The 144,179-nt window shown below is 41.2% G+C and overlaps 1 protein-coding gene and 1 long non-coding RNA gene across 4 annotated transcripts; one reads left to right on the forward strand and one right to left on the reverse strand.

Annotated features, from left to right (window-relative positions):
• Positions 1 to 838: 838 nt before the first annotated feature.
• LOC140126359 (protocadherin-10-like) lies at positions 839 to 82,371 on the reverse strand. 3 transcript variants are annotated; one of them, XM_072145748.1, is made up of 4 exons: positions 79,752 to 82,371; positions 32,893 to 32,951; positions 29,194 to 29,228; positions 839 to 1,876 (listed from the first exon to the last, which is right to left on the reverse strand). In XM_072145748.1, the coding sequence occupies exons 1-4, from the start codon at positions 82,242 to 82,244 to the stop codon at positions 1,620 to 1,622; spliced, it is 2,844 nt and encodes a 947-aa protein (XP_072001849.1). In that variant the 5' UTR covers positions 82,245 to 82,371; the 3' UTR covers positions 839 to 1,619. The 3 variants fall into 3 exon arrangements, with proteins under 3 accessions (XP_072001849.1, XP_072001848.1, XP_072001850.1); XM_072145747.1 differs by having other exon boundaries at positions 29,143 to 29,228; XM_072145749.1 differs by lacking the exon at positions 29,194 to 29,228 and having other exon boundaries at positions 1,628 to 1,876.
• Positions 82,372 to 82,384: 13 nt separating this feature from the next.
• LOC140126360 (uncharacterized) lies at positions 82,385 to 114,201 on the forward strand. The gene is made up of 3 exons (XR_011854822.1): positions 82,385 to 82,584; positions 109,088 to 109,279; positions 113,604 to 114,201. It is a non-coding gene; the product is annotated as an uncharacterized lncRNA (long non-coding RNA).
• The last annotated feature ends 29,978 nt before the right edge of the window (positions 114,202 to 144,179 follow it).

The raw sequence follows: 144,179 nt of genomic DNA on the forward strand, positions 1-144,179 counted from the left end.
ACAGCTGTTGAAGGCTCGGGTAGAGTGAAAAACGCATTTCCTTGCATGATATTTTGTTATGCTCCATAAATAAAGGAGATTTTGTTTCACCTACCTCGAAGTGCCGGAATCCTTTACTTCAATATTTCTGCAACGTGTCTGTAAGCACAAGGAAAGGTGAGCCGAGTGCCAACCACTACAAATATACAATGTGATAACCCTGGTATACCACCCGAACCTTATCAATGTGATAACCCTTTTCTATTTTTGGTTGTCTAAATTTAAGACAGTAAAGGATAAATGTCTCACACTGTTTTACATTGATTTCTTATTTTTTAAAAGATGGTGTCTCTAGTGGTACCTGCAGGCAGCCCACATGTTACCTTTCATATCTATGCCAATGCAGGGGGTTTGGAGCACTGTATCAGAAATACAGAGATTCCACTACAAAGATGCACTTAAAAATTCATCAGCACCGAATCCTTTGCTACGTGATGATAAAAGGTTGAGATTCACTTTAATATAATATTAAAAATGGCTCCAGAGAGAAGCTTTTTCTGCAAGAACCCGAACGCTATTCCATTTAAAGCAAGTGTAGCCGTGAGAGATGTATTACCATTATTGACAGTCACCCTTCACATTGGAAGAAAGTGTTTAAAACCTGAATATTTTCAGCTTTTAAAAAGCTGATTAAAAGCGTGAAGTGATTTCAGATGACAAAATGTACGGGCAGAAAATATCACATGTATTTAACTGTCCAATTACTATGCTGACCTTTTTTATTTCAATTTAATTCCAGTCCTCCGCTCCGGCATCTCCCAGGAGATAAGCTTTGTGGGGAAAATACTCATTTTCGCATAATAATATAAACCGCCAAAGTGAGTCCAGCACTCTTTAATACAACTGGTAGTTGAAAAATAGCATATACAGATATTTACATGTATTTTATATCCCATATGTAGTGACAATGAATGCACTCGGCTGATAGACCCTATAGGATGAGAGGACTCCAACACGCACCCTTCCATTTACACAACACGCGCAGATATACAGGTCCAGCAAAAAAAATATGTATATATCCACTGTGTACATTCACATATTAACAATGAAAGACAGAACTGTCACTAAATGGAAATCGCCCAAAGGCTGAAACTCAAAATGACATTTCAGAAAGGATGTCCTCTTATTCACTCCAGTCCTCAAGGAAGTCTTTCGCTTGACTGCAGATAGAGAAAATTGCTTTTTACACACAAGCGACTTTCATTCTCACCCACATTGAATCTGTTTTACCAAATGAAATTGCATCCTGTCCATTTACTCAACACACAGCTTCACTGTCATTTATTTTCATTGTCTTTGTGTACGTATATTTTGCGCCTTCATTACCTCTCCGAGAGCACTTTCATTTCAAGTGTCACAGATTAATTTTAGATCTCCTTGTCCCGTTGCACTTTATTGATCGGGACCTGTCACAAATTGTGTTGCCAGAATTATCACACACAAACAGACGTCAGGTAGGTGAGTAGAGACAGTGTTCTTTACATAGTAATGACACAGTTTTGTTAACCGCTGAGGTTCCAGTCAGCTCGGATCTTGGCTTCGGTCCTTTTTGGGTTGATGTCTACATACTAGACCCTTGTTCATTTTAGGTCATTGTTAATGATCATATCATCATGTACATCACAACACGATGTCATTTTCCGCTTCTTTCCAAAAGTGGAAAAACTGTTCTTCTCCTCGTGTTCCATATAGTGCCCCTGCTTGTTGGCCAGGAGCGTCGGTGTCCCCGGAATATAAACATTATGTTGATAGTCCAGCGCTGGGACATGTTGCTGAAATGGGACGCCATACTTGGGGCTCCATACGCCATTGGATGTGGGAGGCGTCTTCTTTATGTCTGCAGAAAACAGAGAACATTAGAGGTTAGTGGCCATAAAATGTCAAAGAAATGCAAATAGGATTTTATGTCTACCAATTCCTTCATTTTACTACTTCTTGAATTGGAGTAGCTTCATTGTTAATGATCTATCATACCTCTCTCTCTAATTATAATATATATTCTGTATCTATGTCATTATCATATGATGTGGATAGATTTTTCTGCTCCTGAAATAAATGATGCAGGGTCCCAATCAGTGAAATAAAGCAGAGAACTCAAACTTTACCTCATGTTTTTTGTAATGTGTATGTGGGGGGCAGGATATGAGGTAATTTGCCAATATCCATCTATTAATAGTTCTGCTTTTAAAAAAAAAAAAAAAAAAATTTGTTTTTCACAAGGTTACAAATCACATACATGTAATATAATGAGCATACACTAGGTCAGTGGTGGCAAACCTATGGCACGGGTGCCAGGGGTGGCACTCAGAGCCCTTTCTGTGGGCACTCAGGCCATTGTCCAAGGACAGAGTTCACCAAACACTGAATCTTCCTGTAGTCCCAGGCAACTTAAGAGAATCTGTTTTAAAGCAACACTTTATTAGCTGTTTGGAACTGCGGGGAAAGTAAGAAGGTATTGACAGAAGTGCATTATCTTTGGAGGTACTCCTTCTAGAACCTGTATAGAGGGACCCTGGAGATAAGCTACAATGAGAGTCTGAATTTGCCCTCCTTTTGTCAAATGTATTGGTGGCCTCAGGCGGCCGATACAATTGAAAGATGTGGAAGAACAGGTAGCAATAAATTACTGTATAAAATGCCATGCCGGCACTTCAAGGTACTGTATATTCCGGCGTATAAGACGACCTGGTGTATAAGACGACCCCCCTACTTTCCTGTTTAAAATATAGAGTTTAAAATATATTCGCCGTATAAGACTACCCCTTTTCCAACGCATACAAAACACCGGCAAAAATTTTAAAAAAAAACATTTGAATTTAACATGGTCCTTTTTTTAATTTAAATTCTTATGACATGCAGGTATATAGCAGGAAAACTGTCGCTCATAAACATAAGGCATACAACAACAACATTACCATTACAGCACAGCCCCCAGTAGTATACAGCACAGCCCCCAGTAGTATACAGCACAGCCCCCAGTAGTATACAGCACTGCCCCCAGTAGTATACAGCACAGCCCAGCCCAGCATTAAAAAAAATAATAAACTTATATACTCACCCTCCGGTGGCCCCAGTGTGCAGCGCTGCTCCCCCGATGTCCGCGCGGCTCGTCTTCAGTGTTCCGCGCCGTCTTCTTTCTTCTGCTGGGCGCCGCCATTGATGTTCCCCGGCAGGCGCCTAGTATGACGCGCCGCTGCTGGGAAAAACATGGCGGCGCCCAGCAGAAGAAAGAAGACGGTGCGGAAGACTGAAGACGAGACGCGCAGACATTGGGGCCAACGGAGGGTGAGTATGCGCCCCGATGTCTTTTTGAGGCTGCCGGCAGCCATCGCTGTGAAAACACCCGCGATCGGTAAGCCTTTGCTGCAATATGCTGAGCCCTCTCCATGCACCGGGACCCGACCGCCGCCGTGAATACGCGGCGGACGGGCGGGCGGGATTACCGGCGTATAAGACGACCCCAGAGAAGACAGAAGATTTTTCTGTCTTCAAAAGTCGTCTTATATGCCGGAATATACGGTAAGTAATTGATTTTTGGTTGTAGTTTGGGCACTCTGTCTGTAAAAGGTTCGCCATCACTGCACTAGGTAATATAAATTTACATGGAATTTACTCTGCTTTCTTTATATGTAAAGTGAAGCCTCCTGGATTTTACCTCATCAGCCAGACATACCGGTCTATAAAATGGCCGCAAATAGAGGGTCATGTGATCTCTAACTGATAGGATCAGATAGGGATCACATGACCCTCAATCTGCAGACATTTTATGATCAGTAATGTCTGGCTGATGAGGTAAAAGTTTTACTTTACATATCAAGAAAGCAGAGCAACTATTAATAGATGTATATTGGTAAATTATCTGAGATCCTGCCCCCCGCACAAATTACAAAAAACATGAGGTAAAGTGATCAACCCCTTTGATGGTTTTTTCTGGCCCGTAGGTCTTTATTGTGAACCCTTCATCAGTTTTGACCATAATAAACTTCAGACAGTGCTAGGTAGATCATTTGTGATCATATTACATTTTGTATGTGTAGCAACAGGACTGTGAAAAGTGATTTTTTAAAATCTAGGTTTCCAACTCCTGCAAGTGCTCTGGGCTAGTCTTTTCAGCCTGAAGAGCTTTCTGTCTTTGCAATGAACTGTTCCACAGCCCCTCCCCTCTACAATGAGTTACCGATGTGAGTATCCAACCAAAATCCTCATATAGCCCCTACACTTAACAGAGGGGAGGGGCTGCGGTGCAGCACAGTGCTAAGAGCAGAAAACTCTTCAGACTGAAAGACCCGCCCAGAGCCTTTGCTGGAGCCACAGAACTGGATAATAACTTCATGTTCCCTGTTGCTACGAACAACACTCTCAAGGTACGGTTACAAAGATCTTCAGGCCCAATATCTATCACTGTCTGCAACTTTGTATAGTAAAAACTGCTGACAGATTCCCTTTAATAGGCAACACTGGCACACTACAATCCTGTCAATAAGCTGTTTTAAACTATGGAAAGAGCCAGAAGCAGACAGTTCTATGCATAACATAATGCCTATTATATCTCATTGCCACTCACTATTACTTTATTGTCTGCAGTAAGCCCGAATGGCCACTACATCATTCAGGGGGCTGTTTCCACAGGGATACCAGGTATGGCATCTATTAATGACCATATCCTGAGTTTAGGTCATGAATATTTCAAAGATGACAAAAAACTCTTTTAAAATAAAAGGAATTGATAATACAAAACCTAATTTAGTATATATTCCATGACGATTTTTATTTCTTAAAACTCCTTTAAGTCTCTTAAATGATGAATGCAATATGAAACTGATATCTTGAGATGGAGACCCTGTTTATGTTTCACTGCTTCATAACTAATACAAAGGATTATTTTTCCATAATCTGAGTAGTCTAGAATACAGGGAAGCCCTTATCTGACCAAAGTAATTAAAGGGATATTATTATAATTTTATAGCATGATGGGATATCACTAGGATCTTATCTGATGGGAAGCCATAGAGTTAATGAGCAGAATGTCCATTAAATTAATAAACTTTCATTGTTGTAGTAAATATGTGTGGCTGCCAAATCCCAGATTAGATGCAATTAAGGAGAGGTGACCCTCTAAAGCAGACCACCAATTTTTTTGTGCACATCAATGATACATTAAAACATGATATTATTACTATAAGTAGTATTAATATTTGGCCTGATGTCAGGGGCTCCATGCACCATATACATACGCCAACCCCCCCCCCCCCCACAAGTATGGACTTGCAAAAAGCTATTGGTACAGAAAAAAAATCTGTTGTATGTCCATCTTGTGTGTTGTATTTTTGCTATATGTGAATAGGCACAGTGTATCAGCTTTTGTTTGTGTGGAGCATAGTCAATATCCATGGACCACTATACTGAATTTAACTGTGGTATTTTCAGCATCAAAGACATGTACAACAAAAATAGAAATCATTACACAGAGCCAGCAGGGTGGTATTATATAATGGTAAGGGTCATGTTGTGCAAGTATCACTGAATGGTGAGAATATTTGCTCCTGGTACAGTGACATTAGTTTCCAAAAGTTTCCAAAAGTCACAATCCGCTTTAGGCTAAATTCCCACAAATGTGTGCACGGTGGCGCACGGGAGGAGAAAGGGGTGAGCATTGCTTGCCCCGCCCCTCTCTATAGAGATACACAGCGCACTGTGCGGTATTACAGGGAAAGATAGGACATGCCCTGTCTTTTTCCTTGCTCCGTGTGCCGATTGCCAGCCTATGGGGGACGTAAATACGTCCCCCAATAGCCGTGTGAATGTAAGCTAATTTCTATGCCTGGTATGGGGCAGCCTTAGAATTGCATATTTTTTTGCAACTTTAAAAAAGTCGCAACTTTCCCATCAGGATTCAGCTGATAACTCAGGGAACACTGCAGAAAACTAGACAAGAATACTGTTTTTGGTACAACAAAAGTCGCAGATGAGCACATGCCCCAAGAAAAGTCTCAAAAATAAAATAAAATGGCAAGCCAAAGCTTTGATCCATGTGCCCTGGTATGTTTTATAGTGAGTTTTGAACCAATAAACTTGGATTGGAAAAAAAAGAAGAATTGTTATAGAATATATAGAATATAGCACAATCCAGTCTTCTCCCTGAAATTCATAGAAAGGTCCAGGTGAAGAAGATTGATAGCAGGCATTAGCCTCTCGTCTTCTTTCATGTAGACCTTCGCTATGGGTTTTCATGAATTCTGTGTACACCCCGGGATGTGTAATAATTTCTATATTCACTAGCATCATAGTTGTCTTGTAATATAAAAGCCCCTCCAGAATCAAATCTATTCCTTAAAATAAAAATGAATCCACTATAATAAAGTGCTCACATCATATGTTTCACACAAGAATATAAATTATTTATATCCACGTACACATTTCCACCAATATACAATTTAGTATAGAGCCTCATCTCTACAGTAACAGATAATCTGTAAATGGAAAACTACAGCTACAGTGATCATTTTTTTCCTAAGGCGAGAGCTATGGGATTAGCACCTCAGAGGCCTCAGTATTTTCTTTATAAAGCGCCAGGAACATTCTGGTTTTCGTATGTAATTTCTGCAATCCACAAATAGCTATAAATGAGCAACTGGCAATTTACAGTCACAAGATTGCAGGACAGGGAATAGAGTTTGATCAGATGATAATTGTATAAGGTGACTAAGGTCCTGAAACTGTAGGGAACAAAAGCCTAAAAAGAGAACAGTTTATAAATAAATACTAGGGTATTGTGTATATTGTAGGTATGATCGATTATTTGATATATATATATATATGAGGAGTAAACATACAGTCAATGACCTAATGTATTCCTATTGCCACTGGCTATGCCATAAATACCTAAAATCTAGATGTCCCACCTCAGGTACCTGCATCCATCTTAAGAACTGAGGCTCGAAAATTGTAGGGGACTCAAAAATAGCCTAGCAGGAAGCCTAGCACTTCTGTACAAGTGAATGTATGACTTGAGATAGCAGACATGGGACCAACTTCTGACAACATCCATGAAACATCCTATTAATGTGGAGATGAAATAAGTGATCCTGTTGTGGAAAAAGAGCTGATCCTCAATGCATCCAATGATTTTCCTACATGCGTAAATTAGCTTTGAAGGCCCCTCCTCTTATTCCAGCCCTGGAGCTAGGCTTGGCTGGACTAAGTTGGGTAGGCTATGGAAATCCCACCTTATCCCAATAACAGCCACATCAAAGGAAGCGGTTGATCAAGCTTGTTGATCTCTCAAGTATTTGGAAGCGCGGAGCCAGGCTATACTGAGTTGTATAGGTATTGGAAACAACTCATCCCAATAACATTTAAAGGAGATGGCTAATCATGCACATGGACCTCTCTACTGAAGTCTACATGTTATGGAGACAACACAGCCAATAGCTTCCTTAGATTTGAAGAGTAGCCCAAAACCTACCAGATGGAGGAATTGGAATGTTCTACTTCCTTGCAACTGCTGGACAAGTTGTGATCTTAACAACAAAATTGGATGGACAAGAATGGTGGTTAGTTAAGATCTTACTGATCCCAAGGTATTGGTATTGGACACACTAAAGGTGTTCCCTATAATTTGTCATTGGGGCTTAAATAATTTTAGCCTACCCATGACTACAGTACATGGTTATTTCAAACACAACTTTATAAAGTAGGGAAAAAAAATTGTACAATCATAATACAACCACTATTATTCTTATTTTCTTTTGGATACACATTTGACTTGCTAAAAGGTATTTTTAGAGAGCCAGGCAATAGCTCAAAAAAACACGAATAATATAAGTATGCATGAAAACCATTCAGGGGGATGGTTTTATCCTTTCCAGTAATGACTATCTGAAAGCCACAGAAAGAGTAACTATTACAAAGCTGTCAAGAAGAAAATTGGAACGTATGCAACTATGTAGAGCCCGCAGTCGTTTCTGGTAGCCCCTCAGACATTTATCACCTTTCCTGCCAATAAAGGATAAATATCAAAAATTGTCAAAAATATTCAATCGAAGACGGAAAATATGTTATGCTAATATCTCAAAATGTTACTCATTGTAAAAAAATGACATTGACTTTTTTGCTGACTTATTAAATATTTCATTAACAATTTTGTCAAGTAAAAACATAAAACCTTACATTTTCCATAATAAAATGTATAAATATTTATGGAGTCACCAGCAGGCTACTACACAATTTTTGGCCTTATAATTTGTTTGGTTATGCTTGGTCTTATTCTTGGTCTGTTTCAAAATCTAACTACCTTTATCCACGACCTCCTTCCTTCTAAAATAAACTTTTAGAATTATGCTAAATGGGCAAGGAGGGTTACCCTATCCCCTCCAAGTTGTAGCTACACAGGCTGTTAGTGTGAAGGAGCACTTCCCCCCTCCCGATGTTTGTTCTATGCTCACTGCTGCTGAGCTTACAGGAAATGCAGGAGGGAGGGTGAGACTGAGACGTGCTGCTGCACACTGTAACAACAGTTTGTAAAGCCGGAGCACAGAGGCTCATTAGCATAATTTTAAAAGTAGATTTTAGAAGGAAGGAGGCCATGGATAACAAATATAAGAAGATTACCACAGTCACGGTGCCTGGTTTATCATGCTTGATTTCCTTTAATCATTTATAAGATGCTGTGTTCTTCCCTGTTATAAACTGCAGCATCTACCTAATATAGTTGGGATGCAAGATACACAGGTAAGTCACATTATATGCTTCATAAAACAAGGTTGAAAAATATGTTCAAAGGCTTTATGTTTAGCAGATGTGCTTCCCAGTCACCAGATTAATTTTAATTGGATGCATAAAAAATAGGAGGAAAAAGTACAAGGTTGAATCTACTATTTAGACATTGTCTGAAATCACCCCCTCTCTCCCCTCCCCACAAGTCTGTATCTACTCCAAAGTAGAAGAGGATCTTGCTAGATTTTGACCACACTCTGCTAAATTAAATGAGAAATGCCGGGCCTTGTAATACTGATACAAATCAACTAATTGGTTAATGTTATGGATTTGAGAAATATCTTATCACCAATCCGTTGTCACTTTTCGATTTATGTTGGAACCAATGTGTCCTCTTTAATTTTAGCAACTGGTACCTGTCATCTGCTCAGAAGTGGCATAAACATGATAACATGGCAGAACACATACTGTGTACAATGCTGATCAGTTGTACATAAAAAGGCATTTCTGAGTTACAGCCGGTGCGAAGGTCATTGGGAAAATTGGCTGGATTGGAATACATGGATATGATTGGTTACAAATTTGTGGGTTTGGTTATTTGTAAAAATCACAGCTTGTCCAATGTAAAATATAGTATATTAATGGGCAGTATTAATAATCATTTTACACCTGCACACAATGTAGAATTTAGGATGTGACATTTTTTTACTTCATGTCCTCATTCAGTTCTATGTACTCATGCACACAGTCGTGGATTCCACAGCCCTGCACATGAGCACGTCCTACATCCCTCCCAGGCAGTCATTTTTGAGCAGATATCAACCATGGACAACAATGGTCTACCTGACAATCTTTTAAGTTCCATATAACTAAACTCATTGGGGGTCATTTACTAAGGGCCCGATTTGTGTTTTCTCAATGTGTTACCCGAATATTTCTGATTTGTGCCAATTTTACGTGTATTGCCCTGGGATTTTGGCGCACGCAATCGGATTGTGGCGCATCGGCGCTGGCATGCACGCGGTGGAAATCGGGGGGTGTGGTCGAACGAAAACCTGACGGATTCGGAAAAACCGCCGCATTTTTTAAAAAAAAGTGATGCGGGACTCGCGCTTACCTTCACTAGGAATAGGCTGGTGAACTTCAGTGCATTCCGGCGGGCCTCAGGGGGAACTTCAGCGCAGCAGCGCCACCTGGTGGACGTCGGAGGAACTACCTTAGTGAATCCCGGCCGGACCCAAATCCACCACAGAGAACGCGCCGCTGGATCGCGAATGGATAAATCTGCCCCATTTTGTGCAGGTAGCTTAAGATTGTCACCACGACAATGAGCAGTGTGACTATGAAAACCTCATTCTCAGGATTGATTTGAAGTTCAAAAAGTGTCTTCATGTCTTTTTTTCTATTATATGGGTATGTTACTTATTTTTGACTTAGAGTCAAGAATTACTGTATATTTTTCGCCCACATGGGGGTTTCCCAATTGATCCATAAAATGGTTCCCTGGACCCGAAGGTGTAATGGGGCTGCAGGAGCAGCTTGGAATAAGAACATGATGGATTAAACAATAGTAGTGATCATATAACATTGAAGTGAGGTCTATGTCTATACTCTGCCAAATGTGGATTTACTGTTTCTGTATCACTTGAAATGTAACAATAAAGGTAAGAATCCTCAAGGACACAACTTCTTATTCATCTCAGTGATCATCACCTGAATGACAGCATCACATAGTCGCTGTCATGTCACTAATCTCTGCCAGCAAGACACTGTCTCCTTCATTTTCTTTTGGAACACATTTTTGAACTACTTGTTAGAAAATTGCTTTTAATTTTTTTTCCACTTTTATTATAGGCTGATGACTAATACTACTGATACTTATGGAGAACCTGTCATCAGGTTTTACCCTACTAAACTACTAGCCCCCTCAGGTACAGTATGAAATTATCTTTCTAAAATTCCCTCTTTTATGTGAAACCTCATCTGTTTACCTATAAAAAAAATCCCCCCAAACTCTTCTCATCCCATTTTCACATGAGAGGAGTCAAGTTTAACCGCTTGCTGACTTGAGACGAATTAGAACATCACATATCGTCTGTGAGTGTATGGAGAGGACTCTATACAAGGGGGGTGTTTGCTGCATATTGCTGCAAGTGCAAACACTTAACCTAAATTATTTAATGTGAAAATGGGATGAAAGAATTATATTTGCCTAAAGTTGTGAGAGATTTTGAATAGGTAAAAGGGAGATTTCACGTAAACAAGGGATTTTTATAAAGGACATTTATACCCTAACTTTGCTGACTAATAGTTCAATGGTGTAAAACCTGGTGACAGGTTCCCTTTAAGTAAACATCTTACATCAATTTGACCCCCAGCAGTCACACATATAACAGTGTAAGTGATTGTTGTTGTCAGTGGAAAATTTATATATTACCCTTCTAAAGTTTAGTAATAGTTGTCTGACACAATGGGGAACATTTACTATGACGCTTCCGCCAGTTTTGTGGCGTTCTCAACGCATGTTCTGCTCACCGACCTAGTTATTATCTGGCAGCGCCAGAAAAAATAACTCTTTCCGCCTGCTCCGACTCTTCTCTGAAAAGGGGCGTGGCTTTGGCGGAGTGGAAACTCAGACACAATTAATAAGTGTCGCAGCCATTTTTGGACGCTGTAAACTGGCGTAAAGTAGACCAAAAGAAATTTGATCTAGCAGGGACACATACAGTGCTATTGCACTGTTGCCTGTTCTCAGACTGTTGGACACATTTCTGGTGCTCGGGACGGATTTTGGTCCCAGGGACATAAAATTATCTCGGTGCCAGTAATGTATTTGCACAGCTCCACAATATTAAATGTGTATCTTCTTTCCGAGACGAAGTCAGTAACAAAGCCAATGCAGACACCAACACTTTATGTAAACGTCCCCCAAAATATAAAGGAAAATTGCCAGGATTTACAGACACGGGTCATGTTCTACAACACTAGGCCATTGTGGTGACAAGAATTGTTCAATCTAGTCCTGCTACACAGTATGACACCCACCAGCTTCCATTATGCTACGTACAAACATCCCTGCCCTATAATTTGCTGCAGCCACATGAAGATGTAAGCTTCCTCCTTGCCTCTGGCTATTATTTAGCTTTGGGAGTCGCTGCACTGGGTCTGGTGCCAGTGCAGCATTGCCTGGGGCTGAACAAGAGCAGGGAACGTGAAGCATAAGTAACCAGCCCACTATCTGCAAAATTAATCCAAATTAAAATGGCTTTTGTATTTACTGCACACCTTCAAGTGCAAGTTCTATATAACTGTGTGTAGAGGTTAGAAAAACTAATAACAAGCCTTCAATTCCCCTATAACAGTCATATGTCTTTCATGAAGGTACATATACACTTTTTACTGTAAGACCTCTACATTTTAATGAACAGCAAATGCCCTTTTTATTATTGTTCTTGTAGGTTTCACTTAACACGTCTGAAGGCCAATAAAGAAATATCAGTTCTTCAGCAAGAATTTAGCTGTCCCCCATCACTAGAGGGAGCCTGGGACGGCAAATGTGCTTATCCAATATGACAAAAGAAGTAACACCGTGTGCTATTCATGTGTACTGAAAGGGAAGTAGTATAATGTAGTCTACAAATATACAGAAAAGGGAAATGGTATAATTTAGTTTTCATATATACAGGAAAGGGAAGTGGTATAATACAGTATCCCTATATACAGAAAAAAAGAAGTGGTATAAATTCATCTCCATATATACAGAAAAGGGAAGTGGTATAATACAGTCTCTCTATACACAAAAAAGGAAGTGGTATAAGCAGTCTACATATATGCAGAAAAGGGAATTGGTTTAATGTTGTCTCCATATACAGAAAATGGAAGTGGTATAATTCGGTCTCCATATATACAGAAAAGAGAAGTGGCATAATGTTGTCTCCATATATACAGAAAATGGAAGTGGTATAATGCGGTCTCTATATATACAGAATTGGGAAGTGGTATAATGTTGTCTCCATATAAAAAGAAAATGGAAGTGCTATAATGTAGGCTCCATACATACAGAAAAAGGAAGTGGTATAATGCAGACTCCATATATATATAGAAAAGGGAAGCGGTAAAATGCAGTCTCCCTATATACAGATACAGAAAAGGGAAGTGGTTCTAAACAGAACAAGAAAAGCGCCATTGTAAAGATTCCATACCTGTAGAAAAATAGCCAATACTTAAATTACATCCAACATACATAAAATTAAATATGGGTAAGTGTCCTTACATGCAGAACAATGGAGGTATGGTGCAGTTATACAACAAACAGTGAATGTGGCACTGCAAAGTGTTCTTATAAAGATCACAGAAGAGGAAATGTAGTACTATACTGTAATATAGTAGTGCTGTGCCATGTTCCTGTTGGTCTAAGTGTTATGGGAAAGTTAAAAACCTGAATGGTTTTGTTCATCAGCATCTCAGTCAGTGCATCAACAAAGTACAAACCGTCCCTGAAACTGGAGCTTTCTGCCAGTTATCTGGTTACTTGTATGGGAATTGTCGGGGGTTCTGGATATTAGTTAGCTGATATCTCCTGTGATTTCTCACTATACCTTGCATGTCTGATTTTGTACTGTGCCGTCATTTTGTTATGACTCGTGTTTGTACTTTGTCCTCTGGTTTCTGATTTGGTTTCCGCTCCTGTTTTTGACTAGGTTAGCGGACTCTGGTTTGTTCTCCCGTACTGGAGGACCCATAGTATTGTGTTTGGAGTAACAGAAAAGACTTATGGTGCAGTATCTAGAAGGTGAAAAGCGATACCGTGCAGTAACTGATAACACTTGAAAATAATGTCCATCAATGGAGCCTCCCCTTACAGCATATAAGAGCTTTTTAGATTCCCCCCAGTATACTATGGTTGAATGGTGGATTGCTGATATAAGATGAACACCAACCTGCATATTATTTAATGTTTTCAGATACCAGATATAAGCGTCTTGGTATTCCTAGCCGAAAGGTTGTTTGTAAGTCACAGAAAGGGAATTGGAAATTTACATGTGTTAGTTAAGCAATTATGAGGCAATTATTACAAGATATGATTAGAAATACAGAAAGCCCAGTGATAATACAATCATTAATTATCCGCAGGAATGTAATAGGTAACATGTTTACTCTGAGGCTGATTTAATTTTCTAAAGGAAGTGATCTAAATTAGGAAAGGCTATCCAAATTAAAAATGTTTACATTAGAAAGGAACCAGGGAGGGGATATAATTACCAATCGCTAATACAGTACATGCAAGACTAATCTAATGGACTTTGACGAGAACATGCATAATAATATTGAATATGTGAGGGTCAGTTCTTGGGATTAAATAAAGAATATTTAAGTGCCAGCAAAATGAATGGTTCTGTGCACAGTGGAGGCAGCCATCTGTGAAATGTACTCTTTGTATGTGCAGCAATCGCAGGTTCAGCTGATAAGATCATCTATTTTTTAAAAGGTACAATTATACAGTTCTATGCAAAAGAAGATGCAGGCGAGTGGAGCGGCGCAGAAAATATGCTGCATCTAGAAGGTAATACAACATTTATCACAGAAATAATTAAAAACAATATTTTACCTAAAGGGTTTTGATGCGAGGAACAAAACAAGTTATGAAAACCGATTGGTGTTTAGTTTGTGAGTTTCCGACATTAACCAATTTTCATGGTGGCAGGTAGGGCAATGGACAAAGTATGCAGAGACTAGAACTAAAGGAACAGGAGGTCTTGCAATAACTACCATATAGATAACTAAGCAATGCCTCTACATATAGCATACAATGCTCATATAGCAGAACTACGCATTGTCTGTGTTGTATAACAACATTCCAAAATATGCTTTCAGACAAAGCATTGGAAACTCCTGGAAGTTACACAAGTTATATGGCTAATAAGCTTGAAAAAGGAACTAGGTCCAACCTATAGTATACTATTAAAAAAGTCAGTTTTGAGACTTTTTGAAGATAGAAAATGGATGTAATTAGAGATTATTACTTTCAATATGTTCAGAAACCTCCTCAACTTGCTCCATATATAAAATATTATGACATACTGCACCACCAAGTCCTATAGTCTAACTGGTTTTGCCATAAAGAATCCTCAATCTATTAAGAATAAGCATCCTCAAATAATCCATCCGTTTAATAATCCACCAAAATTTGTGCATAATATTGTGTGAGGAAAATCTATTAAGACTGGCACATCCTGTACCAGTCTTATTAATCCTTTCACTGGTGTACGACATGCCAGACTACTTAGAGGTCCTGATCTCTTAGTACTTCCAGGACAGCACTCATGCGCCAGAGTAAAATCTACACCAGGTCCAGATCTGAATTATAACCTGTGCCTGCTACGTTAAATTTGGGAAACTAGGGCATCCTCAGGCACGTCACACTCTCTTTTCAAAAAAGTGGCATAAGAGGTGGAAAAGGGTGGCAATTTCTTGAACATGCACATGGTGAAAATAGAAAACTGGTGTACATGGCATAATAAATCCCCACCCAATATACGTCTTCAGTAGTGATACTTATACTATGTTCTTATAATGAGATAATTCATTGTTGTCATGGCCTGGAGTCTGTGACATAGATGTGACAGCCGGGAGTCATTGTAAAACTCATAGGCCTGTCATTCAGAATAATCAGTAACAGTTTGCCGTTGGCACACTATAATAGATCAGTTGGAAAAACCCCATATACTGCAATACATGGTACTGCAGTATATGTTAGAATTAATTAGGTGGTCTAAAAATACAGTAAAAGAAAGTGTAAAACATAATAATTTTTTTAAAATTAAAAACCTTAAAACTCAAATCATCCTTCTTTTCTGAGAACTGACATAAAAATAATAAATGCATTTTTGCATCCTAATTAAAAAAAAAAAAAAAAAAGTTATTCCGGCAATGAACTCACTTCAGAAAATAGCACCCAAATGTCTGAATCACCACTTTTTTTTGCCATTTTGCAGCACATTAAAATTTTTATTAAAAAGTGACAAGGTCATACAGCCCCAAAATGGTAGCAATGAAAATATCATCTATTCTGCAACAAAAATGACACCTTATACAAATCTGTACACTAAAGGTCTCAAAATATAGCAGAATGAAGATTTTTTTTGGTACAAAAGATTTTAATTTTCTTTTTTCTACTAAAACATAATAAAACCTATAACAAAATTTGTTATCTCCGTGATAATACCAACCCACAGAATAGAGGGGAGTTGTCAATTTCAGCACATTTGGAATTTTTTCTAACTCCCCAGTGAGCGGCATTAAAAACCTACCTTGAGGAATCTACTATCAGAAGTAGATCTCATGGTAGATTCCTTCTGACTGCCTTTGCCCTAATGTGAACTGTAATAATACTGGAATCTAACCTAGCTTTTAAAAAACTTTATTTTAGTATTTTGTAAATTAACCGCAAAGGCTACTGGGGCGTGTCCTAGACTGGCCGGGTGCTGGAAGCTAAGGCTACTCCACACCCCAGTAGCCTCTGCAGTTAATTTACAAATTATTAAAATAAAGTTTTTACCAAGTTAGGTTAGGTTCAAGGATTATTAAATTACAGATTAGGGCAGAGGCAGACAGGAGGAATCTACCATCTACCTCTGATGGTAGATTCCACCTGGTAGGTTTCCTTTAAATACCATCACTAGAAAGAACAAGCCTTCATACAGCTCTGTAAACTGTTAAATAAAAAGTTATGGTTTTTTGAAAAATGAAAAACGTCTGTGTAATTATTAGATTATGTACAATTGTACAAATCTGCTAATAATTATTTGCTTTTCTGAGTTGAATTTCACCTGCTTGATGTTTTGATACTTTCCGTTTCTCCCTTTAAAAAATCTTTAATATTTTTGCATCTTCTTTATGTTCTTAGAGATGAGCTTGAATCAATATAAACTTAGAAAACACATGTATCTGTAAGCTTTTCCACACTTTTTATTCCGGAGGGTAGTATCAAATAGACGCCAGACTGCTGTGCAGCAAGCATTTGATTCTGTACTGTATTTTAGCTCCGCTCAAGAGGAGACTCTGCAGGAGTCATCAGAACAAAACCAAAAGCGAGTGAAAGTACATTAAAAATGTGGTTAATGGTAGGTTTACCAGGTATTTTATGTCAGCCTTAAAAAGCAACTATACTTGAATAGCAGAGTAACAAAGCACGCTGCTATCTCTGACACTTCACCCATCAGAACATATAGAAATAACCTGGCTGTCCTCATATGTTACCCAAAGTTTGACTGCTATGAAACAGAAATCTATACAAATTTTGATTCATATTTACCAATTACTCCCCATTGTCTTAAACATCTATAAAGTTGGTACGCAGGGTACAGTAAGATCATGCTGGATTTGCCTATTGCAATAAGGCTGGCACTTAAAGTGATTTGCCAGCAGATCTGTCCATGGATTAGTCTCATTGTCATTTAATGGGGCTAATCTCCGGCTTTTCCAAGTGAAATCGGCACAGCTTCCATTTCATAGTCTGCTCTTGAAAAATGAAAGCTGTCGGAAACAAGGCCAGTTTTTCTTTTGGAACGTTTGATAAATCTCTAGGATTGCCTGAAGATAGTTTTCTATAAGGTTCCCTTGCTGATTTTTTCTCTTCTATGAGCCTTTCTATAGCAGACAAGCACTGTAGGTTGGGATTTTTTTGTAGTATGGAGAGTCAATTTTTGCTGGAAACCTAGGAGATACAATGGATACCCAGTCTACACAAACTGATTTGTGTGTAGATGTGAGCAGTGATAGTAGAAGCAGGCAGCTCTTGATGTGGGATGATGTGGAATCTGAGAACTTTTGATACCAAAAATCACTCAAGAGTTTTGACCACCATCCTTCTACAGAAACCACTGCACTCCTGGAAACATAACCTACCTTCACAGTATACAAATCAATATGGCAAATCCCCCACCAGGTAGATCTAACACACTCTCACTAACTAAATTACAAAGAATATGAGCGGTACGACAGATTCCATATGGATTAGATGAAGCACAGCATGAACTACACCTCAGTACATCCAGAATGATATAGGAGCTTGATCCCCAAACTTTTTTTTTTACCATGAGATACCCTATAAATGTTTTATTGTATTTCCCCAGGGAACATCCCACAAGTCCTCCCTTACATAATGCTATGGTAAAGTGCAATCACATCACAAAGATGTTTGCATAAATCTGCTAACTTATCAGAAGACATTCTTTTTCAATTAAATAAAACATTTTATTCCCGAACCATGGTCCCTTTGAAAAATGCTCGAGTCTCCCATTGACTTAAAAAACGCGCGTGAAAAACGCACTGAAAACGCAAAAAAAAATGCGAACAACACGAAAAACGTGAAAAACGCAAAAACGCTAATGACTCCAAGGAAAAATGGAACCAAAAACGTCAGTTTTTCACGCATTGCACCCTGACGTGAAATGCAATGCTAGTGTGGAAGGGGCCTTAAGATGTGATTGGGAATATAAGAGAGCGAACTTTTTAAAGAAAGTAGAAACAGGCAGGGGGTGTTTGTGCCTAAAACTATGCCCTGAGTTGCAAAGAATTGTGATTTCCCCCCCCCCTCCCCCTCCTTACTGCACTTGTTGTGGATGGGCATGAAGGCGGTATGCCCAGTGGTGGAGAGGGCTGGCATTGGGCGCTCATGCTCTACATCTGCTCATTAGCTATAACAGCTTGGCACGACTTGTACTAATTGTACGACAACCGTCAATTAGATCAGCTGGAGCATCCGGATATATCCCACATGGTGGAGGGGCAAGGGAAACATCATATGATCTGATCAGGGCCGGCACCTGCACCAGGTGTACCCGGGCAAGTGTCGGGTCCCTGCGCTGCTAGGTGGTCTCGCTTGCCCGGAATGCAGTCCCCAGCAACCTGGCAGCATCTGGTGAATCCAAGGGGGGCTGTATATAATAGAACAATAAGGGGCTGTATATAATTAAACGATGAGGGGGCTGTATATAAAATAATAGTTTATGAATCTATAATGTCACCACATGAGTTCACTGCACTAGGGCTCTGTTGCCCAAGGGCCTACTGAAAAGTGGAGCCAGCCCTGGATCTGATATATCTGCTTCCTCCACCACATCAATTCCCCTCATGGAGATAATTTTTATTTCCACATCTGTCATTTCATCATAAAACTGCAGCAAAGCAGCCATGGGGGAGTTTGTTGTTGCCTAAAAATGATGGATTTGTGCCAAAAAAAAAACTGTCTGCAATGCCTTCCGACACATTTATGAAGGTTTTAGACAATTTTTTTTTGTGACTTGTCAACAAATGGGGCATGGTCATATGACAATTAGTCCATGCGCCAAAAAATTAAGGAGGGTGCACCAATATGTGGTGCACAGTTTAGACCAACTAAAAACCCAACTGAAGGCAAAGGAAACATTGTCCGAATTTATTGCAGCTTGGCCGAAGCAGAATGATCTAGGGATAACACATTATATACATTTACAGTAAAGTGGATGGGTTAAAAGCGGACACTTTAATGTCTTTCCAACCGAATGGGCCACATTTCTTAAAGAATTTGCATCAATTTTTTGTCGGACTTTCTGTCTGCCTTTGCACACTACTTGCCCATGTATATATATAGTGTACAGGCTAGTATTTTGTCACAGCTGCACTGTGTCTGACGCACCACAAATTTCTGCACCTAAAGGGGTGTAGAATCGGATCATGCACCACATTTATTATTGTGACTGAATTGTGTCACACTCTCTATGTTAAAGGTGGACCAAAAAAGTTGCAGGGGGCACCAGATTCATGAAAAATGTGTGTCAATTTTGATTAATCTGTTGCACCCTGCACACACTGTTCAAAAGTGATCTTTTTGGGCTACTTGATTTAACCCGTTACAATACTAATACGGCGCACGTCGGGTCCCGGTGCATGGAGAGGGCTCGCGGCTGAGCCCTCTGCATAGCTGGTAAGTCTTTGCTGCATATTGCACCGATCGCTGATCTGCTGATGTGTGTGATCGCTGGTGTGTTCCTGCATTGCTGCTGGTGACTTCAAAAAGATGGCAGCACATGGGCGCCGCCATCTTGTCAGGGATTGTCTCTCCCCATGACATCCGAAGACCCGAGGCTGTCTTGTTTTAATCCTTTCATTACAATGTGCTATCAGCACAGTGTAATGAATGAGGAAAATCCCCATATACTGCCATACTGTAGCATGGCAGTATATGATAGGATCGTACAGACAACCTAGAGTTAAAGTACCCTAGGGAGTCTGAAAAATAGTAAAAGTAAAAAATAAAAAAAAAGTTAAAAAAAAATTTTAATAAAAAAAACCTAAAAATTCAAATCACCCCCCTTTCCCTAGAACTGATAAATATATAAATAAACAATCTTGTATCTGTGTTATACAATTTAATGGGTATGTGATGCCTATACACTGCTACCTGTTCAGAAAAACTTGTTTAGAAAATCATCTATTGTCCTGTTTGGAGAAGTGGAGATGACAAGAGCTTATGTAGAACCTTAATCAGAAGTCTCCTGCTATTAACATCTAGTGACATCTTTAGGTAACATGGATTGTCCTCTAGACAGTTTGCGATGTTCTAGTTAAGGTTTAGGTTTGGCAGCTTTTAAGTGTCTATTCAGAAAACATTGTATAATGGCAGTCTTACCCTAACACTGACAGGAGACCCCCAGCCCTCTGCCTTTGTGCTCGCAATGATGAGACTAACCAACATGGGCAGCCAAATGAAGTATAAAGCATATCCCTTCTGGTCATAAAGGGATCATTCAAAGTCACATTTCTATGTCACAAAATATAGGAAACCAGTAATATTTACAAGGGTATGGGAAATTCTAAATTGTAGCCTATAGAAAAGAGTAATCTTATCTCCCAGATGTCAAGAATGCTGAAGGGAAAGGCCAAATGCATAATCTGAGATCCATAACTTCTTTTTTCTTAATTTACCACTGACACAGCTGTATAAGGGCTTGCTTTTTGCAGGATGAGTTGTAATTTTTTTTACATCTCTTACCATACAGCATAGAATATATTTTAGGCCTCATGCACACAGACTATAGATAGGCCCCTGTGCTAGCTTTTTTAGTGGCACGAGGCCCCCTACGGCCAGTGCCAGGTCATTTTCTGCTGACATGTCAGATGGACCTCAAACAATGGATCATTACAAAAGTCATAGCATTTTATTATGTGAGCTTGTTTTTTGTTTTATTTCGAAATAGAACAATATTAACTTTTAATGTTATGAAGGAGGTCATGATGGAGTTCAGCCGTATTCCATAATTTGCAGCAAGGGGGTTTTTGGCTACTTGAGTTTGCATTTATTCTATTATACCCATACCCATAATATACCAGTGGTTTATACCCTTACTATAATGTTATAAGTTTCTCTGGAGGGTCTCTTGGGGGCGTCACCAGAGTCTATTTGGTCTCCAGGAAGCTGGTTCTCTCTCCCACCCCTACCTCCCTGCTCCCGCTGCACTCTTCCCTCACTCTGCCTGCAGTAATTATAATATTTTTTATTTACATGGTGCCGTAATATTCTGTAGCCCTTTACAGATGCATCTTGCTGGAAGAACACAAATACAAACTGTGAGAAGAAGGGGAGGTCGGGGGGGAGCGCAGAGGGAGCAGGGCGGAGGGGAAAGAAAGTCAGAACCACACAGGAGCGGCCCTGGTGACACCTTCCCAGAGCCCTTCCATTAATTTATAAAAATATTAAAATGAATTTTCAGCCAAACTACATGATCAGGGCTTCTAATATACTTATAGCTGTATTCACCCTGCTGGGAGCAACATTTGGTTGAATACAGCTATAAACCAGGAGTAGATTTCCTTTAAGTTTACACCAAAGCCAATATTAGAGTAGTTAGGTTTGTTTTATAGGCTCCAAATCTCCTGGTGCCTGGCATTTGCTAAATGCTTAACTCTACAAATTCAGTTTAACCACCAAATCTACTTAGGAAATAAACATTAAATCTAAAGTCATCTGTTTTATAGTCCTTTTAATGTGTAACTCTAGCACCTTCACTATTAATTTAGTTTAGCGTGAAAGTCATTGTATTGAATTTTCTCCTGATATTTATGTGAAAGTTAATCCCTCATGACAGCACTGACCTGCTCCTGTACCAAATGCTAATTCCTAATTCTGACATTGGAAGTGTACTTTTACAAGAGCATCCATCTTCCCTTTCTGTCATTTTTTTTAGATCCACAATTTTTAAGTGTATTGGACCTTTCAATCAGTAGTCCAGTATGTGCCTACGAGCAGTAACACTGATTCTGGTCAATTTCTGGTGATTTGAAGTTTTAATTCTATAGCAGATCTCATCCCTGTCTTTGAGTTTGCACCGCACTTTCAATTGCTTGGTTGGGATTGGTAGGTTGTTCCCCGCCTCCACTGTGCACGGAGCTTCTAAGTCAGTGGTTCTTAAAGAGGACCTGTCACCCAATTTATCGGCACTAGGAGCTGCTTACTAAAGTTAGCAGCTCCTAGTGCTTGATCAAACGCCCCAGTGTTAGAGTGATAGCCCGGTAACGCTATCTAACACTGTGGCGGGGTACAGTGTAATTGTCGGACAGCTCGCAAAGCTGTCTGACGTATTCATGAGGGGGCGGGTTGGGGTGTGGCTAGGGGTGGTGACTGCCGCCTAGCCGGCCTATGGAGCAAGCGGGGCGGTCCGGGGAAGAGGCAGCGACTCGGACCGCCCCCTCATGAATACATTGGACAGCTTTGCAAGCTGTCCGATGATTACATTGTACTCCACCGCAGTGTTTGATAGCGTTACCGGAGGTTTCCAGTAACGCTATCACTCTAACACTGTGGCGTTTGTTCAAGCACTAGGAGCTGCTTACTTTAGTAAGCAGCTCCTGGTGCCGAAAATTGAGGTGGCAGGTCCTCTTTAACCTTGTTTGAGGCACCGAACCCACCAATTTCATATGCACATTCCCCTAACCCTTCTTTAGTGATAAATCATATATATGTGTGTGTGTGCCTTTATCTCCGTGGCGGAGGCTCTCGGGTTAAGAACCACTGTTCTAAGTAGTCAGAAACCTCACTGAGCTTCGGTCTGTCTTGTTGCGGGCAAGATGGACTATAGCAGAGTGAGTATCAGATTGGGAATTAAGATTAGCAGATCTTAAGATCCCAATAAAATAAACAACAAAGCAATCGGAATAAATATTATATAAAGTTTCTTGCATTTTTTTCTAATTTACTTTGCTTGTTGTAAAGATGAATATTTTTGGTAGGACATATTATGCAGGAAAATCTGAAATAACACATAAGGGAGAATTTATTGTGCCTTGACCAAACCAGTTTTCTGATTCCCCCTTCCCCATATGCCCCCTCCAAGTTGGCAGGGAGGGGTGGAGACTGGACATAACATAGAAGTAATCCTGGTGCATGGTCTTACAAAAGGTGGGGGGAATATAATGACTGGTGCACAATATGCCCAGTCCTAAGAAATTCCTCCTTCAAGAGATGGCATTCTTCCAATTTGCTTCTGCTATGGGTTCCGACCACTCAATGGGGCTTATTTATTTCATTGGGCTGTTAGTTTTTGAGATTTGCGCAGGTATGACAGGTATTTAACAGGGGATTGCGCTGGGATTCTGGCGTAGCTGCGCTGGCTTACATGCGACAGAAATCGGGGGGTGTGCCATCTGAAGATCGGACTGATTCGGACTGAGCGTGCTGTTTAACTTTCAAACTGTGTCGCAAGACAATGCACTTTCATGCCCCGGGAAGAAGAAGGTGAACTCCAGCGGACTTCAGCGGGGAAGCGACACAGGCAGGATATTGGGCGCACAATCTGAATCGCGGCACAGTGCATTATCGTCAGACAATGCACTTTCGGGGAACTCGCTGGGCCGGGTAAGTAAATGTGTCCCAATGTCTTTCCTTGCAGACCATCATAGCTAATAAAGCTATGACTTTTAATATTTTAATTTTAATATTAGGAGTTGAAGAATCAAGGAGTCAGATTGGGGTGGATTTGGAGTCAGAAGAAAAATGCCGACTCCACCTTCAAATTAGAAATATTTATGGGCCTGCCATCAAGTATAAAATGCTGAATGAAAATCTCAGTTGATGAAGATATGGCAATTGAAACTTCATAGGTGAAATCGTCATACTAGCCAAGGGGGAGTTAACCAGGCTCAAACAGATCTAAAGGGAAAAATGTGAATCCCCTGGGCAGTCTCTGAGCGTGATTTAACGATCCAATGGTACATGGCAGAGAATGCTCATTGAATTTCATACAGATATATTACGTTTCTTAAGAATCCCAGTGAAAGAAATTCATGAAGGCTATTTTTTTACTAATTAAGGAATGAGAGACAGATAATATTTGCATGCAGCCATACAGTGGAGGGCCCCATGAATGAATTTGACTTGTGGGCAACAGTGGAGGTAACCTTTACATTTCATATAACACACAGGTACATTTTATCAAAGAATATATATGGTTACTTTCTTCCTGGCTAATAAAGGCTGATTCACATATAATTTTTTGTGGTTGGGATGTGGCACATCTTTTGAAACAGGTGGATAGATTATAAATAAATAAATGTCATATTGATCAGAATCAATAAATTATTGTATATTTTCTTTTCTAGAAGTTTAGAAGACTTTTATGAAATTTTAAAGACATAAGTAATTTGTGCAGGAGATGGAAACAGACCTTTTGCAGGAGATGGGAACTCGACAGGCGCAGGAAAACCATGGCTGCTATGTTTTGAAAGCTGAAGGACAGCTGGCCATATGTTGTATCTCGCAGCTCAGCTCAATAAGTCAAGCTGTGACCAGGTGTTATGCGCCTGGAATACAGCATGTATATTTTTTTAATTCTAGACAAATACTCTAAGGCCAGAGGCACAAACTGCAGTTGGTTTCAGCTCTAGCGGGAATCACGGTGGACATTCTGTACAGATTCCATAGTGTGGCCTATTACGGAGATTCCTAAAGTCATGGCGTATTGTGTATGCCATCATTATATAACTGATGGGAGTCCTACCCTCTTTGATACCCAGTGGTCATAAGAAGAATATGGCTACAGCAACACCCATAAAGTGGCTCTACAGAAGTGTTCAAGAGAAAATGTAAAGGCTATGCAGGTATAACTTAAAGAGGACACAGAACCAAATTAGTAGAGGGTAGATGATATATCCTAGCACTTTATAATATGGTAATAACCCTTTAAGTAAGTAATTTAGCTGCCAGATACAACAGGCAAAGTAAGTATTGAACAAATCACCAATTTTCTAAAGGTGCTATTGACAGGAAACTATCACCAGATGTGGGTAACAAATCATCCGGGGCACGCTGGCAAAGAAATCTAGCCATAGATGTCCATAAATTATGTATATTAATAAGAAATGAGACAGGAAAAAAGTATTAAAGACTTGGAGAAAGAGAGGCACAAAACCCATGGAAAGTCATGACACCGAATAAAATCTCTCAAGCAGAGAAAGCAGTCCAACCACTTAGTGAAAAATAATATCAGCTGTTGGCCTACAAAACAGTGTCTCATTGCCAAGGTGCCACACACAAAACATCTCATGATGGGTCAAATCGGTGGGCTGTCTCAAACCTTTACAACCTTATTGTTGCAAAAATACTGATGACATTGGTTACAGAGGCAAGAACAGAGCTCCAAGGGAAAACAAGTTTATCAATAAAACACATTAAGGCCATGGACTAAAGCCTTCATCAGGATGATGAAGATGAAACAAGGGGGGCAAATTTCAGCAAGTCTATGATCTCAAGAAAAGTCTCAGATGGCCTCAGAGAATTTAAAAAAATCCGCTAAAATGGCCCAGTTAATCACCTGACCTGAATCTAGTAGAAAATCTTTGCAAGGGACTATAGCCCAGAGTTCAATAAAAAGAGGGACAGAACTTTCAGGACATGAAGGGTGTTGGAAAAATAGACAATCACACCTGAGCTTTTCCATACAGTAGGCATAAGCTGTTAGAAGTTCGGTTCTAGGTTCAGTTGTTCTGACCCATGATACCTGCACCAATCGTGAGTGTTAACTGTGTAAATACCATTTAGGTCAACGTGGTGCATGTTCCCCTATGAGTTCCCCAAAACGGCATCACACATGCACAACATTGATTTAAATTCCGGCTTTAAATGGTGCTCTGGTCGGCAGCATTTAAACAGTTGACATCCGCTATCATTGCCAGCACCAATCAGGGTGTTACTGGGGGGTACCGGTCCGGGTTTTGGTCTATTCATCACCAGTCTTGAAGATACCAACCTTATTTTATAGAAAGTATTAAAGTATAAAAACTTTTGCCTAACTTTGCATTAAGCAAAAATAAGTAATTCTCTAATTTACTATAATTAGCTATCTGCAGGTGTTTGGCTGCTAGCAGAAGTTTTACCTCCCCGCCCCCCCCCCCCCACTACCAAGGCTAATGTCCATTTGGCATGCTTTCTGGTTGCCAAGGGAAAGCATATAGTACAGCTAAAGATGACAGGAGGCTTGTTGGGAGGGGCCGTAGGACCTGTAGTGATGACACAAGCACGTGACCCATCACATGCTTCAGATCGGTCAATTACAAACAAGCTGTCCTGCATAATTTGAAAGTGCTTAGTGTGATGCAAATGACCTTCAGTAATGTCAGAAGCATGTGACTCATCACATTCTTCAGATCGGCCAATTACAAACATGCTGTCCTCTTCTGGCTTCAGTGGGGTGAGCTGATGTCGCAACCAGGAAGTGCCCACCCACATCAGGAATAGCTGAAACAGAATCTAATGTATATAAATACCAGATCTATCTCAGGCTAGGAAGAAGCCAGCAGCATGATACAGGTATCGTTGGAATTGTTAGCAAAGTTTTTCTCTCTTTCTTTATAAGTAACTTTACATTTACGCTCTAAATAAATTTCAGCAAACATGTTACAATACTTTTTTCCCTGTGTCACTTCTCATAACTTAATTTATGGAAATCGATGGTTTGATGTGGATTGGATGGGTTTTCAACATCTGATGAAAATTTCGTGTAAATATCAACTTTAGAAATATACTTACTTGGAAAATTGGTGACGTTTATAATACTTATGTGTTGGGAAGCAGTTTAGCAGCTGAGTAAATGGAGGTAATGCCCACAACCTTACAAACCGCGAGAGGGTCAAGGTTTCATAGACCAGGAAGTATCTAATCATTATAATATACGAGTAGCTATCAATTCCTAAGGAAATTCAAAGATCTCCCTGCAAAATGCTGCCTCAATACCATGAAAACTATTGCCATGCATTCAGCAATTGAATCAGCAAAAACTGCACATAAAACCAAATTGTGATATATCCCTCGAAAACCAAAGTGAGGAAACGTCTTCTTAAATATCTAGATAAACAACAAACAAGCAGCTGTTTTGTTAGAGTATATAAAACACGGGGCTGAGCTGGTATCGGCAGTATTCTGCGCCTGTCACATATCTTTGATGGCTTTGTGAATACAGACTATAAATCGTATTTGCATTCTAGAAGCCAAAGGAAGAACAAGTCATGGTAAAGTAGAGATATAGAGAATGAACGTTGTGTTCACTGGTTCTTATGTGCGTTAGTACAACAAACCAAAGTTGGTTTTTAATAGCAGACTCCTTTAAAGGCACTATGTTTTCTTAAGAGGATTATCTATGAAGTGCTGATGTGGTTATTGCAAAGCAATTTGCCTATTTGGGCAACAACAACATAGTCAATTTTCTACTTTTGCCCTCTACTCTTCCTCGATATCGAAAACAAAAATTGCAATGAAATGCAAATGATACCCCCAGGCTGTGTTATGTCAATCCAAGCCTATCCACTGCTGATCATGGAAACCAGGTATGTCGTTCTAGCAAATTATAACATTCTCAGGATTCTATAATGGCATATTGAATAGAAATGCCCCTTTCCCTGCCACATTAAAGGTGACACTGTTGCTGGAGATGATAATTTATGTAATAATATGACATGGTTTTATCAATATTTTCTGATTATTATAGCACAATCTTACTCATTTCCAACAGGACATAAATAAAGAATATCATAAAACATTATAAAGTATATAAAATGGATTTAAATACCAATTTTATTAGACATTATTGTTTTACTTTTAGTGTTTTCTATTATTTTTTCCCCGTAAAAGACATTAAAGGCATATCCACATAATAAAATTGTGTAATAGTTGGGGGACCTGCACATATATCTAAAATTAAATCCTGAGACCATCCTTTGCCAGCTGATGGTCAAACAAAGACCTGCAGCAGTGTTTGAGTTTCAGCTAAGCATCCAAAGTATCTAACAGGGCATAGACTCAGGAGCTGTCTCTACTGCACATGTGCCAACCTCGGTTAGTGCCAATGATGCACAAGAATTCAGACTGGAGATTTATAGTGCAGTATAGCATAAGGCAGGAATTATGTAGACAAGAGTGGTGCACCAGGATGAGGTGGGAGTGGTCTGGGCTGTAACAATGGTGCTACAACAATGAGGTGGGCGTGATCTGTAACAGTGGTGCTCCAGGGATGTGGTGGGAGAGGTCTGGACTGTATCAGTGGTGCTTTAACAATGAGATGTGAGTGGTCTGTTCTGTAACAGTGGTGCCCCAGGGATGTGGTGGGAGTGGTCTGGGCTGTATCAGTGGTGCTTCAATAATTAGGTGGGAGTGGTCTGGGCTGTAACAGTGGTGCTCCATGGATGTGGTGGGAGTGGTCTGGGCTGTAAAAATGGTGCTCCAGGAATGAGGGGGGAGTGGTCTAGACTGTAACAGTGGTGCTCCAGGAATGTAGTGGGAGTGGTCTGGGCTGTAAAAGTGGTATAACTCCGGATTCAGGCTCCATTCAAACATCCATATTGGGTACTGTGATCTTGCCGCGCATATTGTGGCAGTAAAAAACTCCCAGTGCTGTTTCACAAAAAACAATTTACACAAAAAGGGCCACTGAGGAAGCACTGTATCATACTGATCTCCTTAAATAAAACATACACTATCAATAAAGCTTACATAGGAGTTTTCACCACTTCTAGAAACTCCAAGTCCAAATCACCCATTAAACATGTAAGAATTTTCTATCCTTCAACAGGTACCCATTTTGTTATTTAGGATGTCCACCATCAGATGAGTGGCCATGACATGGAGCAGATAGCCCTGGACCAGCCATTTGCTAATTTTATATTGGTGGCTGAAACTGACAGCAGTGGCTTCTGAGAAACAGCTGGGGCTACAAAAAAGATCCCACAGCTCTGGAATCAGTAAAGGTGGGATATAAAGAGTTGGAGTTGGTGGAGTTGATGAAAAGTAGAAACTTCACAATTACAAGCAGTGCTTTAGGTTGGGCTACAACCACTTGAAAGTGGCAATGTGTATATACAGACCAGTCACTGGGGAAACTAGTGAACGTAGTCTGTCGTGATCTGTTTTCACACCTTTTCGAGTTCCAAGGTCTTCAAGACTCTGCGAACTGAAAAGAAAAAAGACATTCAGGATCACTTTCTGATTGTTATGCACAATTGCTTTCTTATGAAATCTTATTAGCAATACTACTCTTTATATAATGTATCGCTATATTCCACTCTTCCATTGGATTTTTATGGACACCATGTTATACTTCATTTCTCCTGTGGGGGTGCTGCAGCAAAATGAAGCACCAGCCTCGAGGATCCCTTAAAGACGACAGTTAAATGTTCTGTCTAACAGATGACCATGACAATACAGAAATGGCTATATCTTGGCCAATAAACTGTACAAGTAACACATACTTTACTAGCCTCCACTTCACTACACTTTATCTGACACTAATAGTTGTTAAACTGTCAGTGTTTTTCTGTATGCATGAGTGAAGCACCGATCTCGTATGACTTATGTATATTTTGGCTTCCTTTAATTAAAGGAAATCTACCAAATGGGTGCAGGGCTTCTAAACCAAGAACCCTTACATGCTGGTGTGTGTCCTGAAACAGGATCCATTCTTATGTTTGTTTCTAATAGCTACATTTGTAAGAAAACATTATTATTTTACTACATACATATATACGTATAGTATTATATAAAAGAGCCTCAGGGGCTCCTGGATATGGCACAGAAGCCCCCTCTGGCTCTGTTGTCTACTAATTATTCAGTGCCTCTCTCTCTTCCCTTCAAAACAAAATGCTCAATTTGAATAATTAGTAAATGGTGGAGCCTGAAGGGGTTCCTTTGACATAGACAGGAGCCCCTGAGGCTCATTTTCATACCTTTAAAAGAAGTTTTTCTCCAAAACTAAGCTATTCGAAGCAAATAAAATGAACAGATCCTGTTACAGGATGCACACGGCCGCATGTAAGTGTGCTTGGTTTAGAAGCATTGCTTCCATGTAGTAGAATTCCTTTAAGGATGAGCTGTAGTAGTAGACAAAGCCATAAACAGGAGTGGCGCTGTTTCAGAACTCTGAATCTTAAGAAAGCTTTCCATATTTTTTGTTTTAGAAAAAAAAAGTTTCTTGGACCCCTATATACCTTATGTAAACTGAAATAAAATGTTGGGTTCAAGCCAATGCACAGAACACTTCTCTCTTTTACATTATATAATGTACGATATAATATTACCCACATTTACTGAAGCATCATAAATAATGGATTTAGGGAACAACTGCTACACTTACAGCTTAAATAGTTTTCGAGTTTTAACTAGGCCACTTAGAACTGTGAAAATCCTTCTGGGACACCTAAAGCTAGTAATGTCTTCTTCCAAATTGTTTTATATTGTATTCCCTTAAGAGACATTAAAGAGGCATTTCTATCTAACATAAAAAATCCCACAGTAAATATGAATCTTCTAGACATTCCCTTCAGTCATCTCCCTCATAAATCTATTCAACCATTTCTTAGTTGCGTCTGTTTGAGAAAGAAGTCTGACATTAAAGGGGTTGTCTATGATTAGAACACTGGAGCTGGTTTCTTCCCAAATATTTCTCGCACCTGGCGATACAATGGGGTACATTTACTAAGGGTCCGAACGCCACATTTTCGTTGGGTTTTGCGTTTTTTTCCCGTTTTGCCCTGAATTGCCCCGGGTTTTTGACGCACACAATCGGATTGTGTTGCATTGGCACCTGATTGCATGCAACACAAATCGGGGGGGGGGGAGGGGGCGGGGACGTCGGACAACCCGACTGATTCGGACAAACCGCGCAATTTAAAGAAGGTGAACTCTGGCAGACCTCAGCGGAGGGAAGCGACACATGCAGGAAATTGGACACATGATCTTAGTGAATCGCAGCAGACCTGAATCCTCATTGGACAACACACGGCGGGGATCGTGAAAGTAAAGTAAATGTGCCCCAATGTGTCATATTACAGACTTGTCTGATTCATTACATTAGAACAGAGCTGTATCAAACATCATCAATGGACATAGGTGGCGCTGTTTTTTTAAATCACGCAGCCATTTTCATAAAAACTGTAGATAACCCCTTTTAATGTCATCCAGTTACTATTACACATATGAATAGTAAACGGATCATGTGACACAGCTCCCTGCAGCTAGGTCATACTATCAGAAATTTGACTCTTATCACCTACCCGCAGGAGCTCTGGCAAAATTGCATTAATTGAGTCCAAAATTATTGTGTGATTAACTGCATATCATATATATTCATACATAAGAATGTTAGTTCTGCAGTGATATACAGACTTGAACCAACACATAGCGCTAGAGCCTTTAAAGTGACTCATCTTAGGCAAAAACATGACTCTTTTTGGCTCATTTATGCCTATGGAGTAGATTTTTTTAAGTAGATAAATGGGTGAATGTCAACATAATACTCAAATGGATAGTTCATACCCTTCCTGAGTCTGCTGGTTGTTTAGTTGTTCAAGCATTGGTTATGAAATCTACAGTCTGAATCATACTGATAGATCTACCACAAACGGACCTGATATATTGGAGGGATTTCTAATTGATAAAGGCACTTATAAAGCCGAATCACTGACCGAATCCTCTTTGTATCCTGATGAAGGATCTGGCCTTGTAATAGTTTTTCACACTCTCCTTTTCTTAAAAACTGTTTTAAAATATGTTAATGAGCTGTAGCTGCTCCTTGCATTACATTAGCATATTTTTTTTTCTTTTTTTTAGGAAAAGGAGACTGTGTAAAACTATTACAAGGCCAGATCCTTCATCAGGGTTCAAAGACTGTACCAGTGTACCAGTGTAGCCGAACAGCAGTAAATACTTTTTATTGCCTGGAACAAACATTAAAAAAAAAAATTCATGTCGCTTTGACCACTAGAGGGAGTCTAGGAGCCTGACGCATACTGTATTTTGATTGACTTAAAGGAAGGATCTACCATCAGACGATCTAACATCAGCCCTAATGCTTATTTTGCTAATCTAAACTAAATAACTTTCAAAAAATGTTATAAATGTAATATGTAAATTTTCTGCAAAGGCTACTGGGGTGTGGATTAGTAGCCAGGCTTCTCCAGGCTACTCCACGCCCCAGTAGCCTCTGCAAGTAATTTACATATTACTTTTACAATGTTTTAAAGAAATTATGTTAGGTTTTTAAATTAGTAAAATAAAGATGAGGGCTGATGTAGTTAGATCAACGCCTGATGGTAGATTCCTCATGGTAAGTTTCCTTTAACTGTGTATCCAGTATGCAACCATATAACCGGCTCCTCCTAGTGGTAGCAGTAGTCACCTATAAATTCTGAACTATAAACACCAAAGGCTACATAAGAAGGTTTCTTTTCTTGTTAAATACATTGATTTACTGTTCCTAGTTCAGATCATCGATATCAGATTAATAGGAGTCTGACACCCTGTAGTATTATTGATCAGCTGTTTATGGCACCAACAAAACTAACACAGTAAACTGAGCCGGAAGCACGGCCCTATCCTCTGAGCTGCAGTAACTCGGCTTGATCACTACACAGCGCTGTGCTCCGGGTCCTCTTCTCTGTGTTAGTTGAGCAGCTAATCGGCCATTAAGAAGTTTAACCCTAAAATCCCAATTAACTGTATGACCATTAGAAATTACAGCATTTTCTCCATAATCTCCATTCATTATCTACAGTCATATAACATTACCTATTGTGTGACACAATAAAGAACTTAGCAGTAAATGGAATTGATGAGTGTACCTTTTAAGGCCTGGCTTCTGTGTCTTCTGAGGGGACCAGTCAGTATTTGGAAGCTTTATCTATAAAACAAAGGAAAGGGGAACAATGAAATCATATACATTGCCCGTTTGTTCTTGGCTGATGAATGTGCAATGAATTTTTGCTTAGAAATGTGTTTTCTCAGCTCCAATCTCATTGTGACCCCCAACCGGCAAGATTTTTAGCATATCGCTGCATGAGACCAATTTGCATACACTCATCCTTAATTACATTTAAATGGAGATGATTTGCAGGTGGCTTGGTTATAATGAAAATCTGATATCTTACATGAAGGATTTGTATTGTGGATAACAAGAAACAGGGAACACTTTCTTTCCTTTTCTTTTTTTAAAGCAGCCATCACATTTAGGTAACAGGAGTCATCATCTGTTTGCAAATATTCTGTCCTTTTTATAGCGAGCACCAGGGTTCATGACTGCTTATTAAACTGCTATTGGCTATATTTTTAATAAATTGACTCATTCACTAATTTACCAAAACAAGTGAGACCCAGTCCCTTACAGATAAAAAATCTTTACAGAACTTTGCCCCATGAACCGACTTCTGAGGTTGAAGAGCTGAGAGAGGTCAGAATCTGGCTCCTCGGGGTGGGATTAGCTTTTCATTGTTTTTTAGCATTTCAGGACACTAGTGAACTGGTGCACCAGGACCTTTTTTTCTGTGGCTATAATTTGGGGATTCAGATTACACCTGGATGTGTGACCACCCTTTTGTTTGATGAAGGCTATACAGCAGGACACATGTACAGTATCCACAAAATAATTAGGCAAAGTAGTTGCCATAACATGCAAAGGGAATTTGCTGTTGACATTTCTTTTATTTAAAAGTGGCGGGGTAGCAGTTTTTTAAATGCAATCCATGTAGGAGACATCCTCTTAAATGGGTTGTCCAGTCATAACAAGTTATTCCCTGTCATCACTAGGACCCCCAACCAATCAGAAAGTAGATTTTTTATGTGAGTGGCTGGATAACCCTTTTAAATTAAATTTAACTGGTAATCTGGCTCCTCAGGGGTGGGGCTAGCTTTTCATTGTTTGGCATCATTCTAGGAGATGGTTAATGGGTGCTCCAAGAACTTTTCCTGGGGATGTTTTATGGGGGTTAGGATTACACCCAGATGTGTGCCCACTCTTTTGTGTTATAAAGACCATATGGAAGAACACAAAGTATATCCATTACTGAATTATAATATGGGGTCTGGGCGGTAACCTGGGGCCCAGGACTTCTAGGGGGCACATGGCCACCTAAACCACCCACCAAATTTGATACTGAGAAGGACTTTCAACAATTTAATCCTCATATATCTCATTCTGCTCTCAGTACACATGCACACAAGAGCCATTTCAGGACCTTTGATGGTCCTCCCAAGGTCCCGAAATTGTAGATTGTAGGGACATATCCTCCATTCACCATGAAGCTTGATTCTAGTACCATATATCGGAAGTGAATTCCAGACTTGTAGGGGCTGTAATATTCATACAACCCAGGGCCCTTGGCAGTCTCAATACGCCCCTGAGTATATCCACTGAAAAAATCATGCTGAGTAGTTTCCATAACATGCAAAGAGAGTTTGCTGTTGACTTTTCTTTTTAATTAAAGAATGAGGGGTTTGTAGTTATTTTTTCCTTTTTTTTTTATAAAAGGCATTTTGAGGAGACATCCCTTAAATTAAATTTCACTGGGAATCTGTAGTACATTTTCTGCACCACTGCTTCATTCCACCAAACTACTGTATGCCTCATATCCACAGAATCCAATTAACAACTTCAGTACATCCATTTCAAAGCTGTTAAATATATTAACAGATAATCTGCTGTGACCCATAGGGGGACCATATGTTTATATACTGCACATTGTCACAATCATTTAGGATCCCCATTGATTTGATGTGTAAGACAATGAGTTTTAGGTAGATTTGACCTAAGAAGGAGAAGAAGAGACGAATGTCTCCGTAACATAATATAACACTATGGCTGCCATATTCATAATAGATCTTTGTACAATCCCTGCTCTCTTGAGATTCTACTATCATTGATTATATCCCCTTCTAACATGATTATAAGCGTTTTGTGTTTACCAATTGCAATGGAAGCCTGCTCACTGTATCCACAATCCTCCCGCTGTAATTGCGTTTACTTTTTACTCTAAATGATGAGTCAAAGCAGTAACATGGTGTTCTAAATTGCCTTTTACGGCAAATAATGCATTTGTAAATGAATGCAAGTATTTCTTTCAGGGCGCTGGAAAAAAAATGGATGCTTTTCCGTGTTACTTGACAACCATTAATTCTGATTCATGGGGTTTTTTATATCTGCACAAAATAAGAAAAGAAATGGTGTAATGAAAGATTTTCCTTTGATAAATAGCCCAACGCTGCCATCTGGTGGGCACATGACACACGCGGGAGGGTCCCTGCTTCAATTCAGTAACTCAAAAAAGGTCAGTAAAATTGATATGAGTTGGATCAGATGAAATGAGATTAATTATATCCACACAATCCAATTAACAACTTCCCCGCATCTATTGCAAAAATAACCCTGCTAATTATGTTAACGGATAATTTGCTGTCGCCCATATGGAAACCATATGCTTACAGTGTACAAAATAAGCTCGTCGGAGCCTCTGCCAATATGCTTTAACTTGACATCCACTCCTGTAAAGAAATATTTTATTAAATGTAATTGAAAACACGTTAAAATGGTTAAATACGCATCAAAATGGGACATAAACACAAGATTTAATTATGTTCTGAGCAATTAGCAAAAATCACAATGTCTGTAGTGACACAATCATTAGAGGAGATAATTCATGTCACCTTAAATAATAGCAATGTGATGGTTTTTAGGTTCTGTTATCTGCTATAACATCTATAATAAAGACATGATCGCTGTTACAGGTCCATGTTTTGGCTTAATTGATAGTTTTCGTCAGGATTGCAGTAGGTTTTAAAGGGAACCTGTCATCAGAAATTGACCCAATAAACCACTACCTCAGTATGTTGTCAAGCAGCTGAACACTTTCCAGATTGTATTTCTTTCACGACCCAGTGTGGTGGCATTGTTCAGAAAATCATCTTTGAAGTGAGTAAATTCGAAATGTAAATTGGTTCCATAAAGTCATGGAGGCACGGTTTTAGCACCAAAGTCAAGCTCTTACTGTATTGGTCCTACATCCAGAGACATCACTTACCCGATCTCCTGAAGTGAGAAGCATGCGGTCAGTCACAGAGGAGGAGGCGTTCAGAGTTCAGCACCTTGACTTCAGTGCTAAACTCTCCGCCTTCTTGACTTTATACAACCAAGTTACATCTCACTTCAAAGTAGATTTTCTGGATGAGGCCACCATACTGGGCCATGAAAGAAGATCAGAGCTCCCTACCACCACACAATCCATTATAAACTGGCTCAACGGTGCTGTCATCTATCCATCACTATGTGCTTGGTTCTTTTAAGGCCACTTTCACACAGTATTTGTTCAGTATTTTGTATCGGTATTCTTAAGCCAAATCCACAGGTGGCTCCAAAGCATGAAGCGATGGAGATATTTCCATTATATCTATTGTCTGTGTAGATTCCACTTCTGATTTTGACTTTCAAATACCAATGTCAAATACTGATCAAATACTGAAAGTGTGAAAGTGGTCTTAAATGACTGGGAGCTGAATTTGGGACAGTGGCATAGGGTCAGTTTATCATCAGGAAATCAGAAGATTTGACAAATTTTGAAAAGGAAATCAGATGGACCTTGAAACTGGAAAGTAACCGTAGGGTCCTTAATGCAATGGCACTTCAATGTTGACTAGAACAGAACATAAGACCTTAGAACATGCCATCATCTAGGCTGTATATAGAGACCACCACGTCCTGCCGATCTTTGTGGTTTCCATGTATTTCATAGCATGAGGAACCATTCTGGAAGTGCATGCGCAGAGCTTGAAACTATAGGTACTCTAGCACTAGAATATGATATGACAGCTGAGGATGATCCTGGCTGCTGTGGATACTAAGGCCTTGTGAATACTAACATGTGCTATTGCCATGATTTAGCTGCACAAACAGTGGCTAACTCTCATCCCCATAGCACCGCACATCACTGCACCCTGAATGCGCCTAATGCCTGCACCTCGAAAGAAAAGGGAGGTCCTTTTCATATCTGTCTTTTCGGCACCAACAGTAATTTTCTATTGAATTTCGGCGCGCATGAGGTCTAAGTCATGTCACTACACAGCCGCAGAGCTGGTGTTATGTATTAATACCCTGTCATATCCTACGGCTAAAGCCATAGAAATACAATGACTCCAACAATATTCATTACCAGATGTGACCATAACATCTCACTATAGTTCCAGAAAATCAATATTCAATGCCGCCTGACCATAACCATCACTCTCAATTAAAATCATATTATGACACTTCAGTCACATAAGTCACTCGGGTCAATGTAATATATAACATCATAAAGTGAATCCACATCCTTCCAGCTTTCTGCATCGGCCTCCTTAGTAGCATTTAGACGGCATTTACTGAAGACACATAAATGCTCATTATAACATATGTAACGTGAGTGGCTCTCAAGATCTTTTCCACTACAAGAGACTAATAGTACATGAGGGGTAGAAGAAATCGCACCTCCGCACCTCTGCAAGTAACATCCGTATGAATTATATATGAGTGTTGGGCTAACCATTACTTTCCTGTCTGTCTTGGATCCCTTATATCTTGTCACTTTATAATTACATGGAAAACCCTTTTAAGAACTATTGTCAGAAGTGATTAGAAGTTATAAATGTGTAATAACCTCCTTGTGATTGGTCCTGCAGGCTACAACTATCTGGTATATGCACAAAGAGCAATTTACCTCACAGTACTTCAGCATTTCAGAAACCTTCAGAGTCCCATTCCTGTCCGTTCATGCCCTGAGGGTTCATACACTGACACGTCTTAGTATTGCACATGTAATACTCTATAACAGTGGCCTAAAATGTAATGTTTGTAAGGGGGGGGGGGTTATTGAATTTGCATGTCTTTGTTACTTTTTGGACAATTTATTCAGACATTTCTAGGAAGAATAACAGAGTAACAGAACACTTAATAGTTGTGAGAAAAGAACTTTTGTTAAACAGATCATGAAACCTGGCAGTTGTACAGATCCATAAAGTGTCTCTCTCTACTGAAACTTTCCTCTGTCAAAACAAGAAAATTTATAAACTGTGATGGCTGGAGTGGAGTGGCTGCTGTTCTGTGCTCACTGTGGAGGGAGGAGGTCATGTGAGACTGCTCTGTGTGTAGCTAGCAGGAGAGACTTGTGTATGTGCAGCTCTGTGAATGCAAAAGTCTCCAGCAATGAATAGTGAGGTAGAGAGGCTCCCCTATTTCCTATCAGTCCCTCAATCCCTCAGTCTATCATTCTAAAAAAAACTTTCTATTTGTGCACCTCAAGCTTTATCATAGACTCCTCACTCCTCTACCCCATGGGCAGAATCTTCATGGCAGGGAAGGTGTTAATTTACACTTCATGAACCACACTTCGTGTAACTATTTCACTGCCAATTTTTACTACTTACCCAATGCTCCATGCTCTTCCACGTGATAAAAGCTTACAGGCTAAGTCACTAAATAGATCCTGTATGTACACACTATGCAGAGCTCAGTAGAATTGCTTTTTGGAACCTCAGTGGATTTATTCAATGAGAGAACAAAAAGCATCATGGGAGCCATGGTCATGGTCAGGAAGTAATTGACTTAGTCTCCTGGCAGATACAGAAAGAGTTTAGCCCCTGCCTAATTTGTTGCTGCTGATGGAGATTTTTGACAAGTAGCTTTGGAACAGCAAAATCTAAAAACTTTGGAAATAAATGAGTATTCCATGTGATATGGCAGTACAGTAGTGATATGGCAGTACAGAAGTGATATGGCAGTATGGAAGTGATATGGCAGTACAGAAGTGAGTGATATAGCAGTACAGAAGTGATATGGCAGTACAGAAGTGAATATTGATTGTGACACTACCAGGGGTGTTGCTATGGTTATAAACGATCTGGGACATGGGCACGATCTAGGAACCATAGGAGGGACGCCAATTCCTGCCACCCCTCTGTGACGTCAGCTCGCCGCTGCATGAATTGCCGGCGCTTGCACCGGTGAGCTAACTTCACAGAGGGGCGGCAGCTAAGAATCAGGCGTCCCTCCTATGGATCCTAGTGGCCGCCCCTACGTGACGTCACATGGAGGGGGGTTTCAGTGTGTGGGCACCACTAAAGGATAATGCGCAGACAACGGTTTGAATTTGAATCCCAGCCCCCGGGACTTCAGGGGGACCTTGCCAGGGAGCCAGGTAGGTTGGCATAATGACGATATTAGCTGATGTACACATGCCACAAACATGACAAATGCACATATGTATTTGTCATGTTATGGGCTTTTGGCACATGTTATTGGTATAAAATAGTGCATTGGTGACAGGTTCCCTTTAACTATTTTGTGTTGAAATCCATTAGTTTTTTTCCTTGCCTTGTTTTTTTTTAATTTTCTTTTTTGTTTTGCAAGAGTTCTCTCTAAATCTCATAAATTAAAGTATAGAATTAGGCGCAACATTTCTCAATTATTCTGTATCTGAATCTTTGGTTCACACTTGCTCTCAATGGGGCTTGAGCTAATCAAACATTTCTGCATAAGCTGAACGAGATAAATATCATTTCATGGCAAGTTATTTTCTGGGGGCTAAATCATCAAAGTTTGTGAAGTGTCTCAATAGTTGATGAGTCAGCCTCCTAATAAAACATAATCTGGACTGATATCATCTCATGAGAGAAAATAACTTGTGCTAATAACACTGGGAGTTGCATAGCTAAAGATAAGTGCATTGGTCTTATAGCGAGGCTAGGCACAGGCTGCTCCGGGACTGGAGATACTGTATGGCTAACGCTAAAAAAACCACATGGAAAATTATTCGATACTAAACATAGAGAAAGAAACCAGTGATCTAGGGTAACCAATATATATAGCAAGCTGTTACACAGGGGTATTAATGGTGGATGTTATTCAAAACATGCTCATAGGAAAAAAGTGGAGCTGTTGTGAACAGGCACCAATCAGATTCCAGCTTTTATTATTGTTTTTGAAAAATGAAAGCAATGACCTGATTGGATTTTTTTATGGTGTATATTGGTGCAGCGGCCAATAAGTAATGTAATAAGAACGGGTGACAGTGTTATAGATGAAGCCCCGAATGGCAATATGATAGAAATGTGTTATAGAGTCTGTATAATAAAGGAGTCTATTTGGTGCCAGTTTCCTTTTAAGAAATGGAATCTGAATTGTGCTTGGTTGCTATGGGCAACAAGTTGAGTTTTCCTGTTTGACAGTTTTGATAAATTTATCTTCAGATCTCCCACCACATCCTGGAGCCATCTCATCCACAATGCTCCACTTGCTCGGATTCCAACTTCTTGCTGTTCATCATACTGATAGAACATTTATTGAATTGGAACGCTCGCCTTCTCCCATAGATGCACCAAGTAATTGCCGACTGTTCTCCTATTTTCTCTTTCTATCCGATAGCAGGGAAGAAAAATGTTTTTTTTTCCATTCTGTCCAAGGGGTCTAAATCAGGCTCCATTATAATTACATGCTGTAGAGCAAGACCTTTTGCTGTGCTATCAACTGTGGAAGAACAGTTCAATATCGGAATGACTGAAGATATTAACACCCAGGACTGTCCAAATGACCACATATATTAAGGTTAAGCTCCAACATCCAACAAGATGTGGTCTGAATGCTTAAAAAAGACACATAATAGGAAAAACCGAAGGTGGAGTTCCAAGCATGTCAAATGGAAAAAGCCTAGACAAAAACTTACGGCATACTGTATGATAATGAGGTCTAACTGCATCATAGCAGAAAACCTATTTTAGATGGTCTATCCAATCCCTGGATTAAATTTTTTACCAAATCTAAAAGTACTATAACATAAAGTGCTGAGTAATATTCACCTCTAGGCAACATGAGCATGGGCAATTGCAGGTTGCATACAACAGACCTGTAGTGTCATTGTTGTGGGAGATTCGCTCACATTCTCTGCAAATATGGATAGGAATAGGATCTACCCCAAAATTTGCGTCTCAGACAGTTGGGTCATTCACAGGGCTGTGGAATGCACGGTCTTGTCTATGAGTCTACTGGAGGCCATTGAAAAAAAAAACAGGTATAGCCACTTATCAACTAGCGATTTTAATGTGTCAAACTCGCATCAAACCTCGCATCATGTGATTGCTGCAATGTCTGGCCCGAACACTAAAAACACATAAACCAGAAGTGAACATTTGGGTCGGGCATTGCGGGAAGCACACAATGTAAGTTTGATGGGAGATGTGCACTACTTTTCCACACATAGAATTTCACTGCTTTTTTCCACTGTGAACAAGGTTGAAATGGAACTTGTCATGAGAAATTGGCGTAATAAACTACTACCAGTAAGTTGTCAAGCAGCTGAGCAGCTTCTAGATCATGTTTCTTTTATGACCCAGCTTGGTGGCATCATCCAAAATATCAACTTTGAAGATGCTAATTGGTTGTATAAAGTCAGGGAGGCGGAGTGTCAAACTCTCCCTGCCTCTGAGCACCTCACTGCTGAGCAAATTCTGAGCACCCTGTGATTGACATCATGCGTCAGACTTTAGGAGATTTGATCAGTGATGTCCCTGGATGCAGGACCATAATTATAGTGAAGGGAAAGCTTTGGAAGGCAGAGAAAGCGTGACTTCAGTGTTAAACTCTCTGACTTGACTTCATAAAACCAATTTACACTTCACTTCAAAGTTGATTCTCTGGATGATGCCATCACACCAGGCCATGAAAGAAACATCATCTAGAAGCTTCTCAGCTGCTTGGCAACATACTGGTAGTGGTTTATAAAGCCAATTTCTGATGACAGGTTCCCTTTAAAATGACCCAATGCTCCTTACTATTTGGATCCTGGATCTGAAGCCAGATGTCTGTACATGAATTGTGATTGGTGCTGCAGCCAGTCACTGTGGGTAATGTGGCAAACTTTTTGGGCTTACTTGATCCAAAATTTTGTAACATTTAATGCTTTACCCTCCCCCCCCACACACACACACACACCCACACACACAATCCATATTTGATAAGTGAGAAAGTAGGCATGGTTAAAATCTACACATGAGATTTATTAAGGCAATTTTTTCAAAATGTTCCAAAAATTGTTACTCCTGTTACTCCTGTGGCGTAGAAAGTGGGGTCATATTTCATAATTATATGTTTCTTAAGGAGTCTGCCAGCACACCTTATGAGTACTGGTGTACAGATAGAGTCCCAACCCCAAGTCAGGACCTATGTTCTTACTGGCACAAATTAGGCCAATTCATATTCCAACAAAACTGAATTAAAAATTGCTCTCAAAATACATCGTCCCATTAACTTCTGCAATCTCATGTTGTGTCAACACATCATGTGATGACCTGAGTGTGCAGATATTGGCGGGGTACGTGGTGAACAGCAAAATTATAGCATTAAGTGTTTGGAAGGGGGAATATTAAATTACCATTTTAAAAGTTATTTGGTCATTTATCATAGGCATTTATTTTTGTTTTTCTTATATGTACTACTTTCTTGGTGCATTTGCACCAAAATTGGAAACTCTGTAATTTTTCATCTAGCAAAGTAAGCTGTGCCTGTATTTTTTAGTGTTGTGCCTCAAGTATCTTTAAAATCCAAATTTGGACGTATAAAAATTATCAATTTTGTTGAAAATTGAGGTAAAATGGTGCAATTTTGACTCAAAAATGATAAAATCCTGAGTAGGTGTAGACAAAAGTTTAGAAGATAAGTGAAACAAGTCCATAACCCAGAAGAGGCAAAAAAAGACAGGCACAAACTTCCTGACTACAGATAAATGACAAGACAATTCTGGAAATTAACCAAAAGGTTCGGACAAGACTGCACAGGAACTGCACCATGCACAGGATTGCTTAAACAATTCTTACTATAAAAATATACAACTAAACATTTTATATAATTCTATGTTATATTCAAATATGGTGAAACCATATTTACATGGAAACGCTACCTCCGCTCCGACCACTTCCACGCTGGTACACCCATCAGACAACCCCTCTAATCTGGGATAAATGTCCCCCATAGTGTCCGAATAAAGGCTAGAAGTGGGACTATGACAGCACCATGAGAAGTGGTTCAGTATCAGACACCTACCAGCCCCATTATGCCCATAAAATGAAAATGTAACCTGATTACATGCAGTAGAGAAACATTTACCTGAACATCATCCAGAGTTATGGCAGGTTACCTAAGGGGGTTTAAGGGGTAGTAAATTAATGTCTGCCCTTAAATGTAAAATCGGAATGGAGCCTGGTTAAACGCTTCAGTACCCAGATGTCTGCTTCAAGGCTCCAGTATCTCAAATTGAGTGTTCACCAAGATTTGCAAGAAGAAGGTAAAAATTTACTAATGAAAGTGTCTTTCAAAAAACGTGTAGACAAAATGTGGATATTTATTAGAAACATAGGTAAAATGTTCTCATCTGGCAGCGCAAACTTTCAGCTGTACAATCGCATCATGCACAGGACTACTGGAGTATTTGGTACAATGGCCACTAAGGGGTCAATCACCCATGGGGGGGGGGGGCATATCAGATAAGATGTGGGGAGCAGTTAGTGATAAAGATAGCATGCAAAATGTTACATAGATTGGCCGAGTATTATTACAGAACTGTGTTTATCAGTTAAACCTTTACTGCATGTGACAGCGATGACACTGTGTAGTGACACTGTGACATCACTGTGTATATTTAAATACTGTAACATCACTGTGTGTATTATGTGTGTATTATGTCTCTACTGTGACATCACTATGTGTATTATCTCTGTACTGTGACATCATTGTGTATATATATATATATATATTTATATATATATATATATATATATACACTCACTGGCCACTTTATTAGGTACAGCTGTCCAACTGCTCGTTAACACTTAATTTCTTATCAGCCAATCACATGGAGGCAACTAGGCATTTAGGCATGTAGACATGGTCAAGACAATCTCCTTCAGTTCAAACCGAGCATCAGTATGGGGAAGAAAGGTGATTTGAGTGCCTTTGAACGTGGCATGGTTGTTGGTGCCAGAAGGGCTGGTCTGAGTATTTCAGAAACTGCTGATCTACTGGGATTTTCACGCACAACCATCTCTAGGGTTTACAGAGAATGGTCCGAAAAAGAAATAACATCCAGTGAGCGGCAGTTCTGAGGGCAGAAATGCCTTGTTGATGCCAGAGGTCAGAGGAGAATGGGCAGACTGGTTCGAGCTGATAGAAAGGCAACAGTGACTCAAATCGCCACCCGTTACAACCAAGGTAGGCAGAAGAGCATCTCTGATCGCACAGTACGTCGAACTTTGAGGCAAATGGGCTACAGCAGCAGAAGACCACACTGGGTGCCACTCCTTTCAGCTAAGAACAGGAAACTGAGGCTACAATTTGCACAAGCTCATCGAAATTGGACAGTAGAAGATTGGAAAAACGTTGCCTGGTCTGATGAGTCTCGATTTCTGCTGCGACATTCGGATGGTAGGGTCAGAAATTGGCGTCAACAAGCATCCTGGATCCATCCTGCCTTGTATCAACGGTTCAGGCTGGTGGTGGTGGTGTCATGGTGTGGGGAATATTTTCTTGCCACTCTTTGGGCCCCTTGGTACCAATTGAGCATTGTTGCAACACCACAGCCTACCTGAGTATTGTTGCTGACCATGTCCATCCCTTTATGAGCACAATGTACCCAACATCTGATGGCTACTTTCAGCAGGATAATGCGCCATGTCATAAAGCTGGAATCATCTCAGACTGGTTTCTTGAACATGACAATGAGTTCACTGTACTCAAATGGCCTCCACAGTCACCAGATCTCAATCCAATAGAGCATCTTTGGGATGTGGTGGAACGGGAGATTCGCATCATGGATGTGCCGCCGACAAATCTGCGGCAACTGTGTGATGCCATCATGTCAATATGGACCAAAATCTCTGAGGAATGCTTCCAGCACCTTGTTGAATCTATGCCACGAAGAATTGAGGCAGTTCTGAAGGCAAAAGGGGGTCCAACCCGTTACTAGCATGGTGTACCTAATAAAGTGGCCGGTGAGTGTATATATACATATTATCCCTATACTGCAAAATCACTAATTGTATTGTCTTTGTACTGTGACATCATTGCTGTGACATCACTGTGTGTATTATCCCATCACCAATATTCTGCTGAAAGTGTCATGACTTTATTGGGGGCCTTTTCTTGCTATGGGGCAAGTTACTTAAACATGAAATGCATGTTCCTATTGAACTATTGCAAATGATTCAGGTAGGTGCAGAAACCTTTTTTTTTTTTTTATAGAAGTGTTGAAATGTGCTCCATATCAGGATAATGACCCCAAAGTGAAAGCCAACTATCTGCATCAGAAGGAAGAACAAGGATTCCTGGAAGGAATAAATTGTCACCCACAGAGCCTGTACATCATCGAGTCTGTCTGGGATTACATAAAGGATTGGAGAAAGTTCACATCAGATCCATGGTAAATTCTACAAGATGTTTAGAACAACCTCCCTGCTGAGTTCCTAGAAGAATTGATGCTGTCATGAAGGCAAACATGGTCACTCCAAATATTGATTTCATTTACATTTCACTTTTTTCTATTCAACAAGCAATAAATTACCTGTTATTGTGTATTTTTCAAGACTTTCTTACTTTGCAGCATTTTCCCACACCAAGCATGAAACGCTTGTACAGTTCCGTACAACAAGTTCACCAAGAAACACGTCATGTCAATCCGCACATCTTGGAGTAAATAAAAGTTGATTATTAGACTACGGATTTCACATATATTTCCAGCAAATGCAATGTTTCCATTTTCATTCGGAACATTGGTTGTCATTGGCGAATTGAAATTTCCAAGGCTGAATCAATGTCTATGGAAAATCATAGACGAGTCATTGTATGGTGTTTCAATTTTCAGTTCAAAGGAAAAGAGAGAACATCTCTGAAAATACAGGCTACATGAATGAATGATTACAATTAAAACTCTACAATATATTAGATTAGAAATGGTAGCACAATTACAATAATGGTGCCCCTAATTATACTGTAAAGTGCACAAATTATAGTAATATGCGGCACTAAAACAATACCATCATAGAGTGCTGGAATAATACCGATATACGGAGTTCAAATGAATGCGGCATATAGTACCTAAAGAGCCATTATACTCTGCCTAGAAAATATCAGCATACACAGCGTTTAACCCTTCACCACTGCCATACACCTATATACCTCATATTTGCACATGTCCCATGCAGATAGCACCTATATACACATAAAGACATTGGGGGGTTATTTATCAGGGCTTCTGCGTCACACATATAAATATATGAATGGTCCATACAAAAAAAAAGACTAGGGGGCACTGTCTCTGTCTATTAAACCATGTAAATTTCAAAGGCAAACTGCACTTTTGATAAATCTGGGCCATAGTGTCCTGTTACCCATCCTGCGCGCTATCCCCGATCTGGACTGTCGACGATCCTGCGTTGTGGTGCGATTCACGTAGCTCGTGCGCCCGGTTACCTGCATGTGTCGCTTCCTCGCTCAGGTCCGCCGAAGTTCACCTTCTTCTTCCTGCTGCACGTAAGTGCATGGTATTATGACACAATTTAAATGTTAAATCATGCGCGTTGTCCGAATCTTTCGGATCGTCCGACGGCCCGCCCCCCGATATGTGTCGCGAGGAAGCCGCCGCCGATGCGCCAAAATCCGATCGTGTGCGCCAAAAACCCCTTCTAAATGTGGCGCACATCGGAAATCGTCGGGTCGGTGCGGACCGCGTACCCCTAGTAAATGAGCCGCATCATTCGGTGCTTAAATAATATTGCCAATACAAAAAGAAATTTTAAAAATAAAAATAATATTGCCATTAATAATGTGCTTTCGTAGTTTAGAAATAAAAGCACCAGACTAACTATTACACTCATAAGGTGTTTAAAAAACAAGTTTAAAGGGGTACTCCCACAAAGTATACTCAGGATAACAGAATAACACATTCTCTTATTCACTGTTACTAACAAAAATACAGAATTTCACAGATATAATTCCAACCTGTCTCTATCAGTTCTGGTGTGTACAATTTCTGCTGCCTCTGGTTCCGACCATGAATCTTGGAAACCCATATCATTCTCCTGTCGGAGGCTGCACTGAGCTGCTCTCTGCACTCCAGCCTCCACCCTTGCATTCCAGGAGGAGCTCACACAGAGACTTCCTGCCAGCAAGCAACACATCCTGAGGAGAGTAAAGCTACAAGCTACAGACAGATAAGATCTTTATCCAGGAGAGTGGGAGGGAGGCACATCAGATCTGACAGTGTGTGTGTAGCTGAGATGTAGCAGTGCCGAGAGTATAATATACATCTCATCAGGGCCGGATTAAGGTTGGTGGGGGCCCCTTGGTGCAAAATATGGTGGGGGCCTCCATTGAATGTAGTCCAGACAGGGAACAGCAATCGCTATATACTGCCCCCCAGCAATAACCATATACAGCCTCCCCAGTAACACTGTATACAGCTCCCAGTAATCACTATATACAGCTCCCCCAGCAACCACAATATACAGCTCCCCCAGCAATCGCTGTATACAGCTTGCCCAGCAATCACTGTATACAGCTCCCCCAGTAATCACTGTATACAGTTCCCCCAGTAATCACTGTATACAGCTCCCCCAGTAATCACTGTATACAGCTCCCCCAGCAATCATTATATACAGCTCCCCAAGCAATCACTGTATACAGCTCATCCAGCAACCACTGTATACAGCTCGCCCAGCAATCACTGTATACAGCTCCCCCAGCAATCACTGTATACAGCTCCCCCAGCAATCACTGTATACAGCTCCCCAGCAACCACTGTATACAGCTCCCCCAGCGACCACTGTATACAGCTCCCCCAGTAATTACTGTATACAGCTTGCCCAGCAGTCACTGTATACAGCTCGCCCAGTAATCACTGTATACAGCTCCCCCAGCAACCACTGTATACAGCTCCCCCAGTAATCACTGTATACAGCTCCCCCAATAATCACTGTATACAGCTCCCCAAGCAATCACTGTATACAGCTCCCCAAGCAATCACTGTATACAGCTCCCCCAGCAACCACTGTATACAGCTCCCCCACAAACCACTATATACAGCTCCCCCAGCAATCACTGTATACAGCTCCCCCAGCAATCCCTGTATACAGCTCCCCCAGTAATCACTGTATACAGCTCCCCCAGCAACCACTGTATACAGCTCCCCCAGTAATCACTGTATACAGCTCCCCCAATAATCACTGTATACAGCTCCCCAAGCAATCACTGTATACAGCTCCCCAAGCAATCACTGTATACAGCTCCCCCAGCAACCACTGTATACAACTCCCCCAATAATCACTCTATACAGCTCCCCCAGCAATCACTGTATACAGCTCCCCCAGAAACCACTGTATACAGCTAACCCAGCAATCACTGTATACAGATAACACAGCAATCACTGTATACAGCTCCCCCAGCAACCACATACAGCTCCCTCAGCAATCACTATATAGAACTCCCTCAGCAATCACTAAATACAGCTCCCCCAGCAATCACTATATACAGCTCCCCCAGCAATCACTGTATACAACTCCCCCAGCAATCACTATATACAACTCCCCCAGCAATCACTATATACAGCCCCCCCAGCAATCACTGTATACAGCTCCCCCAGCAATCACTATATACAGCTCCCCAGCAATCACTATATACAGCTCCCCCAGCAATCACTATATACAGCTCCCCCAGCAATCACTGTATACAGCTCCCCCAGCAATCATATACAGCTCCCTCAGCAATCACTATATACAGCTGCCCCAGCAATCACTATATACAGCTCCCCCAGCAACCATTGTATACAGCTCCCCCAGCAATCACTATATACAGCTCCCCAGCAACCACTGTATACAGCTCCCCCAGCCATCACTATATACAGCTCGCCCAGCAATCACTGTATACAGCTCCCCCAGCAATCACTGTATACAGCTCCCCAGCAACCACTGTTTACAGCTCCCCCAGCAATCACTGTATACAGCTCCCCCAGCAATCACTGTATACAGCTCCCCCAGCAATCACTATATACAGCTCCCCCAGTAATCACTGTATACAGCTCCCCCAGCAATCACTATATACAGCTCCCACAGCAATCACTATATACAGCTCCCCCAGCAATAACTGTATACAGCTCCCCCAGCAATAACTGTATACAGCTCCCCCAGCAATCACTGTATACAGCTAATCCAGCAATGACTGTATACAGCTTCCCCTGCAATCACTATATACAGTCCCCTATAACAACTATATACAGACCCCTATAATAACTATATACACCCCCTATAATAACTAGAGTCCCCTATAATAACTATGTACACCCCCTATAATATCTATATACAGTTCCCCTATTACTAAATACACCCCCCTATAATAACTATATACAATCCCCCTATTATAACTATATACAGTCCCCCTATAATAACTATATACACCCCCCTATAATAGCTATATACACCCCCCTATAATAACTATATACAGTGCCCCTATAATAACTATATACACCCCCTATAATAACTATATAAACCCCTATAATAACTATATACACCCCCATAATAAATATATACAATCTCCCTACAATAACTGTATACATCCCCCTATAACAACTATATACAGATTCCTATTATTGCTATACACCCCCCCACACATAATAAATATATACAATCCCCCAATAATAACTATATACAGTCCTAGATAAAATACTAAAATTGTACTCACCCTCCATCGTTACCACGATGCGCCCTGTCTTCATCCTCCCCCTCGCCCCGGGAGCCCCCCCTATAATCCGGCTCTGCATCTCATGGATCTTATCATTTCATCTCCGATCTGCCTCATCTCTCTTTCTATGAGTCAGATACAGATAGATGAAGAGTCTGTCATCCTTTGCAATATAGGAAAGACCCCCCCCCAATTGTGGTCATATACAATGCTGAGTCTGTCATCCTAGGGAATATAGGGGAGCCCCTCCCCATTAGTGCTCATATATAATGCTGAGTCTGTCATCCTTTGGAATATAGGAAACTCCCCCTGCCCCCAATTGTGGTCATACACAATGCTGAGTCTTTCATCCTAGGGAATATAGGGGAGCCCGCCCCCATTAGGGCCCATATATAACTTGAGTCTTTCATCCTAGGGAATATAGGGGAGACACCCCATTAGTGGTCATATACTGTACAATGCTGAGTCTGTTATCCTATGGAAATAGTAGAGACTCCCCATTAGTGCTCATATAAGATGCTGAAACTGTCATCATATGGAATATAGGGGAGCCCCCCCCCCCCATTAGTGCTCGTATAAGAGGCGGAGTCTGTCATCCTATGGAATATAGAAGAGATCATTTTAGTGTTCATACAAGATACTTAGTCTGTCATCCTATGGTATATAGGGGAGACCCCCATTAGTGTTCATATATTATGCTGAGTCTGTCATCCTATGGAATATAGTAAAGACCTCCCCCCAATTAGTGTTCATATAAGATACTGAGTCTGTTATCCTATGGAATATATTAGAGCCCTCTAGAGACCTTATATAAGATACTGAGTCTGTCATCCTATGGAATACACTAGAGCCCAACATTAGACCTTATATAAGATCCTGAGTCTGTAATTCTATGGAATGCAGTAGAGCGCCCCCATTAGTCTTCATAAAGGATGTTGAGTCAGTCATCCTACAGAATATAGTAGAGACCTCCCCATTAGTAGAGGGTATGGAAATTACTCTTTTTGTCCCTCCTCTAATCTGGTCATGGAAATAGTTAAAGCAATGGAGTTTCTACCTCTGGAGTAAAGATTTTCTTTTCTGTTGCCAAAGCATCACATCTATTATTACAGACAGCGGTCAACAGCGCAGTTTGCTGTTCAATGCCCTGAAACGCAACACGAATGTGCCCTCAATAAATGAAAACATTCTGCCAAATGTTTATCATCATCATATCATACTTTTGTTTTGCAATTTTCAGCCGGTGTGAAGATAAGAAGAATCGCTATTCATAGCTTTTATATTTTCCGCCGCTACCGCCAGCACCTTATGTTTTGCAAAGTCCAGGGGCTTTGTATTAACATCTGAACTCCATCAAAAAAATGGTAATAGAGCGTCGCTGTGTCCCCCATACAGATAGGTGACTTCTCACAAATCATCCGCCGGCTCTGCTGGAGTCTGCCGCCATCATAAATTAGTATGTGCTAAAGCCGCTCGAAATGGGCTTCACATTGTGTGTAGGATCTAAGTCAGTTAATGAAGCAAGTTAATGAAGCTCATAAAGGTAGTTCACTGATAGATGGGGAGGAACAACCTTGACCTTTAGTTTTGATGGCTCGTACAACACTAGATGGTTAAATAGAGAACCTTGAGATGACACGGCAACATCATTTTTCTTAGAACTTGCAATCAATACAGAGTTACACTTTAGGGAGCATGACATGTCTTCCAGAGAGCTATCGAAAGCAAGTGAGTTATCTGAGCAGAGAGGATTCTGGGAGAAAAAATCCATAATACCCAGATTCAATTGCCATATTGACCTATGAAGTGGACTTCATTATGATGAGAGGCATGATTGATACTGGGATACCTCGGTAAGCAACTCGGTTTTAATGGCCTGATTTGGTCGTAGCTCATTGTACAGTGATCTATCGGGCCGCGGTTCATGGCTATTTAACCAAGATTTATAATAACATATACAGGACATTGGGAGCAAAGCTTAGCTAAGTAGTAAAAATATACTAGTAAAATATTTTCTATTCCAAGACGTCTATAGCACCCAATTAGAAAGCAGTGTGATCACATCCGTTAATGCTAATATTTGTCTTTAATGTGTCTTAAGGGGTGACAAATGGCTGGGGCCCCCATGACAAAAAACAAAATAGACATTGTCAGTCCCTTCTTCTGCAAGACTGTGGATAGAATAAGACTGAATGGAGCTTGTAGTCAACGGTAGATGGTTATAATTTGGACAGTTTTGGGCAGGAGCTCCTGTTGCCTAAGGATTGTTGCCCATCGCAACCTACACCACTCACCAAGTTTTATACTTTCCTGTTAGGATAAACAATTTAGGAACTTCCAGCCCTACAATCCTCATACATGTGTGTTGGCACTTGTATAGAGGAGCTCCTTCAGGTCCTTTGGATCTCCAAAATGTACAGTAGGCATGCCCCTACTTTCCTGAGAAGATTGATTCTGGAATTATACATGGGCAGCGTATCTCAAACCATTAAAAAAATTGGACTTAATGGGGGTAAGGGGCACAATTTTCACAAAACCTAGGCTCCATAGCAGTTTTAATGTACTCCTGGTGGTCAAGCTTGCAGCCTACATTCAAAGTGTATAGCACTGATGATGATGGCAATAGGTGCTCAGCTATCCAGTCCCACATTCTTTGAATGGAATAAAGAATGGATTCTTCAAAGATACTCTCTGCAGAATCCTCCAATCATAGTTAAATGGGTGCCCTGTTCTAGATATGAATCAGATCCTCAATCCAACAATAATAATGCATAGAATGCATAGCTGATAATTGCTTAGTATTGTCCATGTACACCAAGCATGTTACCTTTGTTGGTGGGAATGGTCACTGGAATAATTCCATAACAGTGCCTACCTTTTGCAACACTTCAGGTTTCGAACATAAAGATATAAAATTGTAATTTTTTGGTGATCAACAACAAGTTGGACACAATTGTGAAGTGGAACAATATTTATTGGATTTTTGAAACTTTTGTAAAAAATAATAAACTGAGAAGTGGGGTGTGCAATATTATTCTGCCCCCTCAAGTTAATACGTAGTAGCGCCACCTTTTGCTATGATCACAGCTGCAAGTTGCTTGGGGTATCAGGTCTCTATTGTTTTGCACATTGAGAGGCTGAAATTCAGTGCAATGTGTACGACTGATTTTTGTCCTAAGGACAGACTCTCCCACCTTAGCTGTAGATCTCTGAAGTTCATCCAGAGTGATCATGGCCTCTTGGCTGCATCTCTGATCAGGCTTCTCCTTGTTTGAGATTAGATTTGCAGTGGTCTGATACTTCTTCCATTATATGATCGCTTGCACAGGCTCCTTAGGATGTTTAAAATTTGTGAAATATCCGGCATTAAACTTCTCCACACAGTATCACGGACCTGCCTGGTATGTTCCTTGGTCTTCATGATGCAGAACCCTGAGACTATCACAGAGCAGGTGGATTTATACGGAGACTTGATTACACACAGGAGTATTATATTTATCATCAGAAGTCATTTAGTACAACATTGGGTCATTCAGAGATCCGCACTGAACATCTAAAGTGAGTTTGCTGCACTGAAAGTAAAGGGTCCGAATAATATTGCACATCACAATTTTAAGTTTACTTTATTACAAAAGATTAAAATATCCAATAAATTTCATCGCACTTCACAATTGTGTCCCACTTGTTGTTGATTCTTCACCAAAAAATTACAATTTTATATCTTTATGCTTGAATCCCAAAATGTGGTAGAAAAGTAGAAAAGTTCAAGGGGGCCGAATACTTTCGCAAGGCGCTGTATATGCCTCTCCGGCTACCTAATGTCATCTCCTGGTTCAGCCCAGTTTGAGCAGGCTGCCTTAGGAAATATATAGATCAAATGTGCCAATATATATATAAAGTTCCAAAGTCAAACATAGTTTCTTGTGGTAAAAGGCTTATTCAACCAAAGGAAGGTGCTTGGCAGGGGTATAACTACGGTGGTAGCAGCCATAGCAGCTGATATGGGGCTCACAGTGTCAGGGGGTCCTATCATCCAACCTGACAAAAGAATGGACACCATTATGTACTTCATTATATACATACACATTGTACAACATAATATGTATATACCATATAAGCTGTATCTGTGATGTATATATACTGTACGTCTACACAATGTATGATGTGTATATACACTGCATTATGCTCTATATATGTACTGTGTATACCGTGCATCTGTAACTCACATTTGTGAGCTTATAAATATGTATATTTTTTAAGGGGCAAGTCTGATATGGGGTCCTGCCTCTCCTAGTTACGCCACTGGTGCTTGGTCACATTTATTAAAGCCCCATGAACAGGTTTTTGTCTGACTTTGCACGTTCTTTTCAGTGCAAACTGCTTGCACATGTATTTATGAAGTGTTTGCACCACTTATGATTTATGTTGCCGCTGCAGTATGCATGACACGACACAAAATTATGCACTGAAAGAGGCATAGTTGCACTGTGCGCCACATTTATCATGTGGTGTCCGACCGAATTGTGTTGCACGCCCTATGTTAAAGGTGCATCAATTCTTGATGCGCCAGATTCTTGAAGAACAGGCACCAGAAATCATGAATCTGACCCTGCACACTACACAGACAAACTGCACATAGTACAGACTGCAAGATTTTGATAAATGTGGCCCAATGACCATTAAATCTATGGTTGTCTGTGAACTTACATGTTTCTAGTTCTTGAGAGCAAAATACGGAAATTGTAAAACATAGAAAAAATTGTGTATACTATACTACACTATATAGTACTATATACTACAAATATTTTATAACTTATTTTCAGACATACTGCATCCTTTTCTTGTTTTAAGGATTTGTTAACCTACTGACTTTTTTGCATTAAGAATAACAATCATAAAGCAGCTAAAAACCTTGAGAAATGATGTACGCCTACGATAAAAGTGATGCCGGCGCAGCATCTGCAGTCAGTATGTCACCTGATGCCCCCTGACAGTGCATCCCTGTGCCGGAGGATGGATTTGTGGCATGGGTCATTTGGCTGCAGTAACTAGCAATGATTAGCTGTACTAGTAAGATATTCATCTGCAATGTGAATCATACTTCTTAATGGAGAGGAACACAACTGGGACATTAAATCCATCCAGCACAAGCATTTTCTGCATAACAGAACAAGCACAACATTGAAATTGCCAGCACTGATCTTCTGCCGGGTGGCATTTGTATCCCCATGGAGATCTGTTGCTGTTACAGATACCATATAAAGCCTCAAGGACACGCAAGGTTTACCGGTAGTTAAGACAAATTACAATGATATTATGGTAATAATCTTTTTTTTCTCATTTGTTTTCCTATTACTCAATTCTCTGCACCCCAGGGTGATGTGAAACCCCAGCTGAGAAGCAGCATTACTTTCAGGAAAGAGATAGTTACCAACACGGAGGCGCAAATAAGATAGAGACTGACTGTAAAGAAATGACAGCTGAAGAGGCAGATACTAAAACAAACACAAAGAAAGAAGCAGCCTGAGATGGAAAGATAGAAAAAACAAAAGGCGAAGAAGAATAGTGCCGCACGAAGGCCCCAATAAAAGAAGCGCCTCGCTATATCTAAAGAGAACAGAACGCTAGAGACTTGGTGGGTTTATACATCAAGAGGAGGAGGTCACCCAGCAAATGGCTTCTCATATGCAAATACTTGTATGTTATAGCCGAACTAAGATTACAGTAATGCAGTCCAGCATGGAGAAACCTAGGGAATCAAACAATTGTTTAAAATTTCAATTATGGGCAAGATTAAAAAAAAAAACAAAAAAAACTTATATGTGGATCCTTGGACTGAATGTGGTCTTCCCAATCCATAACTTGACTCCATTTTCCAAAGTATTTCACGATTTAGCACGTCCTCCTCAGACCCTCAAAACACCAATACTGTAACACTATAAATAACTATAGAGAGACCAATATTACCAATTACATTGTTGTAGCAAGAGTAAATATAACCGCGCCATACAGTGATTGCACTTACACCATCATGAAAAATGTAATACCCCAATACAAGACCCAAATAAAACCACTATAGCATAGCTAGTACCATTACTACAGTTACAAAGTGATACTTAAAGGGTAATCCCACAATGGCAAGATTTTCTAATTCACTGTTATCAATAAAAATACAGCATTTCAACCTGTCTCTATCAAGTTCTCGTGTTTACAATTTTGGTTGCCCCTGGATAAGACTGTAAATCTTCTGACTCTGGTTGGATTCTTCTCATGAATAGCTTCTTTTGTCTGCACACTGCAGTGCTCCCTGCCTTCAGCCCCTCCCCCCTACATTACATGACCAGCTCAGACACAGACACTTCCTACCAGCAGGCAGTAGTGTGCAGAGACTTACTCTACAAGCTGAAGACAGATAAGGTCTTTATTTGAAGAAGGCATATAGCTAAGCTGACTCTGTGTGTGTTATAGGTGAGTTAGCAAGGCTGAGAGTGTCATTGTGATTTATATCCATCTAATGAATCTAATCATATCTCATCTCTGATCTGTCTCAACTCTCTTTTTCTGTGTGTCAAAGTATGTGTTAGTATGTAACAGTAGAATGTTCAGAAGCTAAATAATGTGTAGATAAACTATGTGCCCTGATAATATAAGGCCCCTTCCACACTAGCGAGTGTGATGTGATGAACTCGCATCACACTCGCAACGCAAGCTGCCGGGAACGCACGGCCCGAACGCTGCACCGCGGGAGTGAACTCAGCATGTCAGTTCACTCCCGCGGTGCAGCGTTCGGGCCGTGCGTTCCCGGCAGCTTGCGTTGCGAGTGTGATGCGAGTTCATCGCATCACACTCGCTAGTGTGGAAGGGGCCTAAGTCTACAATACAAGAAAAAGATGTGTGTCGATCAATGAGCAATGAGTAATGAAAAATGACTTTATTTGGAAAGCAATGCAAACAAACCTGACACAAAGTACATAGACATATAAAATCATTTAAAAGTAGTACATTGGTACCAATAACAAAAAACTAGTTGAGTTGGCCATGTAAAGCCAACCAACCTGACACCCTCTCAAAAACGGTATAAGCATCCACCCCTCCTAGTGTAAAAGAAAGGTAAACATATGTGACACTTAACATCAGCCATCTACAGTAAAAATTATGATCCACAAAGATAAATAATCTACCTAACAATCTCTAAGGTAAGTGAACTCCATAATACATTACTAATTCTAATAAAGCTGGTGGCGAGGTACCCCCTCACAGACAATGCGGTAAATCAAGGGAGGGTAAGAGGTGGATGTAGAGAAGGTGGAGGGCTCCCAATCTAAGCACATTGTCAGCACACAGCAACTCATATCACAGAGGATGATGGGTAGGATAGGTCTGCGCACACAGGATGACACAGCAGTGGTGCTACTTGATGAAATCCTAGAGTGTGTACCGGCAGAGTATATAGACTTGTCTTTGCCTGTCCGCTCTTGTGATCAATTGTATACATGTATACAAATGATACTTCACTCCTCTTATAAACCAGCATTGTGCAGGCTGGCAGGCATCGGGCCCCCTCCATCCCTGATCATTATGCCCCTGGACGGGGGGATAGGTGTAAAAGAATGGGGGACATCCACCCAGGACATAAATTTGGCCATAAATCAATCATTTAGAATTAGAGTAAATGTTCGTTTTTTGGAAGGAATTATTTTTCTACTATGAGCCATCTGACATCAGCTCCAATGAGAAAGAGGTATGCTGTTCTCATGATCAGGAGTTAGAGGTTAACTTTTAAACTTGCATTCTTGTAGATAGGGGATTATTTTTTCAATCTTTCAACCTGTTCTACGCATACATGTTTGTTGTAATTTCCAACTTGGAATTTTTTATTAAACAAAAAATTCTGCCATTAGTCTGAAAAGCTATATATTTTTGTGTGTGTGTGTTATATATACATGTATATTTATATATTTTTGTCTACGCTCTATACATTGTAATGGGATTAGCTCCGGGATTGCTGTCTCCTGGGATAGACGAGCACTTTGTGGCACATCACATTCACAGTCCACTCCAGACAAGTTGGGTGCAACTGGCCGCAACCAGTTTTATTAGCTTCTTTGAAGCGGGACAAATGACAAAAAAAATACAGAAATCAAGTCCTAGACCGTATGGCCACTAACTACACAATACAGTAGTTTCCTCATTACCAAGAAACTGTACCTACTGTACAGCTTCCCAACTACAGCACACAGCAATTGGAAACTCAAATCTAAGGTTTTCCTAGGAGCAGAGAGAGAGACTCCTCTTGTGCAGCTTCTGACTTTTTATAGCAACACCTCAGAGCTGCTGGTGATCAGCCCCAATCACCTGGAGTGGCTGAGAGGAGTAGGGACCAAGCCCAACTCTCCAAACTGCAGCAGCCAGGTCTTCCAGACCAGGTTTTGGCTTCCTAGAAAGTGTATGAAAGAAACCTAGGGGAAACATACACACCATTTAACACTTTTCCCCTGGTCCTGTCACTGTATAATATATATATATATATATATATATATATATATATATATACAGCCCCCGAGTAATGTTCAAAATTCTTTAGGTTTGTTCTTCAGTTGAATTTGTATGCAAGCCAGAACTGGTATATTTTTTATCAAATGGAAATCCAGACAAAATTTTTTTTTTGGCCCAGTGACAATTGGATTTTCAGAATTTTTTGCTCTCATGGAAACAAGGATTATAATTAAAGCTTCATCACAGACATTACAACCGGGGACTGAAATAACATACAGAGAGCTTCACAGAGGTCACAGTAGGTAGAGAGGTCTGTCTGTAAGGCTACATACACACAATGGGGCAGATTTACTTACCCGGTCCATTCACGATCCAGCGGCAGGTTCAGCGACGCTGATTCAGGTCTTCCGGCGATGTCCACCAAGTGTCGCTGCTGCGCTGAAGTCCGTCGGAGTTCCCTGGAGTTCACCAAGCTATGCTGGGTGCAGGTAAGTGCGTATCAAGCGTGCATGCCGGCGCCGACGCGCCACAATCCGATTGGGGGTGCCGAAAACCTGGGGCAATTAGGCGCAAATCTGTAATTTTCGGGTAACCCGACGAACAAAAGCGATTCGGGCCCTTAGTAAATGACCCCCAATGTGTGCCCCCTGTACCGTAGCACTGCAGCAAACAGTGGGGTCCCCCCACCCGCCCTTCTCCATAGCGATATATACGCACGGCGGCGTATTCTGGGGAAAGATAGGATATGTCCTATCTTTCTCCTTGCTACGGGACGGTAAGGTGTCATGCGCCCATTGCTCTCTATAGGGGATGTATATACTGCGTGTTAATATAGCCTAACTAGCGGTGGGGGACTGCCTGTATAAGTAAAATAGTTGGAGGATTTATAGCAGTAAAAACATTCTGACTAAAAGTAAACTTTCAGCTTTATGCGGAGCTCTCATTTAAAACCCTTCATTTTACTAGCTCACAAAAGTTACGGCCTGAGACAGCTGAAGCAGGGCGCGGGTTATTGTCACGCTGTGGTTGTATATGTTTTATATATGTGTGCCTGCTCGCACGGCATCAAATTGCTCCTGTCGTTTTATAACCCTGTAAATGGACTTTACTACACACGACTTACAGCTCATTTTATGGAATTTAGTCGGTTTATTTTTTTTTCAGCAGCTTCTTCCCTATCTCATTTTCCAGTATTAATACCTAATTAATCAAGATTGTTATTCGCCCGCCTTTAATATTGTCACAGCGACGTGTAATTGGCGTCTAATTCCCTTTCTTCTCTACGTGGCCTCGTGACATTTTTTTGTCCTAGTAAAAAATCATTTTTATATGTGAGACGGAACATTATGTTTGTCATTCCTTACAGCGAGAACACATTTACAGCTCAGACAACAGAACATGAGAAAACATCAACAAACTAATCTGGTAATATACGGCTGCCAAAGTAGCGCTGGCAATCTATTACTAATAGTTCCTGCAATGCATCAAGATTCAAGGCACTGAGCGTAAAACATAGTAATTAATTTTTGAGGCATGGTAATTATGTTTCGGGTTATCAGAACAGTTCAGGCTGTTGTTTGTTTATAAAACATATTGATGTGCGCTATATTCGGCAGTGTAAAATATGCACGTGGGACCAGAGCGCGGTGTAATATAGGTGAGCAGGAGACCACTTCTTTTCAGGGATTCTCTAATTAAATGTTCCTTGCCGCCGCTCACTTCTAACATAAAACTCATCCTGCCTGCTCCCTCTCTTGTCTTGTATCCTCCTTTGAATACATTATCTTTCATTCTTTTGTCATTGTTTTTGTAGTGTTTAATTATTTTTATATGAGGACCGTTAAGAAATTGATGAGTGTCTGCTCCAAGGAATGTGTAGTCTTCTTTATTTACCGTACGTATTTCTTCTCGCTAATGATCATTCTTCTTCTCAAGAAGATTCATGACGGCAGCCTACATAATAGATGCTACAGGATTCTTTTACATGGTTACATTCTATATTTATGATAATAACCAGCAGGAGAGCGGCTTGTTAAAGGGAACACCACATAGTAAAATGAAAGTGTTCCTCTTACTTGTTGAGTGAATTATTGACTGCCGAAATCATTGCCAGACCACCTTGATGATGTTGTCTAGTATGGGAAATGCAATTTTTCCCACAAAAGGTAGAAATGGGACAATTTTGTAATGTTTCTGGACAGGTTGGGGATACAACTATACCACACATAAGTATGCAAATGTTATAACGTATGGCACACCACAGAGTGATACATTTTATTCCATGCAAACCATCTGCATATTATTAGAAATGTAAGTACAGCTCATACAACTTGGCGGTACGCAAGACAAACTATAAGATCCTGCTGTTAGTATGTATGGTGAGGGTTTAAAGAGGACCTGTCACCAGATTTTGACCATCCTGACTAACAATGCCTGCGGATAAACGGTAACAAGTCCTCCCCATATTAACTAAAATTAGATGCCAGTGGGTCACTGAACCTTGGTTACAGATGTTTTTTCTGATATGCAAATTAGCTTTTATGACTCATGTCTGGTGTTTGTGACTCTTCTCTCTCTCAGGCTGGAAGTGAACCTCGCCCCCTTATTCTGACTGACAGCTCTGTGTCTCTTCAAATTCCTGCTCTGCCTCCTTGTATTTAGGGATTGTCTGCTAATATTCAACTACTGATATATAGAGCTCTATGTACAGATGGGAAATATACTGTCAATTTTTTTACACAGTGCCTTGTGCCACATTCATGATTTGTGACGAGTGACATCATTGCAGGTCTCTCAGTCTTCCAACAATTGCAAACTGTACACCATGTATGTGATCACATGAAATTACAACAGCCTCCACGGAGGATGGAGAGGAGTAGAAGCCCATGGAGGCTGCTGTGACTTAATGTGGTCAGATACATACATGGGGTACAGTTTGCTATCATTAAGAGGCTAAAGTACCTGAGATGATGCCACTCTGGTCACATGACATGAACTGTAACCAGTAAGGAGGCATAAGGCAAGGGGAGGATTAGATGAGAGAGGCCAGACAAGCAGGACACGCCCCCTCTGATGCCATGTAATACAAGATGTGGATGTAAGTGAAATAATTTTTTGCTAAAAAAAAAGGGTGTCAGTTATCTAATAGGGCTCTACTACAGTAAATTATGAACACAGCATCTAAGTGGTTGGGGCAAATGGGCAACACCATATCTCCACCCATGACTGCGCCCCAAATTGCCATAGTAGGACAGCAATCGATTGACTGGAGCCTGAGGACTGTTACCATTTAAAGGAAATCTACCATTTGCTTTTATGCATTGTGAATCAAACATACCTTGAGAGTGCTGTAGCTGCACTGATGCAGAAACATATTTTGTTTAATCCCTGAACCAAGTGGTTTTGTTCAAAAAACAATTACAAAATTATGCTAATGAGGCTTTGTCACTCCTGTGGCTGCCCTGGTGCTTTCCTCACCCTAATTATGCACTGCTTCAGCCTTGTCCTGACCAGCATAAGCTGAGAATATGTTATCACTGTGTTGTCCCTGACAGGCAAGTAATCAATTGTAATCACTATCCCCTAGCTCCTACATATGAGTCATCTAGTTCAGGTTGATTAGTCCTATCTGAATAGTTCGGGAAGCTCAGTGTAATGTGTTTATGTACTGCAGCCAGTCTGCACCCAGCTTTCCCAAGGTCCTGAGTTTTCGAATAGTTTTTTGAGTGTGAGAGATATCATATTTTTCTCCAGACGCTATTTTGTTCACTCAGATGTCATATTGTTTACCCAGACGCCATATTGCTTACCTTCAGACATCTCATGCATCTCATGATTCAGACAACACCATTTTGTGTAAACTGTTTAGAAATACTTTGTCCTCGTTGCTATTTCTCTTGTCTTTTTCTGCAGCTCCTCTGCTTGAAGGTCATGTTTTGACAAAGTAGAGAACCTTCACAAGTACATTTAGTGATAACATTCAAGTCTAGTGTTTTTCCAGAAGAAACTATACATAAAGTTCATTCGGGAAAATAGCTTTTAGTGGAGGTTCTGGTATATTCAAGCTAACCTATAGCATTTCAGTATTTTATCACCTTTTCACATCCTCTGCAAAGTATTTTCTGTTTCTATATACATGACTCCCCAAATTGGAATAAAGTGTGTTTTCAGTGCAGCTCATGACGAAGTGTTTGTGTCATATTCTGTGCTACGTATCTCAGTGCTGAGAACAAAAACCTATAAATTTGGCAATCACCTTAAAATTGTAGAAGGGTCCTTAGAGCCTTGGATAAAAATCCCTAACATGCAAAATCACCCAGTTTCTAGATAAGTGTAGTTACAGCATTCTCAAGGTATGTTTGGTTTACAATACATAAAGGGTATATTTCCTTTAAGCCCTATAATTGAATTGAAGTACATACAATATATGGAAGTAATTCAGTATATTATATGAGTCCTCAGACACCTGGGGTATTTAAACATAAAATATACTTTGTTTAAGAAAAATACTGTATATAAAAATGTAAGTTGCACCCTTTTCTTTAGAACACATATAAAAATAAACACCAAAATAAATAAACATTTTTGGTAGATCAAAAAATGTCCTATCCTCCAGAGCTGATTAACACGGTGGAGCAAGGAAGCATCAGCTCCCCATTCCACCACTCTTGTGCTAGAACTACTGTGGGTACACAGTCATAAGTTAATGATGTCTTCACTTCCGTTGGCTGCAGAGCACAAAATCAGAAGAGAATAGATTGTACTGCTGCCAGGGGAACAGGGGAGGGTGAGTATCTGAATCTTTTTTTTTCAAATTGAAACATTTAAGAGTGGGGAGGGAGCTGCACAATCAGAGCAAGTATAAATAGAGACTATTACAAGTGAGAGAGTAAAGAAAAGTGGGTATAAGTTCAAAACAGAAATTAGACAAGGGAGTGATAGATCACATGACCCTCCATCTCCTGCCATCTTATGGACGAGATCAGGAAGGCATGTCTGAATGAGGGTTGAGGATTCTGATTTCATGAAAATGGCGTAGAACTGACTATATATTTGTAAGCTGCTTAAAGGAAACCTACCATGAGCAATCTACTATCAGAAGTAGATCTGATGGTAGATTCCTCCTGTCTGTCTCTGCCCTAATCTGTAATCGTCTAATCCTAGAACCCAACCAAAGTTGTTTAAAAACTTTATTTTAGTAATATGTAAAATAACTGAAGAGGCTACTGGGGCGTGGAGTAGCCTGAGCTCCCAGTCCCCGGCCAGACTAGTACACGCCCCATTAGCCTCTTCTGCTATTTTTTATATTACTAAAATAAAGTTTTTTAAGAAATTAGGCTTCAGAATTATGAAATTACAGATTAGGGCAGAGACAGGCAGGAGGAATCTAACATCAGATCAACTTCTGGAACAGTCTGTAAAGAGAGATCACAGAGAGGCTAGGGTAGTCATTGGCATAATTTGAAAGTTGATTTTAGAAGGAAGAAGGCAATGGATAAGAAACATAAGAAGATTACCACATTCATAGTGCCTGCATCTGTGAGTAAGTGGCCCCTGGTTCATCATGCTTGATTTAGATGGTAGATTTCCATTAACTCTTGTATTACCTTTAAGCCAGAAGCAGTTTTAGGCTATGTTCACAAGAGATTCCATCAAAAACTACACTAGAAAAGTAATGTAGGACTGTTTTTCTAAAATGATGAGCGTCCCAGTAGAGGCTCAATGGATCCCATTATAGCCAATGTAGTATTGAGGGCACTGCGGTATCCATTATTTGAAAGATTTTACACTTCTATTTTTAGCATCTCTGTTGGATCAGAACAATGAAAAAATCTAACCTAGCCTTAGGCTGAATTCACACGAACGTAAGAAAATGGGCGTATGCTACCCGTACCATACAATTTTTTTACGGGTTATATACATCATTTACATTGCCATTGTTTACACCATACTGTATACAAGCCATTTAAAAATATAGAGCACACCCTATTTTCTCCTGTATTTTGGTTCCTTATGCCCTTAGAAGGGGGGTGTCTAAATACAGGTTGCATATGTGCTGCATAAGGATGAAAAAAAACTTCACGTATATACGGCCTCAAATGGCACGGAAATACGGAACTGGAGAAATCACACGTTTGTGTGAATGCAGCGTAAGACCGTAGGGTAAAGGCTCATTGGCATAATCTTAAAAGAAGATTTTAGAAGGAAGGATGAATGACGCATATAACAGTGCCTGGATCTATGAGTAAGTGTCCCTGATATATCATGCTCATTTTCAATGGTAGATTCCCTTTCATTATAGCCATGGACACACCATAATCACTATTACTGCAATCATTTGTGCAAACATACATAAACGTGTCCCATAAATCTGCGTGTACTTACGACGTGACCCCCATCAAGCCTGCGGGGAATAGTCTGCCTATCTCCCCAGCAATACATGAGCCATTAATTGTGTCAGGATAAGAGATGGAATGATTATGCAGAGAGGATTTTTTCTTTTATCATTCACAATACCACATCCTGATAACAGAAATTGTTCTGAAACCATAATGTTGCGTTTAAAGCAGCAAAACATGCAAAGAAACTAAGTGATTGCAATCAAAGCGGAACCCGAAGACAAACAAGTTACATAAATGATACTGTCTGGAGGAAATTGCATTATCTTCTTCTTAACGAAAAAGTGAGGGAAAGAAGTTAAACTTAATCAACAGCAGGAGTGACAAAGGTCGATGAGCCACGTGATATTCCTTCTGTCTGCTCAATATACCCCGGTACAGCCTCGCGTCAGTCTGCTGGGTGACACTGTGACATTGAAACCATTACAGTAGGTCACGTAACATAACAGGAATCAGTGTCTAAGGCTTTCTTTTCCACCCTCGTCTACAGCGGATACTATTTACTACAATAAATTGCCCAGTACACAGAAATGTATTTGTCTACTAGAATGAGAGAACTCATTAGCTGGGATAATTAGACTAATTGCTCAGTGAGTAAAAAGTGCTTTCACACAATTTACTTCATGACTTATGTCAAATTGTTAGGGGTCTTGTGACTGAGAACCCACACAATCTAAGGAACAAACATCAGACGGTCAATTTGGAGCCTACTCAGTATTCTCCTAACTTAATTGGACATGAAAAGGTCTTTGTCCTTGAATGATGTGACTTCCTAACATGCCAGTATGGAAAACCATTTAGGATATTTGATGGAGTTATTATATGGAATGTAATAACAGGAGAGAACCTATAAAGGGAACATCTCAATTTCACAACTCAATGCAATACTTATTTCAAAAACAGCATCAGAATCCCTGAACATGTGTCCTCACCCTGTGGGTGGTTTCTCATACACCGTTCTTGTAAAGAGTCAAAGTCATGAATGGATTCAAAGGACATAGGAGATGTATTATTTATTTCCGTCCTACTGGGTGAAAATGTGGCTTTAGATCAGAAAACCGTACTAAGGCTACATAGATATGACTGTGCTCACCAGGGTTGGAACCCATACTTAGTGCACGGCCGGGAGGAGAAGAAAAGAGGAGTGAGCTCTTTCCTTATCATTGAAAGACGAGCGGTCGCGCTGCAATCTGCCCAGATATAGGACACCCCCAAGTTTTTGCCGCACAGCAACATTACCCTTCAGTTTCGAATACGGTCAATCAAATGGGTGACCGATTTTTCCTTTGAAAACAAAGTGGCCATGTGCTAGCCTTAAAATAAACTTTGTGGAACGGCTATAACACAAGCAGACAATATGGTCATGTGCATGTAGCCTAAGACAACCTCCTTCTGTAAGGATTGCAACTCATAGATGGGGTCCCCAATTTAGTAGTCATCTGAATGAGCAAAGAGCCATAAAGTGGTTCCTGCAAGGCAATTGAGGTCCTAGGGTAACCAGTTGCTTGTAGAAACAGGAAATTTTTATATACTCATTTAAAACGTCCTCCTTGGGCAGACTCATGACAAAACTATAGAAATTGGGGGCACATAGTAATTGAGGGCACTTTGAGTTTATTCTTAGATATGACAACAGTATGGCAGTGCTATCATCCAGATGATTACCACTGTGCATTTCTTTTATCTGTGATTTTGGTTGTTAACACTAGAGATAAGTGAATCTATTTGTTCGTTCTTAAATAATGCAGGAATGTGGCATTTTTCAGGCACCAACTCAAATCTGAATATTTTCTGCTTTGCTCCGGACATATCTTTCAAAATGGTGGCTGGCTACTGCTGTCATTGGTCCCCAAACCTAGGGAGAAGGAGATGGTTGAGGGTAAAAGTTAAAGGCTTTATTCTCATCTGGACACTGATATTTTTGTAATTCGTCGACCATATAAATTCACTTCTTCACTTGGATGATATTAAAACAAATTTACCAATGTGAAGATAATTTTCATAAATGTATCCATGTTGGCCCTTAGAAACAAGATTGTTGTCCTTGGATATGACCACCGCTGCCTGAGGGATTCCACAAAGAAAATAGTTTTTGCATATGATATGGCCAGGAGTTACTTCATGTCACACAACCATCCTGTGGTAATGAATGCTGAATCCAGGTGGTTGGGCAGAGCTCAATAGCGAATCAGTGACCACCGCTGCCAGAGTGCTGTGATGGTCATATCCAAGGGCAACTATCTAATTTCTAAGTGACAACATGGCCATATTTATGGAAAATTATCTTTGCATAGGTAAATAGCATCCAATTGAAGACATGTAAATATATAGCAGATGAAGTAAATTAAATCTGAAGGCCGAGATGGGAATACCCCTTTAATGAAACAAGATATGAGCTTTTTATGAAAAAATCTGTGTTTTAGAGGACTAAAGGGAATTATATAACAATTTCCAGAGCTGCTTCGATTCGGACCCAAACTGCTTCTTTTGAAAAATTTTTTACAAAGATTCTACAAATTGGATCTTGGATGATTCACTCTTCTCTAGTTAATGCTTATAAAGGCTTAGGGCCTGGGGTTGTGTTCATTGTAAATACGAACCTGGGTTCCTGGATTGTAGATTTGGTCAACACATGTAAATAGATGGCAGCAGAGTCTGAGGGTATATAAACAAAAGAATTGTCCAGCTCACCCATTCAGTCATAAATTCCATAGGTGCACAGAGAAATTATTCGGAAGCCTCACGTCTCGCTACGAAGAAGAAGGCACTCCAGCACGTCCACAGGAATCCAATTTTTTTTTAAAAAACATGTAGTTTACTTCATTTGAAAGTAGTATAAAAACGCACTTCAGGCATCACATCACAAATATGGGCATAGCCAAAAACCGACTCGTTTAATCCCGTAGGACTTAGTCATGGTTATATGACTTATGGGACGAAACGTGTCGGTTTTTGGCTATGCCCATATTTGTCTTGTGATGCCTGAAGTGCGTTTTTATACATCTTTCAAATGAAATAAACTACATGTTTTTTTTAACTGGATTCCTGTGGACGCGCTGGAGTATCTTCTTCAGAGGCTGAGGGTAGTTCCTCGCAGCCATACAAGTAAGTTGTAGAGTGTTGTGAGTAGCCCTTGTGGCCACCTATTACTGAATACTTGGGAAATACTTTTTAGGACTCACCAGTTAGGCAGTATTTAGGTAACATAGTGTTATTATTGTAATCTTTAGGCCCAATAAACTGGGTACCCCAGAAAGAGTCCAAATTCCAGCAAGGTGAACATGCTCAGGAGTATCTGTATTAATTTGAAAATGTTGAAACTTCGACTTTAATCATATGGAGAGAAATCGCTTAGAGCAAACCTTTAAAATAAAATATACACTCACATATGGTAAAGATTATGAAGCTTTTAAGTGCAATTTAATAACTTTGTCTCATGCATCCTCTACACATAGTCCCTCTGTTTCCTTCACAAAGAGTAAATGAACAACCACTTATGACAGCGATGCCTTTAGAAAACAATTGTGGGCCATTATACCGCATATTACATTGAAAAACTACCGCAAGTTTATTAAGTGCAGTCTTTCCTATGTGATCAAGAAGAAAGAGAAATAAAATCCCAGTGGGGGAACAACTAGGGAAACTTTCACAATGGAGTCTTCTCAATAGACATCCATAAGAAGCGAGATAAAAGATAATAATAGAGTCACAAGATATGGACATCAATCATATTCCATAATAAAGCCTACAGTTCACATTAATGATCTCAGCCCCAGGACGAAAATACATTCCACCTATCTAAATCCAGAAATTGTCTCTACTACTATTGTTAGAAAATACAGCAGTTTAACACTTCCATGGAAGAACTACAGGCAGATTATAGGTATAATAGGCAGGTAAATAAAAAGAGGTCTGAAATGCCAAAACAGTAATGGCTTTTTGGGTTCAGGATATATATATATACATACATATACAGTATAATTATATATATATTTATTTATTAGCCGTGATAGTAAATAACTGCTCTTAGTTACAACGAAATGGAATGGGTTAGCAAAAAATATTTTATATGTATTTATAGATTGTCTCAGACTGTCTCTGACCCTGGCAGTCTCTTACAGTGACTGTGTCTGTCGCCTTCAGTCTCTTTCAGTGACTGTCCGTCTGTCGCAAGCAGTCTCTTTCAGCGACTGTCTATCTGCCGCCGGCAGTCTCAGTCCGTCTTTCGCCGGCAGTATCTTTCAGCGATTGTCTGTCTGTTGCCAGCAGTCTCTTTTAGTGACTGTCTGTCTGTCACTGGCAGTCTCTTTCTGTCGACTGAGTGTCTTAGAGCTCAAGTTTCATTTTTTCACAGCTGTTTATCAAATTAAAGCTGATCTCTGATTGGTTTCCATGGGCAACTGTAACAGTTTTTCCTCAGACATTTCTGGTAAATCTCCCCCTATCTCTGTATCCCTATCCATATTACCTCACACATAAGCGTCATACTCAATGCCTATAGTAGTCAATCAAAGCTCAGAGCTCATATTAATGAACTGTGGCAGAACAGCAACCAATCACGGTTCAGCTTCTAACTGCCACAGCAGCAGTAGCAGCTGACAATGGATTTTGTATATGGTGAAAATTTTGGCCCTGGTCTAAGACAAGCAACAATTGTGCAAAATTTGTTGATTGTAAATGCAACGGTACAGGACAGATTCCTTTAGCGGACATACATACATACATACACACTCAGCCTTATATATTAGATATATTCCTTGTGTATATGGAATGTCATATTTTGTGATACAATTTGAGTTTGTTTTAGAGGGAGTCTATCATTTACTGATTGACAGCTTTCTCCCAATGTACCTTATGGAGGAAGAAGCTGTGAATCAATGGTTAAAAAGTGGAAACGGCTGTCCCCACAACTTCTGATTACGGAGGACTAGGTGGTGCAATGTGAGGAACGTAGTTTCTTAAATTAAATCTGTCATCAAAATGAAGAATGAAAAACACTTATTTAAAGGGCATCTACCACCAGAATCAAGGACTGTATTCAAATGAGCCTGAGGGGCTCCAGGCTCCATAGGTGTTAATGGGGCCTGGAGCCCCTCATGCTCATTTGCGTACAGTCTTTCATCCTGGAGGTAGATGTCCTTTAAAGATCCAGGCACTGTGGTAATTTTCTAATATTTGTTATCCATGGCTTTTCCTTCCTTGTAAATTCAACTTATTAAAATATACTAATGAGCCTGAAGGGCTCTGGGGGACAATACCAGAGCTACTTCGTACTGCAGCTTCACAGGCTATTAGACTATTTCACCCTCTTCCTCTGCTCCCTTAGCACTTCGGCCTCTGCTGATTGTAATCTCACTGTAACAGAGTAAGTTTTAGCACACAGTGGGAGGGGGGAAGTGCTTCTGTACAGTGCAAAAGCCTGTGAAGCTCCAATACAGAGGAGCTCTAGTAACAACTCCCTGGGCCTTTCAGAGCTCATTAGAATCATTTTAAAAGTTGATTTTAGAAGGAAGGAGGCCATGGATAACAAATATAAGAAGAGTATCACAGTCACAGTGTCTGCATCTCTAAGTAAGTGCCTGCTTTATCCATGTTTGATTTTTTTTTAAATGCACAGACATGTCAAAAAAGAAATAACTCAGAAAGTAGTGTCTACCACTACTTAAGACCAGCATTGTCATCAGCTTTTACATGCACATCCTTGATTAATACATGCGGCTACCTGAAGCCACAGATAGATTAGGAACTTACTGCACGCTGTTGTTCAGTTCAATGTATTAGCAGTAAGTAACAAGCTACAAGCTGCTGCTGACTGATGAAGGTATTATTATCTGCTGACAATTGAAATGAATGTAATTCATTAATCGGCTGGAGCGAGTACATTTTAGGAAACCCCTATGAAGTCTTAAGGGCATATGGACAAGGGTCGTCTCATAATGACTGAGCCTGCAGAGCTTTTTCGAGAGAATGATCCCCAACTTATCAATAGAAATAAATGTTACCATTATGAATGTATAGTGGGGGCACATACTTTCACAATAAACAGTAAAGCAGTTTCCAAAATGTTCTATGTTCTTCTAACACTGCAAAAACATTCAGAAAACTGGGCACTCCTGGCCGACATAACACCAGATGTAAAGATAGCACTTAGAAGTAGTCTTAGGGGGGGTCATTTATCTCAGACAATTTTTGGGGCACTGCAATTTTTGCGCCTTTTTGGGGGCATTTTGAAATGTCCGCCAGACATTTGTTTTTCGTCAGTAAGACACATTTATCTTCTTGTCCAGATGTGCTAAATGTCACAAATGACTTATTATTTCAAATTGTCTAAAATTTGCAACATTTTTTGGCGCAAAAAACTCCAGACTGAACCATACTTAAGGAAAACTTAGAAAATGGAAAGAAGTTACTTGCGCCCTTTGTGCGACATTTTTGTGACATTTGTAACAAATGTCTCAAAAGGAGATCTGAAAAAAAACCCTCATTTAACACAAGGAAAAAGTGAGACAGATAAATTACCAAAGAAGCAGACGGAAAAATGACAGGCAAAAACTAGCCAAAACAAACAGAGCTAAGATAATTACCCCCATAGTCTTGTTGCAGTATTTAAGAGACACTGTTACCAGGTTTTACCCCATTAAAATACTGCCCCCTCAGGTAGGGCATGAAATGTCCTCTTTAGAATTCCCTCTTTTATGTGAAATTTCACATCTCTACCAAAGTCATGTGAAAATATTCAGAGAACAATCATATTTTGCCTGAGATGAGTCAAGCTAAGAAGCTGCAGGGGGAGTGTGACTTTAGATGCCCTATCTTCTGTTCTATAGTGACATATTGGTGTCATATTGAAACATAATAATTTAATCATTCAGATCACATCAGGATTGTGGTTCTGTGAGATACAGAACCAGCGATATGGGCAGTTATAGACATAGCTGAAAAAGTCAGCGGCAGATAAAGACCCATTTCCCACCTATTGCTTTAACTGCCTGTAGATCACAGAACCACAATCCTGATGTTATCAGAAAGATGTGTTTTTATATCTAATATGATACCAGAGTCCCTTTTAGCAGAATATATAATCCTCTATATAATTCTTCTGAAAACGTTTTCTGTATCAGTCTATCACGTTATCACTTTTTACAATGCGTTTGCTTGTAATTATTTAGTTCATGAATAAAAATCTCTCTGGGTCCTGTGGTGATCACACGAGTGCAGGTTACCAGAATGAGATCTGATAATTACATAATTATAATAATAATCTAATGAGTCGTGGGCATCATCACACACCTGGCACAGATTTTTAAGCTCTAGAGCTAAGATGGACATATATATTACATGGCAATGGACACTTGTTTGGTAGAGAGCCGTCCCTCCATACATACATATACATGCTTGGATTATCTGAGGGTGTATGGGTACTGAAACGAGAAATGAGAATAGGTCTCTGATTTTAAGTCATCATCCTGAGGGATTGATGATGTTGAAATCCAATGGCCTTATCCTTATTTCGCAAAACATCTGCAGTTGGGGGTAAATTTTCTATAGTTGACCAGTGCATTAACAATAAGGGGTACGGTCAACACCAAATTAAAGGAAATCTACCATCAAAATCAAGCATGAATAAACACTTACTCATCGATCCAGCAACTTAGACTGTGGAAATCTTCTTATATCTGTAATCTATGGCCTCTCTCCTTCTAAAATCAAACTTTAAAATTATACTAATGAGCTGGAAAGGCTACTGGAACGGCTCCTGAGTCCCTCTGTGCTGTATATTCACAGACTGTTACACTGTCTCACCCTCCCCTTTTCTCCCTCAGCACTTCCCCCCTTCCTCTGCCTGATGTAATCTCACTGCAGTGGAGGAAGTTTCAGCACACAGTGGGAAGGGGGAAGTACTCCTAGTACATTGTAACAGCCTTTGAATCTGCAACAGGGAGTGGCTATGGGAACCTCCCTAGCATAATTCTAAAAGTAGATTTTTAGAAGGAAGGAGGACATGGATAACAAATATAAGAAGATATCAACAGTCACAGTGCCTGAATCTATGAGTCCCTGGTTTATCCATTTTGATGGTAAATTTCTTTTTTTAATATCTATGATCAGTTAAGCAATAAAAGGCTGAAATTTACTGACTACAAGCAGAAATCCTACAAAACAGTATTGATCCAAAAAGTCTAAAGTACAATTTTTTAAAATGTTGACCATATGGAGTGCAAAAATTAGAGATAAGCAGAAATCCTTATTAACTTCGGGTTCGGGTGCATCCCACGTGATTCGATCATATTGCCGGTGACAACCCGGGCCAATCACTTTGTTTCATGCAGGACGTACCAAAACCCCAAACCTGCACTTAAAGGGGTTATCCGGGTTTAAAAATTTTTTTATGTCCGGGCTGGGGAGGGCTATTTAAACATAATAAACATCTACTTACCTCCTCCGGTGCTGCCGATGTCCCGCACCGCTGCCCGTCTTCTCCGTGCGCCGGTTTCATTACACCGGCACGCAGGGAGCTTCCGGCCGTCCGGAAGCTCCCATGCGCACCATCTCCCAGCGCTTACAACGCTGAGAGATAGGGACGCATGGGAGGAGCCGTCCACATCGCGGACCGGAAGCTCCCTGTGCGCGGCTTCCGTGCCCCTGTTTGTTTACAGGGGCACGGATCGAAGTGACCGCGGCGCGGGACATCGGCGGCGCCGGAGGGGGTAAGTCCATGTTTATTATGTTTAACTAGCCCTCCCCAGCCCGGCCATAAAAAAAAATTTAAACCCGGATAACCCCTTTAAAGGTAATCTACCACCAGGATGAATGACTCTATGCAAATGAGCCTGAGGGGTTCCAGCCGGGAGCCCCTCAGGCTCATTTGCACACAGTCCTTCATCCTGGTGGTAGATGCCCTTTAAAGTTCAGGTCCGCTCATCTCTGATGAAAAGTAATAGAATATAGCCAGGAGGAATAGCATATTCCCTAGTACCCTTTACAAAATATCTTGAATTCTGTCAAGTTTCTGAAGCTCGATATATTAAAACTTTCTCTCCCATAGCCCAAAGTTTCTCATTTTCATTAAAACAGAAAATGAGTATAACTACAAGAAAGTCTAAAGAATGGAGCAAACTGGCCTTTCCCCATCAAATTGCTTGTGTCTTTGGAATTGGCCACATGGGAAAAATCTGTCTGCCAGCTTAACTGTGACCATATTAAATGGAACATTTGAACTCAAGTTTGCAGCTTGTCTGCCCTTCTAACAGTGGAGTTGAAAGGCAGCAAAAATCACATCAGTAGGGCTCAGACTGATTGAAACTCAAGACATTTCTCCAATCTCCAAGGAAAAGAAACTTTGTGCATTTACAACTAGAAGAAATGCCAAAAATAGAGACTGCTCGGAACAAAAAAAAAAAAAATACCCGAAGAAATTGGGAGATGAGAATAATAGTGGGAAGAGAAACGCTAATGATTTCCTGATTAAATAATTAGGGGAAGTTCATTAGTAGACATTATTTGTATTCCAGCTATTGACAATATGCATATTCCACATCCCGCCATTAATCCTATCACGTGCCATGATAATGTTACAGCCCATTATCCTCCAACTCTCTGGACATGAATACAGATAAAAAATTTTATTTTCTGTGACAATTCGTACTTGAAGTCGATTTATATAGGTCATGTCAAATGGATCTATGTAGGTCATGACATTTACTGTTCTGCCAACCTGCCCACTTCAATAAATCTATATGCAGTTTGACAAGACGTCTAGCGAGAGACAGTGATATCAATGATGAGCCTCATTGTTCTGAGAGATGATCACTAGAGGGGATTAGTTAAATGGCATCAATGAGTAGCAAAGATTTGTGTGTATCATTGGGTGAGTCATATTCCCCGGCAAGGACTCCTATGGAGGGACTGTGTGATTTACACTATGAGTGTGTCCCTTACAGGTTACAGCCATATATGCTGCCAATATGCTTTATTTCACAGTTCCTGAGCGGTTGTCAGTCCTTAGTCTGCATGCAGGACCTGCATAGGGTTCACCCAGACTATAACTTGACCCAGAATTCTGACAGATAAGGAATTAGGAGAAATTTCATGACATATATTCTAAGGTTTAATATTATATCGTGGTTGTATTTGCTCTAGGAGACACCATATAGACCAAACATCTGATAAATGTATAAAGTGGTTCCCTAAAAAGACAGTGTAAAATAACTAGTTTTAAGTCACTTATGGGCGAAGGAGAAGCAGCAGCACGGTGGCTTAGTGGTTAGCATTACAGTCTTGCAGCACTGGAGTCAAGTCTCAGGGTCAACATCTGCAAAGAGTTTGTATGTTATCTACGTGTTTGCATGGGTTTCCTCCAGATCCTCCGGTTTCCTCCCACACTCCAAAACATTCTGGTAGGTTGATTAGTTTGTGAGCCTCATTGGGGATAGGGACTGATTTGGTAAACTCTGTGTGCGCTCTGTAATCTGTATGCGCTATATAAATAAAGGAATTATTATTAACACATCTGACATAGGTGTCATAAGAGCACTAAAGACATCAGATTTTTAGGGGATCCTAACATTAATGGGTATTCAAAAAAGTGGAAAACCATTTGGTAGATTTTGACAAAACAGAAAAAAAGAACATGATGGGGCTCATTTACTAAGGGCCCCGCGGACCGTACTTTCGTCGGACATCCCGACGATTTCCTTTTTCCGCCGCTGGGACAGGGATTTAAAAGGGTTTTTTTGCGCACGTGATCGGATTTTGGTGCCGTCGCACCTACTTTTATGCGACACAAATCGTGGGGGCGGGCCCTCGGACGATCCGATGGATTCGGACAAACCGTAGGATTTAATTTAAAAATTGTGTTGCAAGCCAAGCACTTACATGCATCGGGAAGAAGAAGGTAAACTCCGGCGAACCTGATCGGGGAAGCGACACATGCAGGATATCGGGCGCACAATCTAAGTGAGTCGCGGCAGAGTGCATTCCGGACGGACAATACACTTTTGGGAACTCCGAGGGACCGGGTAAGTAAATGTGCTCCATACTCTCCTTTTAAGAGGGCTGTGTCAGTTCCAGTAGCAGCTCCACAGTCTCTGCTGCTCACATGTAGAAGGACTGTTCAATGGAACCAGAAGCACTGGGGAATGGGAAGCCACTACTGGATCGGAAACAGACCTTTGGAGTTTACTGAGTTTAATGTGACAAGTGGCATTTTGAACGCGTTTTTGGCCCATTTTTAAGCAGTCAAAAACCGCATGCGTTAAAAATCCCTTGCGTTTTGGAAAAACGCATGGGTTTTTTGATAACGCATCCGTTTTTGACTAGTTTGAATTTAGATAATTGGTCAAACCTGTCAAAAACTGATGCGCTTTCAATAAACGGACGGAATGCTTAAATACAGGTGAAAAACCCGTTCAAAGCGCCACATGTGACAACACGCTAAGTTTTAAACAAAGTTCCCCCATGTGAGTTTTTCCACTCTCTTTTAGTTGTGTCTGATCTCATACCTTGAAGCCTCAGAGGAGGAATGGCGCTGTCCAAGGTGCTACATTACATGTGTTCTTTCCCCATATGCTGACAAAACTTCAGAAACTTAAATAGTATCTGCATCTCCTTAATATATTCACTAAACTCCCTGAGAATGTAATCATGTTACTATCTGTAAAAAAAAATCCCCTATAAATAAAATATCTTCTTAAATATTTAATTTTTTTTATAATCAGCTAGGAATATATTGTTAATGCTGTAGATAATCTGGCTATGACTGTCAGACATCTACCTATCCTTGGAACTCCTACTGTGCCAACAGCGCCAACAGCCTGGTAGGGGTCCATTCAGCCAGTCACTGTTCAGTTCTACAACCTGTTACAATCTGGAAATATCACTGATCACTAATGTACCGCTGGTGTGCGGGAATATTTATGAATTAGTTGATCAAAAATAAGGTTGCAGTAATAAGGACATCTTATTTATATCTATATGTATATATCTATATCCATCAAACTAAAAACTAAGGCGACTTACATTCCCTGCTACATGTCAGTAAGGGGTTAATTCGATAGACAGAGCACATATACAGCCCTCATGGCCCATTGATGTTCTCAGCTGTACATAGGAAGGCTATCCTCCACATTAATGTGTTGCAGCGCAGGTGGCTGCTAGACAGGATCTCATCCATAGAGACCACCTATAGGGACCGCTCAGCTTTCAGAGACAGAACCGTAAAGTGATCCCTACCAGGAAGGAGCAAACGTGACATATACACACAGTTCTACAAACCCTATTAATATAAACCTTTTAACCCCTTCAAATGAGGCCCGCCAGACACTCAAATGAGGCCCGCCAGACAAAGCCAACTAACAAAAGGAAAGGGTTAAAAGTCAAATCCCAATGCTGTTTATTCCTTTTATTCGGATCATTAAAATAAGCTAATGTCCTATGGGGCCCACAAAAAAACCTATTAACAGCTAGATGATATTAGAAGAGAAGTATTTACCCCCCTCCCCCCAATCTGCACCTAAGTTCAAGCCTTATCTAGTACTGACAGCTAATTATTTAGTTCAGCCACGTAAGGTGCATTATAATAATACATCAAAATTAGTTTTAATTAATTGTCAGCGATAATGCATCGGGTGTAAACTCGCTCCAATTAGGGCCTTTTCTTCCTTTTGGTTTAACCCTTTCATGCTAAGCATTGTTTTACTATATTTTTGCGAGACGGTAAAAGCAAAAAGTCATCGCTATCCGAAGTAAATGAAAGGACTTTTGCAGGGAAAGTGATTTGTGTGAATAAACTGTTATCTCTCCAGCTTGTTAATACATATATTGCCAGATACAGGTTTTCTCTCTGAGTTTCCTTATGAAATGCTGCCACCTGGTGGCGAACTTGGCCAACTACAGAATACTTAGATCATGCTTTTCTTTGTGCCTCTATTCAGCATGAAATTAACAGATAAGGCAAGGAGATCAGAGAGAAGGAGATAATAGCATGAGATCAGGGGGATGACAACACCTGGCACAGTAGCGCCATCCAAGATTTATCAACGCCGTGCTGACTGCTGCCCGCCATCCATATGTGCGCTCCATTCAGATATTAAATGTTATTTTCCGCTCGGATTCATTGTTGTCACACCTGTCATCGGCATGGTTTAAGGATCTATTCTAGTGCTAATAGGAGCCCCAGGGAGTAGCGTCAATGTCTCCTGAGCCACAGGTTGAGTGTCATTGGACTTGTATGTGACAGATAAGAGGAGACAGCACATCCTTCTCCTGGTCAGGGATTGTGATTAGAGATGAGCGAAGCTTTAAACGATTCTCTTTCCCATTGATTTAGCCTGGGAATCTTAGACCTGGCGATTGTTATAGCTGGGAAACTATGTAAACATTTCCCTAATATTCATTGGGATGGGAATAGGTGAGAATCTTGGACCGGGTGGAATGATTCTAGTATCTGTTATGATGAAATATTATATTTGCTTGACCAAGGCTTCATGTAGAAGCTGAAACATTACTGATGTGTTTGGAATAAATCCACTTGTTTTTTCATTCACTACATGGAGAATTCTTTGTATCTATTCACATGGAGGATCGCCATACGTCAGCTTGCAACCAGGATTAAGTATTTTTGCAAAATAGATAGCGATAGATATAGATAGAGATAGATAGTGATAGATATAGATAGAGATAGATAGATATAGAGATAGATAGAGATAGATAGAGATAGATAGAGATAGATATATAGATATATAGATAGATAGAGATAGATAGATATATAGATAGATAGATAGAGAGAGATAGAGATAGATAGGATAAAGATGGATAGAAAGATAGAGATAGATAGATAGATAGATAGATAGATAGATAGATAGATAGATAGATAGATAGATAGATAGATAGATAGATAGATAGATAGATAGATGTGTGTATGTATATTGGTATGCATACCTCCCTGTCTCCCGTGTGCCTTCCACAGTCACCTTGCAGCACAATGGCCCCGCTAAGCTTTTTATTTCCTAATACATATTCCAATGCATCTCTTCCAGCAGCACAAGCAGCGGTGCTGGTGCTTTGTTAATCTGGAGAGTGTCTGTATAAGAAAGACATATGTACCCCCTTCCCTGGTGCTCTGCATAGTAATGCTGCTCCCCCAGCATAGAGGAGAATACACTATTGTTAGAGCAGGGAGGATTTATAGGCTGGCTGATCAGTGATTCACAGCTCTCAGACACTGATTTCATGTGTCACACGTAAAGGCAATGACAACACAGCCGCCGAAAAAGATCCATTCGGTCCATCCTGAAGGACGCCCTTGGAGTTAGAACAGAATAATTGTAAGACATAAATTACACACTCGGGATGGAACTGAGGACGCGGAGAAGATGTTCCATAAATGCCCTTGGAAGCGTCAGAGGAATACATGAGCAGGGAGCTGCATCCTCCGCTCCTGGAGGGAGAGGGTTAATGAAATCATGGTTTCCAGCAGTTACATTAAGTAAAATAAAGCGTCCACTGGAGATTCGGGCTCCGCACAGGTGATTCATTCACCAGCATGTTACATATGGGGAGTTAAGGGCTGGTGATGTCTAGCCTATGTGTAACCCTTTCCTTACTGCAACACAACAGACACCCTTAAAGGGACAGTACACCTACAGCAGCTCTGCCATTCACAAATACGTTTGTAACTATTTCACTTCTGGAGACATCCACAGACATCTTACTGGACTTGAGAACAAATTCTTTCACTGGTCCAGCTGAATTGTAGACAATCGTTTCCTTTTATTAGCAAATCATCGCTTTATCCATAGTGACAATTAAAAAAATCGCCAACGCGTTTCACACGACAGGCTGGACTCCCTAATAGTAATCCCATTGATCTGACATCACACATGCAGTATAATAGGTCACCTACACAGCTAATAAAATAGATATTAGGAGTACCGTCCCTTTAAGAACTCAAGGTGTGCCTGCTGAACCTGGACCATAGAGAAAGCATAGCAAACATCCAATTTAACCCGTGATTTACCTCATTGACTGCATTGTTTACAGCTGGGGGGTTCTGTCCACCTTTTCCAGGGGCTGTTTTTTCTGGGATTTTCTCATTGTTTTGTGTTGTTGAATTATAGGGCTTTAGGAACATGAAGTCACTCTTGGCTGACTCTGGGGTGAGACACACTTTATAACAGTAATTTTGGGAACCACTCCCTGAAGACTCCATACAGTTGGTCTGAACTTTATTCCCAGATGAGATTTGTAGGTTGATATTGGAATTCTTGAAGACATCTCCAGAGGAAGCAGATCTCAGGCAGCAGCAACAGGTGGGCATGGAGGAGCACTTGTAATCCTGTAGGGAGACTCTGTCTTTGTGACATTTAATAATAGTCAGGACAATTATAGCCACTAGGAAGGTGAAGGACACAGATCCAAGGGACACTATTAGATATAGGGTTAGAGAGGAGGTGGTGGAGGGGTCTGGATTTAGAGGCAGGTCATTCAGTTCTGAGGGGGTCTCAGGGATGCTGTCCACCACAGTCAACACTATAGAGACAGAGGTGGACAGTGCTGGTTGGCCATTGTCTCTAACCTGGATGACAAGTCTGTGTTTGGTGGCATCCTTGTCTGATAAGGCTCTTATAGTCCTCAGCTCCCCTGTGTATAAGGCAATGCTGAACAAGGTGGCATCGGTGGCATGGATGATCTGGTAGGAGAGGCGAGAGTTCTGGCCAGAGTCTGCATCCATGGCTGAGATTTTGCCCACCAAGTAGCCAGGATCTGCAAACCTAGGCAGGACCTCAGTAGCCACAGTCCCATTCTTAGGTACAGGGGACACAATGACAGGGACATTATCGTTCTGGTCCAGGATGAAGACATTGACCGTCACATTACTACTGAGTGGTGGGAAGCCAGCATCCTGAGCCTGGACCCTGATCTGGAAGTTACGGATCTGCTCATAGTCAAAGGAGCGCAGGGCATAGATGTTACCACTGTCCGAGTTGATGGACACATAGGTGGACACTGGCATGCCCTGGATGTGCCCCTCTAGGATGGAGTAGGAGAGGTAGGCGTTCTGGTTGTAGTCGGGGTCCAGGGCAGTGACAGAGCAGATGGAAGCCCCCGGGGGGTTATTCTCGATCACATACACAGTGTATGAGGGCTGCACGAAGGTGGGGGTGTTGTCATTTATGTCCGTCACCTGCACAGTGATCACCTTCCTGGTCATCAGAGGGGGGGAACCGAAGTCTCTGGCACTGATGGTGATGTTGTAGTCGGGCACCGCCTCCCTGTCCAGGACTTCGGTGGTCACCAGGGTATAGTAGTTCTTGTAGGACGAGTGAAGCTGGAAGGGAACATTTTTGGGGATATCACAGCTGACATCTCCGTTGTCCCCAGAGTCCCGGTCCATGACGCTGATGACGGCTATGACAGTTCCCGGAGGGGCATCCTCCATGACTGGGGTGGACACTGAGGTGAGGATAACCTCTGGGGCATTGTCATTGACATCCAGCAGGTTGAGCAGCACCCGGCAGTGGACCGCCACCGCAGAGGGACCCCTGTCCTTGGCTTGGACGTACAGTTCATACAGATTGGACTTCTCATAGTCCAGAACCCCTTTGACCCGAACATTCCCGCTCCGGGGCTCCACCATGAAGAGGTCCCTGACCTTTTGGGGTGCGTGCCCGCTGAAGGAGTACTCGATCTCCCCGTTGGTGCCCTCGTCTAAGTCGGTGGCATTCAGCTTGATGACAAGGGTCCCCCTGGGCACATTCTCCTGTAAACTCACCCGGTAAAATGTCTGGTCAAAGGTGGGCACATTGTCATTGGCGTCCAGCACACTTACTATGATGAGTGCGGTACCGGAGCGTTCAGGCACTCCTCCGTCCATGGCTGTGAGCAGCACCCGATGCGTCTTCTGCTGCTCCCGGTCCAGAGGTCTCTCCAGGACCAGTTCCGCGAATTTACTTCCATCGGTCCTGCTCTGGACCTCCAGGGAGAAGAAGCCATTGGGGCTGAGCTTGTAGGTGCGCAGGGAGTTGGTGCCCACATCGGGGTCCTGGGCGCTCTCCAGGGGGAAGCGGGCACCGGGTGCTGCAGACTCGGTCACCTCCAGCACATAGTCCTGCCAGGGAAAGCTGGGTGCGTTATCATTGATATCCAGGATCTCCACCTCCACCCGGTAGAGCTCCAGCGGGTTCTCCATCACCACCTGCAGGTGCAGGGAGCACAGGGGCTGGAACTCGCAAACTTCTTCCCGGTCTATCTTCTCGTTCACAAAGAGGATCCCGTTCTCCAGATTCACCTCCAGATGCTGCTTGTTGCTTCCAGACACGATCCTGAAGCGCCTGGAGGAGAGCTTGGAGATGTCCAAGCCCAGGTCCTCCGCGATGTTGCCCACAAAAGCCCCATGGTCCAGCTCCTCCGGGATGGTGTAGCGGATCTGGCGAGAAGCAGGGACCAGGCAACAAGTGAGGAGCAGCGGCAGGAGAAGCCGAGGTCCTCTCCTTACATCCCAGCAGCACATCTTCTCCCAGACCTACTGCAACTCCAGCAACCCTCCTCCAGCCAAGACCTCCTAATCCAATGTGATAGCAGCGATGTCAGGATCCTGCTCCACACACTTGGCTTTCTTCAATATACTTTCCCCAATCCCCCAGCCAGTCACCCCTCCCAACTATTTTCATTTTAGAAGAGGGCTGATCCAAATTCACATTCCAGCTCCTGTATTGGTGGACAGAGACATAGTGAACTGAGAGCTGCTGGGCTTAACCCTTTGTACACACTGGGGATGGAGATCCGGAACACTTAACCATGCAGCAGAGTTTTTTTTTGAGCTGTGGCTTTGGCACTGGAGGGGTTAACAGGTAAAGTAGCACATACCGGTAAATACACTGGAGCAAAGCTTCTGCTGTGTGTAGCATGTGTGACAGTGTGTGCCAACACAGGAGATGCCCAAGTCTATGCCAGGCACATAGAGCTCAGCATCTCACCTCTAGGAATTGTGTTGTGTGTACACTGCCATAAAACATGTAGGAGTCATGATTATAGTCATTATAGGCTTTACCCCTTATATGCTGGAGGATTCTGACATGACGATTTCTACCCAAACGCATGATGAATAGTTACATTTTTTTGATCACCGCAAGTAACTGAGGAGCCCATAAATGCATTGATTTATCAGAACAATGCAAATAAGTTTGTACACCCTTCATCGTAAACCAGAAATCCATAAACCGCTCACTGTAAATTATTGTTTCGGGACTTGTTAGCCTGCCAGATACATCACATTTACATGATTATATCAATAATCAATAAATAATGTACAATATGTCTAATAAATCTTCCTAATGATTCAAAGGGTTCCTGGTGATCACATCTGATTGGGGTAGGAGATGAACCAGGGCTTATGAGCACATCCCTATAAACTGTATGGACACATGGGATCATAGAGGGGAGGGGGACCCCATATATTAGCTAATATTCATTTTGTCCATCCTTAATTACAGCTGATTGATGAGGGCCTTAGCAGGAAGGGTTAACTGATCACATCAGGGCTGTTAGGGGATGCAAAGGGTGCTATCACCCCCTGCCCAGGAGTCTTATGGGATTTCTCTCTCATATGAGGAGACCAGTACTAGACCTTATGACTGTATTGGAGCACAGCAGCTTCAGGTTATACCTCTGCCTTACCTTACATATACAATAGTGAGATCTATGAACATGTATGTTTAGGAATACTCCACATGCTTTTATGCCACATGCTTATAACTGGCAATAAGCTAAGTCCATTATTCAGAAGATTTTAGGAATGTACATATGGGAACATCATGAACACATCAAGATAAACAAGCTGCTCAATTCATTTTTGCACAGTATGTATGACTTATAGATAACTAAATATCTGTAATTAAAGGGGGTGTCCATTTTAGACAACCCATTTCTTGTTATTTTGCTGTGGAGTGCTGCTATCATTATATTACATAAAGAATTTCTCTTACCAAACCCCTTAGTGGATGCGAGCAAAGCTGCAGTAACTGGGCTCAGTGACTACACACAGAATGGAGCTGCCCTCCTGTATCTCTGAGACAGTTCCAGTGCTAGGGCAAGTCAGGAGGAGCTGATCAGAGGATGATGGGTTTTGGGCTCCCACTCATCTAATATTGATGCCTTACCATACCTCATGAATATTAATAATCTAGTAACCCCCTTTAAGCACTCCTATGTGTCATGGCAGAACAATATGAGAAAATTAACTTTCATCCCTACTTACCTTACCTGTTCCACAATGACAAAGTGTCAACCGGATGTTGCCAACACATTAGAGGACCTAGGGCAAAAATGTTCCTTCTCCCCCCAACTGCTGCAAAACACTGTAGCTGTTACAGAACCTCATGTTAAACATCTCAGCTGCTGCACCACCTCTTTTTCCACATTTCAACAGCGGTATAGCCCCATAATACATATCTTCAGTGCATACTTCCGCTGCTGCAGAACCTCCTAATACACTCTGTAGATGCTGAAGGACCTACTTTTACACACAGTGGCTGCACAACCTCATAATACAGCAGCACAGCGGCTTAGTGGTTAGCGTTACAGCCTTGCAGCACTGGGGTCCTGGGTTCAAGTCCCAGGGTCAACATCTGCAAAGAGTTTGTATGTTCTCTCCGTGTTTGCGTGGGTTTTCTCTGGGTCCTCTTGTTTCCTTCCACACTCCAAAACATACTGGTAGGTTCATTACATTGGGGACAGGGACCGATTTGGCAAGTGCTGTGTAAGCTATATTAATAAAGGAATTATTATACATATCTCAGTTGTCATCCCATCATACACACTATATGCCTTAAACTAGTGTGTTAGTGCTGTCACATAAGACTCACATGCTATAACTTCTGACCTCTGGATACAGATAGAGTTGAATGTAATTGGGAAGCGGGGAGCTGTCGGCTCCCTAATCTACCATTAGGACTCTATGTACAGCTGAGTCCCGCAATGTGATTTGATGACTTCACAGCGGAAGAAATGGGAGTATTGATTTTTTTTCCCTAAATTTGACTGAAAAAAGTAATGATGGAGGACAGAAACGGGAAGTTAAAGTGAGGGTGTGAAACTAAGAAAGGGTATTACAAAGGGCTAAACAAAAAGGTCATTTTATTAGTGGGCTACTGGAAGGGGGATATAAGGGTAAAAAAGAGGGATATTATAAGTATAAGTTATAAGTTGGGGGGTCCAAAAGACAGGAGGCATTATGCAGAAGTGACCACAGGAACAGGGCATTGAACGCTATGGCTGGGCCACAGGTGGGGGGTATTATACTATATGGGCACAATAGGGGGCTGCGTTATGGTTGTGGCAAATGGCATGACTTAGTACATGAGCACTAAAAACAACACCAGTTTTATACGTAAAGTAAAAAAGTTTCTAATGGCGCTATTTACATGCAATCCTCACCAGAAGTTGGTAACAATCCATCCAGTCCACACTGGCAAATAAATCAAACCACAGATGTCCATAAATTATGTGTAATAATGAGAAATGTCACAGGGAAGAGGCATTGATCACACTTACTGAAATGTATTTAATGCTGCATATAAAAGCCTTTGTCCATGATGACAGCTGTCAGATGCCTCTTGTGTAGTCGCATACATTGCACAGGTGGGATTTCGGCCAATTCTTCAACTTCACTGGCCCCCAAACATGGGATGTACACTGGCATGCTGAAAATTAAATTTCGGTCTCATCTGACTATTTTCTCCCGGTATTTCCCAAGGTTGTTTAGATGTTTCTCTACAAACTCTAAATGTATTTGAACTTGGTTTTTGTTCAGTAATGGAGTCTTGCGTGTGGATATTGCAGGCCATGGAAGTAGAGTTCATTACTTATGCTTTCTCTTACCTGCTGATTGGAGGTCTTTCTGTAGCTCTCCACAGTTGGTCATTCAATCTTGGACAACTCTTCTAATAATACTTTCAACCCATCTGCCTAAAATCTTGTGTAAAGAACATGCTTGTGGCTGGTTTATGCTGAAATGATGTTCCACTTCCAGATTATGGGCCCAACGGTTGAGATACGTGGATCCGATGTTTCCGTTTGGTTTTGGAGTTCAGGTTCAACCCGTGCAACCCAGACATATTGCCAAATAGGAGACCAAATAGCCAATCCAGAAATATGCCTGGGTTGAGCAGGCTGAACCCGAACAGAAACATTTGGTCTGCTCAACAGCGATCTCTGCATCCTTCAGTAGTTTAGAACAATAAGCTGGGTTGGTGTTCAGACAGCTCATCAGTTCTAAACATCATGAGATGTTTCTCCTATGGCACCTTGGTAATGAAGACACTAGCTGATGTTAATTTTCACTAAGAAAAATAGATTGCTTTCTAATTACTGATAGATTTCAGATGGTGTCATGACTTTCCATGGCTTTTTGCACCTCTCTTTTTGTTCCCTCCTCCTCTCTCTTATTGCCATGTACAAGAGGCGTGGATAATTATGTAATTAGGGAGCGCCGGAGAGATTCTCTGGTGCTCCAAGCTGTAATAAGCATAGATTTTAAGCTGTGTTGATCTCTGGCATGGGGTCCCTTCTAGAACTAATAAAGATAAGATTTGTGATCATCACGGATCTACTGATGGGTAAGAGAGCTCACATAAAAAACACTTCCTGCAAGTAGTTGATTTCCTTTAATAACAGTTTTAGAGAATGCATTTCTGTAAAAAATTGGTGACATGTTCAATACTTATTTCTTTAACTAGTTTAACCTGTTGACCACTGCTCTGCAATCTACAGCCATGTCCCCCAAGATATATTATAAGTTAACTGCATTGATTCCTATAGATGTTTAAGTTTCCAAGCTTTGGACTTTTTATCTGTAGATCTATCATATAAACATTAGCAAAGTAATTCATTTAGTCACACAAGCAGCAATATCACAGTGAGGATCTGAAGATTGGATTTCTGTCTTTCCAAAATGACCATCAAGCTAGATAATGATCCACTGACTTAATCTATTAACAAGCATGCCAGAAAGTGAGCTTGAAATCTGACAGAGGTTAACCCTTGCACGTAATCTTTAGTGTGGAATATGCATGTTATTTACCCATTCTTAATGTGATATCTTATCACCTATAACTAGTTCTTGTGGTCCACCAATAGAGTTGGTGAAGGAAATGGTGGAGAACCTTCTTAAGCATACATCTTGACCTACTGGTTGATGCAAGGCAAGGAAGAATAAAGGCATAGTAAGAGGTTTCAGACCAAACAACAGAATGGGGTAATGAGTGGCATGAAACTATGAAATGATAATTGCTATCAGATTGACGAGATACCTAAAACCTGACGATACCATGGGTTTTCCTCTACTGGTCTAAAATAAGATTGTTCCATTTGAAACGTTATCTGTCCTATCCGCAGGTGGAATGTTTTAGAGCAAAGAAGAGTTTAGGAGATTTTACATTTCTTATCTGCAGACAAAATGCTATAGAGCAGGAGGAGCTGAGTAGATTGTAAATGGTGCCCTACTTGCAGGCAATATGTTATACAGCAAGGAGAGGAGCTACACAGAATGTATACAGTGTCCTATTTGCAGGCATAATGTTATATAGCAGGGGGAGGAGCTAAGAAGAATGTATATAGTGTTGTATCTGCAGGCATAATGCTATAGAGCAGGAAGAGCTGAGCCGAATGTATATGGTGTCCTATCTGCAGGCATAATGTTATATAGCAGGGGGAGGAGCTAAGAAGAATGTATATAGCGTTATGTGGCAGAATGTTATGTGGCAGAGGGAGGAACTAAGAAGAATGTATATGTTGTCCTATCGGCATGCATAATGTTATATGGCAGGGGAAGGGGCTAAGAATAATGTATATGGTGTCCTATCTGCAGGCATAATGTTATGCGGCAGAGGGAGGAACTAAGAAGAATGTATATAGTGTCATATCTGCAGGCATAATGTTATAGAGCAGGAAGAGCTGAGCAGAATGTATATAGTGTCATATCTTCAGGCATAATGTTACAGAGCAGGAAGAGCTGAGCAGAATGTAAACTCACCGGCCACTTTATTAGGTACACCTGTCCAACTGCTCGTTAACACTTAATTTCTAATCAGCCAATCACATGGCGGCAACTCAGTGCATTTAGGCATGTAGACATGGTCAAGACAATCTCCTGCAGTTCAAACCGAGCATCAGTATGGGGAAGAAAGGTGATTGGAGTGCCTTTGAACGGGGCATGGTTGTTGGTGCCAGAAGGGCTGGTCTGAGTATTTCAGAAATTGCTGTTCTACTGGGATTTTCATGCACAACCATCTCTAGGGTTTACAGAAAATGGTCCGAAAAAGAAAAAAACATCCAGTGAGCGGCAGTTCTGAGGGCGGAAATGCCTTGTTGATGCCAGAGGTCAGAGGAGAATGGGCAGACTGGTTCGAGCTGATAGAAAGGTAACAGTGAATCAAATCGCCACCCGTTACAACCAAGGTAGGCAGAAGAGCATCTCTGAATGCACAGTACGTCGAACTTTGAGGCAGATGGGCTACAGCAGCAGAAGACCACACCGGGTGCCACTCCTTTCAGCTAACAACAGGAAACTGAGGCTACAATTTGCACAAGCTCATCGAAATTGGACAGTAGAAGATTGGAAAAACCTTGCCTGGTCTGATGAGTCTCAATTTCTGCTGCAACATTCGGATGGTAGGGTCAAAATTTGGCGTCAACAACATGAAAGCATTGATTCATCCTGCCTTGTATCAACGGTTCAGGCTGGTGGTGGTGGTGTCATGGTGTGGGGAATATTTTCTTGGCACTCTTTGGGCCCCTTGGTACCAATTGAGCATCGTTGCAACGCCACAGCCTACCTGAGTATTGTTGCTGACCATGTCCATCCCTTTATGAGCACAATGTACCCAACATCTGATGGCTACTTTCAGCAGGATAATGCGCCATGTCATAAAGCTGGAATCACCTCAGACTGGTTTCTTGAACATGACAATGAGTTCACTGTACTCAAATGGCCTCCACAGTCACCAGATCTCAATCCAATAGAGCATCTTTGGGATGTGGTGGAACGGGAGATTCACATCATGGATGTGCAGCCGACAAATCTGCGGCAACTGTGTGATGCCATCATGTCAATATGGGCCAAAATCTCTGAGGAATGCTTCCAGCACCTTGTTGAATCTATGCCACGAAGAATTGAGGCAGTTCTGAAGGCAAAAGGGGGTCCAACCTGTTACTAGCATGGTGTACCTAATAAAGTGGCCAGTGAGTGTATATGCAGGCATAATGTAATAGAGCAGGAAGTGATGAGCAGAATGTATATAGTGTCCTATCTGCAGGCATAATGGTATACAGCAGGAAGAGCTGAGCAAAATGTATATAGTGTCATATCTGCAGGCATAATGTTATAGAGCAGGAAGAGCTGAGTAGAATGTACATGGTGTCCTATCGGCAGGCATAATGTTATACGTCAGGGAGAGGAGCTAAGAAGAATGTATATAGTGTCCTATCTGCAGGCATAATGCTAAAGAGCAGGAAGAGCTGAGCAGAATGTATATGGTGTCCTATCTGCAGGCTTAATGTTATGCGGCAGAGGGAGGAACTAAGAAGAATGTATATAGTATCGTATCTGCAGGCATAATGCTATAGAGCAGGAAGAGCTGAGTAGAATGTATATAGTGTCCTATCTCCAGGCATAATGTTATAGAGCAGGAAGAGCTGAGCAGAATATATATGCAGGCATAATGTAATAGATCAGGAAGTGATTAGCAGAATGTATATAATGTCATATTTGCAAGCATAATGTTATAGAGCAGGAAGAGCTGAGCAGATTGTTCATGTTGTCCTATCTACAGGCAGCATTATATATGCTGAGATGATTGTATATAGTGTCCTATCTGTAGGCATCCATAACACGCTGCCTTTAGTTCGAAACTATGTACAATCTACTCATCACCTACTGCTCTATTTTGTATATTTTCAATGTGTACAAACTGTTTATTTCTCTATGGCTTTAGTCTATTCATCCTGCATTGCGTGTGTCCTGTAAGGTCCTTCACAACCCAGATATTTATAGAAGCATATGGCAATGGGTTTTATGGAGTTCAATGCCTCTCATAACAAATGTATCACAATAATTCATACTGGAAAATAGGACTTTATTGACTTCATCTTCTTATGTAATACATATATTACAATGCAGGCAGCAGTGGATAAGGGTTAATTGAAATCTTCAGCCCTACATGTCCATGCACACAGTGATACATACATGACGCTATATCTCTTAATAAGCCATTGTAGATGGAATGTGCTTTAGATGCTAAGCCCCCAACAACAGCAGCCATCTACGTAAAGCGCATAATGCGATACTACAATAGCGCCGGCTCATACATGGAGAGTAAATTGCCTCGTGATGCCCTAGAACTTTATTCTGCTAACCAGGATAAACCCAGTGCCCCTTGTGACAGCTGAGCCCCATGTCAGGGATATCTGTCCGCAGATGTTCGCTTCATCAGCGCAGTAGATTAAAGGGTCCAAACACTCACCAAGAGCCAAATCCTGCACATAAATAGTCTGACATCAGTATCCATGCATAGACTTAACCTTTAGCAGATGGTTAAGCTTCTGCAGAATTGATTACATTTTGATGCACACCGTTTTCCTTGTTAATACTGATTTTTTAATTATATCCCCGGATTACAATCCAGGCAGCCGGATAAACGTTAATTCCATAGCAATACTGATAAAGCTGAGAGCTCCCTTTATACTCCCCCCCACCCCCAATCGCTACTTACATTCAGCATGTGTAACTATATAAGCATCCCCGCTTTATTGGTTGACTGTGTCACCAATCCCCGCTATTTGGGCTAAAACAATAAAACCGGGGAAACAAACCACCCGTGGAAGAATTTCCATAATCCCCCGGATTCAGTCGTGAAACTTTGATGTTTGATTTGGCAGAGTCTGCGTAAAGGTTAATGTTTTCAATGAAGGTTAATACTTGGAGCCTTGATTTCCTGAGGGGTCTGTAATACATACAGTACAAAGGAATGTATTCTCACACCTGCTTTAGTGGATTGTAAGAAGCCACAAGGGAATAATTATAGGAAACTGAATAGTCCATAATATAGGCAATGTCTCCTGCTGATCATCTATCGCTTCTATAATGAGGGGATTTATGAGAATTTACTAACACTAACATTTCATACACCGGTCATAAACAGGAGCCCACTGCCAGCAGATTAGCTCCATTTAGGAAGAGCAAAATTTTTAACAAATTTCCAGCATCTTGGGGTGTCCATACATTATAAATTGAAATCTAGAAATTGCCATAATTTATAATAAATCTGTTGAGTTGAGAGCAGCAGATAGGACGCCATGAACAATCTGCTCAGCTCTTCCTGCTCTATAACATTCTGTGTGCATATAGGACACAATATACATGTTGCTTAGCTCTTCCTGCTCTATAACATTCTGTGTGCATATAGGACACAATATACATGTTGCTTAGCTCTTCCTGCTCTATAACATTCTATGTGCATATAGGACACAATATACATGTTGCTTAGCTCTTCCTGCTCTATAACATTCTGTGTGCATAAAGGACACAATATACATGTTGCTTAGCTCTTCCTGCTCTATAACATTCTGTGTGCATATAGGACACGATATACACGTTGCTTAGCTCTTCTTGCTCTATAACACTCTGTGTGCATATAGGACACAATATACATGTTGCTTAGTTCTTCCTGCTCTATAACATTCTGTGTGCATATAGGATACAATATACATGTTGCTTAGCTCTTCCTGCTCTATAACATTCTGTGTGCATATAGGACACAATATACATGTTGCTTAGCTCTTCCTGCTCTATAACATTCTGTGTGCATAAAGGACACAATATACATGTTGCTTAGTTCTTCCTGCTCTATAACATTCTGTGTGCATATAGGACACAATATACATGTTGCTTAGCTCTTCCTCCTCTATAACATTCTGTGTGCATATATAACACAATATACACGTTGATTAGCTCTTCTTGCTCTATAACACTCTGTGTGCATATAGGACACAATTTGCATGCTGCTTGACTCTTCTCCCTGCTGAATAACATGCTGTTGCACACTCTGCTCAGCTCCTCCTGCTCTATAACATGTTGCCTGCAGTTATGACACTATGCACAATATACTCGCAACTTGCAGAGCATTGCATTTTCATGTTGATAGGTTCAATCTGTATGTACAAGCTGCTCATCTCCTCCTGCTCTATAACATGCTGTTTACAGATAGGACACTATGTACAATCTGCTTAGCTCCTGCTGCTTTATAATATGCTGCCTGCAGATGGGACACCATATATAATCTTCTCAGCTCCTCCTGCTCTATAACATGTTGTCTGAAAACCACATGTACAAGAGCTCCTTCTGCTCTGTAACATACAACTTGCGGATGAATGCATTCCTATGGTAACATGGTAACTCTTTAAAGGGATTCTACCCACAGTTGTGACCATGTAAACTTGCCAACAGCTTTAGGCAGCCCTTCTCCAGAATGATAACTTTGTATGTGTTTCTGTTAGTAGCAGGAGGACATATATATTTATTTCTAATTACATTTATATTTCAGGAGGGGACATGCTACACTGGTGTGTGGTATCTCTTCACTGAGCACAGGAAAGGGATAGCTGTTGCAGGCTTCTGGTTAGATATTACAGCAGAGTGCTGGCACTGTTGAGCAGTTTGAATGCAGGAAATTCCCCAAGTGCTCCACATGCAGCAGCAAATCTGGAATATAAATCCATTTTACAATCCTGCTGTTACTAACAATATACACAAAGGTATGATTACAGCTTTCCAGCGCCAATACCTAACACTGTCTGCAGCTATGTATGGTGGAAATTGTTCTTTGAAATCTTCTATTGGTATGCTTTTCCCCACTAGGAGGAATATACACAGAATGTCCCATTGAGAATTCCGCATTTAATATGGACATTTATCTCAAAGTAAAGCATAATTAAAATTAGTATGAATAAAGTATTAAAAAGAATTTACTTTCAGAGACGTTTTTCCTGGAATTCTAGTTTATATATAGAGAGGTTCTATATTTTTTATATAGTGATTTTATATTTGGCGCAAATATGACACTGAAAAACTCTGCAGTGTGCTGTCTTATTCCTCCGGCGCACCACAGCTCAGGATACACTTTCTCTTGAGCTATTAGTCTAAGGAAATGGTGCTTCCAATTTGCCTTTTTGACACTAAGTAGAGGGGATTGTCTCAAAGAAATTCCAGTGAGAGTCTGAGTCTGGCGAAAGGATAAAGGATCCTCCTTATGGTATTTTTATCACAAGAGAAACAAAGAATTCCTTTCTTATTGGATTATAAAAAAAACTCTTGGATGGTGATATTTACGCTCTATAAATATATACTTGTAGATTTGCTACCAAAGAGCGTCATGTAATACAGTAATGATGCAAGAGTCTAAATAATGTCATATCCTAGAACTGTCAGACCGAAGAAGATGAACCCTATTAGGTCAGTGACAGGTATAGACACTTGATAAAAATTTACAAGGCATTTGAATGAAAAAATCAATTTGCTCAGACTCAATGTGACCTTAAAAAAATTATGATATGAGCTGACATTTCTGACTTATTCTCTGGTGTGTTTTAAAGGGAGAGTGTGGTAAAATAAAAAGCAATCAACAATTCTCTCCCCTAAGATCAATCCAACAATCCATTGGGGGTCTTTTACTAAGGGCCTGATTCGCGTTTTCCCAACGTCTTACCCGAATATTTCCGATTTGCACTGATTTTCCCTGAATTGCCCCGGGATTTTGGCGCACGCGATCGGATTGTGTCGCATTGGCGCAGACATGCACGCGATGGAAATCGGGGGGGCGTGGCCGAACGAAAACCCGACGGATTCGGAAAAACCGCTGCATTTAAAACAAAAAATGTGTCGCGAAAATTACACTTACCTTCACCAGGAATAGGCCGGGGAACTTCAGCGCAGCAGCGCCACCTGGTGGACGGCGGAGGAACTACCTTAGTGAATCCCGGCCGGACCCGAATCCACCTCAGAGAATGCGCCGCTGGATCGCGAACGGACCGGGTAAGTAAATCTGCCCCATTATTTTCTTGTCCCACAATACAACAGATGGTTCCGGTCTGGTTTCATGATATGTGGTTAAAGTGGCATTTCATGGGGTCATGGTACCTCTGTGATCATGTGATCATCACATGAAATTAACATAATTTTCCAAAAATGTTTCTACCATTTAGTAAATTTTTGTCACTATAGTAAACACTATAAATATACAAAATATTAATTGTGGATAGTGTTAAGCGGACACAAACCACAAATTTTGGGTTAGTACCGAATTTTACAGGTCCCCCATTAGAAGTTCCGGGATAGGTTCGGTTAACCTTGTGGTTAACACCCGCGATTAGTGCTGGCAATTACTCGCCAGTAGCATTTATGAAGCCTGGGACTTACTTGGACGTCTCTATTTTGAGGAGGATCGTTGCTCCCTGTTGACATCATCACGTGCGCCCGTAGGATTTTGAATGCTGCTGGCGAGTTTAAACAGCTAAAACTCGCAATTGGTGCCAGTTACCCAAATTGCAACGGGTCCGCTCTTCAGCATCTATGGATTCACATGGTCAAGACAATCTCCTGCAGTTCAAACCGAGCATCAGTATGGGGAAGAAAGGTGATTTGAGTACCTTTGAACGTGGCATGGTTGATGGTGCCAGAAGGGCTGGTCTGAGTATTTCAGAAACTGCTGATCTACTGGGATTTTCACGCACAACCATCTCTAGGGTTTACAGAGAATGGTCCGAAAAAGAAAAAACATCCAGTGAGCGTCAGTTCTGTGGGCGGAAATGCCTTGTTGATGCCAGAGGTCAGAGGAGAATGGGCAGACTGGTTCGAGCTGATAGAAAGGCAACAGTGACTCAAATCGCCACCCGTTACAACCAAGGTAGGCAGAAGAGCATCTCTGAACGCACAGTACGTCGAACTTTGAGGCAGATGGGCTACAGCAGCAGAAGACCACACCGGGTGCCACTCCTTTCAGCTAAAAACAGGAAACTGAGGCTACAATTTGCACAAGCTCATCGAAATTGGATAGTAGAAGATTGGAAAAACGTTGCCTGGTCTGATGAGTTTCGATTTCTGCTGCGACATTTGGATGGTAGGGTCAGAATTTGGCGTCAACAACATGAAAGCATGGATCCATCCTGCCTTGTATCCACAGTTCAGGCTGGTGGTGGTGGTGTCATGGTGTGGGGAATATTTTCTTGGCACTCTTTGGGCCCCTTGGTACCAATTGAGCATCGTTGTAACGCCACAGCCTACCTGAGTATTGTTGCTGACCATGTCCATCCCTTTATGACCACAATGTACCCAACATCTGATGGCTACTTTCAGCAGGATAATGCGCCATGTGATAAAGCTGGAATCATCTCAGACTGGTTTCTTGAACATGACAACGAGTTCACTGTACTCAAATGGCCTCCACAGTCACCAGATCTCAATCCAATAGAGCATCTTTGGGATGTGGTGGAACGGGAGATTCGCATCATGGATGTGCAGCCGACAAATCTGCGGCAACTGTGTGATGCCATCATGTCAATATGGACCAAAATCTCTGAGGAATGCACCTTGCTGAATCTATGCCACGAAGAATTGAGGCAGTTCTGAAGGCAAAAGGGGGTCCAACCCGTTACTAGCATGGTGTACCTAATAAAGTGGCCGGTGAGTGTATATATAAATGGCATACTATTTAATAAGTAAGGGCAGGGGTGTAACTACAGTGGTAGCAGCCATAGCAGCTGGTATGGGGCCCATAGTGTCAGGGGGCCCTGGCATCCGATCTGTCACACAAAAAAAATGGAGGATGTGCAGCATTATATACATATGACTTTGCACCCCATACAACATAATATGTATATAACACATCATCCACAGTACACAGCATAAATTTGCAGCTCAGATAAGATATGTTGGGGAAGAGGGAGGGGACAGAAGAATGACAGGCCATGTCTTATTCCTGCTGTGCACTTCCCCCATGTGGTCAGCAGCTCCTGCTTTAGATCTTTTTTAAGTGTATAAATGTGTGAGTATAATATTTTCTGAGGAGGTAGGGGGCCCCATTCAGAAGTCTGCTATGGGGCCCTGCCTCTCCTAGTTACTCCCCTGATTAAGGGCTGGATTTTTCTAACGTCTACTCTTGGTGTAGAGTGCCTATTACTGCACCATCATGGGCAGGATCTGTGCACTGACAATATTCCTGACTATAACAGGCTCTGTATCAATTTCTATTATAATTGAAGTGAAATCAACGCTGGCCGGTTCAGGAGATACAAATATAGCTCGGTGCATCACAACAAATGGCAGAGTGAATGTATGCTGTCCCCAACACCATCACTCATGGTTACTGTGCCCTAATTGATATCCTAAGGGCCTTATTGTATTAAAATAGTAGCTGACAGGTGCAATGATAAGTGATCCCGGCCTGTAATCACTTGCATCAGCCTGAGCGCTGTGTCCTACCTCCCTGCCTGGTTGCTATGTCTGAAGGTGGGCATTTAATATAGCTTATTAGCATGCTGCCGCTTCATTTGTGTTCAGGCACAGCTTCAATTGCCGGAGAAATACATTTTTTATCGATGCTCTTCTTGACAATACGTGTTAGGGATTAGCTCATTTAATACATACTGTCTTGTTCCCCTGACTACCTGTGTGTATAGCAATCATCCTATAATAAGAAAAATGGTGGGATGAAGGAATGAAAGCCTGTGCTGATATAGCTCCGGGGAAGGAATTCATCCTTTGGCATCTTATTCAGAAGAGCCGACATATGTTACAGTCAACTTTACCTCCTTATAGGAAAAGCACCAGAGGGTCCTGTCCAGATGTTGCTAATCTTTACACGAAGGCGTAAACTGCTGACGCTGTGATTCGCATAAAGATAACTTGTTAGGAAGTATATGAAAAAGGAAAAAAAATAATCCAGTAACCAAATTCCCCCATTATCTATTCTCAGCGGAGATCCACTACTTCCAAGTATTTTAACAAACCAGGGGAACTAGATTAAACCCAGTTCATCTGCATGTGGTGTAATGTACAATAAAAAGTGATTTGCGGCCATGTTGTTTGGAATACAAATGCGCCCGGTGTTGCCTTGACAGAACTGGGGGAGTTATGGAGGATTTATTAACGTCTTCAGTTTTTCAAGACCTGCAGGAAGCAGGTGGAATCATAAAACACCAGTCATTTCCAGAGTAAATTTGTCGCTCCTTGTGTGTCTTTTGATTACGGAAGTTTGTGGAGTTAGGATTTTATGTCACAGAGCAGAGGTTTGCTTACAGGAAAGTGAAAGTTTATTTCATAATTTATCACCAGCCCCATGTGATCATAAATATTGGTGTCTTCTTCATCATTCAATGCAGAGCTGTTAACTTATTCTCCATGCTTCATATACAAAATCTTTTACAGGGACCATGAGGCCAAAGTACTGCTGCTACTTCTCCAGCTCTCAAAGTGACATTGGTGGCATTTATCAGGCTTGTACGGACATTGATTAATTTATAATTAAGCAATTCAAATTGAAAATTTGTAAAAATAAATATCCATGTAGTCACTATACTATAGACATACATGTATCCCTGCAGTCACTATACTGTACATATAAATATATCCCTGTAGTTACTATATCAAACACAAATATATATCCCTGTGGTTACTATACCGTTCATATAATATCCCTGCAGTGACTATACTGTACACACAACTGTATACCTGCAGTCACTATATGTATATATCTATGTACCTGCAGTCACTATACTGTACACACAACTGTATACCTGCAGTCACTATATGTATACATATCTATGTACCTGCAGTCACTATACTGTACTCACAAATATTTATATCTAATATATATAGCTGAGTGTATGTGTTTGTGTGTGTATGTCCACTAAAGGAATCTGTACTGTTGGGGTTACAATCACCAAATTTTGCACAGCACTGTCTGGGAACATCATAGAATAGGCTTTCCAAAATCCACTTATTTGCCTCGATATACAGGAGCTATTGGCTGCTGCTGCTGTGGCAGTTGGAAGCTGAACTGTGATTGGTTGCTGTTCTGCCACAGGTCATTAATATGAGCTCTGAGCTGTGATTGGTTACTACTGTATAGACAATGGGGCAGATTTACTTACCCGGTCCGTTCGCGATCCAGCGGCGCGTTCTCTGCGGTGGATTCGGGTCCGGCCGGGATTCACTAAGGTAGTTCCTCCGCTGTCCACCAGGTGGCGCTGCTGCGCTGAATAGCACACTTTTTTTGTTTTAAATGCGGCGGTTTTTCCGAATCCGTCGGGTTTTCGCTTGGCCACGCCAACCGATTTCCGTTGCGTGCATGCCAGCGCTGATGCGCCAAAATCCGATCGCGTGCGCCAAAATCCCGGGGCAATACAGGGAAAATCGGCGCAAATTGGAAATATTCGGGTAACACGTCGGGAAAACGCGAATCGGGCCCTTAGTAAATGACCCCCAATGAGTATAAGACACTTAGATACAGAGATAGGGGGAGATTTAGAAGAAATGTCTGAGGTAAAACTGTTCCAATTGCCCTTGGAAACCAATCAGAGACAAGCAGTAATTTTAAAAACAGCTGGGGAAAATGAAATTTGATCTCTGATTGGTTGCCATGGGCAACTAGAACAGTTCTGCTCGTAGACACTTCTGATAAATCTCCCCATAGACAAAGTGACAGTCAGAGACAGAGACAGCCACTGTAATTGGAGTGTCAGAGATAGTCACTGGAATGAGAGCTACAGCATATAATATATATATACACTGTATATATATATATATATATATATATATATATATATCCTTGCAGTCACTGTTCTGCACACATAAATCTATCCCTGCAGTCACTATACCGTACACATGAATAATGTAAAGTAGATGTATAGGATGCATCGGCGCTTGGTATTGTGCATCTGTGCATTGTGGTCCGCGCTTTCCTCATACCCTACACATAAATATATCCTTGCAGTCACTATGGTGTACACGTATCGTATATAACCCTGCAGTCACTATTCTGCACACATAAATGAAACCCTGCAGTCACTATACCATACACATGAATATGTACCAGTAGTGGATATACTGTACCATATAGTGCATATAGAAATTGAAGTTGGAAGTTGGTTACATCCTCCTTGCCTCTATAAAAAACAAGTAGATAAGATTTTGCAATGGAGTCCTCTGGTAACACCTCTGGCCAAGCTCAGATGATGATGAGTATCCAGAGTAAAGGGTCTCTTATCAGCCATATTGGATGTATAACTGGGGGCTGGGAAATGGCAGGATCACTTTATATCAGGATCATATTCTGAATTGCTTAAATCCTTAATCTTCACAAACAACGGTAACATCTAAAATACATTTAAGAGTTTATACTCAAATCCATTGCCGACTCCGCATCACATTGCTTTAATATGCTGTCAGAAACTCAAGACATAAAAAAAGAATATGTAAAAAATATGACTAGCGTGGTCCCAGAGGCATCAAGGAGCTGCTAATGCAAGAATCCGCTGCTTTTATACATCATCTCTACACTTGCATAGAGCAATGAATTGCCACTGTGAGTCAGATATTAGATGCACATATATCAGCATCCTTACACACTTGCCAAAATCTCACTCATAAAAGTCACCAGACAAGCACAATAATGCTTCTATTCATCTTCTATGGGCACCAACCATACACAAACTGCTGCCATGTATCCCATTGATCATGTACTTGTGGGTATTCACACGCTGCCCTCACTATCCCTTTAACCAGCCACCCCCTCCCCATAGCGTTCTCACCATTATTATAGAAATAAGATCGGAGAGGGATTTGGATCATTAACTGTAGTCTATTCTCCTATGGATTATGGATTTTTTTGGAGTGCAGGAGAAAATTAGAGTAAAGCGACACAGACCTGGGGAAAACATACAAGCTCAGGTGTTACCTATGGCCAGATATGGACCCTGGGTTCAAGTGCTGCATGGTCCCAATGTTAAAAATCTTAAAAATACTCCCCCTGCAGGTATAGCTAAGTACTTATTTGTAGCTTATTTAGAGAGGCATTTTTCGCCTGTTAACAAGGTTGTCCGGGATAACTTTACTTATCATTAGAGTCTTTGGGATATGATTTGTCTGTGACTTTTTGTTACACAACACATCACCATAGCCCAGCTTGGATGATTGCCCAGTGATTGGATCTGTCATCTTTCTAACAACATGATTGTTAATAAAAGTTCTACAGCAAATTCTAAATTTAAAATTGTGTGAAGGTAAATACTAAATGATAAAATTCTGACTGCCTGCAGCCACCACTAGGGGGAGATCATTTCAATTATTTTCTCATTTCTATGCAATGAGCTCTCCCTTGTTGACGACCACAGGCTTGTTCTGCCTCCATTGAAGGTACTGTTACTGTATAGACTAAGGGCTCTTTCACATTGGCCTTGTTTTTCACATCCGTGGTTCAGTGATTTTCACGGATGCCTTTAAAATCCTTTATTTTCATTGGGTGTTTTCACATTGGCTTATTTTTTCACTGACCCACTGTCCTTGGGAAAAATTATGAAACGTCCATTCTTTTTCACTGATGTGGATCATGGTAGCCTATAAAAGTCTGTGGGCGTGCAAAAAAGCTGATGAAACTGTTTTTTTTTCAAATGAAGAGGGTGAGAAACCAGGTATTATGCTTTCAATGCAATGATAAACCTGAATTTTTTGTGGGGTGGACACGGAAACAAAACGGAAGCAAAATGGAAACACAACGGAGACAAAATGTAACGTATGCACAGCACCAACGCCAATGTGAAAAACCCTACGAGCTCTTTCACATTAGTGTTTTTCACATCTGTGATTCAGTGTTTTTCGTAGTTGCCTTACTGACCCATAGTTTACTATGTGTGTCTTCAATTTTTTGGACTATAAAAAAAAAATCTTGCTAAAAACTACCTGCGTCTTATAGAAGGTCAGGAGGATCCAGCACTGCCAGACCCTCCTGACTGCTGTAATGGAGATTGGATAATGCCACTCATACCGCTTCATCCTATCTCCCAGAAAGGAGCCTCCGCACTGCTCTCTCCCTCTGCCTACAGGACCTGCAGTGATGTCAGAAGCATGTGACTGATCACATGCTTCTTACATCACCACATACTGCCGAGAATGGGGACATGCTGCGCTGGGACAGGGTAAGAAGAAGCGTCTTATAGTCCAAAAAATATGGGTATATGATTTCAGGGATACACACTACATAACGTCTCTATCACCCCTCATTAACTATTATATTATAGGGAGCTTTGTACAATAAGTATAAAAATATTGTCTAATCCTAGTGTTATTACTACAATAAAGAAGACAGTCCTGCAGCCATAATGATTTTAATAGAGCAAAATATTGCAAATATGTTTTTATAATATATTCCAGGGCTTTTTTGGTGCAATTATAAATCATAATGCAAAGTTCGATATTCTTTTTTATTATCATTCAATCATTTTAGCTCAGCAGGAAAAAAAACCAGCTGAATTCCAGTTTTAATTTTTAATTATCATCAGCGCTCACTTTAAATGCTCAATTAAGTTTCATTGAGTAAAACCAATATGAAACAATGTGAAGAGCGACTGAAAATATCACGAGCTCCAAGAGCCCCCTGGTGGCCATTTATATGTCATGCAACAGCTAAACATTTCCTACAACTTTGTAATAAAGAAACTGTCTCAGCATGGATTTTTTTTCCATCTCAGGAAAATATAGGACAATGTAAGGGAATGTTATATTCTGCCATACAAATGATTTCTCCATAGGGAAATTCCCTTTAATGTATGCGGTGACGGGTTGTCTCACAAGGAACACTACAGGATAGAAAACACTCTATGGTTATACATATGTAAAGCTTTCTGATATAGGTCATCTGGTTTTCATTAACTTGGCTTTCTGTCAGTGAATGGGAAACATTCATAACTTTAACCGACAAAATACTTATAAAGTATTAAAATTGTCAAGAAAAATGTTCCTGCAATACGCCTGTAACCTGTTATTTCCTAGCAGGTTCCACATCATTTAGGAAAAAAATTTCTGGATTTCCATGTCTGTATAATCAGGGATGCATTTACCCATAAAGCAACTGCTTATGGCTCTGGAGATCAGTCTATACATTCTTGGGATGCCGTCAATTCTCTGGGACCAGGAAAGCGGAGAGAAGACTGGTGCCAACCCAAGGGACACTACAATTTATAGTTATGGCTGAATTATAAAACTCTACATTAGGGGGGAAATAGACATAACTTTGCTTTGGGACTAAGAGATGTTAAATCCAACTTGTTTTTAGCGCATTGGGAGTGGCAACTCATACTGGGCAGTCCACCTCCTGGTTTGATGTCCCCACTAACTGGGTCATGTGCTGACCAAAGCTTGATCCGTACACTGTGCCTGGCAGTACCTTGTACTTAGCTGCTTTCTAATCACCACAAGCAAGTAGTGCATGAGCAGTGCTTAGACAAAGCATCAGACCTTGAAGAACATCTACCACCAGGATGAAAGATTGTAAACCAAGCACACTGACATACAGCTGTGTGCCCCCTCTGGCAGTAGATGCTCTTCTTTAAGCTTCCTATGCCCTTGTATGAGAAGCTAAAAGAAGAACAGCTACTGCCAGAGGGGGCACACAGCTGTATGTCAGTGTGCTTGGTTTACAATATTTCATCCTGGTGGTAGATGTCCTTTAACAAGTCGCAACTAGATACGTGCTAACAATGTTTCCATTGACTGCAACCAGAGGTCTTGCAAACTTACTAAGCAAAAATTGGTTTGAATAAGGTGCATCATCAAAATAAACTCAAGATAGAGTGAGACCCATATTTTTAGCTGTTCCTAAGATCAAATTGTCGCTTTACCTTCTCGGCTTCAACCTGTTACCTCTCCTTTCACAAAGCTTCATTCATTGCTGCCTGTAATAAGGTCTGCTAGGAAGTGGAGCAGCATGTCACACCTATTACCTTTTTTCCTGATATCACTATATTAACCACAAAATGACAAGTAGAAGAACAGTGATAAAAATATCCTCTATCACTACAGGAAGGGATTCAGCCATCTATGTGCCCCCTGAACCAGCCAGCTGAGGTGGTGGCAAAGTATGCAGTTGCCTAAGGGCACCTGGCTTCTAGCAGGAGGAAGTGGAAGTGAAAGGATCAGAAGGGGTGTTCTGCTACGCTCTTAAAGGGGATGTCCAGTTTAAGAGGTCCTCTGGTACATCTGATCAGGATCTTCATCTGTTGTCCCATGGAGCAAAGACCTTTGCTCATTCTAGAGGTCCTGTCCTACATTACACATTGGAGGACATTTATCATACTCCAGAGCTTGTGTGCACCAGCCCGCTCTGTCGTTGATCCTGCACACCTGGTATGGAGGGGGTGTAAAGGGGGAAATAATAGCAATAACTGCCCGTAAGCCAGTAATTGTGTGTATTTCAGGGCCTCGAACACCAGAAAACTGGTGTACATGTCCTGATAAAAATCGTGATGGATAAAGAGGATATCCTGAAATAGTAAGGCATGGCATTTCTATGGCTATGCTGGAGAATGCTGGACAAATTTTTTCCCCGATGCTCTGGTCACACGTTCCTCTAGCGTTGCGTTTCCCAACGCAATGCTAGCGCACAGGGGGGGGGGGGGGGCGGGCTGGGCCCAAAGTAAGCAGCTCCCTAGACCTACCCCAGTAAAAGCAGTGTAAATAGATACTCACCTCCTGCACTTCTCTTCACCTGCTCTCTGCCCGCACTCACCCGCTATGATGAGGTCATCAAGCGATATTTGTGCCTCTGCCCGCACTGCCGGGAATCTGAGGAGAGATGAAGTCGGAGACACATGGCGAAGGGGAGCAGGGAGGTAAGTGTTTTCTTTATTATTTTTATGGGGCCTCATTAGTGGAGGGAGCACTCCAGGGAACATTTTATGGCTGGTAAAGCACTGCTGGGGACATTCTATGAGTGGCAAAGCGCTGCTGGGGACATTTTATGGGGGGGAGCACTGCTGGGGGCATTTTATAGGGGGTGAGCACTGCTGCTGGACATGTTATTAGTGAAGAAAGGCAGCTCCTGGACTTGTTAATAGTGAGGGTGGCTGCTGCGGACATTTTATTATTAAAGGGAGACCACTGCTGGGCATTGTATTAGTGAGGGAGGCTGCTGCTGGACATGTTATTACTAAGGGAGGCTGCTGCTGGAAATGTTGTCAATGAGGGAGGCTGCTTCTGGACATTGTATTAGTGATGGGAGGCAACTATTGGGACATGTTGTTAGTGAGTGGAGGCTGCTGCTGGACATGTTATTAGTTAGTGGAGGCCACTGCTGGGACATGTTGTTAGTAAGGGTAGGTTGCTGCTGCGACATGTTATTAGTGATGGGAGGCAGCTGCTGGGACATGTTATTAGTAAAGGGAGGCCGCTGCTAAGACATTTTATTAGTGAAGGGAGGCCGCTGCTGGACATGTTATTGTGAGGGGGGGTATTATAATGTCCCCTTTTCTGTAGCCGTCTTTTTATCAAAAAGGGCAGCTGCAGGTAGGGGGCATTTTAGACCAGGGGCTGCAGGAAATGGCACATTATATGGGTTGGGGTTAGGTATGTGGCGGGGCACACTATTTTATTTTCTAGGGATTACCCTGGTAAGAGGGTTACCTGGCCCAATCCCTGGTAAAAAATTTTGGGTGCAACCAGTCCCCAGATATAAAAAGGTTGGGGAACACTGTCCTAGAGGGTTTATCCGGGGTGCCAGGTCCTCTTTAAATGCAAGAAACCGGGTGCTGGTTACAGGTCCCCGATCCCCACCTTCTGTACCTTATCGTAGTATTAGGAAACGCAACGTTGTCAGAACGTGTAACCACAGCCTCAAGTGGAGAGACAAATGTTGTGCTTATAGTGGTTTTCTGGTCTAGAATATTGATAACCCATCCTTGGTTTCCTCCGGGTCCTCCGGTTTCCTCACACACTCCGAAACATACTGGTAGGTTGATTAGATTGTGAGCCCCATGGGGACAGGGACTGATTTGGCAAGCTCTGTGCAGCGCTGCGTAATCTGTGTACGCTATATAAATAAAGGAATTATTATTATTATTATTGGTATAGACCAGCATCAGATTGGGGACTGGCAATCATCAGCCTCATGATAGTATAAAAACTGTGAGGTAAATATACATCATAAATTGTATGATGTGGGTTGAAAATCTGCAATGATGGTCAGTTTGAGCCAGGGGAGTCGCTAGGTCAAAAAAAACGTGGCCCTGCCCAGGATCTTTTGGCCGGAGCCACGCATCTCCCCTGGTCAGCTGGACATTTGTCCCGCTTCCCCGGCATTCCTACCCACTGTCATCACTGGTGATGAGAAAGTGTGTATTTCGGCTTTCCCTGGCAGGTCCTAGCCACCAGGAGAATATTACTACCAGGAGGCTACAGGACCTGTGATGTTGTCATAATCACATAATCTGCAGGGGAAAGCAGTGCACAGAGCTGCACTACCTCACTAGTGAGGGGCAAACATGATAGGAGCTAAAGTAGGTGGAGAAGATGATAGGGGCTAATGTAAAGGAAGAACATGGGGGGTAATTGTGTGGGGCACATTACTGGGGGATAAATGCGTGGGGCACATTACTGGGGGTAACTGCGTGGGGCACATTACTGGGGGTAACTGCATGGGGCACATTACTGGGGGTAACTGCGTGGGGCACATTAATGAGGGTAACTGCGTGGGGCACATTACTAGTGATAATTGTGGGATGAGAGATTACTGGAGGTAAATGTGTTGGGACATTACTGGTGGTAACTGTGGGGGGATGTTACTGGGGTAACTGTGGGGGGTACATTACTGGGGTAACTGTGTGGGGCACATTAATGAGGGTAACTGTGTGGGGCACATTACTAGTGATAATTGTGGGACGAGAGATTACTGGAGGTAAATGTATTGGGACATTACTGGTGGTAACTGTGGGGGGATGTTACTGGGGTAACTGTGGGGGGTACATTACTGGGGTAACTGTGTGGGGCACATTTCTTGGGGCGCGTTCACACGTGGCACTAGGATGGGCCTCTATTTGATCTCATATGCGTTTCCAATAAAACGCATACGATCGGTAACAAGCAACTGGTGTCTTGTATTGTTTAAATGCAATTGAGTGAACGCAGCTTTACAGTATTTTGAGGAGAGTGTTCGCAGTAGCACCCGGATAACACTGAGAATCAAGATGTAGGGACAATGAGGAACATAAGATGTGGTGATGCTGGGTCTAATGGAGAAGATGGAGGACGCATCACCTACAGGCGCTGGATGTAACCAGTAGGGATATCTCCTGTGTTTCTGTAGCTGTAGATACCCTCTGTAAAGTTGAGGGTATACACACATACAACCAAATGTGAGGGAGTTATGTAAAGGAGTGGGCATTACTGAAAGTGAGATACATATGCATTGCTGATATGACTGTGCTCCGCATATAAGTTTTTAAGAGTTTCCTAGACAATGTGATCGTTAAAGTATAACACAAAAAAAGGGAAAGGAATGAAAAGTTCATACACCAAGAAACACGTCTGGAGAGCGGAGTGATAACTGCCCTGTATAATGGTGTTATTTCTTCCCATCACCCCACGATGCTGACTACATACACAGAATGAGGAGAACAGAAGTGTTTATCAGCAATCCACACTATGCTCTTTATTGTGTTTGCTATGGTTATTACTTATGTATGAGACTCCAGAGTTATGATGATATAATAGAAAGAGTATTTGAAGGTTGGATTACTGTGTAAATCAGGTTAAGCAGTGAGGTTTGGCCTGTCACAGCTATGGACTGGTAAAATCAATACATTACTCAAGTACCTACAAGTGATTATAATGCATGCCGAGCTGGATTTAATGGGATTGTGCCACTTAGAAAGGCAGAACTATTGCCCCAGGCTGTGTCCTGTGCAGAATACATTCTACTATAGAAGATCATTTATTGATCCAAATCAATGTCCTAGACTATGAGAAGCTTCCAAGAAATATTGCAATGATTGACTTCTCAACAGAAACTCAAAAAAAAGTCAACATTTACTGTGATATATAATGCATTAGCTTATATTGGGTGTATACAGATATACAGCTCTACAGAAATACAGCAAGAGAAAACAAGCTCCGTACAGAAATATGGCACCAGAACTGAGCTCTTACAATGCAGAACCTTCTTCCCTCCAGAAGAAAGCAACACCAAAACCTGCATTGGGGTCAGGTGTGTACATAGGTTTTTTTTTGTGATTACTGCGATGTAACTTTGCTATTATATGTTTTTTGTCTCCTGGGTATCATCATGACATTTGTACTAAAGAACTTCTCAATAGTGTGCACCATTTTTTGCACTCATCAAGGAGCCCAGGAATATTTACAGCTTAGGGATATTTAATATCTCCTACATTAAAGGAAACCTACCATTTGATATGATGCATTATGAAGCAAACATTTTACTGCGTTTTACTGTGAATCTCTTTCCTTTCATGTTTATGTGTTTTTATATTTATTAGATCAATACAGTATATTTGGCACAGTACGGTATCGGTTTGGTTTTTGTAATAATTATGCATTCATCCAGGCACATTTAGTGCACTGATCTATATACCCATTTTGTGTGCTTGTTATTCCCATATTATTGAATAGAGCAGCAGGACAGGTGTCTGACCTGCTGTTCCAAGCATTAGTGAGAAAAGGATTGTTCTTTGGATTGCAGGGGGGGGTCTTGTTCTTGTGACTTGTGGGGGTTCCATCCAGGGTCGGCTCCAGGTTTCAGTAGGCTCCTGGGCCACAGAGCACTGAACTCATTTAGTCACTTGGCAGCATTAAAAAGTCAGAGACTGAAACAGTCTCCTGTTGCTTAATATATTCCCTAGTTTATCAACTAAAACATCATGGTTATTTTATATAAAGCCCCCCTTAACCTCATGGATTCCTTATGTACAGCCTTATGTGGGCCCCCCAGCAGTTCTAGGCCCTGGCACTTTCCCAGGTATGCCCAGTGCTGGCCTTTTCTCATTAAATTAGATATCTCTGTACTCCCTAGTATTGATGTACTATTCATCAAGCTTCCTTTTTACTCTTTGCCAGGTAAAGTCTATAATAATAATAATAAATATATATACAGGCGGTCCCCTACTTAAGAACACTCGACTTACAAACGACCCCTACTTACGAACGGACCTCTGGATATTGGTAATTTATTGTACTTTAGTCCTAGGCTACAATAAACAGCTGTAACAGTTATCACAGGCGTATGTAATGAAGCTTTAGTGTTAATATTGATTCTTATGACAACCCAACATTTTTAAAATCCAATTGTCACAGAGACCAAAAAAGTTCTGGCTGGGATTACAATGATAAAATATACAGTTCCGACTTACATACAAATTCAACTTAAGAACAAACCTACAGACCCTATCTTGTATGTACCCCGGGGACTGCCTGTATACACTTAACACTGGCTGCATTCTATCACCCATTAGTTCAATAGTATCGAGCACTGAAGCTCTGATCCTTCTTTCCCCCTCACATCATCTGGAGGAAAGAGTCCAGAGATTCCCATAAAGATGATCTCTGGAAATTAGAGGATTATCACGCACTGCTGTAATATGTGTGGGTGAAATAAAGAACATTGTAGCGTCTGGTCCTGACAATACCGCCAATCTGTTATGTATCTTATGGCACATCTGTAATACAAAGGCTCATCTCTCATAACCCACCATCATCAATATACTATTTTGAATATTATCGCATGTAATTGTATATTTCCTGTATTTTAGGCTATATGCACACTGCCGTTGGCCGCCGTACCATAGCACGGCGGGCACACGGCAGCGCGGGGAGAGGAGGGGGAGGTGAGCGCTACTCACCCCCGTCCATCTCCATAGGAACATATGGCGCATGGAGCTGTATTACGGGAAAAGATAGGACATGTCCTATCTTTTCCCAGGCTATGGAGCGGTATGGTGCCACACGTGTGCTGCACCGTACCGCTGCCGTACGGTGCTGTGAGCCCGTAGCGATGTATGGGGGATGTATATCGGCCGTATACACGTCCCCCTTACATGTGTGAGAATGTAGCCTTATATTGTTTATTTCCTGTATTTTGTGTTACATCATAAATTACTATATTGTATATTACCAAATTATATATTATTTTTTACAGGTCTAACATTACCACAAACACTATTACTCACTGTGCCCTCTGTCTGCCATCCTATCTGCCTTCTCAACCATCCCAATTCCCGCTTCTCTGCTATATTTTATATCTTCAGGGCTCTACTAGTCAACAATAAAAAAGCATGATGCCAGGACAAATGTCATGGGGGTGATCTTCCCCCTGGCATCTCACCACCAGCTGCTTCAATCTGAAATCTTTCAAGAAAGCCCCGTCTGCCAGTGCAAATAGCAGCGCTGCCAAGCCTGCCTTCAGCATGGATGGAACTACTAATCCCAGCAATACATTGGTAAGTCCTGAGAGTAAGCCTGGCATAAAGCACAATGCACTATGGTACACATATAGTCTTGCTGCAAGATATTTAGTATATACTGACAGGAGAACATTGTAAAAGTTTAATAAAGATAGAATAATAATAACTGCAAATTATAAAAAAATAAAAAGATCAGACAGCGCCCGCGGATCTCGAACCCCCGGAGGGATTAGCTCACGCTTGTGAAATCAAGAAGTAACCGCTGAGCTATCACTGACCAGTTCTGCAATGGCAGCTGTGCAGCTTACTAGGTGCAGCAGCTACACGTCACTCATTAGCATAACCCGGAAGAACAGCCAGTCACTGGGGAAGCTGAGAGACACTTGTAGGGATAAAGCTAATCTACTACCCACCCCCTGCAAAGTGTCTCACCCCATTCTATTAACCCCTCACTACCACAGCCAGTACTGCCTTCTATTAGCTATCCTGTGTCTTCAGACTTTTAATATTTTTCTTTTTCTATCATTGTTATCTCATAAACACTTGATTTTTTGGGGATGAACTGTATTTCTAATGTCACAGAGGCAGTGGCAGATTTAGTGTCCCAGGGGCTCTGAGCAGTTCACACAACTGTTCGTGAAAGTAATTTAATGATGAATTTCTAATTTGCTCTTATAACCCATCTATTTAGGAAAGCCAATTACATTCCCTAACTGCATGAAACCGTCCACCCCGACTACCCTCCAGAATAGATCACCCAGACAATGTAGGTGATCTAGACTGCTACCACTGGCTGCCCAGTACAGTACAGTATATTTACTGCCATACAGTAAATATTCGCATATAAGCCCAGGCTCCTAATTTTACCACAAAAAAATGGGAAAAGGTATTAACTTGAGTATAAGCCTCCTTTACAGAAATGTCCAAAGCAGAGCCCCTCCTTTACAGATGTCCACAGCAGAGCCCGTCCTTTACAGAAATGTCCACAGCAGAGCCCGTCCTTTACAGAAATGTCCACAGCAGAGCCCGTCCTTTACAGAAATGTCCAAAGCAGAGCCCGTCCTTTACAGAAATGTCCACAGCAGAGCCCCTCCTTTACAGAAATGTCCACAGCAGAGCCCCTCCTTTACAGAAATGTCCACAGCAGAGCTCCTCCTTTACAGAAGTGTCCACATCAGAGCCCCTCCTTTACAGAAATGTCCAAAGCAGAGCCCCTCCTTTACAGAAATGTCCACAGCAGAGCCCCTCCCTTTACAGAAATGACCACAGCAGAGCCCCTCTCTTTACAGAAATGTCCACAGCAGAGCCCCTCCTTTACAGAAATGTACACAGCAGAGCTTCTCCTTTACAGAGGTGTCCAAAGCAGAGCCCCTCCTTTACAGAAATGTCCAAAGCAGAGCCCCTCCTTTACAGAAATGTCCAAAGCAGAGCCCCTCCTTTACAGAAATGTCCACAGCAGAGCCATTCCTTTACAGAAATGTCCACAGCAGAGCCCCTTCTTTACAGAAGTGTCCACAGCAGAGCCCCTCCTTTACAGAAATGTCCACAGCAGAGCCCCTCCTTTAAAGAAATATCCACAGCAGATGCCCCCTTTAATGAAATGTCTACAGCAGAGCCCCCTATTACAGAAATATCCACAGCAGATACCCCCTTTAATCACTTCTTACCCCTCCCTTTTCCAGTGAAAGGTGAGTGGCCCGTGATACGGCAGAATACCGCCTGTGACCAAGTGCCAAAACCTCTATGGGGGCCGTGATCCAGGTGCAAAACGTACGGCCAGATGACTGGTCCCTTTATGTTCGTCTGCATGAGGCCTAACACTGTACCATCTGTTTTATGAGTTTGCAGTGGAAGGTAGAACCCATTTAGTGGCAGAACTATATCCTGCTGAATCATATTTCTTATGGGAAAAAATAATACATTTTTAATATTTTAATTATTAAATTTTTGGGGGAAAAAGTGTCAACATTGTTATTTCATTTTTACTTGTAATTATATATTTTTTTAATAAAACTTTATTGGGTTAATTTTTATACTACCGTAATTCTTAGTCCAACAAGAGGAAACTGACATAGCGTGAGCGATATATAGTACACAGAGCTACAGTCAGTGAGAAACTGACAAGCAATCAATTAGGCTATGTCTCTATTAGTCCCTCCAGATACCATGTTAGGACACTGGCATCACACAATGACATTAGATGGTGACCACTTATGGTAGATGCCATCTAAATGGTTATCCTGATCCTGGACTGTAGAGTTGGTGTCTTGCTACGAGCACTAACTTTGCAGAAATTCATTATAATACGTTATGAGACGTTCCACCTGTTGAGATCTCATTATTCCAGAGGCTGGATACCATAGTGCTGTCAGACCTAAGGAAAATTATTTTAGTATGGGACCTGTCACTCCATTTATTAGTCACTAGACGATTCTGTTGTTAAGCTGAAGCATGGCTAGGCCTATGCAAGCTGCTAAGTTACCGTCTCCAGTCCAGCACCAAAGTGCTTCTATACTGCTGGCTTGGATAAATATTGCTGATATTTTTAACTGTAATTGAAGCTTTATTCCTCTTTTTTGGAGCTGCATCACCCAATCTACCCAAACCATGTATATATATATATAGGTTTTATTAGGTTTTAGTAGATTAAAAAAAATGTAAAATGCTTTGTACAAGTAAAGGTTTTTGACACTTTGCCAAATTCTGAGGCCAATAACTTTTTCACACTTTGGTGTACGGACCTATGTGTTATTTTTTGCAGTACACACTGACATTTTAATTTATATCAATTTCGGACCTATATGACTGTATGATTTTTTATTCAAATACTCATGGACGGAAAAATAGGCACTATTTTCCATTACAGTGTTGAAGGCAGGGAATAAAAGAACCGGCATTTTGGGATGTGGCGATACCTAACATGTTTATGATTTTTACAGTTTATTTATTGTTATGTGTGTTCTTGGGTAAGTGGGGTGATTTAAACTTACCATGCCGTGATTGGTGCCGTGATTAAGAAATTTTCTTAGTGTTCCCTAGCTTTATTTTTTATTTTTTTTTACATCTATATTTCAGCCTGTAAATTTAGTGTCTATTAAGGCTGGATACATGCTTACATCAAATCTACCTGTAATTATTTATAAAGTCCTGATCAATGTGGATTAAAACTTTCTGCTCTGTGATTGGTTATAGTATAATATAATCATTATTTTATAATGTAAGTTGTATCAATAACTGCTCAAGCTCTTTTCCTTATTAAGCGGAAAGTGTATAAATGATAGAGAGATAAACAATTGTGTTAGAAAACAGTGATGATAGAATACTAGTAGCCAGGGAAAGAAAGGGATAAAACTCACTCCTCGAAGCTGTGTGAACAGACACAAGGAGAGCAGAACCCATAGTTTGTCTAAAATATGGTTCTCCTTATCAACAGAAAGATACAACTGTTACTAAGGGGCACTTTGCAGCCTGTTTCTTTACAGACTCAACATAATTTCTTAATAAAGTATATTAGAAAATGTGCAAGACACACACACACACAATATCATACAACAGTTACTCTTTAAGGATAGAGTGTAGAGAAGAAAGCTAAGTAAGGGAAGACCGATTAGTAGTGAGATACAGTAATCAAGGGTTCATGTTAAGATCTGATGGCCCAGCATGCATGTCTATTCCACAATGAGACAGATATAAACAACTAGTAAATATGATAGTACCAGCAGTGATGCTACATTCTGCCAACATCTGGGGTACATATTGCCCACTATGACAGCCAAATATTTCCAATACTAGCCATAATGCCCTTATGTCAGTCTTAATACCAGATTTGTCAGTGACAACAACCCCATATGCAGCCAAAAAGTGCTCAAGTCACACATAGCCTCTCAGGCAAAACTTTTCTTAGGACTCCAGAAATGCTAAATCTGCCCCAGGCTAAGCCTTGGATATCATCAGATCCTGCTGATAATTTCTGACAATACTACTGGAAGGAATATATATATACACCGTATTTTTCGGACAAAAAATCATTTGATTCTCTCAAAGGCGCCTCTTATAGTCCAGTGTGCCTTATATATGAACCACATTTACAGACAACATCTGCCTTATTGAAGGTGTGCTTTATAATCCGGTGCGCCTTAAAGTCCGAAAAATATGGTGTATATATATATATATATATATATATATATATATATATATATATATCTCATGTGATTTCATTACAGTCAGAGAAACGTATAGAGTGATTCATCAGAGCACACTTCATCCTAAACACATTATTATTTCAATCCATTTCGTATGAGATGCTGCATTTGAGTTACAAATATCCATTCATGTAATTCAGTGTTTGTTGTCATTGTAGATAATGGATTCCATGTATTTGCCAGAAGAGAAGCAATTCTTCCAGAAATTCTGTACAAAAAGCAATGGGAATGAAATATGCTACAGCATCCTCTCTATCAGTAGCAGATGACGGACATAATAACACTATGACCACAGAAATTCTCAGCACTTCGATGATTTTAACACATGATAATAATATAAAATGTACCGCTTTACTAGAGATACCAATCAAAATATAGTAATGTAGGGATCCTAGAGAGGTCATCCAAATGTGTGGCTATAATAAAGGGGTTTTCCAAGTTAGATATTTTAGGCTTATCTATGTGGTCCAATCCTGGCCAGGATGCTTGTTTCACTTTTGTTTCTGTGGGATTCTTCCAAAATATTAAAACACATCAAATGTGAACTGCATTTCTATGAAAGTGGCAGTTATTTGGAATTTATTGCAGAAAGGCACAGATTAGGAAATTATGACAGTCTTTGGGGACATCACACAGATAGTTGCAGTTCTACACTTCCATGTGGAACAAAATGAGGGTCACTGATTTGTATGTGCCCATGTAATACTAGATATGCCCTGTAGTGGCCACTGCAGCAAAAATGGGCCTTCACTGAATTGAGGGAAAATATGTTATTTCCATACATGTATTTCATATGGGGTTTTAACAACCACCTTTACATTTTTCACATGCTCTGCACTTGTAATCGACATATTTGAAGGTTTTAATTCAAAAGTAAAGCTTGCTGAAATGATGGTTAGCTACACCAAGTCATCTTCTGACTACAAAGCTTCAATCTTCCTAAGGCCGCATTCAGACGGCCGTTGTGGGGAAGTATATCAGTCCACGAGTTTGTGGCCGGATATACGTCCCCACAGTGATGAGGCGGTACACTGGTGCGGTGCCTATGGAAAGGGGAGGGGTGAGCAGAGCTTATTCCTCCTCCTCTCCAGTGTAACAACATGTGCTCGCCCAGGCTACGGCCCGGTGAGCACACGTTCGTTTAAATGTAGCCTAACCCTGACTCCGAATCCGACATCTCTACCGAAATGTCACAGCTCCAACTGCCACATGGAGGAGAGAAGAAGCTGTACTGCGGTGCCGTAAACAGTAGAGGAGCCAGGAAAGGAGAGGATTTATTTTTTGTCTGCTCTGGGGTCTACACTGGGCATCTCCACTATTATTAGTCTGCTCTGTGGTCTCCAATATTAATGCCTATTCTGGGATCTCTTTATTATTATCTTTGTTTGCTCTGGGCTCTCCAGTTTTGTTATGATCTGCTCTGGGGTCTTCACGATTATTGCCTGCTCTGAATGCAGCATTTGGTTTATAAATTAGTATTTATAATCTGTGATATAATCTTTATGATCTATGATTATATTTGTACTGTACTGTGGTTGTTCTTCTAGGGTGCTGGTTACTGGTGTGGCCCCTTTAAGTTCGGGGGTATGACAATGCTGCCCTTGGACCAATAAATGTTGTTCATCCCTGGCCTAAATCTTTAGATAAGAAAGTTTCATAATCTTTTATAATTTATTATATAGTTATGGAGTCAGCCCATTTAAGCACAATTGCGAGTCCACCAAATTGGTCACCGACCGATTTGGACTCCACAGCCCTGCTATTCAGCACCGTAGTGAAGAAATTGCCTTAAAATCATTCTACTTGCATTACATCAATCATCACTTATGTGTCCATGGAGAATTATTTGTAAAGTGGTTGTCTTTTGAAAAATAAAAAGAATTAAAAAAAAGTAAATAAAAAATGAAATGTATTTCTCTATTCCAGGACTGGCCCCTTGTTCATCCTTTTGTTACCGCTGTCATACTGTTGTCCTGTGGACTGCCGATTGAGGGCAGGTCATTGCCACAACCAATCCTATACTTCAGAAGTGACCCCCCCCCCCATTTATTTTATTTATACTATGAAAGTTTCTGCGTGCCTTGTGATCTAAGCCAAGGGAACCCTATGGACCAGTGGCAGATTAAGTATAGCATAGGTTGTGGGCTTTTCTCCCTTGCATTGTGGACATATTTGACTTTCCTCTAGGCCAGTCTCCTTTGCAATTCCTCCTAGATAAGGATATGTCACCCTTCCAGGGGCGTAACTACAGTGGTAGCATGCATAGCAGCCGCTATGTGGCCCGCAATGTTAGGGGGCCCCCGGCTTCTGACCTGACACTAAAGAATCCAGGATGTTCATCATTATACACATAATATGCTGCATGTTGTATAGTATAATATGTATATATGCTATATGTATGTATCTGTGATGTGTATATGCTGTATCTGTCTATGGTGTATGATGTGTATATATTGTATATGTGTATATAGGCTATACATCAGTGTATGGCACTTTATATATGTGTATGTGATGTGTATATGCTCTATATGTGTGAAAGAGTGTATAAATGTGTGTATATGAGTGAAGAACTGTATGTATATAGGTATATACATAAATGTGTGTGTGTGTGTATATATGAGTGTAAATTATTAAGCAGGAAGGGGGGCCCCATTAATAAGTCTGCTAAGGGGCCCTGCCTCTCCCAGTTACACCCCTGAACCCTTCTTTATAAATGGCAGGTCATGCCTTGTGGAGTGTGCCTTCTTTTAGCAGGTATTCCCCACGGTGAGAGGCTCCACTTGTCTCTTTAGAGTTGTACCCATAGGTACTGTACATTTCTTTAAAATTTAGTTTAACTCAGAATTAAAGCAGCTGTACAGATTTGTTTTACCAGCTTATAACCTGGTTGTTACTGCCCAGTTTCTATTTTATTAAAGTCTTTTTTTTCTCGGATGTTTTATGGCTTTCTGAGTTGCTGCTGTGCCCTTGGCATCATTTTTATCTGTCCAGCTACTTCAAGGGAGTTTCACCAGTGTTCCACATCTTTTCCGTCAATAAATCATCGCTTTCTCTGCACTTTTATGAAGATTCAGAGATTTTGTAACTATTTACAGACTAATATATTTACATGGGTATGCAAGGCTACAAAATGAATAGTCTGTCCTTAGGATGGACCATCACTATTTGATGGCGATCAGGATCCCTGCGGAATGAATTATTATAGAGCCTCGGTGTACCAGGCACCATGCCATACCTTTAGTAGTGGCTCCACCTGGTTCTGCAATATAGCTTACATTCAGTCATGTGGGTTGTACTTGGCTGTAATACCAGAGCAGCCCCCTCAAAAATCACGGAGGGAAACATGGAGCTTGGCAATACATTTTGTATTCCAAATATACATATAACTGTAATAGTCCAATGTCGATATTAACATGTTAAGTGATTTAATATATTTTTACCAATGCAATGCATCCATGGAAACAGAGTGCATAAATAGAAGGACATATAGATTGCATTCATCCTTAATGTATGTAAAGCAACAGAATCGACTACTCAGATGACTAGATTTCTACCTTCTACCCAACAATCATTTTTATTAAAACTAATCGTTACTGGAAATTAGAGGATTGTCCTTCAAATGTCAAGTAGATCAGGTCTTTTTAGTTCACTTTCTTGCATGTTTCAATGATATTCTGTCACTGTGGATTCATAGCAGCCTATATCCTTTTCACATGTGCTGTTGACTAGTAAGAAATTTTATGTAATTTTAGGAAATATGCAAATACTTTTTCTCAGGATGGGATAAGGAAAATGTTGCCTCTTAGCTACCTTGTAAGGCAGCCCCCTTAAAGGAAACCTACCACTTTAAAATGACCCTTCTGACCCACAAATACCTTAAGCTAGCTCAGGATGAGCTGATGCCGGACCATATTTTCAATTAAACCAGAAACCGCTGTATTTGTACAAAAATGATTTTCTTGTGGTAGTAAAATCTTCCTTCGGCGCTTCTGTGAGCGTCATACAGCGCGCACCCCGGACCCTGCTCCGCGTTCACGCTTGCGTCAGCGCCGCTCCCGTCGCTAATTTTGCTTTGCCCGAGAGCCGATGACGTCACCGAGCTCTCGGGCACACTAGCACATGTGCACCACCTCCTCCCGGCACGTTGCGGCCGGATCCCATTGCGCATGCGCGAAGTCCCAAAGCCTCGTAGTATCGCGAGGCTTCGGAGAGAAGACCGTGGGGGTGAACGCTTATAGTTAAAAAACTATGCTCGCCACTCCCACCAATGAAAGGGGGCATTCCCTCCACTGCCACCAATGAAAATTAAAGTTTTAATGCACTTCAAGCCCCCTGACACCAATGTTTTAATGTGCCTGTGTAAATATATATATATTTACACAGGCACATTAAAAAATTCTTCTCTCTTAAGATGGTCTTCTCTCTGAAGCCTCGCGATACTACAAGGCTTCGGGACTTCGCGCATGCGCAATGGGATCCGGCCGCGACGCGCCGGGAGGAGGTGGTGCGCATGCGCCCGAGAGCTCGGTGACGTCATCGGCTCTCGGGCACAGCAAAATTAGCGACGGGAGCGGCGCTGACGCGAGCGTGATCGCAGAGCAGGGTCCGGGGTGCGCGCTGTAGGACGCTCACAGAAGCGCCGAAGGGAGATTTTACTACCACAAGAAAATCTTTTTTGTACAAATACAGCGGTTTCTGGTTCAATTGAAAATATGGTCCGGCATCAGCTCATCCTGAGCTAGCTTAAGGTATTTGTGGGTCAGAAGGGTCATTTTAAAGTGGTAGGTTTCCTTTAACATCAAGCTTGACTTTCAGGAAGCCGAATGATGAGAGAGTAAAATCACACTAGTATATCTATTCCAGAAGAAACAGATTCCCAACCCTAGACAGCACTTTTTCAATGCTTATCATCATGTCAGTACAGTGTAGGGATTTGGTTTACTTAAGTGAGAGGCTTTTTACTAGAGCCTAGAAGTAAGAGTTCTCCTTACAGAGACTTTGCCAATTAAGGACGCCTTGCGGGCGTGTGGACGCTCCATTGACGCTCCACTGGGGAACAGTGAGCTCAGCCAACAGACAATAATGCAATACAATACAATGTAGCTGTTGCCCCCATGCATTATGGATTACAATAGCACCACATTGTACTTGGAGGGCTGTTATTCTGACCAGAAGGCATTTTTTTAGTTAACAACCTTCAAATGGTCAAATTTGATCACCAACCCATATAAACTGGGAATAGGTATGCCAGCAGTCGGAAGGTTTCTTCATCTCTGGTGTTCCTTATGCCTCACCTCCATTCAATGGGTGCACTACAATTCAATGACACTTACCCGTAACCTGCTATAGTGAGAGGTATACAGCATTCTTCTTGTTTCCCTGCAAAATATATCCAGTTTCTGATATACCATATATGAACCTGTTCCACCTACACTGACCTCTGCCTGGGTTGCTGTTCAAGAGTGAAGTCTGCCTGCCCTAACCTCAGCCTCTTTCCTGACACATCCTTGTTGAACCCTTCATTGTCACAAACTGGATTTTCTTGACCCACCTGGTTCAGCTATAACTAACTTGGATCTTCTCCTGGTGAACAGGTTACAGCAAAGTGTAATTTGCATATGGGGGTAGAAGAGTGAATACCAGGTTACCATTTGGACAGTTCCCTCAGTAGTGACAACAAATTGAATCTGTTTAGTAATCCCCTTACCAGCTGTGTCATAGGCTTAAAGGGGTTGAAAAATGTGTCTGCTTTCTTTAAAGGAAATCTGTCACACCTGGCATGGGTAGTGCATGGTAATACAACTCAACTCTGTTCATCTCTATAAAACTGAGCGGCAATACCGTCTCTAACTGTGGTCATGGCGGTGCTGTTTTTGGAAGAGAGCACCATGGTTTTTTTTCAAATTCCGGACAACCCCTTTAAGCCTTTTAGAGGTGCTTGTCAATGTCTTTCAGTTGTGGCATGTGCCCCCAATCCTCCACTAGCTACTTTGTATCCCATGAAGCCATTTGACCACAGAAATTGGATTTCATTTGGGATATACGCATCTACTGTGACATCACCGGTCTGACAGCCTTTGCCTGGACTATCGGTGTATGCCAAAAAATAAAAAATATGGTTTTCAAAAGACAATGTCAACATGGCGGAGCAAGAGATTCTTTGTCCTAGAAACAGATTCAAGTAAAATACATGAAATAAATGGGCAAACATCTCACTTGAGGTACGCTTCATTTACCTGCACCATAGACATGCAGATATTTCAGGGGTAATTGAACAATTAACATTTCAGTCTACTGCTTTGTAAAATTCATTGAGCCTTGTCCTGTAAAGTTTAAATACCAATAATTCATAACCCTTTACTCTGCAAACCATCATCTCTTTCTTGATCACACGTATCTCCGGCTTGTTTGGGTCTGAGCAGCTAAAGGCGGGGGTGGAGGGGGGGGGCTCGGAATAGATTTATAACTATTCTAGTGGGTCTGATAAAGAAAATTACCCTGGAAATATATCTCCCTAATGTAAAATACAATTGAGAAAAAAAGCTGAAAATTCACAGCCTGTGTCTTCCCGCTGAACTTTATCCAAAACTTTATTGCAGATTGGATATATAGGTTTTTCCATGTTATTGCCTGAATGACTTCCCCAGTGATTTTAAAGCAAATAGCAAATCCGGAAAATGACTTTGCATAAATGGATGGGGAAGAAGATTACACTCAGCCCATTTGATGCCTCATTGCAAAGTCTTATTATGACACCCTATGAGCTTTTACAAGGGTTTGCTCATGAGTATCATTTAAATGACTTGTGATCAATGATTTTAGGTGATATCTCGGAGTGACAAAGAGGCCAGCGTTTTATGCAGTTAGGGCCGATCCAATTCAAACTTTCATGTATCTGAGAAGAGAATGTAAGGTTATTTATACGTCTACATGAAAAGGAAACTTTAGGAAAAAAATACAGAAATCTTCTGAATCTGACACCTGGACCACAAAGACAAATTATTTATATATTTAAGAAAATGTTTCTGGTGGCGGGTGGCCATTTTGAAGGCGCACTTATTTTATCTTAGTATTGTCCATATACCCCAGGCTAAGCAGGGGTCTGCAAAAATGGATTGAGGATATTTTCAGACTTAACTTGTCCAATGATAATGATATCTATAGAACAAGACCCCCAAATCAGATTGGTGTGCGGCCTAAAACCATTAACCCAATAGATGAGATGTTCCAAGCAGCTGCTAAACAGAGAATGAAACAGGAAATAGACAGCTCAGTTCTCAGTGTAGGGATCAGACCAGATCTTTCCCCTTCATTTGAAAGGGAGCTAAGCTGAAGTGACTCAGTTCAACCACTATGCTGAGAACACCTGATCTGTGGGGATCCAGAGTGCTGGACTCCCAACAACATATTATTGAAGAAATATCTTTGGGATAGGTCATCAGTATTTTAGTTCAGAAATCCCCTTTAATTTTTGCTGGCCCACCCTTACAGCCCTTTTACATAAACATTGTGGGGCTGTATATCCGGCCGCACAATTTGCAGCCAGATATACAGAACATCCCCATAGACACCTATAGCGCCTGGCCATGATAGGCTGAGCACACACATGTGGCACTGTATAGTCATCAGGAAAAAGAGAGCACAGTCTATATTTTCCCACAGTACAGCCGAGCACCAGGCGTTCCTATGGAGAGTGGAGGGTTGAGCAGCGCTCATCCCTAAGCCTCTCCAACCGAACGTGTGATATGCCTAGGTTCCATGAGCAAGAAGCCTAAGATATACAAAACCAGAGGACTGCTGCCAATGAGCAGGTATCCTGATGACCTATTCCGGATAATAGTCCCTTAAAGGGGTTTCGGAAAGTTTAAAAAATTAGGTGTCTGGCTAGGGTGGTCTTTTTAAAAAAAAAATAAACCTGTACTCACCTCCTCCGTCGCCCCTGATGTCCCGTGCCATGGTCCGTCTCATCCGTGCCCCTGTTTGTTTACAGCTCGGGGAGCTTTCAGCCAGCAGAGGTGGCCGGCCACGCCCACCCCTCACCATATTCCAACATCAGATACAGCCACCTTGGCCAGCCGGAAGCTTCCCTAGCACAGCTACCGTGCCCTTGTAAACAAACAGGGGCATGGATCAGAAGTCAGGGGTGACGGAGGAGGTGAGTACAGGTTTGTTTTTTTAAAAAGCCTACCCCAGCCCAGCTCCTAACTCTCGGACAACCCCTTTAACCCCTTCATGTTGCAGCATTTTTTCATTAAGTTTCTGCTACCCACCTTTAAAAATATAGAACTTGGGTGGGCAACAAAATGTAACAAAATGTACTTCTTAGTGACAGTATTTATTAATCCATGTTGTGTACTGGGAAGTTGGAAAAAAATTCATCATTCATTCATTCATCTCTATGGAACTGACAAAGATTGCCGAGCGCCATACTCTGCAATCTCTGTCATCTCCATACAGATGAATGGGGCACCAAGTACATTAGTGTCCTGCCGCTCTTCTCATCTCGCGGAGCAATGAGGTCCAAAGAACCCCTCATTCTAGGGATCAGTGGGGGTCCCATCACTGAAACCCCCACTGATCAGCAAGTTAGGCTCGATCCTGTGGATAGGGCTTAACTTGTTTTGTGGGTAAACCCCTTTAGACCATTTACTCCCAATTCCATGCCTGCTCCCTGAAACTCATATGTCTGTCACTTATCTGCTTTTACTGAATAAATATCTACTCATCGGTGAACCCTACACACATAGTTTATTTTGGCGTTATTACCTTTTCTTTTCTTTTTTTTTTGTACATTTGCAGTTTTTCCTGTGAACATCATATAAATTGGTCTGTCTACAGCTAAATTTGTGGTGATCTTCATAAGCTGTGTAAAACCTTTTCCCTTGCCTCTGATCTTCAGCTAAATCCGCCACAACATATATCATTAGGAACGAAAGTAAAAAGGGCATCTCTTGATAATTATTTTAAATGTCCCCTTTTAGCCCTTTAAAAGACTAGGAGTTATGTTAATGTGACAGCCTATTACTTAGGAAACATGACTGCTTCTGAAATGTTATCTGTTTCCATCCTTACTTTAGCGACCTTTAAGAAATACGTACACATGTGATAATAGAAAGAGAATTAAAACATAGTAACATTTAAAAGGGGTAGAAGGTTAGATACTGCCTGAGGGGACAGGGGATGCTGCAGTGATATAATCCACCAGGGACATACAGGAAAACAACATAGGTAAACTCTACAACCTCCAGCATTGGGGACCAGCTGGCACCACTGACACAGAACACAAAGCCTAAAAATTCAGCATTGGCAGATGATCTATATAATCTAATCTACACATTATTATATACTCAATGTCGACAACAAAAAAGTACAAAGATAGAAAAGCTGTATAACTGCAAATATAAAACTAAAAAGGTGCATCTCCAGCTCTAGGAGGCTACTTTTGGCTAGTGTACCTCTCGACGAGAGATTGTTGACTGCTAGACATGCTTCTAGGATGCGCTCAATGACATTTTGCCCGGTTCAATTTAAAAGAAAGAAAAAAGAGGTTGGGGGGGGGGGGGGGTAAGCACTTACAGGTTCGCCTATCACCTATAGCCAAATAAACTTTAAATTTCCATTATTCCATATAAAGTAAAATGGTCATGACTTAAAATTTACAAACCATTCTTTTTTCACTACAGTCTGTGTTGCCAATTTTAAAGTTCATTTGGCTCTAGAGGATAGTCCATAAATGTGTCCATTTTATGTTTGTTTTTTCATTCAACAAGTCTTTCCAATCCCCTTTGTCTCGTGTCAATTTATTAGGTGAGGCGTGCGTAGAAAGTCACCGTATGACATCCCTTCTTGTTAGTTAGCCACACTCATCATCAGATCGAATGTATCTTTTCCCATGTGGATTCAGCAATCCAGAATGGTCTGTGTTGGTATATATGCAACAAACAAGTGGCCTCCAGTTGAGCACAATCTCTGGGAGACTTTTCTCAGAGTTCAAACCACTTGGTGCGGTGCCATCCTCTATTGTCCTATTTTTGTATCCTTTTTTTCTCAAATTTTTTTCCATTTGATAGAAGTTTCAGTAGGGGAGGGCATCATTGGACTCATAGTGCCCACCATCTACGGAGTTCTACATATGTGTTAGGGGGTGTTGAAAGCAGTGGCCCCATCAAAGAATCCACACATGTCAAAAAAGTCTTTTGGTCCCCAGGCAAACCACCAGTGGAAAGAATCATTTGATTCACTAATAAGCATAAACTGCTTCCACAGTTACACTTTTCACCATCCAGACACAGGTGACTCCTCGATCTCACAAACCTCTCAGGACATTTCCAGGCAGGAATACAAATGTCACAGTGCCTATTACATATACTATTATTGATAGCCTGTTATCATCACTTTAGTTTTTAGTGTTGTAGCAAAAGAGATTCCTTAACTGCTACAGATGGACAATTACCTATACTATAAAGCCTTAGCAGCCAGGTAGTCTATTAGCAAAGAAGTGGAATATTCTTGAATGGACAAGTCAGTCATATGATCTCAACACAGTTGAGCTGCATTTCGCTTGTTGAAGGCTAAACTTCAGACATAGGGCCCACAAACAGAAAATGAAAATTGATGCAGTAAAGGCCCAGCAGAGCATTGAAAAGAGGGATACACAGCATCTGGTAATGTCCACGAGTTTAAGACTTCAGGCAGTTATTGCCAACAAAGGTTTCAATGAACCTGTCCAGCAACAGCCCAACCACAACCAGGCTTCGGGGTATTTGTCAGACTGGTTAAGTTTGATGACATCCCTGCGGGCTAAAGCCCTGCCTGCAGCAGATAAGCCGCCCTGACAAGCAGTGGCATAACAATCACGGTCACAGGGGGTGCTACCGGGCCCTTAAAGAGGGGTGGTCTGCATGTTACACTTCAGCATTTGCTCCGTGCACTGCACCGGCAGATGCTGTCACAACAGCCATGGGCCCCTGTCAGCAGGACACTGCTCTGGATGTAAGAAGTGTCAGGGAGTAATAAATTCAGAACTCTTCCACTGTGCACACAACTGCCAGGACTGCAGCGCTGCTCTCTCCCTGGGCCTCACACAGGACCTGCAGTGATGTCATTGGGTCATGTGACTGTCTCATCTTAGGCTGGATGCATATAATGGATGCCTGGGGTGAGTTTTACCGAGGGGATTAGAGTTAAGTGAGGGGATATGGGGAGGGAATATGGGGCTAATAGTATGTGGGGGGGCGGGCTGAGGGGATGGGGGGCTGATAATATGTGGGGGGTGAGGGGATGGGGGGCTGATGTTATGTGGGGGGTGATGTGTGGGAGGGCTGAGGGAATGGGGAGCTGATGATATATGTGGGGATGAGGGGATGGGGACCTGGTTTGTGGGGGGCTGAGGGGATGGGCAGCTGATGGTATGTGGAGAGCTGAGGGGATGAGGAGTTAATGGTGTATAAGTGGGCTGATGCTCTTGGGGAACTGATGGAATGTGGGGGTCCAGGGGGGATTTGGAGCTGATGGTGTGTGTGGGGGAGGAGATGATAGTTTGTGGGGCTAGGGGCTGAGGTCATTAATAGCTGATGGAATGTGGGGGAGACTGAGGGGATTGGGAACCGTTCGGAAGGATTTATTGAATATGGTGAATAGGGAACTGAGGGTAGAAGAAGAGGGGGCACTAACTATAAATTTGGGCATTTATGAAGAAAAGAGATATTAAACATGAACTAAGATGGAAGCGACAAGGAACTGGACAGTCATTCTAAAAGGAGGTGCTAAACATTAATGAAAATATAACTTAAAAGGAAGTCTGGCCAAGGAAGTGGGCAGTTGAACTAATAGCAGTCAAAGGGCAATAATCCAAAGAGGGAGTAAATGAATAGGTGCTAGATGTAAAAAATAGTGGGACACTAAAGTTCCAAGATGGTAGAATGTGTAGGTGTACTCAACTTATTAAGCAAGGGTTAACAAAATTTTGGTACGTAGGGGCCCATTTAGGAATTTTGCCCCGGTGCCCAGTAGACTCTAGTTACACCATTGCTGACAAGGGTAAACCCGCTATCAGAAACCTAACTGATGGTCCCTGAGTGACCCTGCAAGGTGACAGGGAAGACTTACTTTGTCTGGCAGCTGCTGGATGGTGGAGCGGACAGGTAACAGGAATAATGGTACACAGAAACCAACATAAGTCTGAGACAGGGAAAGTGGGGCAACACTGGGAGATACATGACACTGAGGGACAAACAACAGATACAGACAGACAAGCCGAGATGAACGGAACAAGGTCAAAACCTAGATGACGGCAAAGCTACAGAATCCATCAGAGAGCGGGGTGTGGCTCAATGCATCCAAACACAGGAGAACCTAAGCCACAGTTCACACACAAGAACCAAACAAATTAACGGCACCTATTCTGCCAACTGTAAACAGGGTGACGTTTATGAGGACGTTACAAAGGGTTTTCAACCAATTATTAGAAATTAACATTTTATTTGCTGTACAATTATTGAATTTTCCAATTACTTTTGAGTCCCTGATATGGATTGTGTTTAAAAATCTTTTAGTTCCTCAATGTTTTATGCAATCATTTTTTTCAACCCACTGAATTAAAGATGAAAATCTGAACTCCAACTGCATCTGAATAGCTTTGATCAAAATTCATTGTGGTAATGTACAGAACCTAAATTAGAAAAATGTTGACTCTTTCCAAATATGTATGGCCCCTACTGAAAAAAAATTAATTTGGATCTCACTACTGCTACAAATTAAGTCTATAGGACACCAGAATTACACCTCCATTACGTTTTTTTGGATAGTCTATAGGAAGTGCATGCCCTTCTTTACTTATAACACTAGAAGGAAATTAAGTTGCCAGAAAGGGGGTGCAGCACATTTATCATGAACAACATTCAATGCCGTTTCAGACTGTCTGGTCTAAGTAATAGACAGGATTAGTAAGCCTGCCCCCGAGAGTTTATCCGCGACCTGCAGAGTACATGCCAAGTCTTATCCGTGTACCTTGTGATTTCTAGTTATGCCTCTGGCTCTTACTCATAGCTGTCTGTGTAGAATAACTAATATCCGCTTTTTGCTAAATAGTAAACTAAAAGTGAACATTACTCAGTTAATTAGTCTATATTTTCCCCTTTAATGGAATATAAATTCTATTTTGGAAGGTAATATATTTCTCCTGTGAGGAATAACGCAGGCGAAAGCTGAATTAACCTCTCTACTGAGAGATATTTAATAACACTGCCGCTGCACCTTAAACTGAATTACCAGAGAATCAATAAAGAGGGGAAAATACAAGTAAGAAGTCGGAGCTCTCGGAGGGAAATCAACAGACAAAGGAAAATAAGTGATTAGAAAGCCGCCATGCACCATGTTTACAAACGAGCAGAATTAATATTTATGCGCAGTGTCTGCTTCTGCTGAGGAAGACATCAATCTTCCATTTGTAATCCATTAAATCTGTCACACCTATGACAGGCACTAGATGACTGCCTGTCCCTACAACTGCACAGATGATGGGGGTTAAACATAATCTCCCTCTTCACGGAATGTCGGGGTCAAAGCTCAGTGGGAAATTCTAGATACAAGCCTACATAAACATAAAAAAAGTCATCCGCAATGTCAACCGATGCAGTCAGGTTCAAGGAAGTAAATGGGGAGGGGGGTAAAGCACCACCCCCCTGCCTCAAAACCTACCCCCTCATGGGAAAGAAGTGATAAATGATGAACTCAGTAAATTACTTCTACCCAGCAAATCATCTGGATCTCCTCTAAAGCAAGTGTGAAACAACCCAACATAGTGAAAAAAGTAAAATATGGACACATTTCATTTTTGTTTTGCGTAAATTGTTACATCAATGATATGACTGACACGAAAACCCAGTGATGGAATATACATAAGCTTTAATAATCACCACACCCAGCACACGGTATGTCAAAAATTACTAAGAATATTAGTATATAGTAAATTTGGCTGACCAAATTGCTGGCTCACCTTGTGCCTTGCCCACTTGCAGGTGCAGAAGCCAAAAAAGGCACAAAATTAGTGGTTTGCGCCCATATTTACAACTTTTCATGCCTTGTATGCCAGAAAACTGACACGGAAGACATGTTGTATCTCCCCGTTGTTTCCGAAACTGGTTGTTCCAAAGTCGGAAGAGGAGAGATGTTGTGTCTGAAAGGTGGGGTCCATCTGCTGTGTCCCTCATCAATTACCAGAACAAGGGCCCCTCATACCACTGTTGGTGGAAGGTTCTCTTCTCTTTATATCCCATACAGATTAATGGAACATTTGCATGACATGAGCTGGGGGAATAAAACATTATTTTTCTTTTTAGTAAAAGATCAGACTTCGATGTTTCAAGTCCCCAGACGATAACTCCGGGATGCACCATTTATGGGGTTAGGTAAGAACTTTTCTTCTGGAGGCCCATTTCCTAGGGTCAGAGATGTGACATGTAGACTCCAACACAGAAACTGTAACAAAATCCCCATACCTGTCAACTGACCCGAATTTTATAGAACAGTTTCTAAATATAAGAGACTGTTCCAACAAGTTTTGACATGTCCTAATTAAGAAAATCAGCATAACTCTGCCTTTGAGTGAAGGATCCTGCCCGATTTAGGACAAGATTTGCCAGTCTTTGAAGGTCCATCATCAACCGTCAGAGATTGGGGACAATTTCTAGCAGGTCAGGTTAATCTTAAACTAAGTTTCTGTGCCAATGTGATACACCATATTAATCACCTCTGATAATATCAAAGCACCCGTCCAAGCCCCCTTACATATCCCATTTTACCATTGTTTCCTTTAAATATTATTTCCCATATATTGCTGCTTCCTTCACATCTTTTTAGCATTTTAATAAGGTGGATCGGCCTCCTAATGCTCGAAATCTATGTAGCGCTGTGTTTCATTGCTTGTATTCTACGCAGACCATTCATCATTGTATGTACTAATATCCCATTATTTCTTGTAGCCCATTTGAAATTCACTGCAAGCATTGGTATTATTTAAATGTTTGGTAAGTCACCTTGTGTCGCGTTCACTTTTTGTCACTAAGGTTGTCGTCCTTCATCACTCACAAGTGGTAAATGCATTAGTATGTCCTTATGGCTAAATATACATCACAGCGTCCAGGGTTGTAATCTAATTCTACACTGAATATATACAGCATATTAACAGCATCCTGCTGCATGCTTCTCCATGGCCTACATAATTGTATTCAGGACTGGGGCACATTTAAGAGCATGTAAAACCACTCTTTGGCATTAGTATTTATCACAGGTGAAGGACAACACATATGACTAATGTACGTTACATGGACAAACTGCAGCATTTGTGCCAAGCCATAGAACATCCTTTCTCTGTGTAAGCTACAACTAAAGAAAAGAAAAATCATTTATATCTTAGTACAGTGATTTTCAACCAGTGTGCCGTGGCACACTAGTGTGCCACGACACATGGTCGGGTGTGCCGCGGGGAAAGTTCCCCAAACTATGGTGCCCCCCGTGTTTTGTTTCGCAATGCGCAGTCACAGCTTATTACAATGTAGGAGACGTGTACAATAACACATGCGCAAGCTTTAAACCTTGCACAACAAAATGACGTCACCGAGGCCGGCGCATCATCCTGAGAGTGGAGAGACTCTCGCATTTGCCCACCGGCCAAGGTAAAGCCCACCAATAATGCTGAGTATATGAACTGTTGGCAGAATACTCAGCATATGAGCTGGTACTGTTAGTACTCCAGCAGTATACTGCATATAAGAATGAGAAATGTAAAATGAGAAATACTATAGTCTTGAGGCTGGAGTACTACAAGTACCAGCCCATATGCAGAGTATATGAGCTGGCACTCGTACTCTGGCCTCATGGCCATAGTACTTCTCATTTTACCCCTTTATTTTGCAGTATATGAGCCACATAATAATCAGCACCATATTCTAAAAACAGGGAAAAACTGAGAACTGTTGAGGACAAGCTTTGTGTGTGTCTTTCCACCATTCCTGCCAGGATATCCCTTTTGTGTTTATCGAAACAGGCCCAGGTTTCACACTGAGTGAGTAAAATAAATTTAGAATCTATATTATTAACTATATGTATAATATGACTGTTTTAGTGTCATTTTGTGCTATTTTGGTTGGTGGTGTGACCCAGGATTTTCTAAGTATAAAAAGTGTGAAAAAAAAGGTTGAAAATCACTGTCTTAGTAGATACAGACAAACAGATGGACTGGCTAGTCATTTGTTCAATAGATACTAAGTAGGGGGAGTATGAAATAAAGTGGAAGACATCACTGACCACCATTAATAGAAATGGGACTTCATTATGGGAGTTGGTAAATGGGGCATGGAATATGGTGCTGAGACCAAGATCGTGGGAGGTGGGTGTAAGTAATATTTGAAGTGGTGGAAAAACAGACCATCTACTTTTAACTTGTCTCTGGGGTATTCTCGTAGTGCCCATTTTAAGGCTTTAGGGAATGGGTCCACCAAATAAAATTATACGAGAACCTAATCTCCTTCAAGCTCTATAAAAAAAAGATCCTAAACGCCATCAAATTGTGTTGTCTTCTGCTTGACCTGTTACACCTTTTATTGTGTTAGAACCAGAACCAACAAAAGGATCCTCTAGAAATCTGATGGAATGGTCCATACAGGAGTGTAACTACACAGGTAGTAGCCAAAGCAACCTGACACACTGAAGAATAGAGGATGTGCACCATTATATAAAGTGGGTATGGAAGGTATTCAGAACTCTTAAAAATGTTCAATCTTTGTTTCTTTGCAGCCAATTGGTAAGATCAAAAAGTTGCTCGTTAATGTATCCCTGCACTCTTTTGCATCCTGACAGAAATGTAGATATTTGTGTGAATTTATTAAAAAAAAAGTAAACTAAAACATCACATGGTCATAAGTATTCAGACCCTTTGCTGTGACACTCACATTTAACTCACATGCTGTCCATTTCCTTCTAATCCTCCTTGCGATGGTTCTACCCCTCTATTGGAGTCCAGCTGCTTTTAATAAATTAAACTGATTGTACTTGATTAGGAAAGTTACACACCTGTCCATATAAGACCTTACAGTGCATGTCAGAGCATCATGAGGTCTAAGGAACTGCCCAAGGAGCTCAGAGATATAATTGTGGAAGGGCACAGATCTAGCCAAGGTAACCAAAGAATTTCTACAGCACACATGTACACATTTCTCATGTGTATATACTGTATATATGTGTGTATGCTCTGTGTGTATATATTGTGTGTTTATACTTTATGTGTAATTATATAATTTATAAATGAGTGTGATTGTATAAACATTTGGGAGTGTACAAATATGTATGCTTTTTTCTAAGGGGAAGGGAGTCTGCTTTGGGCCTCTGTATCTCTTAGTTACACCCGAGTCCTTATTTGGGTTTTAGACTATATTCCTTAAAGTTCAGTATAATAGCTACAAGATTTAATGTACATATTGATATGAACATTTTATTCTGCAGATTAAGCCAGCTCCGACATAACATCCAACTTCTTTGTTACCCCATAAATTGTGCCCCTCTTCCTTAATGGCAGCCGAATTCTATATGGTCAACTCAAAATAACTATTACTGACATAAGTCTGTTGTTCTGTTGCCGTTTCATAAATGGTTCATGGACCTGCTGGCATGGATGTCACATTAGTGATTTTGGAATAACAATTTGTGACTATAAAGTGGCCGTTGTATCTAAAGCCTTCATCATAAGGAATGCTTGACAGCTCGCCGAGTGCAACCGTGCTGTACAGCAAATGCCATCTAACTTAACATTTCAGAAAACATTCCCTATGGGTAGCTCCACCATGGATAGCGGAGAATGAAAGAGAAATTGGTTAGTCACAAAATGTCACATTTAATGTTTTTTTTTGTTGTGTAAAAGCTACAGATTTGTTATCATTTGTGAATATACGTGAGTGAAGATAAATAATACTCAATAAATGTAAGACATGCAAAGAAGTCAAAGAGAGTATTCAATTTGCAGTTTGCTGTCACGCAATAGGTCTGTATGAGACTTTAGAGTAGTTTGTGTTGTATTCCTTATGAATCGGGGCTACTGGGTTATGCCAGGCTTATGACCTATGGTTTCCTGGCTAAAAAAATGGACACTTGTCTTTTAGTAAGTGTCAGCTAGAACCATTGTTTTTGAAGAATCAGTTTGTCATGGGGGGGTACCGCGACCCATATCGTGGGTAGTGGGCTCACCCGTGCTCCTCTGCCCCCTCTAGCAGATCGCCCGCACAGCTCACCTGTTCTGGCTCCTGTCTTGCTCCCGTCCGCCATGCACGCGTGTCAAAATTTAAAAGGCCAGCGCACAATAAATTGGTGCTGGTCATTTCCTCAAAATTCTATATTGCCCTGCTGGATCTACGTGCTTTGATGCCTTGCGCTATTTCTGTGATTTCTCGTTGTGACCCCGGTTCTGTTTCTGACTTTGCACCTTTGCCGCCTGCCCTGACCTGTTGCTACGTCTTCGACTTTGATCCTGTGCTGCCCGTCCTGACCTCCTGCCTGTCCTTGACTACGAGATTTCGTGCCGTTTCCGTACCTCGACCTTGGCTGCCACTGCGGACAAGTCACTATCTATCTATCTATCTTGCTTTTCTATCAACCTATCCACCTACCTACCTACAGTATGTATATACTGTATCTTTGTATTAGCAGTGTGATTACCAAACCTGATACAGTTCATAGGAATTGCACAGTTCATAATGGAACTGCACTATTACAGCGTCTGCACTGCAGTCTGGCCGGCAGACTGAGAAGTTCTTTCATCATATTTTGATATTATGTAAGGACTTCCTTCCTCCGCCCGTTGGGCTGGGCCGACATCCGGTCCATTTTCCGCAGATTGCACATGCACAAGAGCCCAAAGATATACATCCTTGACAAGGAAAGAATAAATATATTATACAGCAAAAATAAAGATTATTCCTGCTGTCTTGCTGGGTCAAAATAGGTGACTTTTTAAAGGAGTCTTACCGTAAATAGCTAAATGTCAGTAATATTCTCCTTTTTAACCCTATTCCTTGTCAGATAGCTACATGCCAGGAACATGAAATGAGGGGCTGTGCCGTAAATCTGGGCAGGAATAGGACCTGCACTATAATTTAAGGAGTGGCCACTTGGCTCACTTATGATACAGTGAGATCCTGCACAATAGACATCAATGGCAAAAACAGCAGATAGATCATAACCATCATTTGCCAATATAAGTCTATGGCTTTCCTGGAGTACACACTCAACATGTCCAGACAAGGACATGTGAACCTAATTTAAAGGACTTCTATCACCAGATCAAGGATTTTAAACCAAGCATACTGGTATGCCCCCCCTCCCCTTTGGCAGGATCTGATTTTCTTTTAGCTTCTTATGTCCTGGGTTTTACAAAAAAAAAAGCTTTTAAAATTATGCAAATGAGTCTGACAGACTCCAGGTTCCATAGGAGTCTTCAGCCCCTCATGCTCATTTGCATAATAGTTTTTCTTAAAAACAAGGGCATAAGAATCTAAAATCAGATCCTGCCAGAGGGGGCACACACCAGTATGTCTGTATGTTTGGTTTACAATCCTTGATCTGGTGATAGATGTCCTTTAACTCCACCTTTAACACCAGTATAATAACCTCATATCAATTAAATAAAACTTCACCAGAACCCCATATTTCCCCTACAGATTTCCACTAGATATATAACAGCCATGGGAGACAGTTGCTGCCCTGATGTACATTTCAGACACACAGCACAGATACATAGCAGTGCAGTTAATACACTGGAGGAATTTATTAAGACTGACTTTTACAACCCCACTGCTAAAATTCCCCCCACGGGCAGTACTCCGGCTTTATTCACTAAAAGGCTCCTCTTAGTGACTTTAAGTATAAACTCCGCCAGTTCCGATCTTTGGACCAAATCAGAACAGGTGGTGAACCAGAGACTATAGTAAATGTGACGTGCCAGGCGTTCATTCCACGCCCCCCCCCCCCGGTCCCCTTCTGGTCTCCGCCCATAACATGCCCATAAGTGACGTGAGGGTCAGAAAAACTCAGAAAACGGCTGGGAATGAGAGATTCATGTGGATTCTCCAAAGCCATAACGAATTTTCTCCACTGTGTAATCCTTCGTTAATGCAACTACACAGCAACTTCAGCACTGCTACATCTCAGCATGTGCCTGCATATACTGTATATACTGCATGTGTGCAGCCAGTCTGCCAGCTATGAAAAAAAACATGGCAAGCTGTGTCTGCTACTCGAAAAGGGAGTAGGAGTAATATATTTATGCTGGGATCCCGGGCATTGCATGTAATGGACGATTTACTAGTAAATGCAGCATGTCCTCGCACATCTTTCAGGGTCAGTCATTTGCTTTTCACCCCCTAACAGAAAGCAGAAAAGGGCGCTAATCCCAAAAGAGGGTGAAGACATTGGGGGAGAAGGCAAACAGTATAATGATGATCTCCTGTCCTACATGAACTTACAGACCGCATCAGCCACAAGCTTCTCCTGCTGTGCGTTTGATCTCCTCTATTGCAGTATTAGCATGTCTGTGGTGATGCCGGGGTACTAGCAGCTGTGAAGCACGCTTGCTTTCTAGTAAGGACTTATTGCAGGGCGGCAGCATTAGTTCTAAAAGCCTGCACTGTCTGGATTGTGGATGTACCTGTGGGTTGGATTGTGCACTGCTGCCCCCCTCTGGAAGCTGCCATCTGCCGCCTGAAGCAAGATTTGTATCTAGCCTCATGGCAGATGTGGCCCTGGCGGGGCCCCAAATATTCCTGATGGCAACCATGTTTGGTCTACTTTTGTGATAAGTGGACCTGTTAAAATTTGACCAATTTCGGCCAACACCTGTGATTGACGCTGCCACCCAGCACTAGTGTTAACTATTCTAGAAACATCACCAGTGGCATTTGAAATTCTCCGGCCGGACAAGAAACAGCACTAACCTAGCATTAAACTCCCGCTGGTGACTTTAAAGGGGTTGGCCACTTATCCTCATGTGGGGGCAGGATATCAGATAATTTACCAATATACATTCCTTTCTTGATATGTTAAGTGAAGCCTCCTGGATTTTACCTCATCAGCCCGACATACCTGTCCATGAAATGGCCGCAGATGGAGGGTCATGTGATCTCTATCTGTCCATGAACAATCGCCAATAAGAGATCACATGATCCTCCACCTGTAGCCATTTTCTGGTCAGGAGGCTTCACTTCCCACATCAAGAAAGCAGTGCAGAACTATTAATAGATTTATAATAGCAAATTACCTAATTTCTTGCCCCCCCCCCCCACCCCACACACACACTTAAACACACATTACAAAAACATGAGGTAAAGTGGCAAACCCCTTTAAGCTGAAGTTGAGTAGAACCTGGCCCCTAACTTATAATAAAGTTTGGAGTCTGGTCTGTGGGACTGAAACTCAATACAAATTTGATACAAACCCAAACTTTGCGATTGTGGTGCGCTGAACACCGGTCACCACCTCTGGTTTGGTCTGTCCATTCGTGTCTTCACACACTTTCTATTTATTTTCTAATTTTTGTGGCGGAAGTTACAAGTAGAAATAAAAACAGCAGTGAATTATGACGGACAGACAACATCGTAACATACATTTCTTTATATATAGTATATAGTTTTACATACTGTAGCATAAAGACTTACACCAAACATGAAGGGGCAGTCATAAATTTAAATTAGTGGATGATATAAATTAAAATAATTCCCCTTAGTTGCTTTGTTAATAAGAATACATCCTCCAGGTAATATTTGCTAATAAAGGAAGGAAGGGAGTAATTGAATGAAGGAAGCAGAGTGAAAGGATTGCGGCAAGAATTATCCATGGAGCTGAATAGGCGACTGCTGAGGGCCAGAAACTGTCAGAGCTTATAGACAAGTCCAGGATGACCCACTGACTGCTGTGCTCGCTGCTTTTCCCCTATTCCTACTATCAGAACATTTTCACAGGGGTTTCTGTTTTTCATCTCATAATGAAAAGTTCTGTCCCCTTTATAATGCGGTTCAATTCCTAAAATCTGTTTGCTGTCCATGAAAATTCTACTTTTTCACGGACCAGTGTATCCTATTTTTCAGACTATAAGACACTCCTTACTATAAGAGGCACCCCAGATTTAGTCTTCCAAAAAAGGAATAATATATTTTTCACCACTTAAAATATCCCTGTTGATCACACAACAGCACACACAGGTCTGCTATTTCCATATATTTCCACACACAGCACGGTTACATCCATTCATTCACACACACAGCCCTGCAATACACACGCACATAGAAATACAATACACATTCAGCACTGCTACATACACTGGGCTCTGCTATGCACACACAAAAACACACACACTGACTGGGCACTGCTATACACAGAAACACACACACAAGGAACACACTGGGCACTGCTATACACAGGAACACACACACAACACTGCTATACATACACTGGGCACTAATACACACAGAAAGACACATAGACAGCTCTAATATATACACACACAGCTCTAATATACACACACAAGGAACACACTGGTCACTACTACACACAGAATGCATGAGGATCAGTTACGTGCTTGTGCCATCACCCCAGGTCTTGAAGGCAGTGATCCAAGTCGTGACACCCTGAAGAGGGAGAGAGCACTGGGGAGGTTCTCCTCCCTGGAAGATCGTGTGAAAAGCTATCCCATCGCCTCACCCGATCTCCATTATAACGGTCAAGAGGGTCTGGCAGTGCTGGTTCCTCCTGACCTTTGGACTATAAAACACAAGGAATTTTTTGCCAGATTTTGTCTTAAAGGGCATTTTCTAGTCCAAAAAATTCATTAAGTCATTATTGTTATGATTACTTTGATAGTTCCAATGTAAATATGGTTGACCAAAAAAAAAACACATGACCTTCAGGTGAATCCAGGCAAAATAAGAGTATGTGATTCAAGAGTAGGGGAGGGTTCATTTTTTAAAGGCAACCTGTTAAGTTACCGCCGAGAACAGAAACATAACCCTTAGTGTGAAGTGGAAGCTGTCTGATCTTGAACATGTTCCTTACACCAGCTAATATATCACTGCAATAAGTTTTTTTTTTATCCACAGGATAGAAAATAACAATCTGATGGGTGGAATCAGACAGCAGGGGCCCACACAAATAATAAGGATAGTGGCCCTATTCTCAGTAATCTAATTAAGCGGCAGGCCGAGCATGGATACTGCTGCCCCATAAAATACAACAGGAGCGTGGGAAAATGCAGAGTACAAGGCTCAGCTATCTCCAGAACCAATGGCCGATCTTCATGTGGACAGAATAGGCGGTAGCCCGGGGCCTCTGGCTCGCGCGGGTCCAATGACCATCCAAAGCCTCATAGGTTGTCTGTCCACTATTATATATAAGTCAGTGGCACTGCTGACACTTTTGATGGGCATGACCAGTGGCGTAACTAGAAGCTGATGGGCCCCAATGCAAAGTCTGTGCCAGGTCTCTGTCTGTAATGTACGGTTTATAGTACAGGCAGTCCCCAGGTTACGTACAAGATAGGGTCCGGAGGTTTGTTCTTAAGTCGAATTTGTATGTAGGTCGAAACTGTATATTTTATAATTGTAGATCCAGTAAAAAAAATTTTTGGCCCCAGTGACAATCAGAGTTTAAACATTTTTTGCTGTAATGGGACCAAGGATTATCAATAAAGCTTCATTACAGACACCTTACAGCTGATCATTGCAGTCTGGGACTATAGTAAAGCATCCAGAGAGCTTCACCAGAGGTCAGAGGGGTCTGTCTGTAACTATGGGTTGTCTGTAAGTCGGGTGTCCTTAAGTAGGGGACCGCCTGTAATAGTCTTCTCATATGGGAAAGTGACACCATAAGGGCCCCCTAAACCTATGGGCCCTGGAGCGACCGCAATCTCTGCAACCCCTCAAGTTACGCCCCTGGGCATGATGAATGTGAGCAGTGTAAGGGTTAAACCTCCTGACTTGTTACTGCTGCTAACACAAGTCATTGATAAGGAGGCAATGCCCCATACATTTACTGAGATGATACCATATTTCTCTCCTTACCGTACATTTCGGTTCACACCACTGTAAGGGTTTTCCATTATCTTTTATCAATTCTATTATATAAGAGAATAACTGAGACCAGCAGTAAATGGAAGCTTCTTCACTTAACACCACTTTCCATAGACTTGCATGTTTAGAGGTTCCCTTCTGCCATTCTACTATTACTTGTACCAAAAAAAATATTGCAGCAGCCGGTATTATTTTATGCCTATTAATATAGTATGCATAAAGTCTATGGAAAATAGAAGCGGAGAGGCTTTCATTTACCACTGGTCTCTGTTATTCTCCACCATAATAGAAGAAGATAATGGAAACCCCTAAAATCAGCCCTTGGCCTAAAGTACCCTTAATCCAGCACTGACCAGAACCCTCATAGACAGTGAATAGGAGTTTCGAAATAGCCAAGCACTGTGCATGGAAATTGCCAATCCTCCTATAGCAGTGGTGGTGTACCTATGGCATGGGTGGCAGAAGCGGCACTCAGAGCCCTCTCTGTGGGCACCCAGGTTATTGCCCAAGAACAGAGTTAACCACAAAGGACTCATGGCCTATTCCTGCCACAACACATGCTTGGTTGCCTGAGACTGCAGGATGAGCGAAGAGCTGTGGAGAGGGCTAGTTATTATCTGAGCACTTACTGCAAGTCTCACATTTTTTTCTGCCATCCTGGATGGATGCTACAAAGGTAATTCAAATTAACCCTCTTATCATGGCGTCCTCAGTGCGCTCATATGATTTAAAGCTGAGGCAGAGCAGTTAAAAATAAGCTACTGCTTATATTACTATGTTGGCACTTAATGATAAAATTGTGGTTTTTAATTGTAGTTCAGGCATTCTGTGTCTAAAAAGTTCGCCATCACTGTCCCTTAGTATTCAATGTAGAGTCAGGTCGGGCTTTGTACGACTTCCCTCCCATTACTGTACTAAATAGATTTATATTCCAGGATTGTAGTTTCTCTAAGGCTACATTCACACACATGTATGGGGGACGTATATACGGCCGATATACGTCCCGCATACACTTCTATGGGCTCACGGCACCGTACGGCACAAGTGCGGCACCGTACCGCTCCGTAGCCTGGGAAAAGATAGGACATGTCCTATCTTTTCTTGTGTTACTGCGCTGTGCCCCATATGTTCCTATGGAGAGGTGCAGCGCAGCTCACCCTCTCTTCCTCTCCCCGCACGTTGCCATGTACCCGCCGTGCTATGTTAAGTGACTTCCATATTATTAAATATATCTACTACAGCTCATCTACTACAGCTTTTCATAAGAGCATAGGGGAGGTACTGTGAAGAAGCTCAAAGTAGACATCTAACTCTAACTAGTGCAGTTGGAGAAATATTTAAAGGACATTTACAACCAGGATGAAGGATTGTAAACCAAGCACACTGAGATACTGGTATGTGCCCCCTTTGACAGGATCTGTTCTTATTTTAGCTTCTTATGACCCTGTTTTTACAAAAAAAGGCTTCTTAAAATTATGTAAATTAGACTGAGGGGCTCAAGGCTCCTCAGGTGTTAATGTATTAACTTGTTAATTTGCATAATTTTTCAAGCCATTTTCTTAAAAAACAGGTCATAAGAAGCTAAAAGAAGAGAGGATCCTGACAGAGGTGGCATACACATGTATGTCAGCGTGCTTGCTTTACAATCCATGATCCTGGTGATAGATGTCTTTTAAATATAAATAGATTTTTCACATTCTTGCTACTAAGTGTGATTAAACTCCATGGATTCTGTCTGCAGTTTGCAGAAACCTAAGCAGAGACTCCTACATAGATTTGCATAAAGCACAGATAGAGAGGAAGACTGCCATGGGTTGTATGAAAATTGTTACCTCCACGTGTCTATTTAAAAAAAATAAAAATTTGTATACATACAATACCTGAAACAAGATTCTTGGGAAAGAAGGTGAGGGCCCCGTCAGTCATCTTTATGCCATTTTTTGTCTATATACAGCACCAGAGCCAAGCTTCTTGGAAAAGAAGGGGAGGACCCCTTCAGTCATCTTTCTGAGGATGAGGATTCAAAGTTTCAAGACTTTTGGTTGACCTTAATGAGGATTTTAGGGCTGGAGGTTCCTCCGTTACAGTGGGTATGGAATAAATTCAGATCCCTTTAAATTTTGCACTCTTTGTTTCTCTTCACCTAATTGGTAAGATCGAAAGTTCCTTTCTTAGCTCATTAATGTACACTGTGCCACATCTTGACAGAAAAAAAAACTGAAATGTAGATATTTTTCATAATTTATTAAATAACAAAATTGAACTATAAGTATTCAGCCCCTTTCCTCAGTATTGAGAAAAGAACACCTTTGGAGCTAGTACAGCCACGAGTCTACTTGGGAATGATGCAACACGTTTTTTTACACCTGATTTGGGGATCCTCTGCCATTCTTTCTTTCAGATCTTCTCCAGCTCCCCAGGGGTGCACCTAGCCTTTCTGCTGCCTGAGGCGAGCTATAAAAAGACCCCCCCCCACACCCCGACTCCATATATGTAATATATCAAGGAGTGTCAGGACCAGACCCAATCATATTGGTTTAATGTGAAAAGCAATGCAAAATACATAGAGCATCCCACCGTGTACTATAGAATAAACACAGCGAGCTACTACAAAGGACATATACATACAACAATCCGCCATATAATATAAAATCAATACAGCGTGCCACCACATACCATATAATACATACAGCGTGCCCCCATATACCATATAATACATACAGCGTGCCCCCATATACCATATAATACATACAGCGTGCCACCATATACCATATAATACATACAGCGTGCCCCCATATACCATATAATACACACAGCGTGCCCCCATATACCATATAATACATACAGCGTGCCACCATATACCATATAATACATACAACAATCCGCCATATAATATAAAATCAATACAGCGTGCCACCACATACCATATAATACATACAGCGTGCCCCCATATACCATATAATACATACAGCGTGCCCCCATATACCATATAATACATACAGCGTGCCGCCATATACCATATAATACATACAGCGTGCCCCCATATACCATATAATACACACAGCGTGCCCCCATATACCATATAATACATACAGCGTGCCACCATATACCATATAATACATACAGCGTGCCGCCACATACCATATAATACATACAGCGTTCCACCATATACCATATAATACATACAGCGTGCCACCACATACCACCAGCCCGACGCCGCCCCCTAGTCTATCAGGAGTTGTGCCGCCTGAGGCGAGAATCTCAACCCGCCTCATGGCAGGTGCGCCCCTGCAGTTCCCTCAGGTTGAATGGTGAAGGTTGGTGGAAGCCATTTTCAAGTCTCTCCAGAGATGTTCAACTGGGTTTAGGTCAGGGCTCTGGTTTGGCCAGTCAGGAATGGTCACATGGTTGTTCTGAGGCCACGGCTTTGTTATTTTAGCAGAGTGCTTAAGGTCATTGTCCTGTTGGAGGTCCAGGGCACTCTGGGAGAGGTTTTTATCCAGGATATCTCTGTACTTGGCTGCATTCACCTTTCCTTCAATTGCAACCAGTCATCCTTTTCCTGCAGCTAACCCCCCCCCCCCCCATAGCATGATACGTCACTGTTGAAATCGTATTTGGCAGCTGATGAGCAGGTTTTCTCCACACATACTGCTTAGAATTAACACCAAAGTTCAGTCTTCATCTCATCAGACCAGAGAATCTGATTTCTCATAGTCTGGGCGTCCTTCATGCGTGTTTTTGCAAACTGTATGCAGCTTTCATATGTCTTGCACGGAGGAGAGACTTCTATCAGCACATTCTGCCATAAAGCCCTGACAGGTCGAAGGCTGCAATGATATTGACAGTGACTTTGTGAAACTTTCTCCCAACTCCCTACTGCATCTATGGAGCTCAGTGATCTTGGAGTTTTTCTTTACTTCTTCCACCAAGGAATCTCATGATTGCTTAGTTTTGAAGCACCGCCAGCTTGAGGAAGAGTTGCGGTTGTCCCAAACTTCTTCCATATAAGGATTATGGAGGCCACTATGCTTTTAGGAACCTTGAGTGCTGCAGAATTTCTTCTGTAACCTTGTCCAGATCTGTGCCTTGTTAATTCTGTCTCTGAATTCCTTGTGTAGTTCCTTAGGATCAGAAGGAAATGGACAGCATGTGAGTTAAATATGAGTGTTAAAGTAAAGGGCCTGAATACTTATGACCATGATAATTCAGTTTTTCTTGATTTAATAAATAAGTAAAAATATCTGTCAAGATGGGATGCAGAGTCTACATTAATGAGCAAAGAAAAAACAATTTTTTGATCTTACCACTTGGCAACAATGACGCAAAAAGTAAATTTAAAAAGGTCTGAAAACCTTCTGTACCCACTGTACATTTTTAAACTTAGTGAGTGGTTTGGGTGGATAGAAGCTTTGAGCTGTGGGCTGCCCCAAAAGGCACCCAAATTACAATCCACCGTTAAAGTCTTCTGGAGAAGAAGTATGATTGAGTGCTCAGATTAGCCTTTTACTGTATGAATGAGTTGGGATCCCAAAGAATTCCAAATTATGGTACAGGCACAACACCGGATCACTTTAGTACCTATTTATCGAGGAAAACAAAACTAAATAATAAGGTATAAGTAAGTGTGACATTTTTCTTGTCAAATCAAGAACTGGTAAGGACATTCAACAGTAAGTTTGCCCATAAATTAAAAAACTTTCTGACCTGATAATGAGGTTTTCATAAGTAGTGATGTAATTTCCGATGAGTGGATCCAACCATGAAAACTTGAAAATAGAATTCACCCAAAAGCGCAAATCTCTGGTTTGTATTCTGCATTTACATTGCATATCAAATGTGCAATATTCTGAAGCCATTTTCTTTGAGGCATTTACAGTCTGCTATCTACGCTCTCGCCACCTCGGATGCACAATAAGGATGTGCAATAAATTAAGCAAATAAATAAACCGGCAGATGCATTAAGTCATTCGTGTTGGAGACATAAAGTGACGAATGAAAGGTTTACGTGAAGACATTTATGGGGTATTTAACATTACTGCTAAAGGGGCAGTATGGAAAACACCACTGATGTAAGCGGTCAGAATTTTCAAATGTATTCGAAATAAACATTAGTCACACAGGGTTCTTGACTTGCAAATGTATGTTCTTCAGCTGGGCGCTGCAAGGACACAATCTCAATTTCCCAGAAAAAAAATTCATGAGTTCATTTTGTCACACTGCAATTCTGAACATATCAGGGTGACTTTTAGAGCAGCATCTCCTTGAAGGAAGAAAAATGCATATAAATAATGAAAACAGAGAAGAACATCATATACGTAATATGACATTGTACATTAATGGATTAAGTGGTTTACATGAACTTCGTTTAGAGTTAATGAAAGAACGTTCTGCAATGAAAAAAACCAAGAACACCTACATTGTCCTCATAGGAAATGAAAAAAATATTTGTTCAACTTTACTTCACCTTTACAGACAGAATTTTATTTTATATTGCCAAAGTAAGAAATATCCACCTTTATTTTCAGACATTGTGATATTCCGCATTTTAGCTGAGCCACAGAGCAGTCGAAATCTTCCCTCTTTACATAGCAGTACTCTAAACTATTACATAAATAGTAGGGGGTCATGCAAACTTATATGGACCAGAATTCTGTATGCTTTGCAACATTTTTTATTTTATGTTTTTAGGCACATCTTGCCTCTTTAGTCAAAAGGGACGTGTCTGTAAAAGTGGGTGTGGTTTAGTGAAAAGGGTGTAGCTTTCAATGGTGTGCATGCGGAAGGGGAAACAACATACAGCGATACAGGTTTAGAGTGGGACTTGAGTCTCGGGCCCAAGAGGGGACCAATAGCTACAATATTTCCTCCGCTGATTAAGTGTGCTCTGATTAAGTGTACTCATTTGCAGCAGAGAAAGCAACCTGTGAGATTGTAAATGCAACATGTGATTGGCTGTGCTGGGTTAGAGGCTGCTGGCGTAGGCAGACGCATCATCACATGACAATTGCACCACAGCTTTTGCAACTGTCTAGCGGAAGTAGGCACAAAAAGGAGTAAGATGAGTATTTTTTTTTTATTTCCTCAAAATATAGGAGTACCATGAAACCCCTACTAAAAGTGCCCCTATAATTTAAGGAAAATAAATAAATGCTCACCTTCCTCCTCTTCTGCCAGAGTAATGCAGAAGCGGCAGGCTACCTGCATGTTGACGCATCCATCTGAGCCAGACATTCTAAGGCTACATTCACATGATGTATATATCAGCGCCGGGGAGAGGAGGAGGGGATGAGCCCCGCTCACCTCCGCCCCCCTCCATAGTAATATATGGCGGACAGCGCTGTATTCCGGCAAAAGATAGTACATGTCCTAACTTTCTCCCGGCTACAGAACGCTACGGCGTTGCCAGTGTGCTGCACCGCACTGCTCCTGTAGGCCACCGTGCGGCCATCGCCGTTTATGGGTGAAGTATATACATTGGCTGTATATACGTCCCCCATACATTCGTGTGAATGTAGCCTTACTTGGCTACTCTGTAGGGGACAATGTGATTTGACTACTGTGTCGGGCAATGTAACTAATGGCTGAAGTGGGGGGTACGCTGTAAAGGCTACTCTCGGTGGCAGTGAT

Source organism: Engystomops pustulosus, chromosome 4 (assembly GCF_040894005.1).
Source record: "Engystomops pustulosus chromosome 4, aEngPut4.maternal, whole genome shotgun sequence".
NCBI lineage: Eukaryota > Metazoa > Chordata > Amphibia > Anura > Leptodactylidae > Engystomops > Engystomops pustulosus.

What these genes read in the sequence shown, in the direction of transcription:
- LOC140126359 (XM_072145747.1), bottom strand. Translation starts at nt 82,244, where the DNA reads ATGTGCTGCTGGGATGTAAGGAGAGGACCTCGGCTTCTCCTGCCGCTG. An exon ending in TAAACAATGCAGTCAATGAG is followed by an intron (nt 32,952 to 79,751) that starts GTAAATCACGGG and finishes TTTGTTTTATAG; the next exon opens with ATAAAGCTTCCAAATACTGA. An exon ending in ACTAGTTTCCCCAGTGACTG is followed by an intron (nt 1,877 to 29,142) that starts GTCTGTATATAC and finishes TGTTTTCTGCAG; the next exon opens with ACATAAAGAAGACGCCTCCC.